We start from the raw sequence: 144179 nt of genomic DNA, 5'->3' as shown, positions 1-144179 counted from the left end.
AGGTCCCTCCAACTCTGAGGCTGCAAGGACATGAGGAGAGTGCTAGTGACCCCCCGGTCATGGGTGGCTTGGCGCCAGGGGTTGCAGACGAGGTAGCAGCTGAGGCTGCCGAACGTGCCGTCCCTGGGCTCACTGCACTTCTGGCTACATGGAGAACGGGTGTTAGCACTGTGGAGCGGGTACAGCTCCTGACAGCAGTGCTCGGAAGAACCCACAACTCCTACCTTGCAAACGGGGAACAAGGTCTTTGCCGGGCAGATCATCACAGCTTCAGCAAGTTCGTGGATGGCACAGATGACCTCGATGCCAGTAGGATGGCTTTGCACGGGACTCAGAGGGTGGAGGGGAATGGGGTTACAACATTCCATACCCTGCTGGACTTATTCTTTCAAGAGCTGCTGCTGCAGCAGCTTCCCACAGATGTGAGGGGATGGGTCTATGACCATAAACTTCAGACCTATGAGGATGCAGTAAGAATGGCAGATGAGTATGTGGCCAGCCGAGTTGCAATGAAGGACCCTGTAGTACCCAAAGGAGTGGGCCATGCGGCCGAGAGCGCTAAGATTACCCCTCTGTGGACACACTAGCCTGCGGCAGCAAACAACGCACCCAAGGCTGCAGAGTTCAAGCATGATAGGCGATGTTACACTTGCAACAAGGTTGGGCATCTCAGGCCAGACTGTCCGGACCGGGACCGGTCCAAGGGACCCCATCAGGGGCAACGCTCACCAGCTGCGAGGCCGGTCGCCCGTGTGCGGCTGGCACACATAGAGGAGCCAAGTACAGCCATGGAACCAGCCCACAAAGGGATGCCCAGCATAGAGGCTGCACTTGCCACCTCAGGACCAGCAGCTGAGAGTGGGGGACATCAGATTGCTCCAGTTGGGATGCAGCCCAACGATGTCCGGCAGAAGCATCTGCGGAAGGTGACCATCGGAGACCGGCAGGTGGACGGCTTGCTAGATTCCGGTGCCACCGTGACTCTGGTTCGCCCTGATATGCGGTCAGAGGATTTGCTCCCGGGCACCGGGATGCAAGTGACCATGCCAAACGGAGGACCGCGGTCACTCCAGGTTGCCCGGGTCTTTTTTGACTGGGGTGCCAGAAGTGGCATGAGGGAGGTGGGGGTTTTGCCTAGGTTAGATGCTGAGGTCTTGCTGGGTAATGACCTAGGACACGTTACCTGTGTTTTTACCACTGAGCTGGCACCTGTTGCAGTGATCACCAGGAGCCAGTCAGCAAGGATCGCAGCAGAACCAGCCCCTGTCCCCCTGCATTTGGGACATACAGTTCCAGTAGTCTCTGCAGAGACCAGACAGGTAAGCCAGACTCAGTCGCTTTCTGACACTGACTTACTATTCCCTGTACTTGTTCCCTGTCCCCCTGACTCAGATGTGACCGGGGGGTGGCCAGAGTTAGGTGCCCAGTTTAGGGATGCGGTGCGATCTGATCCCAGCTTGGAGGGCATGAGACTGTGGGCGTCCGAGTCTACGCCAACCAAGGGGTCTGATTACTTCTTGTGGCACCGCGGGCTCTTATACAGAGAGCAAGGGACCACCGGGTTAGATGAGGTATGGACGGGGAAGAGACAGCTAGTTGTACCCCGGGAATATAGACAGCAGTTGTTGCGGGTAGCCCACTCCATTCCACTAGCGGGTCATCAGGGGGTCGCTATGACTACTGGCCGGGGGCATCCAGTGAAGCGGCAGAGTTCTGCCGATCCTGTGATGCCTGCCAGCGAGTAGGTAAGGTGGGTGACCGTGTTAAGGCACCCCTGAACCCGTTACCGGTAATAGGGGAACCCTTTCAGCAGGTAGCTATGGCCCTCGTGGGACCCCTCATGGTTCCCAGTTGGTCAGGAAAGCGCTACATTCTCACAGTGGTGGATTTTGCCACCCGGTACCCTGAGGCGGTAGCGCTTGCCAGTATTGATGCTAGGGCAGTAGCTAAAGCTCTGTTAGCCATTTTTTCTATGGTAGGTTTTCCTAGTGAGATCCTAACCGATCAGGGGTCGCAGTTCATAAGTGAATTGCTCCAGTGTCTCTGGGAGGCGTGCGGTCTGAAGCACCAGCTCATGGCCCCTTACCACCCCCAAACCAACAGACTATGTGAGAGGTTCAATGGCACCCTGCAGCAGATGCTGCAAACATTTATAGAGGCAGAGGGAAAAGACTGGGAGATTCACCTGCAGAATTTGCTGTTTGCGTACCGAGAGGTGCCACAAGAATCCACAGGCTTCTCTCCCTTTGAGCTGCTATATGGTCGCAGGGTACGGGGACCTCTTGACCTATTCCGTGAGGGATGGGAAGGTGAGACTACCACTACTGATGCTTCTGTGCTTCAGTATGTGATAGATCTCAGAGACCGGTTAGAGATGCTCATGGGGTTGGCACAGGACAACCTTAGGGCTGCTCAGACCAAGCAGAAGACTTGGTATGATCAGAATGCCCATAGCAGAGAGTTCATTCAAGGACAGCAGGTACTTGTTCTCAAGCCCATTCAGGAGAACAAATTAATGGCTGCCTGGTCGGGACCGTATCCGGTACTGCGAAAGATGAACGAGTGCAACTATGTTGTACAGGTGGATGCTGAGACAGGGAGAAATAATCACAGAAATATCACATCAACATGCTGAAGGAGTACATAGCACCGAGTGTGGCGTGGGTGCTAGCCATTTGCAGCCCACCGATGGGGGATCCGGCGAGCAAAGCTCTGCCTGATCTCCTGGGGGAGGCTAGGCAGGGAGGTACCATAGAGCAGGTGGAGATAGGGGCTCAGCTGAGTGTCAGGCAGAGAGCAGAAGCCAGGGCTATGCTAGAGAAGTATAGGGCTCTGTTTTCAGACAAGCCAGGGAAGACACACATTGCAGAACACCCGGTGCTGACAGCGGATCTGAGACCTCTGCATAAGCATGCTTATAGTGTGTCAGCAGAGGTGAAGGGCAGTATAGAGAGGGAGGTACAAGGGATGCTGGCCCTAGGGGTAATTGTATCGTCCCAGAGCCCTTGGGCTTGTTTGGTAGTCCTGGTGCCTAAGAAGGACGGAACCACCCGGTTCTGTGTGTCAGATGCCTACCCCATGCCCCGCATGGATGAGTTGTTAGATGAACTCGCGGGGGCAAGGTATCTGACGACTATGGATCTCAGTAAAGGGTACTGGCAGATCCCTTTGACCCAGGAGGCTAGAGAGAAGTCTGCATTTATTACCCCAAGTGGCCTCTATGAATTTCTAGTGATGCCATTCGGGATGAAAAATGCACCGGCTACCTTTCAACGCCTGGTCAATCGCTTGCTGGAGGGTATGCAAGGGTTTGCAAGGGCATACCTAGATGACATTGCTGTCTTTAGTAATTCGTGGGACTCACACTTAGTGCCTGTAGCTGCGGTGCTAGCCAGGATTAGGGAAGCGGGACTCACGTTGAAACCCACCAAGTGCTTAGTAGGGATGGCAGAGGTATTGTACCTAGGGCACAGAGTGGGTGGCGGGCATCTTAATCCAGAACCAGCTAAGGTGGAAGCTATAGTGCAGTGGCCCGTTCCCAAAACCAAGAAGCAAGTCATGGCTTTTCTAGGCACTGCAGGCTACTACAGGAAGTTTGTCCCTCAGTATAGCGCCATTGCCAAACCCCTGACTGATGACCCAGAAGCGACAGTCTGTGCTGGTAGTCTGGTCTCCTGCCTGTGAGGTCTTGTTTCAGGCATTAAAGACTGCACTAGCCAGCGCTCCTATACTTGCTGCTCCAGACTATGCAAAAAAGTTCCTGGTGCAGACTGATGCCTCAGACTTTGGCATTGGTGCTGTACTCAGTCAAGTGGGGGAGGAGGGCGATGAGCACCCGGTAGTATATCTAAGCCGCAAACTGCTGCCCAGAGAGGTGGCATATGCCACCATTGAGAAGGAGTGTCTGGCCATAGTGTGGGCTCTAAAGAAGTTACAGCCTTATTTGTATGGCAGACATTTCACAGTAATAACTGACCACAATACTTTGAGTTGGTTACAGAGGGTGTCGGGGGAAAATGTTTAACTTTTACACTGGAGTCTTGCCTTACAGGAATGGAACTTCACCATCCAGCACAAGAAGGGAAGTGAGCATGGTAATGCTGATGGCCTTTCCCGCCAGGACAGCCCTCAGGACTTACTAACTTCAAGAGCTGGCAGGTCAGCCCAGCCACCGGACGGGGTGGTCAGGGCAGTCCCTGCGTCTTGAGTGGGAGGAGGTGTGATGGGGAGGAAAGGGTTAATACCTGATTTGCCATGCATTACTGTTGTTGCCCTGTCCCCGCAATTTTTATTCCCCATGTGCAGGCCATTCCCTGTCTGCGAGGGTAAAAGACAAGATGCATTGCTTGCCATACCCTCTAACCAACACATGATAGAAGATCTTAAATGTAAGGCAGGAGGTATTTTTTTGTAAGTCTAAGCAGGAATTACTTGGACATCCAGCTGTGATATGGGTGAATGAGCTTCGGTATTTTTATGACCAAGCCTGAAAGGGTTGTAATTATTTTTATGATGGAGCCTCAAAAAGCTCCCACAGATTTAGAGTCCCCCTGTCTAAAAGAGTGCCAATTATGACAAGACCCTTAGGCCATAATGTATACAATCCTGGCATACTGATGCACAGCAGATGTCAGGCTAGTGACACCTTCGAGACAGACACCAGACCCAGTGGCCCCAAGAAATGGGTGTAGCCCAGGTATGCTAAGTGGCATGGGCGTTACCTGACCCATGCACCCTGCCCACCGGAAAGCCCTTTTGACCGGGCTTATGAACTGTGGGTCACTTGGCTATTCGTGGGTTTTTTTGTTCCCACGAGGGGATTGGATCCACATGTTAAAGATAGCTTTGGCCAGTCTATAACTGTGGCTTCCCAGGTATTTCCCAGTGTGATTCCTGAATTTTAATCCATGATGTAGAGATGCAAGACTTTGTTCCAGTACAGCAGTAACCAGTCCAGGAGTGAAGGGGTTAACAACCACATAACCACAGGTCTTTTAAAATCAAGGCTGCATTTCTTGTAATGGCAAGCAAAGGACCATTTCTTTCGTTCCAAGGACAATTTATTTTGTTTCCTGATCCCAGTGAGTGTGGTTTTAAGTGTATTCTGCAGATGTCGTGTGTTTGTCGTGTGTTTGTCTATTAAGGAAAAAAAATCACAATTTATTTTGCAACTTGTTCTGTTCAATCAAGTACCCAGAAATATAAATGTGTTGATAAAAGTTGATGACAGGGCATGGGTTAAAATATGTTCCCACGTTAAAGATTGGATACAGGTAATTGTTATCCAATAGCCTGTACTCAATGTTGAGGATAGGGTTACAAAGATATATAAACTGTGGTAACCCCTATATCCATTGTCTTCAAATACCATCTTGATTGTTACCTGATTGCTGGAGAATTGCTATCTGATACTTCCCATCCCCCAACCCCAAGTAAGTGTTACTACCTTGCCTGTTATTTGTACTATATTGCTGTGTTCACCTATTTAAGGAATAAATATACTTTATTATATCTAAGCCTCATTCAGTTCAACCCAGTTATTTGGTGTATTATTATAGCCTGTCACAAAGCTACCCTCACACACACACAAAGGGAAAACGGGGTAATCAAATACACAACACAACATGCAATAACAAATAACATTTCTCGGCGTCCTCTCGAATCGCTCCTCCTGCCGAGACGTCCGCCTTTGGGTTCGTAGTCCTTGTTCAGGATGTCCGGTCTTGGGGTGAGATGTTTGCCTATCCCTCCCGGAGTTCTGTCCCAAAGGGTTTCGCTAGTGCTTCGAGGAGCTTCTCTCCCCAGCACTAGCGCCTAGCCCATGCAGACTTCTGGAGCAGGCCTCCCTCCCCTACTCCCGCCTCTCTCTCCCTATAACTCTGAAACTTCCAACCAACTGAACTATGAGTAATCTAACCAAATCCCACTTCTCCTGGATCCCCTTCTACGGTAGCTCCCTCTATGCCTTCATGTGTTTTCTCCCCTCTACGTTCCTTTACTTTCCCTCTCGGTGGCGTCTGCCTTCGGTCCTCATCTGTGCTGTCTCTCTACTAGTATTTGGCACCTTTAGGTTAGCTGCCTATCTCCTACTATTAGCCATTCTTGTCTCCCTGATGCATTTCCCCCTTCTCTATTTCCCACGTTCCCACCGTCACTTGCTTACTCCCCTCAGCTCAAGGTTCCACCCTCTCGTCCCTTCCTTCTACTACATGCTCTTACCTTCGGCTACCTTCCGTACCACTGCTTCCCACTCTTCAGCCTCTCCATCCAACTTCCCCCTTCCCACTCTAGCACTTCCTTCTCGCCTTCATCTCTTGGTACCCCCCTAGTATTTTTCCCCTCCTTCCACGTACTTTATCTTTCTGCTTCCTCTCCTACCCTACCTCCCTGCCTTATCCCTCCTCTTCACTTCCCTGATCTCCTTCTATTATCTCTCCGCACCCTCTATTCCGTCTATCTACCTCCTCTCCCACGCTCCTCTTTCCTTCTCCATCGCTCTTATTATATCCTAGCTTCCTATCCCTCTAATCTCACCTTCTTGGACCTTCCTATACACTTCCCTAGCTCCTACTTCCGCTATTTCCCCCCCCCTGCTCCTGACATGGAACCCTACCTTCTGACCCCTCCTCCCATACCCACCCATAGGCTCATATTACCCTTGCCTCGCCGTTTCCTACTCTCCTAGCACCTCTCCTATTCCTACCCTTGCCTCGCTTCCGCTGTCTTCCGCTCCTGCGTTCTCCTCTCCTATCCCTCTATTCTCTTCTCCCTGGTTTAAATTTCCCGCCGCTATCCTTAGCTGTCTATTCCCTGCCTGCAGCTTTGGTTTTCTCGTGTTCCGGTGCGCCCCCGCCACCTGTCGGGTCCTCCAGTCTCTCTCCGTCTGCTGCCTGACGTCATCTACGTGTGCCTTCGGAAAACCAGCTACTCGCCCCCTCCAAGATGGCGCCTACGTTGTCGTCTCCGCCCCCGCCTGATGACGTCCTTCCGGTCCGCCGGCATTTTGGATCCTGCATTCTCCCAGGGCAGAGGTGTGTTCACGCTCTCCCGGCTCCCGCCTTATCTTGCCTTCCGGCTCCGGCGTGCCACCGTGGACTCCAGCTACCTCGTGCGTCTCCGCCATCTTACACACAGGGGACCATCTTCTGGGCAACGGGAAAAACGGTAAATCCTTCACCCTCCGTCCGAGGTTTGCGGTCCTTACCCTCCATTGGTAAGTAACCCTTTATTCACATTTATTGCAGTGTTCAACTGTCCAGGAGGGCATAACTACGTGGGACCCCTTCCTCGTGTGATCTTTGGGATTTGGTGTAACTTTTGAAGCAGCATAACCAAACAGGCACGTAACTTTTAACTGGGATTGTGACTCTCTCTCCTAGACCCTCTCTCGTTGCGCTCTGGGGGATTTCGAGGGCAATGACCAAATGGGGTCTGGGGTTGAGCCCAGAGGGTCTGCCTCCTTGGGGGCCTCTCCCAGGCCCAGCTTGTGCAGAAAGGAGGGTCCATCCTCCGGTTCTTTTGCAATGAACGTTTTGCCGCCTCGAGCTACCAGGAGACCAAAGGGGAAGGTCCATCTGTACCTGACCCCCTTCTCTCTCAGGGCCCTGTTAATCGGCATTAGGTTTTTCCTGCGGGCAAGCATCACAGGGGACAAGTCTTGGAAGATTGTTAGTTTCACTCCCTCATACTCCACCACAGGTAGGGGTCTTGTTTTGTGAAGTATTATCTCTTTTGTCTTATAGTAGTGCATGCGGAGCACTATGTCCCTCGGTTGTTTATTTTGTAGCGGTTTAACCCGCAGGGCCCTGTGGCATCTGTCCATCGCCATGGAATCCTTAGGGGTCTCAGGGAGCAGTGTTTCCAGCCATTTTATAATGTACTCCTCACAGTCCAGTACACTCTCCGGGACCCCTCTGATCCTGAGGTTGTTCCGCCTGTCACGGTTTTCCGAATCTTCCTGGCGCTCTCTCAGATCATTTATTTGCTCTTGTAGATCTGCAGTTTTTTTATCTTGCCTTCGGATTGCTCTGATTGATTGGTCTACTTTGGTTTGTAGGACCCCTGTCCTTTCTCCCAGCCCAGTCACTTCCCTCTTCAGCTCCTTAATCTCGGCTTGAAGAAGCGTTTTGAGGTCCGTGTAGAGTCTTGTGAAATCGCACTGCCTTACCGGCATTAGCGCTTGGTTGCTTAATTCCTCCTCCTCTCTGTCGGGCTCTGTCTCTGAACCAGCGTTTGAAACCGGCGCCATTTCTGCGCCCGCACTGCTCGGCCCTGCTCTCCCGAAATACTCCGGTAGCCCTATTTTCTTTGCTGGTTTGGAGGCTTTCCGAGACATCCTGGGTTTAAGTGCAATTGTTGGGGATGTTTATTTGCTGTTTGGCCCTGATTCAGTGTTTTTTTATCGTTTTTATAGAGATCGAGGCAGGGAGCAATTAGATTAGGCTGCCATACTCCTTGCTGTCGCGCATGCGCCCCCTCAGCAGAAGCTTTTTAACAGTTAATGACATTTAATTATAAAGAACTGTTAAAAAAGACCCCAATCATAATTTATTTTTCTTCCCGATATGTTATTGCACTTTCCCATTTATTGACACTTTATTAGGTCCCACAAACATGGTGTGAGAGTGTTATTTGGGGCAGGCAGAATGCAGGGTCAGGGTTTTGATGAAGCACTTTGCAGCTCAGCTCTGCTCAGTATCAGTCCCTCTGTGTGGGAGCAGGGGGGACGGGTGGGGGGAGCGCTGTGTGGGGAGCAGAGTTGGGGGCTCTGTGTGGGAGCAGGGTGGGGGGGCTCTGTGTGGGAGCAGGGTGGGGGGGCTCTGTGTGGGAGCAGGGTGGAGGGGCTCTGTGTGAAGGAGCAGGATGGGGGGGCTCTGTGTGAGGGAGCAGGGTGGGGGCTCTGTGTGAGGGAGCAGGGTGGGGGCTCTTTGTGAGGGAGCAGGGGGGGGGGATCTGTGTGAGGGAGCAGAGGGGGCTCTTCTTATTAACTTGCAAAATAAAGTACATGATAAAATCAGGACAAATCTGCATTTCAAAGACAAAACCAGCAGCCCTGCCTCTGCTGCCACAGACATCGGAGACAGAGAAAACGTGTGTGTGTGTGTGTGTGTGTGTGTGTGTGTGTGCATGCATGCAGTACTTGCCGTGCACGCGCGGCACTTATAATTGGCTGTGGTTAGCCAGCCGTTCTATACTAGGGGCTCGCTCAGCAGTGAGCGTGGAGCCAACTGATCGGGAGGAAGACTCCAAAAAGAATATTTTCGCACTGCTGCCGCTCAGACTGAGGCTGCTATGTATGACACCTAGCCTGACACACGGAGGTTTAAACGAATATTCCTGTATATTCATTTGCATGTCTTAGACAGGTCTGCAACCCTGTCTTTCACCATTATCACCTGTGATAATGACAAGAGTGATTACCTACTCTTATCTCATTTGAGCAAATGTCAGCAAGTCAACTTCACACTGATGATACCCATCAAGGTTGAAACATGTCTGTGAGTGGGTTAACTGACTTTGCATCTCCCAAGTCCTTGCTTAAAAGCTGTGTTTAAAGCAGCATGCATTGGCTAAGGGTTGCTCATGTAATGTGAGCATGAGATAAAAGTGGCACTGTGTGCTCATTTGCATGTCATTTCCCAGAATTCCTTGCTGCAGTGGAAGTGCTGTTTGCTGGGTGATAATGGTGAAAGACAGGGTTGCAGACCTGTCTAAGACATGCAAATGAATATACAGGAATATTTACAGTGTGTATATATATATATATATATATATATATATATAAAATGAGATATTACCAGATGTAGGTAGAGAGAGACCTTCCTCAGGGCTGTGCAATGGTACAATGACCGTGACTCCTACTTATACCCCCACCCAGTGCAATCAAACACCCAACAAACCCATCAAAACCTGATTTAAAAAAATGACACAATGTAGCAGCTGTCAAGCATGACATTTACCTGGAGTGATTGCAATTACCATTTCTCCTTCTGTTCCACTGATCAGACTGCCGACGGCACCTGATGACATCAGTGTGTGGCAACAGAAACCTCTCTGGGTGTCTTCTATGATCCTTACTGAGCTACTGCACATGTGCAAATCTCAAACGAAATCGCCATCTTGGTACACCAAGTACTCTCATACAGTACTTAACCTCAAACGAAATCACCATCTTGGTACACCAAGTACTCTAATACCTAACCTCAAGGCACCACCTCTCTTAGCTTCCTTAATGCTAATGCGCATGTGCAAATCAGAACAGGCTTCCCTGCTTCTCCTACCTGATCACAGTGTATGCCTTAGACCTAAATAAGGCAATCACTCAAACGGTTATATATGCTACAATGCCTGGAAGTGCTGATGGTAACCTACATGAGCAATTAAGGCCCTTGTGAATACAATGGTCTAATTTAAAAGAACATTATAAAAAACATCATTTTAATAAGTAGAAAAGATTAAAATATTGTACTGATGTATCCAAGTATTGCTATATCATCTAACATGTGCAAAGAGAGAAGAAAAAACATAGATAAATTGGATCCAAAAATGGGATCACCAAAAAATCAATCTATAAAATCAATTAAATTTCAGTTCCTCATTCAGTCCATAGGGTGCCATCGTTTTCAGATCAAAAATGAACCTGGCCTCTTGTTGTAGAAGAAGTTTGCCTCTATCTCCTCCGCGTGCTGGCGGTTGAACTTGAAAAATTGGCATACATCTCATAGTAGACAGAGTATGCCTATGTGTTTTAAAATGTCTGGCAACAGGTAAATGTTTTAGATCCTCATTCTCGTCCGTGTTTTGCAGCGCTTTTCTTATTGTCGAGCGGTGTAATGCCATCCGCTCCTTGAACATGCGTGTTGTTTACCTATGTAACATAGTCCACATGGGCATCTGATTAAATAAACAACGTATCTTGACTCGCAGTTTAAATGGTGTTGTATTTTGATTGCCTTGCCGCTATGTGGATGAGAGAATGTGGCACCCTGTTGGAGAAACTGACTGTAAGGTCCGGGGGAACACCTCTCCCTAAGGGGGTTCCTCCCGCGACCTCACCTTCGCTCCGGCTCTCCTCCCTCGCCGCCGCGGGCGGGATCTTCCTTCCCCTCCGCTCCCCGCGGCGGCTATTGAACGCGCGCACGGCCGAGGACTTTTACATCCTCCCTCAGGAAGAGTTCTCGCCCCCAGCTGAGGCCACGCGCGCCTCTCCCGCGCGGCGCACACTCCTGATGCGCGTGCACCGCTCACAAGCTGCACATCCAGCGCAGCTGTGGTAAGTTTCTCCCTACCAATCTCCATCTTCCCTGGGGCCGCTCCCTCGTTACTCCCCCTCTCCCTATTGGTCCTTCCTCCTACTTATACCTTGCTCAGCCATTCATTCTTTGGCTGAGCATAGCTTTGTGTGACCTGTGTTACCCACGGTCGTTCCTGCCTCAGTTCTTGTCTCTTTGTCTTCTCTAGTAATCCCTTGTGTACCGAACCGGCTTGGCTGTGGACCCGCTCTGGACGTCGACCCGTGGCTTGTATCCTGACCTCCTGAACTCTCCGTCCCTTTACCTCGGCTTGCGGACTCCGACCTACCTCCCGGCTCGGGACCCCAGGCTCTCGGTACCAGCTATCTTCTGGAACCTCCCTTCTCGTCTGGCGAGTATCTTACTTTATCTTATACTCCCAGACGGTTCCATACGCCTATTTTCCACTTTCCAGGCGTGTCCCCGTAGCTGTGGGTGCAGTTGGTACCCATCTCGCCTCAGTTTCGGGGTCCCTCCTTGTCCGTGGTGAGCACAGCGTAACATTATGCTCAGCCCAACGGACATGGACCCCGAAGAGGTTGAGCAACCAAGCCCCTTGCAGCGACTTCTCCAGCTAGAGGCGCAGCTTGCCTCCATGACGCAGGAGCTCTCTAGACTCTCCTCGTTGCAGCATTCCCCAGGCTCCTCTGCCATGGCAGCTGCGGCGTTTCACTCCCCGGGTCTTCCCGGTGCTGTGGATCCTCGTCTCCCGGCTCCCAACCGCTATGCAGGGGATCCCCACGAGTGCAGAGGGTTTCTTAATCAGTGCGAGATGCAATTTGAATTATCTCCTTCGCGCTTTCCCACTGCACGTTCAAGGGTGGCCTACTGCACCGACACACTTTATTCGAGCAAATACCCAGTATGTACCTGGCAGATACCTGGAATGCGCCGCTCCTCACCTCTGACAAGCCCCGTTGCGTTTGCCTTCCCAGCCTGGGTTCATGCCTGGCTGACGGGCGGCTGATCTGTTAAATGATAATGATTAGGATTTAATAGGCTGCAATGCTTCGCGTGTCTACCAGATGGCATAAATTCATGAATTGTAATGCAGTATATATATATATATATATATATACTGTGCAGTATTGCAGCCAGCGGGAATAAAATGCTTCAATCCCTGCTTGGAAAATACCTCAATGCACTCGGGCAGAAAACAGTCACAAACCTCAATACACCCGGGTATACCCGAATTCGTGGGACTAGCCGAGCTCGAATAAAGTGTGTCGCCAGTGTATATTATGTCTCTCTTGAATGGAAAGGCCCTAGCCTGGGCATCCCCCATCTGGGAGCAGGAGCCTGCCATGACACGCGACTATTTTCGCTTTCTTCGAGAATTCAGGTATTTGATACGCCTGGTCGCCAAATTACGTCAGATTCAACTCTCTTCCATATTTCCCAGGGTACTCGTCCTGTTGCCGAGTATGCTCTGGATTTTCGGACCATCGCGGCGGAGACCTCCTGGAACGATGACTCACTCTCCGCAGCTTTTTGGCAGGGTCTGTCGGACGCCATCAAAGACCAGCTGGCCACTATGGAGAGGCCCACCAGATTGGAAGATCTCATTGCGGTCTGGATCCGCGTGGACCAGCGGTTATGAGAGAGGACTTGAACGCGCTCTTCCTCGTACCACCTCCTCTCGGTCTACCAGCCGCAGTCTCATCCATTACGGTCCCCAACCCATGGATGAGCCCGAGCCTATGCAGCTCGGAAGTCATCGCCTATCTGCGTCTGAGAGACAGCGCCGACGAGAAGGTGGACTGTGCCATTACTGCGGTCACCCCGGTCATCTGCTGGTAAGCTGCCCTCTGCGTCCGGGAAACGCCAGGACCCAATAAGGTATGAGAGGGTCTCGTTGGGTGTAATTTCTTCTCCTCTTTCTTCTCCAAAAAAACTTTCCACTCGAATAATGCTGCCTATATCTCTATCCTGGAATAACTCGCTGATCCCTGCCTCCGCATTTATAGATTCTGGGTCTCAGGGAAACTTTATTGACCAGAGTTTTGCCTATAGGAATGGGATTCCCTTCCGATCTAAGGCTGTTCCAGTTGGTCTGGAGGCCATAGACGGGCGTCCACTCCAACCAGCTTTTATATCCCTGGAGACTTGTTCTTTATCCCTCTCCACAGAGGATGGTCACCAAGAGAAAATTATCTTGGACGTGATCCACACTCCATCGGTAGATGTGATTATGGGACTTCCCTGGTTGTAACTACACAACCCACAACTGGATTGGGCTAATAAAGAACCCATACGATGCAGCCCCAAGTGCCTCAAGACCTGTCTTCCTCCCAAACAGATGTTAGCCGGAGTGGATTTACCCGCAGACTACAAAACTTCCCTCCCAATGGTCTACTGGGACCTGGCGGACGTCTTCGATAAGATACGTTCTGAGGTGTTACCTCCCCATAGAGACTTTGACTGTCCTATTGACCTTCTTCCCGGTGCTACCCTACCCAAGAGCCGTTCTTACCCCCTATCCATACCCGAGTCCCAGGCCATGACCGAGTATATCCAGGATAATTTAAGGAAGGGTTTCATCCGCAATTCTTCATCCCCAGCTGGAGCTGGTTTTTTTTTTGTTAAGAAAAAGGATGGTTCCTTGCGCCCCTGTATTGACTACAGAGGTCTTAACAAAATTACGATCAAGAACCATTACCCCCTGCCACTCATTTCCGAACTCTTCGATCGTCTACAGTGGGCAACAATTTTTTCCAAACTTGATCTTCGCGGAGCCTATAACCTTGTCCGCATCCATCAGGGCGACGAGTGGAAAACTGCATTTAACACCCGGGATGGGCATTATGAATACCTGGTCATGCCTTTCGGTCTGTGTAATGCCCCGGCGGTCTTCCAGGAGTTTGTCAATGAGATCTTCTGTGATCTCCTCGACAGCTTCGTCATCGTATACTGTACCTTGATGATATTCTTATTTTTTACAAATCCCTCTCTGACCACATTCAGCACACCAAATTAGTCCTGTCCCGCCTTTGGGAGAACAATCTCTAGGCTAAGCTAGAGAAATGTTCTTTTCATCTTTCTTCCATTCCCTTTCTTGGATATATCATTTCTAGCACTGGCTTCTCTATGGACCCAGTCAAACTCAAGGCTGTCTTAGAATGGAAACAACCCACCTCCCTGAAAGCCATACAGCGATTCTTGGGATTTGCGAATTACTATCGTAAATTCATCAAGAATTTTTCTTCCACTGTGGCCCCCATTATTGCCCTTACCAAAAACGGAGCTAACACAGCAGTTTGGTCTCTTGTAGCTCTCCAAGCCTTCGACTCTCAAAAAATCTTTCGCTTCGGCTCCTATTTTGCGTCATCCTGACCCCAGGCTTCCCTTTACCTTAGAGGTAGACGCATCTGACGTCGGTGCTGGCGCCATTCTTTCTCAGAGACAGTCTCCACATGCCAAACTTCATCCCTGTGGGTTCTTTTCCAAAATAAATTCTTCGGCAGAACAGAACTATGATGTCGGAAACAGAGAGCTCCTGGCCATTAAACTCGCCCTTCAGGAATGGAGACATCTTCTGGAGGGAACGGAGACCCCCATTTCGATCTTTACAGATCATAAAAACTTACTTTACATTGAGAGTGCACGTCGCCTTGGGGCACGTCAGGCTCGATGGTCTCTTTTTTTCCCCCGAGATTTAATTATCTCATATCTTACATTCCTGGCTCAAAGAATCAAAAGGCAGACGCACTTTCACGTCAATTCCTGTTTGAGGATAATTCCGAAGTTATCTCTGAAACAATCTTACCCTCCAAATATATAATTTCGGCCAACTCTTTTGATATCCTGGATCAGGTCATGGCAGCACAATCTAACCTCCCGAGGGGCCTTAAGGTGCCGGTCGGCCGTCTGTATGCAGCTCCACGCTTCCGTAAGAAGATTCTTGAGTGGGGTCATTCTTCTAGGTCAACCGGTCATCCAGGCATTAGCAGAACTTCTGACCTCATTGGTCGTACCTTTTGGTGGCCAACCATGTCGCAGGACATTTCGGAGTATGTAAAGACCTGTCCAATCAGCGCCCAGGTTAAGACCATTCGTAAAAATCGGTACGGCCTTCTACAGCCCCTCCCTATACCTGAACGCCCATGGAGTCATCTCTCCATGGACTTTGTGGTGGAACTTCCAACCTCTAAAGGGATGAACACCATTTTGGTTGTCGTGGATCGTTTTTCCAAACAGGCATGTGACGGGAGCTTTGTGACAGGCTTGTAATTTACACCAAAAATATATATAACTGGGTTGAACTGGGATGAGACTTAGATATGATCAAATAAAATTTATTCCTTGATAAAGGTGAACACACAAGATATACAAATAACAGGCAAAATATGGACACTTACTTAAAATGGAATGATGAAACAGTCCCACCTGGACTGGCAGTTCATACAGCAATCTTCATAATCATCAAGACACGAAAGACATGAAAGACCTTGCATGCAGACAATAGCCATAGGCTGAGCCTGGTTCTTATACAATTATTTCCCTTTGAACACAACCTAAACCCAGCCCCTCTCATAAATCAGTGGTGAAGTTGACAGTTTTCCTCAGAGTAAAACTCCTCCCACCCCACGACATTTAAAAACTGCTTTTCCCTATCTAAATAACCTTCATTACTTCAGTTCAGTAGTACTTACTGGCACGCGAGCCATATTAATGCATTCCGGCACGCATGACGCTCCCAACGAGACTAAATATTACAGCGTAATATTAAAATTAAGAGAGATATTAATATATGTCTCTTAGAACTGGCTAAACATCAGCTGTTTGTATTCGTTAGTTGCGGGTAAGTCCCACGAATACACATATGTAACTCTTAGCATGTTCAGCCAAGGACATCTCATAATATTCTTATATTTAATACGGTCACTCATTCTGATATCTCCCTGTGTAACAGCACCCCTGGACCCCATCAATAAATCCTTTGAAGCAGGGACCCCTGGGTAGTGGACATTTGTCACCTGGTGTTAGACTTCACACCCAATGCCCCAGACCTCCTGAATCAGAGGCGTTTGTAAGTGTGAGTTATAACGCTCACAACCCACTCCAGCTTCCTGCAAACCGGTAGAGTGGCTGAGCCTTTGATCAGGGGCTGCTTCCTGACCATTTGGTCGTTCTCCTGACCATTTACATTTAGTAGGCAGGCATCTTTGAGGGTAATTTAAACAAAGGGCTAGAATCACTATTTTAACATTAACCCCTTCCCTCCCGCATCAACCCTAGTGTATGTGTGAGTGCAAACACCAGGATAACACAATACAGTTACACAGGGGAATAAGCATTTGGATATTGAAGCGAGGTAAAAACACATTACTGGACCTCAGTCCAGTTAACCCCTTGCTTCCCAGGTGAGGGTAGAGGGTGGCCAATTGGGGTGTAACCCCTTTAATCCCGGGCCAAATCCTCCCCATCGTCACAAGGCCCATTTCACCACTCTCAAAGGCCTGCCCAATTCCGCCACCCTGGCAGACGTTTTTGTTAAGGAAATATTCCGCCTTCACGGAGTTCCTCTTTCCATCGTATCCGATCGAGGTACACAATTCCTCTCAAAATTTTGGCGGGCCTTCGCTCCCAGTATAGATATCACCCTCCACTTTTCTTCCGGGTATCATCCACAAACTAATGGGCAAACTAAGAGAACGAACCAGACTCTGGAGCAATACCTCCGATGCTTCGTCGCAGACAGCCAGGATAATTGGGTAGATTTACTTCCGTGGGCAGATTTCTCCCATAATTCTTTAAAGAACAGCTCCACGCTGAAATCCCCTTTTTTCATTAATTATGGTTTTCACCCAGGTCAGCTGCCCATCACCTCAGTTCCTTCCGGGGTTCCAGCGGCTGATGACCGAATCAAAGATCTTCAGGAATCCTGGAAAAATATCCAAGAGGCTTTGAGAAAGGCAACCCACAGACGAAAGGCACAGGCAGATCTTCACCGCCGTCAGGCACCTGTCGTCAAGCCAGGGGATAAAGTCTGGCTCTCCTCCAAGAATATTAGACTGAAGACACCGAGCCACAAGCTGGGGCCCAGGTATTTGGGCCCATTCTCAGTACTGAAACAGATAAATCCTGTGGCATATCGTCTGGAACTTCCTCCATCCATGAGGATACCCTCTGTGTTCCACGTGTCACTACTGAAACCTGTGTCCCAGAGTCCGCGGTTCCATAGGACACCGATTGACCCTAAACCAGTCATAGTTCAGGGGCAGGAGGAGTTTGAGATTCAGTCTATTCTGGATTCCAGGAGGACGAGGGGTTCGGTGCAGTACCTGGTTCACTGGAAGGGCTTTGGCCCAGAGGAAAGATCTTGGGTACCCTACCATCAAATACATGCTCCCAGACTGCTGAGACTCTTTCACTCTAAATTTCCCCAAACACCATATTGGAGTCGTCCTGAGGCCACTCCTCAAGGGGGGGTACTGTAAGGTCCAGCGGAACAGCTCTCCCTAAGGGGGTTCCTCCCGCGACCTCACTTACCTCCGTTCCGGCTCTCCCTCGCCGCCTGAACGCGTGCATGAGCGCGCATGGCCGAGGACTTTTACGTCCTCCCTCAGGAGGAGTTCCCACCCCCAGATGAGGCCGCGCGCGCCTCTCCCGCATGGCGCACATGCCTGATGCGCGTGCACCGCTCACAAGCTGCACATCCAGCGCAGCTGTGGTAAGTTTCTCTCTACCAATCTCCATCTTCCCTGGGGCCGCTCCCTCGTTACTCCCCCTCTCCCTATTGGTCCTTCCTCCTACTTATACCTTGCTCAGCCATTCATTCTTTGGCTGAGCATAGCTTTGTGTGACCTGTGTTACCCACGGTCGTTCCTGCCTCAGTTCTTGTCTCTTTGTCTTTCCTAGTGATCCCTTGTGTACCGAACCGGCTTGGCTGTGGACCCGCTCTGGACGTCGACCCGTGGCTTGTATCCTGACATCCTGAACTCTCCGTCCCTTTACCTCGGCTTGCGGACTCCGACCTACCTCCCGGCTCCGGACCCAGGCTCTCGGTACCAGCTATCTTCTGGAACCTCCCTTCTCGTCTGGCGAGTATCTTACTTTATCTTATACTCCCAGACACCTATTTTCCACTTTCCAGGCGTGTCCCCATAGCTGTGGGTGCAGTTGTTACCCATCTCGCCTCAGTTTCGGGGTCCCTCCTTGTCCGTGGTGAGCACAGCGTAACACTGACAGTTGATACAGCCGTGGCAACGGTATACTCCAGGTTTTTGTGCAAGCCAGGTTCTTACTGGTGCATATTTCTTAATCGGGTCAGCATCTGTCAGTATATCGCCCAAATTTGGACCTCGTTTATAGCAAAAAAGCGGGGGCTCCACAAAAAAATTCCCAATCTTCTTGTCGTTCTCCAATATATGATAGTGTTTTTTCACACTGTTTCTAATGGAACTGGATGCAGTCGTATAAGAGGTAACTATATTAAAGCGTGATGACTCCAAACTCTTGGTTTTTGTTGTCAACAGGGTGCTTCTGTCTACCTGCTTCACTCTTGTCAATGCTTCCTCTATGTCTGTAGAGCTATATCCTCTTTCATAGAATCTTTTGGCCATCTGTAACAAAGCCCCATCAACCAGTTCTTGGTCGCTTACAATCCTCTTTACCCGTAGAAGTTGAGAATAGGGTAAACCCCTTTAAAGGGGAACTGGATGGTGGCTAGAGGCGTGTAGCAACGTACTCTTATCCGTAGGTTATTAGATGAACCCGTGTAGACAATTTACCTTCATTTTTGTATATGACCGTATCCAGGAACGTAATCTCTTGTTGACTGAAGCTCATGGTAAACCTGATTGTTGAGGGTATGATGTTCAAGTAGTTGAAATATTCCAGAAGTTGTTCTTCTGTGCCCCCCCCCAAATTATGAATATGTCATCTATGTACCGAACATACTTCTTAATACATCGTGTGTGAGGCGCATCATGTAACACGTGTGTCTGTTCATACATATCCACATGTAGGTTCGCATATGAAGGCGCCATGTTTGAACCCCTAGCGGTTCCCATGAGCTGCAGGAAATAATTGCTTTCAAATTTGAAGAAGTTTTTATGTAAGTGTAATGGTGGTTCATATCTAGTCTGACCCCCCAATCTCATATTGGCCCTTGTGGTCAAACCAGCCCCCATTACATGGTCGTGTCTGGTGGTGCACCTGTAGGCAACAGGACTCCTGAGTCTCCCGCATGATGGTATTCGGGGATGTCAACCCAGACAGGTAGCTGAGGTAGTGTGTGTGAGTCCTACCTATATCCAGTGCAGCGCCTCCACCTCACCAGGATCTGTGCTTCCGCAGGGAGATGGCCCCGATGAGGAACTCCTTCTTGGTGGTGATTGCCCCCGGCTATTAATTGCACACTCACACGAGGGGGTTCTCTTTGCACAAGCCATCTTTATTGGTATCTGGTGAAGTGGCCAGCTGCCCTTCACCGTTCGTTGCTCAGCCGTGCATTTCTCCATGCTTCCCTTCGAGAGGTACGCCCTCCCAATGGAGTGGGATCCCCGCTCCCTTGCTGGGAGATCACCCCTGCACCAGGTCCTGGACACAGTTGGCCTGTTCTGACTTAACTCTACTACATATAATCCAGTGCCACTAGTTACAGCACTAGCGTACACTTGACTTTCCCGCCATCCTCCGTACTCTTTTGCCAAATGCGCAGTATTAACAGCTAGTTAACTCGCAGTAACAACAATTAACTTTGGGCAGTGTGGTGCCTTATATACCTCAGGAGGCAGGCACATCCCTAATGTCACTAACGATGGACTCAGAGCATGTAGCCACTCCCATCCTTACACAGGGCACCTCACCAGGGTGTGAGGGCAAACCTCCATGATTACTGCTGGCATGCCTGTAACTTACCAGGTATTACTGCCAGCAGAAGAGATGTCTGTAGTCCATTTTAATGCATGGCCACATAAGATAATCTCAACATGTAATAGGGGAAACTCCTTGGGGGGCCCAATGTAGTCTTCATAACTCGTCAGTTTACTCTTAATTGCCTCCAATCCATCACTACAGTATGTGGTATACTAGTGTACAGACTGGATACGTCCATTGTAACCAGTATACAATTGGTAGGATCAAATGTTAAATTGCTCATCTTTACAATAAAGTCAGTCGTGTCCCTGATGTAAGTCTCCATCTTTACCACTAAAGGCTGGAGAAAAAAGTCCACGTATTGTGATAAAGGATGGCAAAGTGATCCTATAGCTGATATGATAGGTCGTCCTGGAGGCAACGTGACAGATTTATGTATTTTTGGTAATGTATAGATAACAGGTGTGCAGGGGTGGGTCTGTGTCAGGAATTTAGCAGTCTCTTCAGATATTCAATTGTTATTTAGACCCAATAATATAACTGCATCAATCTCTTCTTTATATGAAGCAGTGGGGTCCCTTTGTAATCTCTTGTACTGATCCATTTCGGCTAATTGTTGTTCAATCTCCTGCTTATAGTTAGTGTATTGCATAATTACTATGCCACCACCTTTATCTGCAGCCCGGATAATGATCTCCTTGTTCTCTTTAAGAGTTTTGAATGCATCCCGTTCGTCTCTAGTTAGATTGAAAAAACTAGTTTGTTGATGCTTAATGGTGCTTCGAGTCTCATTTTCTAATATATTCATAAAGGTCCAGATGTTAAAATTGCTCGATTGTGGGTCAAAAGCTAATGCGCATGTGCAAATCAGAACAGGCTTCCCTGCTTCTCCTACCTTATCACAGTGTATGCCTTAGACCGCTTTTTTGCTATAAACGAGGTCCAAATTTGGGCGATATACTGACAGATGCTGACCCGATTAAGAAATATGCACCAGTAAGAACCTGGCTGGCACCAAAACCTGGAGTATACCGTTGCCACGGCTGTATTAACTGTCAGTTTCTCCACCAGAGTGCCACATTCTCCCATCCACATAGCGGCAAGGCAATCAAAATTCAACACCATTTAAACTGTGAGTCAAGATACGTTGTTTATTTAATCAGATGCCCATGTGGACTAAGTTACATAGGTAAAACAACACGCATGTTCAAGGAGCGGATGGCATTACACCGCTTGACAATAAGAAAAGCGCTGCAAAACACGGACGAGAATGAGGATCTAAAACATTTACCTGTTGCCAGACATTTTAAAACACACTGGCATACTCTGTCTACTATGAGATGTATGCCAATTTTTCACATTCAACCGCCAGCACGCGGAGGAGATAGAGGCAAACTTCTTCTACAACAAGAGGCCAGGTTCATTTTTGATCTGAAAACGATGGCACCCTATGGACTGAATGAGGAACTGAAATGTAATTGTTTTTTATAGATTGATTTTTTGGTGATCCCATTTTTGGATCCAATTTATCTATGTTTTTTCTTCTCTCTTTGCACACCCTTTTTATTCACATTGGGCTTTTTTTCTTATTTGGTTATTTATGCAGACAACTGTCAAGCATTCCATACACAAATGTCAGATGATATAGCAATACTTGTGTAGCCATGTCTAAGATTGGTGTACATATCTCTTTCTCATGCTGGCAGTAAACCTGGTAAGTATGCAGGATTGCCAGCAACAATCATGAGGTTTGCCCTCAAACCCTGGTGAGGTGTCATATATCCCAAAGGAAGTGACAACATGCAGTGTGTCCACACGTAGTGATACAGAGCATGTTTGTTCTCTGGGGGGTGATATAAGACACAGCACTGCCTAAAGTTAGAAGTTCAGATTCCTCTTGTTGTGCTGCCTCTGTTCAGTGAGAGGCACGTGAAGGTCTGCAACAGTGTTGCAGTGTCTCATGCTAGCTGTGAGTCAGTGAGCATACGCAGAGAGTTAGAGGAGCTGACAGAGACAGAGCAGCTCAAGAGAGAGATGCAGAGGAAGAAAGAGGAGCTTACAGCAGACAGAGAAACCGGGGAATCTCTTTGAGAGTAGAGGTGGAAAGCAGATCTATTAGAGGAGAAGGGACCTTCCTAATGGAGTGCTGCAAAGAGATGAGCGGCTGAGCTGCTAGCTGAGAGGGGCAGCTTGCCCATACCATGCAAATAAAGATGCCCTGTTCAAAGATGCCCTGTTCAAAGATACCCCCACTGTGTGATTGTGAGATTACTAAATCTATGAGGTGGAGACGCTGCACATTATATAGGTAGGACTCGCACCCACTACCTCAGCTGCCTGTCTGGATGACATCCCCTAATTCCACCATGCGAGAGACTCAGGAGCCCTGTTGCCTACAGGTGCACGGGGGACGCCTGAAGGGATAAACTCGTAACTTAGGGCAGGAATTCTGGAAGGGTCCGCACTAGGCTAGCCAACAGTAGGTAGACGCCCAAAGTACTGCATGGAAGAGCCAGAGTACTCTAGTCTCCATTCCAGATCACTTACCAAGAGGAGCACAGACTGGGAGGAAGGAGATACAGTAGATACAGAAAGAGTGAGCCTAGCCGGAGGTAGTGCAAACACGAGTCAGATCTACATTAGGTACACAAGGTGGTGCACAAGGCATTTTATTGCATCGGTGTGGCAGCTGACCCACAGAGAGGAGCTCCATGTGCGATAACAGAAATTATAACAGAGAAAAGAATGGCAACCGCAAGAATGGAGGCTCTCTCAAGCAGTGAGTCACACCTAAGATGGCGGCTCCCGCCAAGTCGGGCGAGCACCAGGACTGTACAAGAAATTGTTGCAGAATTCTGTCCGGGTTGGGCGCGAAAACCAGAGCCCCGCCCCTGCACTGTGAGTAGTTCAGCACAGAGTCAGAACCACTCCTTGGTAGAAAGTGCCCCTCCTCTAGAGTCCACAAGGGGGAGTGCGCACAGTGAACTGCCAGTAGCAACTTCTGTTCCCCCTAAGAAAAAAACAGAATGCAGCAAACCACAACCTCAGCTACCAGGGGCATGGCGGGCCAGAGGAGTGAGTTACCCCTTTCTTTTGTGCCCGTGTATGCATAAAGTGAGGAAGGGTGATATGAACTTTGCCTATTATTCATTGCCTAAAGGATTCCGGGAAGTATCCAGTGACGGAATCACCAGCTTGAGGTGTGAGGGCTCTGATTGTGTATTTCTGGGAAAAGAACTTGTTTGGGGAGCTATTTTCTTTGTGAAAGGAGCAGACCATCTTGTGTCTAGCCCTTTTCTGCCTAAGCTTGAGGAGTTCCAAGCCCCGATGACAGAGACGGCTCCAGATCCGGTTCCAAAACCGGAACCCCAGATGATGGAACCATTCCTTATGGAATCAACGAAGGGTAAGGTGACTGCCCAGTGAGAAGGGGGATCGCTACCACTTGTACTGCCGGAGCAGGACCCCTTCAGGCCGATGGCCACCAGCGAATGCGACGCTGTTCCCCTGCGGAAATGTCCCTACACCCATCCTGTACTACTGAAGACAGTAGTCAACCAGCTGTGGTGATGCGCCAGCCGGCGGACAACACAAGTGAAGCTGAAGATAAAGAGACATTTATCCCATCTGCGGCGGACCCTGATGTAGGCCCGTGTGCCCTGCAACGGCCAGTCCGGCCTACCACGGAGGAACCCATCGCAAGCCAGCGGAGTGGTGAGGAACCTCCTAACCCCCCACAGGCGCCGGTGGTGGCAATGGCGGAGAAAGGCCTAGCTCAGGCCCGGATGGAGCGGAGAGCAGAACCATCACTTCCGGTGGCGGATGTCGTTCTGGAGGAAGAGGTTCCGGTTGGGAACCCAACGCAAGATGGCGGCGAGTCCAGCGAGATGGCCGTGTCCTCGCGACCAAGCAGCTGTACTAGGTCGCCTGGGTCCAGGAAGAGCCGGCAGGCCCTGCGGAAGCCTGGGAACACGGACACGTGTGAACCGGAGTGCCAATCTGATGGTACCGGGCAAGGTAGCGAGAAGTTGCGGGTCATAGCCCCGTGCATGCCGGCAGTGTTTCCCTATGGCCAACCCTCGGCCATAGTTAAAACCCCTGCCCTGTCACTTTTTCCTATGGGTCCCAGTCTAGCCAAGGGTTGACTGGGGAGTTCCGAGCCACTTCTGAAGAATGGACTGGGGAAAATCTGGACTGGGGTGACTGTTTTGCCTCCGATGAGGGATTGGGGAGGGAAATGACTATGCAAAGAATGTTATACAGCACTAATGATAACAATAGTACTGTTAGTGTGGGGTGTGATCCTAAGAGCCTTGGGTCAAAAGATATGTACTGTAAAAATGTGTTGTTATGTTTTGCAGTGCTACCTGAAGGAAGGTTCCGAAAATTTAGGTCCCAGCCGGGTTATTGGGATTCCACCAGGGGGAGAATGTAGCCATATCTAAGATTGGTGTACATATCTCTTTCTCATGCTGGCAGTAAACCTGGTAAGTATGCAGGATTGCCAGCAACAATCATGAGGTTTGCCCTCAAACCCTGGTGAGGTGTCATATATCCCAAAGGAAGTGACAACATGCAGTGTGTCCACACTTGGTGATACAGAGCATGTTTGTTCTCTGGGGGGTGATATAAGACACAGCACTGCCTAAAGTTAGAAGTTCAGTTTCCTGTTGTTGTGCTGCCTCTGTTCAGTGAGAGGCACGTGAAGGTCTGCAACAGTGTTGCAGTGTCTCATGCTAGCTGTGAGTCAGTGAGCATACTCAGAGAGTTAGAGGAGCTGACAGAGACAGAGCAGCTCAAGAGAGAGATGCAGAGGAAGAAAGAGGAGCTTACGGCAGACAGAGAAGCTGGGGAATCTCTTTGAGAGTAGAGGTGGAAAGCAGATCTATTAGAGGAGAAGGGACCTTCCTAATGCCGTGCTGCAAAGAGATGAGCGGCTGAGCTGCTAGCTGTGAGGGGCAGCTTGCCCATACCATGCAAATAAAGATGCCCTGTTCAAAGATACCCCCACTGTGTGAGTGTGAGATTACTCAACAGTGGCAGTCACCACCGAGAAGGAGTTCCTCACCAGGACCATCTCCCTGTGGAAGCACAGATCCTGATGAGGTGGAGGCGCTGCACATGATATAGGTAGGACTCGCACCCACTACCTCAGCTGCCTGTCTGGATGACATCCCCTAATTCCACCATGCGGGAGACTCAGGAGCCCTGTTGCCTACAGGTGCACCACCAGACACGAACATGTAATGGGGACTGGTTAGACCACACGGGCCAATGTGAGATTGGGTGGGTCAGACAGGAGGGAACACCCGTTACACTTGGATACATCAGTACAATATTTTAATCTTTTCTATTTATTAAAATGATGTGTTTTATAATGTTCTTTTAAATTAGACTATAATATTCACAAGGGCCCTAATTGCTCATGTAGGTTACCATCAGCACTTCCAGGCATTGTAGCATATATAACCGTTTGAGTGATTGCCTTATTTAGGTCTAAGGCATACACTGTGATCAGGTAGGAGAAGCAGGGAAGCCTGTTCTGATTTGCACATGCGCATTAGCATTAAGGAAGCTAAGAGAGGTGGTGCCTTGAGGTTAGGTATTAGAGTACTTGGTGTACCAAGATGGCGATTTCGTTTGAGGTTAGGTATGAGAGTACTTGGTGTGCGATTTCGTTTGAGACATGCACATGTGCAGTAGCTCAGTAAGGATCATAGAAGACACCCAGAGAGGTTTCTGTTGCCACACACTGACGTCATCAGGTGCTGTCGGCAGTCTGATCAGTGGAACAGAAGGAGAAATGGTAATTGCAATCACTCCAGGTAAATGTCATGCTTGACAGCTGCTACATTGTGTCATTTTTTTAAATCAGGTTTTGATGGGTTTGTTGGGTGTTTGATTGCACTGGGTGGGGGTATAAATAGGAGTCACGGTCATTGTACCATTGCACAGCCCTGAGGAAGGTCTCTCTCTGCAGACTGAAACGTTGGCTGAGGTGCCTGTATGTTTCTACAATACATACTCCTTTGCATATACCCCTGGTCTCTTTGTTGCTGGACCTCCATCTGGTAATACCTCATATATATATCTTACTATATATTTGTGAAATCATTATATGTCTCCCTGTCTGTGGTGTGTTCCCTGTCCCTAGCAGCAATCTCATTGGTCCCTTGGCCCACCCGCCCCCGCACACCTCTCATTGGTCTCACACACTCACACCACTGCTTCAGGCCCCCTTGGCCCACCCCGGCACACCTCTCATTGGCCTCACACACTCACACCACTGCTTCAGTCCCCCTTGCAGCTCACCTTCCCCCCTCCCGGTGGCCGTCACTCTCCCCCGTCACCCGGACCGCAGCTCACCTTCCCCCCTCCTGGTGGCCGTCACTCTCCCCCATCAGCCAGACAGGCCCCGCACCTTCCCCCCTCCCAGTGGCCGTCAGTCTCCCCCATCACCCGGACAGGCCCCGCACCTTCCCCCCTCCCGGTGGCCGTCACTCTCCCCCGTCACACAGACAGCCCCTGCACATTCCCTGCTGCACGTTTCCCGGCGGCTCGCGCTCACAGGTGCAGAGAGGGGGCGCGTGCGCAGCGCTCCTCGGACGGGAGGAGGGAGAGCAAAGAAGGGCCAGGCGCGCGACAATCGGAGGAGCGCGGAAGAGAGGAGCGGTGCTGTGAGTCCTGGCAGAGGTGAGGGGGCTTTGTGTGTGCGTGGGGAGAGGGGGGGACAGTGTGTGTGGGACACCGTGTGTGTGTGTGGGGGGGGAGGGACAGTGTGTGTGGGGGGGAGGGGGGGACAGTGTGTGTGTGGGGGAGGAGGGGACAGTGTGTGTGTGGGGGAGGGTGGGACAGTGTGTGTGTGGGGGAGAGGGGGACAGTGTGTGTGTGTTTGAGGGGGGGGACAGTGTGTGTGTGGGGGGGACAGTGTGTGGGGGGGGAGAGGGGGGACACTGTGTATGGGACACCGTGTGTGTGTGTGTGGGGGGGACAGTGTGTGCGTGGGGGGGGGACAGTGTGTGTGGTGGAGGGGGGCAGTGTGTGTGGGGGAGGGGGGGGACAGTGTGTGTGGGGGGGAATGGGGGGGACTGTGTGTGTGTGTGAGGGGGGGGACAGTGTGTGTGAGGGGGGGACAGTGTGTGTGGGGGGGGACGGGACAGTGTGACTCCCGGGTAACGCCGGGTCTCTCAGCTAGTATATATATATATATATATATATATATATATATATATATATATATATATATATACATATATATCTTAATATATAAAATCGAATGGTTAGTGAGGTTAGTGCTATCTGCGGTGAATCTGATTAGTCCTCAGCCTCTGGCCAATCAGATTGCTGTGTGTGATGTCACCCAACTGCCACTCTCTTCCCCCTCGGCTCGCGCCACACACACACACACACACACACACACACACACCTCTCCCCCCCCTTCCTCCCTCGCGGCGCCAGTAGAGGTCCGGCACTCATCTCTCCCTCCCTCCCGGCGGTCATCTCTCCCCTCCCGGCGCTCATCTCTCCCCTTCCTCCGGTCACGTCTCCCTCCCTCCGCTCACCTCTCCCTCCCTCCGCTCACCTATCCCTCCCTCCGCTCACCTCTCCCGGCGCTCCGCTCAGCAGCGGACCCCCTTCCTCCCTCGCGCGCCGCGGGGAACAGGCAGCGGACCCCCTTCCTCCCTCACGCGCCGCGGGGAACAGGCAGCGGACTCCCTTCCTCCCTCGCGCGCCGCGGGGAACAGGCAGCGGACCCCCTTCCTCCCTCGCGGTGCCTAAGATGACGACGCGCCCGGAAGGACCCCCTTCTTCCCTCGCGGCGCCGAGTGAGAAGATGGCGGCGGCCGGAAGTAGAGGTAGGTGTCGCGTGTGTGTCGCTGTAGGTGACGTGTGTGTGTGACACTGTGTGTGTGTGTGACACTGTGTGTGTGTGTGTGTGTGTGACACTGTGTTTTTGTGTCGCCCCCCCCTGCCTTTCACGCCCCCCCTGCCTTTCACGCCCCCCCCTGCCTTTCACGCCCCCCCTGCCTTTCACGCCCCCCCTGCCTTTCACGCCCCCCCTGCCTTTCACGCCCCCCCTGCCTTTCACGCCCCCCCCGCCTTTCACGCCCCCCCCTGCCTTTCACGCCCCCCCTTGCCTTTCACGCCCCCCCCCTGCCTTTCACGCCCCCCCCTGCCTTTCACACCCCCCCTGCCTTTCACGCCCCCCTTGCCTTTCATGCCCCCCCCCCCCCGCCTTTCACGCCCCCCCTGCCTTTCACGCCCCCCCCTGCCTTTCACCCCCCCTGCCTTTCACGCCCCCCCGCCTTTCACGCCCCCCCCACCTTTCACACCCCCCCTGCCTTTCACGCCCCCCCCGCCTTTCACGCCCCCCCCCTGCCTTTCACGCCCCCCCTGCCTTTCACGCCCCCCTCTGCCTTTCACGCCCCCCTCTGCATTTCAGGCCCCCCCCCTTCACGCCCCCCCCCGCCTTTCACGCCCCCCCGCCTTTCACGCCACCCCCCCGCCTTTCAGGCCCCACCCCGCTTTTCACGCCCCCCGCCTTTCATGCCCCCCCCGCCTTTCACGCCCCCCCGCCTTTCACACCCCCCCCTGCCTTTCACGCCCCCCCTGCCTTTCACACCCCCCCCTGCCTTTCACGCCCCCCCTGCCTTTCACGCCCCCCCCCTGCCTTTCACGCCCCCCCTGCCTTTCACGCCCCCCCTGCCTTTCCCGCCCCCCCTGCCTTTCACGCCCCCCCCTCACGGCCTCCGGGCAACGCCGGGTATATCAGCTAGTATATATATATAAGTTCTTCAGTATTCGGTGATACCTTTTTTATTGGACTAACAATTTATGTAATAGGACAAGCTTTCGAGAGTTCTCCTCTCTTCTTCAGGTCAAGCAATACTGATATACAAAGGAATCTATGGCTAAAACAGTGTGGAGAGAGGGAAAAAAAAAAAAAACAGATATTTACTGTAGATAAGGTAGGGTGTTAAGTGTTTGAAACCAGGGGACAGTGTCAAAGAAAGGTGGGGAGGGGAAGGGATGCTGGGGGGGGGGAAGAGAAAGTGTGGATGAGAGTGGAGGCAAGCAGGATAATTACAGAAAATTTTGGTAGGGTGTGAGAAAACCCATGTCTACATTAAGCCCTTTGGTTTTGGTGTCAAAGAGTCTTATCATTCTGTGTTCAAATGTTTTCCGTTCTTGGGTGCTTTTAAACATTCCATTGAGGATTTTGATTTTTAGATCATTTATGGAATGATCTGGTTGTGAGAAGTGATGTCCCACAGGTGAGCAGTACAGTGGCGACACAGTTTATTACACTGCGGCCAGATCCGCAAGCCGGGAGATTTCCCGGCTTGCTAGTGGCCGCCCCTCGGCGTGCCGCGCGTCTTCACCTAGTCTAGTCTCAAACCTGCTCTAGCCATTAAGACCAGCCTCACACTGATGATACCCATCAAGGTTGAAACATGTATGTGAGTGGGTCTAATGGCTTTGCATCTCATCCCAGCCTCTGTCTAAAAGCTGTGTTTAAAACAGCATGCATTGGCTTGAGGATTGGCTTGTGTAATATAATACGAGCTTGAGACAAAAGGTGGCACTGAGTGCTCATTTGCAGGTCATTTCCCAGAATCCCTTGCTGCAGTGGAAGCGCTGTATGCTGGGTGACAATGGGGAAAGACAGGGTTGCAGACCTGTCTAAGACATGCAAATGAACATACAGTAATATTTACAGTTGATATATATATATATATATATATATATATATATATATATATATATATATATATATATATATAACAACTTTAAGCATAGACATGTGAGGAAAACACTCAAAAATAGAGGAAGGTAAATAAAATAAAAATGTGTGTACATTCATGTAAAAAGTGTATACACACATGTAGTGCATATATAATTATCACATGCGTGGACACAAATATTCATATGTAAACAATAAAGTAAACAAAGATATATAAAAATGTGGACATACACATAAATAACTCAAAACTACATAAAAATGAGTCTGATCTAAACAATATGGAATGGGGGAGTGGAAAAAAAGGGGGGGGGGAAGGAAAGAGTGGGCAGGCAGACTAGGAAGGAAAACTTGGACACTAGATAATGGTACTAGTGTCCAAATTCTCGTTTAAAACTCCGGGTGTCAGGCTAGGTGTCATACATAGCAGCCTCAGTCTGAGTTCTTTTCGGAGTCTTCCCCCCGATCGGTTGGCTCCACGCTCACTGCTGAGCGCGCCCCTAGTATAGAACGGCTGGCTAACCACAGCCAATTATAAGTACCGAGCATGCACGGCAAGTACTGCACACACACGTTTTCTCTGTCTAAGACGTCTGTGGCAGCAGAGGCAGGGCTGCTGGTTTTGTCTTTGAAATGCAGATTGTCCTGATTTTATCATGTACTTTATTTTGCGAGTTAATAAGATGAGCCCCCCCCTGCTCCCTCACACAGATCCCCCCCCCTGCTCCCTCACACAGAGCCCCCATCCTGCTCCCTCACACAGAGCCCCTCCACCCTGCTCCCTCACACAGAGCCCCCCCATCCTGCTCCTTCACACAGAGCCCCCCCACCCTGCTCCCACACAGAGCCCCCAACCCTGCTCCCCACACAGCGCTCCCCCCACCCGCCCCCCCTGCTCCCACACAGAGGGACTGATACGGGGCCTGATACTGAGCAGAGCTGAGCTGCAAAGTGCTTCATCAGAACCCTGACCCTGCATTCTGCCTGCCCCAAATAACACTCTCACACCATGTTTGTGGGACCTAATAAAGTGGCAATAAATGGGAAAGTGCAATAATATATCGGGAAGAAAAATAAATTATGATTGGGGTCTTTTTTTTAACAGTTCTTTATAGTTAAATGTCATTAACTGTTAAAAAGCTGTTGAGGGGGCGCATGCGCAACAGCAAGGAGTATGGCAGCCTAATCTAATTGCTCCCTGCCTCGATCTCTATAAAAACGATAAAAAAGCACCGAATCCAGAGCCAAACAGCAAATAAACATCCCCAACAATTGCACTTAAACCCAGGATGTCTCGGAAAGCCTCCAAACCAGCACAGAAAACAGGGCTACCGGAGTATTTCGGGAGAGCAGGGCCGAGCGGTGCGGGCGCAGAAATGGCACCGGTTTCAAACGCCGGTTCAGAGACAGAGCCCGACGGAGAGGAGGAATTAAGCAACCAAGCGCTAATGCCGGTAAGGCAGTGCGATTTCACAAGACTCTACACGGACCTCAAAACGCTTCTTCAAGCTGAGATTAAGGAGCTGAAGAGGGAAGTGACTGGGCTGGGAGAAAGGACAGGGGTCCCGGAGAGTGTACTGGACTGTGAGGAGTACATTATAAAATGGCTGGAAACACTGCTCCCTGAGACCCCTAAGGATTCCCTGGCAATGGACAGATGCCACAGGGCCCTGCGGGTTAAACTGCTACAAAATGAACAACCGAGGGACATAGTGCTCCGCATGCACTACTATAAGACAAAAGAGATAATACTTCACAAAACAAGACCCCTACAGCACCTGTGGTGGAGTATGCGGGAGTGAGACTAACAATCTTCCAAGACTTGTCCCCCGTGACGCTGGCCCGCAGGAGAAACCTAATGCCGATTACCAGGGCCCTGAGAGAGAAGGGGGTCAGGTACAGATGGACCTTCCCCTTCGGTCTCCTGGTAGCTCGAGGCGGCAAAACTTTCATTGCAAAAGAACCGGAGGACGGACCCTCCTTTCTGCACAAGCTGGGCCTGGGAGAGGCCCCCAAGGAGGCAGATCCTCCGGGCTCAACCCCAGACCCCATTTGGTGACAGCCCTCGAAATCCCCCAGGGCGCAACGAAAGAGGGTCTAGGAGAGAGAGTCACAATCCCAGTTAAAAGTTACGCGGCTGTTTGGTTATGCTGCTTCAAAAGTTACTACTCAGACCACCCTCAGCTGCCTCCTCTTCTTCCTCCATCTCACCTCAGGACTTTGCTGACTTTTTTAAGGAAAAGGTGGAGTCCATATGGCAGAACATCCCATCTGTTGCCTCCTCCCATCCCACAATGCTTCCCAACTCTCCTCCTGCCTTTCTTGACTCTTTTTCCGCTATCTCGGAGGAGGATGTGTCACTGCTGATCTCCTCTTCTCCCTCTACCACTTGCCCTCTTGATCCCATTCACTGCCATCTTCTAAAACCTCTTGCTCCTTCTATAATCCCTATGCTCACACAGATCTTTAACTCTTCCCTCTACTCTGGTACCTTTCCATCATCCTTCAAGCATGCAACCGTTATACCATTACTCAAAAACAGCAAGCTTGACCCTACCTGTCCGAACTATCGACCTGTCTCCCTCCTGCCTTTTGCCTCCAAACTCCTTGAACGTCTTGTATTCTCTCGATTGCTACACTTTCTCAACACCTATTCTGTCCTAGACCCTCTACAATCTGGCTTCCGCACTGCTCACTCCACGGAAACAGCCCTCACTAAAATAACTGACGACCTCCATGCTGCCAAAGACAGAGGTCATTACACTCTGCTCATATTACTCGACCTCTCTGCAGCATTCGACACCATGGACCACCCTCTTCTCCTTCACATTCTCCATACTCTTGGTATTCGGAACAAAGCTCTATCCTGGATCTCATCCTACCTCTCCCATCGTACCTTCAGTGTCTCTTTTGCTAACACCTCCTCCTCCTCTATTGATCTCTCTGTGGGGGTACGCCAGGGCTCTGTCCTGGGACCCCTTCTCTTTTCTCTCTACACACTCTCTCTAGGTGACCAAATCACATCTTTTGGGTTTAAATATCACCTCTATGCTGACGACACACAAATTTACCTTTCAACCCCTGACCTTACACCTGCTATACAGACCAAAGTTTCTGAATGCCTCTCTGGAATATCATCCTGGATGGCCATCCACCGACTGAAACTTAACATGGCAAAAACAGAGCTCCTTATACTTCCTCCCAAACCTGGCCCTACTACCTCCTTCCACATTGCTATTGGAAATACGATCATTCACCCAGTAGCCCATGCACGCTGCCTAGGGGTTACACTTGATTCCTCTCTCTCATTCTCCTCTCATATTCAAAACGTTTCTAAAACTTGTCGCTTTTTCCTCCGCAATATCACAAAGATACGCCCTTTCCTCTGTTACTCAACTGCTAAAACTCTGACTCAGGCCCTCATTCTCTCACGTCTCGATTACTGCAACCTCCTGCTCTCCGGCCTTCCTGCCTCTCACCTGTCTCCCCTACAATCTATCCTAAACGCTGCTGCCAGAATCACTCTACTCTTTCCTAAATCTGTCTCCGCATCTCCCCTCCTGAAATCCCTCTCCTGGCTTCCGATTAAATCACGTATCTCACACTCAATTCTCCTGCTCACTTTTAAAGCTTTACATTCTTCTGCCCCTCCTTACTCAGCCCTAATTTCTCGCTATGCACCATCCCGACTCTTGCGTTCTTCTCAAGGATGTCTTCTTTCTACCCCCTTTGTATCTAAAGCTCTCTCCCGCCTTAAACCTTTCTCACTTTCTGCCCCACACCTCTTGAATGCCCTTCCCCTCAATACCCGACTAGCCCCCTCGCTATCCACCTTTAAGACTCACCTTAAGGCACATCTGCTTAAAGAAGCATATGAGTAGCACTGGATAATCATGGACACATGACACATAAAGCTTGGCCCCCTGCAGACGCACTTACTAGTATTCCCTCCTACTGTCTCTACGTTCTCCCTACCTACCAATTAGATTGTAAGCTCCTCGGAGCAGGGACTCCTTCCTTAATGTTACTTTTACAGTATGTCTGAAGCACTTATTCCCATGATCTGTTATTTATATTATTTGTTATTTATATGATATGTATTACTACTGTGAAGCGCTATGTACATTTATGGCGCTATATAAATAAAGACATACAATACACCAAATCCCAAAGATCACAAGAGGAAGGGGTCCCACGTAGTTATGCCCTCCTGGACAGTTGAACACTGCAATAAATGTGAATAAAGGGTAACTTACCAATGAAGGGTAAGGACCGCAAGCCTCGGACAGAGGATGAAGGATTTACCGTTTTTTCCTGTTGCCCAGAAGATGGTCCCCTGTGGGTAAGATGGCGGAGACGCACGTGGTAGCTGGAGTCCACTGTGGCACGCAGGAGCCAGAAAGCAAGATAAGGCGGGAGCCTGGAGAGCGCGAACACACCTCTGTCCTAGGAGAATGCAGGATCCAAAATGGCGGCGGTGTTGCAGGGTATATGCAACTACACACGTGGGTTTCTTGACAAGGCTTATTTATTTAGCCTTGTAATATATACAACACACAAAACAAAAATAACTTTCTTATCAGAAACAAAAGGAAAATGGCTTGCTTCAGCAGACAGACAAAAATAGTTTCACTTTAGCAGACAGTGTATATGGCAGTTGCCCTTTTCTATGCAGGGCACAGACAGTTCACAATTCAGTTACTTTGTTTATCAGACCTTGTATCAGGAAATCTCTTTAGCAGCAGCTTACTCCTCTCTCATCAACAACCCGCTTCATGTGTCTACAACCTGGGTTTTAACACACCTTGATTAGGCAGCTGGGATACCACTAATTGTCCTGAGGTTCCCAGCTGAAGTTAACCTAGTCAGTGCTGCACTGCAGACTAGACATAGGTTTTCCAGGCATATAACTGGTGGCTTGTATTTACCCTGTCACATTCCTCCCCTGTTAGTGTGTGGCTGGGGCTACGCACGGCTGAAGCCCGGCCATCCACCCCTTCTCTAGAAAAGAAGTCAGCATTTGCGTTAACTTTTCCCGGCTTATGCTGAATCTCAAATGAGAAGGGTTGGAGGGCCATATACCACCTAGTCAATCTAGCATTGGAATCCTTCATGCTATTTAACCATTTCAGTGGAGCATGATCCGTCACCAAAGTAAAATGGACTCCTGCCAGATAATGCCTCAAAGCCTCGATTGCCCACTTTACTGCGAGGCACTCTTTCTCAATCACTGAGTAATTTTTTTCCCTTGGGAACAATTTCCTACTCAGGAAAAGGATAGGATGTTCAACTCCCTCAAACTGTTGTGACAACACTGCCCCTAGCCCTATCTCTGATGCATCTGTTTGCACTATAAAAGGGCTGTTGAAGTCTGGGCTTCTAAGGATGGGACCCTCTGATAGACACCTTTTTATGTCCTCAAAGGCTCTCTGACAATCCCTTGACCACACCACTTGTATAGGGGCACACTTTTTTGTGAGGTCCGTTAAAGGGGCTGCCACTTCTGAATAGTTGGGGATGAACCGCCGGTAGTACCCTGCTAAACCCAGCAGAGAGCATACCTGCGTTTTTGTTTGGGGGGTCGGAACTTTTTTCAGGGCAGCTACCTTGTCAGCTAGTGGCCTTACTTTTCCACCTCCCACTGCATACCCTAAATATTTGGTTTCCGCTTTACCCAAGGCACATTTCTTAGGGTTGGCTGTGAGCCCTGCCTCTCTTAGAGATTTGAGGACCGCTTCCAGCCTATTCAGGTGGGCCCGCCTGTGTTTACTATAAATGACAATGTCATCTAGGTAGGCTGCGGCATAAGTCCTATGGGGCCTCAGTACCTTATCCATGAGTCTCTGAAATGTGGCTGGGGCTCCATGAAATCCAAATGGCATTGTCACAAACTGGTATAAACCCATGGGAGTGGCAAAGGCTGTTTTGCATTTCGACTTTTCCTCTAAGGGTATTTGCCAGTATCCTTTTGTCAAGTCCAACGTGGATATATATTCCGCGTTACCAAGGGCGTCAATTAATTCGTCCACCCTTGGCATCGGATATGCGTCAAACTTGGATACCGCATTGACCTTTCGGAGGTCCACACAAAATCTTACCTTCCCATCGGGTTTAGGGACCATAATTATTGGACTGCACCACTCACTGCATGATTCCTCAATCACTCCTAAGTGTAAAATTTCTTGTACCTCCTTCTCTACCAGAGCCCTACGACTTTCAGGCAACCTATAAGGACGGGAACGTTCTTTTACCCCAGGTGCTGTCTCGATTGCATGGGAAATTAAGTTAGTTTGTCCTGGTAAGTCAGAAAAAACATCCTGGAATTGTGTAATTATTTCTAACAAGTCCCCTTTTTGTTCAGAGGACAACTGTTTACCCATTGGGATTTTATCGTCACTCACGATGTTCTCCCGTGGAGGCTGAGGACCCAAGTCCGTTTCCTCCTCCACGGGGTGGATGAATAGAGACCGCTGCATCTTCCAGGGTTTCAGCAAGTTCACATGGTAAATTTGTTTACCCTTCCTGGACCCTGGTTGAGCGATCTCGTAATCCACATCACCGGTACGGCGGAGTACTTCGAATGGGCCCTGCCATTTGGCCAGGAGTTTATTCTCGCAACTGGGTAACAATAACAATTCGATTCCTGAAGAAGCCACAGCGACCAATTCGATTCCTGAAGAAGCCACAGCGAGACCAATTCGATTCCTGAAGAAGCCACAGCGAAACGTGTAGAATCGATCCGTTGTGGGAGGTGATTGTGCTGAGGAGATCGGGAGACAACTGCTGGCAAACCATCAGGAGACGGATACACCAGGCAGCCTCTTCCGCCCTGACCTAAGACAACACAGGACGTGACGAAGGCATCAGTGACGTATGCGGAAGGGCTCCTCCGCTCCTGGAACAACCGGCGCTCTCCATCCACAGCTGTCCTCTCCCACGAATATTATTTTATTACAAAATGTGAGTGTATTATACATATAATTATCGATTGCTGCTAATACAATTTTAGCCTATACTACTCTATTGTGTGTTCTCTCTTTCACTTTCACATACCCCTGGGAGAATAATTGAACCACCATATTACAAGCTTCCAGTATCAAGACACCACTCTGAGGGATTTCCATTAAAGGGCTCCCATCAGAGAGAGAAGGGTCTCTGATACGCCTATATTTGATAGTACAATCTGTGAGTACCACTACTACAGAGAACATTTTTTAATTATACTATCATTGTAATACCATCTGCACTATTGCATTTATTTTTCTTTTTCATAATCCTGAGTCATCCAGTGCTCCGCTCCAATTTGAAAACCTAACAATAACATCACCTGGTCTCCTGGGTTAAACACTCTCATGCGAGTATTCTGATTGTAGTGTCTCTCCTGACTGTCCTGGGCTGATCTAAGATTCTCCCTGGCAAAATGGCCGACCACATCTAGGCGCTTCCTAAGGTCTTGTACATATTGCAGGGTATTCTTAGAAGGGGACTGCTGTTCCTCCCAGGACTCTTTTAGGAGGTCTAGGATACCCCGGGGTTGGCGGCCATAGAGCAATTCAAATGGAGAGAATCCCGTGGAGGCCTGGGGAACTTCCCGCACTGCAAACAGCAGAAAAGGGAGAAGTTCATCCCAGGCTCTCTTCTCTGAATCTACAAATTTCCTCAGCATCCCTTTTAGAGTTCGGTTGAATCTTTCCACCAATCCGTCAGTCTGTGGATGGTAGATCGATGTCCGAACAGACTTGACCTCTAGTAACTTTAAGACATCCTGCATCAGTTTAGCCATGAAATTTGTACCTTGGTCTGTCAACATAACCTGGGGAAGTCCAACCCGTGAGAACAGTTCCAACAACTTGTTGGCTACTTGCTTCGCCGTTGCTGTTCTTAGGGGGAACGCCTCAGGATATCTTGTTGCATAATCAACTATTACAAGGATAAACCTGTGTCCTTTCGCAGAAGGTTCTAGAGGTCCTACCAAGTCTACCCCAATCCTCTCAAAGGGAACTGACACCAAGGGTAGAGGAACCAAAGGGGCTGGTTTTTGTCCTTTTGGACTAGTTAGCTGGCACTCTGGACATGCTGCACATAGCTTGGCAATATCACTATGCATCCCTGGCCAATAGAATCGGGATGAAATACGGTCCAATGTTTTATCCCTGCCCAGGTGACCACCCCAAGGGACAGTATGGGCTAGAGTGAACACAGATTTAACAAACGCCTTGGGAACCAATATCTGTCTGGTGACCTCCCCTGTTTGTGTCTGCCTATTGACCCTATATAGAATATCCTTTGATAGCTCAAAATGGGGGAATACTATCACCCCCTGTGCATCTAAAATCTGTTCATCAATTTTCACCACCTTGTCATACTGTCTAGCAAGGACTGGGTCTTCCATTTGCTTCTGGCGAAAGTCAGGGAGGTATAGGTCATGTAAATCTCCTGGGCCCATATCCCCCTCTCTTTGGCCATCCCCAGCCATCACTTGGGACCTCTGACTACTAGAATGGTCACCTTGAGACCCAGATTTCTGCAACCAGTCCTGTTTGTCCAAGCAGGGAAAAGGGAGACCAAAAAGCGCACCAGCACAAACGGAGCAGGAAGAAACCAGAACAAAAAAATGATTAAAAGGGCACTTTAATGTGGCAAAAGACCCATCCAATGCATTTCGAACGTCGCAGCGTTCTTTTTCAAGGAAAAAGAACGCTGCGACGTTCGAAATGCATTGGATGGGTCTTTTGCCACATTAAAGTGCCCTTTTAATCATTTTTTTGTTCTGGTTTCTTCCTGCTCCGTTTGTGCTGGTGCGCTTTTTGGTCTCCCTTTTCCCTGTATTGCATTGAGTAGCTGCACAGCCTGCCTGCCTGCCCTATCAGGATGTGAGTATTTGCATATTTTTCAGGGGAACCTGCCGATGAGACAAATGGTGAGTGGGTTGCACCACACACCACCTGTCTTCAGGAGGATAGTACCCATTATATGACACAATAGGTACTATATCAATTGTTAGTACCCTGGTACAGTGGTCTGGCTTATTATCATTTTGAGATATACCTGCATTTGAGCGCTTCAGCTATTTTCCATACTGTTTGTCCAAGCGTCTTTGCTTCCGAGTATTTTGAAAAAAAACCTTCCCAATTCTTGACACCATATGTTGCAGGGTATATGCAACTACACACGTGGGTTTCTTGACAAGGCTTATTTATTTGGTAACGAGGGCATTGGAATATGTAAAAAAATATCCCAAGGGACGATTTGATAGTGATGGATTCAAATAAAAATAAAAAGACATCCAAGGATGGTGAGTTTATCCCATTTATCACAAATATAATGCCATGGCTCCAAAAATCACCCAAATAAGTAAAAAACATTGGGGAATTTTACAGGGGGACATGACATTAAGCACCATAATACCAAAAAGTCCACAAATAGTATTTAAAAGGGCAAATAACCTTAAACTACAACTCTCTCCAAGCTGTCCATTTGATGTAGTTAAAGAATCCAACACCACATGGCTGAGGGAACTCAATGGGTTCTTCACGTGTGGAAAGTGTATTGGCTGCAAATATAGCACCAAATGTAGAGATTTTAAATCGAATACAACAGGTGCTATATTTCCAATGAAGTCCTTTATAAATTGTAAGAGTTCATTTACGGTCTACCTGTTAGAATGCCCATGTGGGCTACAATATGTAGGGCGAACATTTAGACCACTAAAGAGACGTCTTGCGGAACACATCTACAACATTAAAAGGGGTCTTGAGACCCATAGTGTCTCAAATCACTTCAAAGTGAAACATAATCAAAACCCCGAGGGATTAGTCTGCAAGGGTATAGATTGCCCCAAACAAAATTGGAGAGGGGGAGATAAAATCAATCTAATATCCCGGCGAGAAAGCTGTTGGATATACACCCTAAAAACACTAACTCCAAAAGGTTTAAACATCGAGTTTGACCTGGCATCCTTTTTAAGGGATAGTTGATTGGATACCAAACATACTAATATAATTATTTCAGCCAATCTCATAAATTCTATCTGAGTCCTCTATTCGTCCAGTCCCATATACATTTTATAGGTATGCCTTTTAGTTCTATCGATTTTAATAGAGTTTATTATAGTAGATCATATGTAATTAATTATTAAATATATTGTAATAATTGTTTTAGGTACACTAATGTTTTATTGTATTAATTTTATTAATTGTATTATCTGTGCTTTTGTTTTATTATACACAGTATTGTGTGAAGACTGTATCTCATGATATGTTATGTTATATCAATCTTGCTGTAGTAATTTTGTGATAAAGCTGTCATGAAGGATAGGAGCATGCAATGTTAACAATAGCACTTTAGTCAATCAGCCAACAACCTGCTAGGAGTAATTATCCTATCAGGGTCTGGTTCTGGCCAACAAGTTTTGCATAAATAGCACTCTATGGCACCAAAGCTCCATTACCCCTGAGGAAGTGACGTCAGGAGTCACGAAACGCGCGTAGGGTGGAGCTTAGTTGCACGCATTGCTGCGTGCTAGTACCAGCTGAGGAGGTTGCTGCGGGCGGTGACGTCATCTGAGGTGGACCTGGCGCTCTGAATTGTGGCCGCGAGGAAGAGATACACGCGGGATCCAGCCTCTACACACACCACGGTTCAGCCCCTCAAGCCTGCGGACGGCACGTTGTAATCCGTGTAGTAAGATCATCTAGCATGTGAGTGCATCGATTGTTGATCTTTTTATTGTTTTTATTAAATTGTACTGTACCACACCATTTGGCCTTTTATCTCTTGTATACCACTGGGCGAATTGGCTGTCTGTGGAGCGGGAGCATTGCATTTGGAGAATCCAAGACAACCCTGCGAGAGACACAGACCTCCGATTTAAAGATACCTTTCAAGGCCTGCCTTCATCTATCTAGATGTAAGTACCTAGCAGCTGTGTGGATGAGGTTTCGATATACATGGGATACTGCGCAATGGTCTCCTGTTCTCTCTGATTACAGATATCTGATTATCGGAAGGAAAACAAGAGGACAGACTGTGGAAATTTATGAACTGTTTCTTCAAGAACCAGGACTAACATATCAGGTTCACGCACTTGATAGTGCGCCAAGGACTTTGCTCTGTACTGAGACAGCGGGCTGCCTTGTCGAGTGCCACTCCGAATTTGAAATTGATCTGATGGGAACCCTTGATGCCGTACCCTTGCCGTTGGCCCCTCGTACAATGCCATAATGGCCCCCAAGAGACGTCCCTTAAAGCCAAATGCTTCCAGCGTCCCTCTCAAATAGGACCAATCAATCCTATTAAAAGCTTTTTCGGCGTCCAGACTCAATACCATAGACGGGATATTCTGCTTTTGTGCCAAATCAATCAAATCGACTATTCGTCTGGTATTGTCTGCCGCTTGCCTTCCCCCAATGAACCCTACCTGATCTGGATGAACCAATCTGGGGAGAACGGTACCCACTCGATTAGCTAAAAGTTTGGAGAAGATTTTAATATCCGTGTTTATCAACGAGATGGGCGGTAGCTCTTACAGTCTGCCGGGTCCTTACCCGATTTATGGATCAGGGAGATGGACGCCTGGAGCATTTGGGCTGGAAACGAGGCCCCTTGCATGATCTAATTAAATAGCTTCAATAAGTGTGGGGCTAGAATTTTCAAGTATTTTTTATAGTATAGGTTGGAGAAGCCGTCTGGGCCAGGCGCCTTGGCAGGCTTAAGTGACTTTACAACTTCCGTTAACTCTTCTAAAGAGAAGTCCGTCTGTAATGCTTCCCCTTCCGTCCGGCTCAATGTTCCCTGAGATTGTCCCTCGTGTTTTGATTGTGTATGACCTTACCTCCGTCGTAGAGCGTCTCGTAGTAGCTTTTGAATTCTGCCACGATCCGCTTAGGATTTGAGGTAAGATCTCCCCCCTGCGTGCGGATGGCTTGTATGTGATAGTTTGGAATTTTGTTGCGTAGTCGATTAGCTAAAAGGGTGTCCGGCCTGTTCGCCTTCTCAAAGTACCTCCGCTTAGACCAGCTCATCTCCTTTTCCGCCCGGGAGGCCAATCGAATGTTTAACTGCTGTTTAGTATCTAAGAGTTCTCTCAGGATGTCGTCATTTTTGGATTTTTTGTGGGCCTCCGTTTGGGCAGCTAATTTCTCCTGCAAGGTTTTTGTTTGACGTTCCTGTTCTCTCCTGCGCCTAGCTGCTAGGCACATGAGAGAGCCCCTGAGCGTAGCCTTATGGGCCTCCCACAATGTGGTGTGTAATGATACACTGCCCTCGTTTTCAGAAAAAAATTCCACGATCCTCTCTCCAATTTCTCTCTTATTGTCTGGTATTTTTAGCAACAATTCGTTTAATCTCCAATTTGCTCCCGGCCTGTCTAGTAAATTTAGTGTGCACCGCATCTCAATGGGTGCGTGGTCTCACCACGAAATGTTGTGTATCCCTGTGTGGGAGACCACTGGGACCAGTCTATTGGATACCAGGAATTAGTCCAACCGACTATAGCGGTTGTGTGGGTGGGAGAAAAAGGTGTAATCCCTACTCTGAGGGTGCTGCTCCTTCCAGATATCTACCAACTGGCAATCTCGTAACCGATGAGTGATTTGTTGAACGTCTAGCTTAGGGGGGAGACTAGATGCAGTGCACCGATCCATCTTGGGGTTCAATGTCCTGTTAAGGTCCCCCGCAACAATTATATTTCCCTTGGCTTCCTTGTGCAATTTCTGGAAGAAAAGGGAAAAGAAATCAGCTGCTGGTTCGCAAGGTGCGTAAACTGATGCCAGTGTGAGAGGGTTACCCTGAATAGATCCCACTAAGATAAGAAATCTTCCCTCTCTGTCTGCTACTTTTTTCTCTATAGTGAAAGATATCTTATTGTGGATTGCTATGGCCACTCCCCTCTTTCACCTGGGCGGACGCTAAATGTATTGTTTGAAATTCTTTATCAATAAATTTTGGGTAGCTATCTCTGGAGAAGTGGGTCTCCTGGAGAAAGAGAAAGTCAGCTTTGTGTCTTTTATAGTCCCTGAGGGCCAGTTTACGCTTTGCGGGACTATTGAAGCCCTTGACATTATGAGAAATACACCGGACCTCGTTACTCATTTTGCTTTAATCGTGACCTGATTCCGTCGGTGTCCTCCTGGGCCATTCTGTCTCCGCCGGACGACATGGCGGTCCCGCCTTCAGCTTCTCCCGCATTGTTATTACCTTCCGCTCCTGCACCGCCGAGGGGCGTGGGGTGGGGGGGAGTGACACATAAGGGATGCACACAGGGGGAGACAACAAAGAAAAAACATCATGAATACATATAAACAGAAAACACTATGTCGTCGGCTCCAGGACCTCCCTGTCCCATAGCCAAGTCCAGCGCCTTTGGGGTGGAGGTTCTTGCGGATCCCCTTCCGCACCCCCTACCCATCTCCCAAAGGACTTCATCCGGTTCTGGGGGCCCTCCCCCTTCCCGGCCCAGTTGAGACTCATGCCGACCCCGGGGTAATCTGCTCGGCTCCAACCCCGTGTCCGCGCTCTATATACACCCTTCTTTATGAACTATTTCAGACCCACAACTTGAATTTAGAACCGTCAGTGATCCCGCCTGCTATCTAGCTTGTTGTTACCTTTTGCTGCCTGTTTGACCGTATAAAAACTACCGTGCCCCTTGTGTTCTTCTGTCTACTTCACAGTGATAACAACGTGGCGGCTGCTCCCTCTCCCTCTCTCATCTTCCCCCTCTCACTGTCCACCTCCCTCGTTTTGTCTCTTGACTCAGCCTCTAACTAGGCCTATCTGGCTCCCGCACATTCACCACCCCTTCCTGTCTCTCCTTCTCAACCACCTCATCTTCTCCTCCCGAACTGCGTCCCCTTCTTGTCATCCACCTCCACTACCCTTAACTACATCCCCCCTCCTTCAGCTACGTCCGCTCACCCTCAGCTACCTCCGTCCTCCCTTGCCTTATTATCTCTCCTCTCCTCCACTCCCTTCCCCCTTCTACACTCACCCTTTCCCCCTCCCTTAACTTTCTCTGCCTTCCTCTAACTTACCGCTCCCGTCTACCTAACTTTCCCTGCCTCCTCAGCTTCCCGTCGCCGTTTGCATCTTCATCTCCTCGTCCTCCGCTCTTTCCCTCTGCTACCTCCCCCCTCTCTCGGCTACTTCCGTTCACCCTCTTCTACGTTCATTCTCTCATATCCTCGCACCTTTCTCCTCTCCTCCGACCTCCTCCATCTCTCTCCAGCCGCTCCACATCCCTGCTCTCCCTCCCCCTTCTGCACGACTCCTCCCCCCCAATCCCGCCCCTCACCTCCCCCTCAATCCCTCCCCTCACCTCCCCCGCCCCGCAAAGACCCCTCTCTTCTCCTCCTCCCTCCCCTGGCTGCCCCCCCTCACTTGCCGCCCCCCTCCGCTGCGCAACTGCCCCATGGAATCGGCGCTGCCTCTTTAGTGCCTTCCGGCGCTCTGTGGCTCCACCTGAAGGTCAACTTCCGCCTCCATTGTCCCGGCTGCCCCCTCCAAGATGGCGTCTCGATCTGCGGCTCAGCATGATGACGATATCCGGTTTCCTGTTTCCGGCGGCCGCCATTTTGGATTCCACCCTTCCACGAGGAGGATGGAGCGCGCGCTCTCTTCCCGCCTTCAGAACCCTTCCGGGTTCTGCGCTCCAAGCTGGCTCCCACCGCTCTCCCTCATCGCCGCCATCTTCTTCGGGGATCCTGTCCTGGAGGTGAAGGTAAGTCCCGCTCTTATCTTTCTGCAGGCGCTCTTGGCAATCCGATAGCTAAACGGGGGTCCCCCTCAGCTTACTTGGGGGCTTTTTAACGGACAGTTCTGCAGGTGGCAATGGTGTAAAAGGCCCAGTACTTTTTCCTGGAGGGTTCCTCAGCACGACAGGCAGACATTTTAGAACCACATTTCAACCAGTGTAACTTCTTCTGAGCGCAACAGTGCGCCTCTTTAAACGCTAAAATGTAACTTGTCAGCGCCTTTTTTCTTTGGCTTTGGGCGAGCCATTCCCTCCACTCCATTCTGGCTCCAGAGCTTCAGCCTCCTCCACCACCTGTGTGGGAGCTTCCCTCAGGCCCAGCTTAGCCAGGAAATCAGGCCCCTCTGTGGGATCCCTCATTGTGATGGCCCTCCCGTTCCTCGCAACCAGCAACCCGAACGGGAAGGTCCATCTGTATCGCACATTTTGGTTGCGTAGTGCCTTCGTTATGGGGAACAAGTTGCGGCGTCTGAGCAACGTGGCAGGGGAAAGGTCCTGGAAAATGAGCATTCTACTGCCCTCATATTCCACCGCTGGTAGAGGCCGCGTCTGCCGCAGTATAGCTTCCTTGGTGGTGAAGTAATGCAGCCTTATGATAATATCGCCAGGCTGCTCATTCTGTACCGGGCGTGAACGGAGGGCTCTGTGGCACCTATCCATGGCCAAAGCTTCCTTGCTGTAGTCGGGGAGCAGGGACTCCAGCCACTTTGTGATAAACTCTGCACAGTCCCCAACCTCTTCAGAGACCCCCCGGATTCGGATATTGTTCCTTCTATCGCGGTTCTCTGCATCCTCCTGCCTCTCCCGCAGCTCGTCAATTTGTCGCTGTAGGTCCCCTGTTTTCTTGTCCGTTTTCTTGCCGACTTTAATAGTTTGATCAACCTTCTTCTCCAAGTCATCTGTTCTTGACCCTAGCTTCACGACGTCCCTTTTCACCTCTTTTATTTTCGGCCTGCAGGAGTGTCTTTAAATCATTATACAGTCTTTCAAAGTCACATCGCTTAACGGGCAGTAGTGCCTGATTGCTGGGGCCTTCCTCCTCTCCCTCCAGCTCAGTATCTGTATCTGGGTTTGAAGACGGCGCCATTTCCTCTGTGCCCCCACTCGCGCCAGCTCCTCCGAAATAAGCCCTGATGTCGGCTGATTTTGGCTTCTTTTGTGTGTCTGTTTTTTTCGGAGCCATCCTGAGATGTTTATGTAGGATGCCTTAATTTTTTGAAGTGAATCTTTCACTTTTCGGGTGTTTTTAATGTTATTCGCGGTAAGCGCGGCACGGAGCTAGACACTTAAGCTACCATTCCCGTGTCCTTCGCGCATGCGCCTCCATTGTGTTTGTTTTAATCTGTTCAGTCACCTAGCCTTCCTTGCTTAATTAATACATTTTCCTGTTTTTTATTGCTATACAGGATTGCGCCTTTTTTCTTTCTTCCATTTAATCAGGATAGGCATATCCTCATTAGGGCTGCATCCTGCCAGCTCATTTCACCTGGGTCAGTACATTTATTAGTCACCCATTTACTCACTTATAGTATTTCATTTGTGTCCTAGCGCTGATTTCTTTCTGATTGATTGATATATATATCAATCAAAGTTGCACGTTATGGTAATAAATTATTTATTCTCACGTCTTTTTTTAATTTTTTAAATATTATATAATAAATGATTAACTTTCAAACAAATGTAACGGTATTTCTGGCCCGGCCTGACCCACCCAATCTCACATTGGCCCCTGTGGTCTAACCGGCCCCCATTACAGTGTGGTAGTGTCTGGTGGTGCACCTGTTGGCAACAGGACTCCTGAGTCTCCCGCATGATGGTGTGTGGGGAGGACCCGTCCAGACAGGCAGCTGAGGTAGTGTGCTGAGTCGCACCTAGTTCCAGTGCAGCGCCTCCACCTCACCAGGGTCCCTGTGTCCGCATGGGGATGATCCTGACGAGGAACTCCTCCGTGGTGCTCCTCTCTGTACACTCACTCCATACATGTACACGAGAGGGTTTCTGATTGAACACATCTTTATTGTATGAGTGGGCTAGCTGCCCCTCGCAGTAGAGAATTAGCCACTCATGATTAATCTCTGTGCTTCCCTTCAAAGGTGTATCTCTCCTTAGATAGGGATTCCCTATCCCCGCAGGGATAACTGCCCTGTGCCAGGTCCCTGGACACAGTCTTCTCTGGAGTTACTATAACATAACTTTAAACTCTGGCTCCACTAGACTCCTCCTCTCAGTGGAACTCTTGCAGCACTCAGATAGAACTCCTTCCAGACTAACTTTAGAAAACAGTGCTGTGCGTTATGTAACTTCTGAGGCTGACACACCTCTGACATCACTAACCATGGAGTCAGAGCATGTGACCAGTCCCATCCATACACAGGGCACCCCACCAGGGTGTGAGGGCAAACCTCCATAATTACTGCTGGCATGCCCACAACTTACCAGGCCTTACTGTCAGCAGGAGAGATGACTGTAGCCATTTTATATGTCCGCTACATTCTCCCCCTGGTGAATCCCATCGTCCTTGCTGGGACCTAAATTTGTACACCTTCTTCCAGGAAGCACTGTAACATATGACATAATCATGTTAACGTTCACATACAAATTTTTCATAATATCATAACAAAATGACTACAGTACATTCCGCCAAGCCCGCCCCGACCAGCAGCCACGAACCCGCGTAATGTATTAGTACCCCCTAAAAATAGTGAAGCGGGTCAGGTTTCTTGACCTCTCTACCGCCCATGTCTATGACCGTGACGTGATAGTGCCTAGGCAGTCCCCTCTCAGGCCTATATGTCACCCTGTGTTTATAAATGTTTCTGCCAATGCCCCACACACGCACTAAGTGCTCTATGCGCTCCTCGGCCTTCTTCCCTATCACTGAACTCCCTCTTCCCACTAGGTGCATTTCAATGGCCTCCCTAAGCCACCTATCCCGGTTGTCCTCTATCTCATCCATGAGAGGCTCAGGGACATACGGGTACTCCAACCCGTGGGATGATTTGTACCTAGCCACTATGGTACGCTCGGCCCTGCTTATCCTAGTCAGGTCAGCCTTACCTGCCCTCCCAGGTAACACCCATGATAGGGGCTCGTCAGGGTCCACGGGGTCTGATAGGATACTAGGACCCATGGGTTCTATCTCCCTATGTTCAATCTGCAGCCACCGCTCCTGTAGCTCTCTATCCCGTTGCTCCGGTGTGAATTCTCCCACAGCCCACCAATAATCTACTATGTCTTCCCACCGGATGAGAAACCGAGTGCGGTCCATCCAAGCGGAGTACCCTTCGAATAGTGGGGCCCACCAACGGTTCTCCCTGAATTTATGTGACCCTGGCTCTCTGTCATCATCTATAGAAAATATCCCCGAAGACCGCGCTGATCGCGGTAGAAACCACCTGGAGGACCCCGGGGCCTGTACCACTGGTACGGGTGCTGTCGTGGCCACTCTCAACTCTCCCCCTCCCCGAGAATCGCCCTCCGTAGCGCCACTGCGCTGTCTTTCCCCAGTCCGTCTTTCTTCTCCCCCTGATGAAATGTCCACAGATTCCAAACTAGGCGGGGAACCCGGTGACCGTGTGATTGGGGCAGGGGTATTAGCTAGGGCGTGGGATTGGGCGTATGGGCACGGGACTGGACCCCACGGGGTTACGACCCGTTCCTGGCTGTCCGTAGACTGGTCCAATGAGGATGTCTCACCCTCCTCAGTCCTTGGATCGCCCCTCCAACTCCTGGGCCTTGTAGGTGATCGGGGACCTTCCCCCGATCGCCGAAGCGTCGCTGCATTGGTTCTTGGGGTTCCGCTGTCTCCACCGGAAGTGACGTCTTCCCCGGAACCGGAAACACCGTCATCGCGGGTTGGATCCCCATGCGGGATCTCTTCCTCAATGACGACATCCGGAAGCTCCGCCGTCGTCGCCACCGGAAGTGATGCCATCTCTCCACGTGCGTTCGCGGCCTGGCATGGCCTCTCTGCTTCTACACCGTCTGCGGGGGCAAGGTAAGTGAAGGGACTCCTCTTACCCGTCCGCAGGTGTGCCGGTGTCTCTCGTCCGTCGCCGCCACGTCCTGAGGCGGAGGGACTCCGTCTCTCGGCTCGCCGATCTGCGGGGGACGTTCTGCTCTCCAGACTACCACTCACCCCACGGGGTGTCGTCCGTCCTGGATCCCTCTTGGATCCCGATTTCGCCACCGCTAGTTCACGGAGGTCCTCATCTGAGTAATCTCCCTTCCCGGATCTCGGGGTCACCGAGCGGGGCGAAAGTCTTGTCTCTGCGCAGTCGGGGAGTGACCCGACCGCCTCGGTCGCTACTGACCCAGCCGACTTGGTCGACTCCAGTCCCCTTTCTCCGGGACTCGCACGGGTGAGCCACAATGCGCCAGGGGACTCAGCGGAGCGCTTAGCCGTGTCCCCCGGGGGGTCAGCAGGTTGAATGGGTATAAATGTGGGCATGGGCCACAGATATAATGTCCCGCAATGTGGGCAACGTGCCGCCGTGTTGACCGTGCCTCCGGGCAGCCCGCATTGTAGGCAGAGCCCGACCACCGTCTCGGTGTTAGCCACCCTCACTACTAGTAGCCCGCCGGGTACTGAGTAGGGCTGGGTGGAGACCATAGTTCCCACAGCGGAGGGGCAGGCCATTCTTTTGGTAGGGACCACTTTCAGTGTAGGTCTCTCCAAGTCAGTGGTTCCTCGCAACTGACCGGTAGAAGCTTCTGGGCCAGGCACTTCCTGCTTCGGCTCCTCCTTCCGCTGACATAGCTGGAACCCGCCCCCAGGGGTTGCAACAAACAATCTCTCTCTACACACACACACACACACACACGCAACATTCCGGTGACACACACGCAGCATTCCGGTGACACACAAGCACTCATTGATAGATTCCAGTGAGACACACACACACACACACACAGTGAGCTTCCCTGTGACAAACACACACAGAGAGACAGCTACACACACAGTAACAGCTTCCAAGCCTGTCGCTCACAGCACGGACCCATACACACACAAAGTGTGCGTCACGTGCACAAGCATTCGCACAGGCGCGCGCCAACTATAAGACAAGCCTTAGTTGTATTACAGCCTCAGGGGTTATGTCATATCCAGGTTACCTCCTTCTTATCAACATTGGTCAAAAGGGAGGAACTGAAGCAGCTTTACTGAGATATATTAAGGACAAGGAGGAGTATACACATCTACATGCAGAAGAAACTATCTTTCCCTAGCACAGTGCCTGGGAAATGTTACTGTCTTGTTTCTAATCTACACAGTATGTGACACGTGATCCGTTTTGAAGTCTAAAAACTACAACTCCCATGATCCCCTTAGTGTGAGCATGCGCAGTAGGACACAGAGCTGTGACCTGGATGTAGTCAGTGTCTCCACTTCCGGGAAAGAGAAGATGAAGAAATAAAGTGGTGGAGGAAGCACACAGGAGCCTTCTCTGTAAGTAACTTACTTTGTAGTCAAAGCATCAGAGCAGGTATATGCAAACACGTGGCGTTTCAGGACAGACACGTCCTCTCCTCAGACCATACACATTACTGCAATAAAATAACTATTTACTTACACAAAGCGCTTAGCCTAAAAATACCTGTTGGGCAAACGTACCTAGTGTACTGATAAAGCTATTCCTAAAAGGTGAAGGATGTGACTGACCCCAAATACAGAGACCCCACGTGTATACATAATACTGACTGTGGGTTTGATCTTAATAACTTCTCCCAAAAATAAATGGGCAACTCTTATATCAACAAGTTTAAAGCATTGAAATTTAGTCACAATCAAAGGAGTGTAATAGATCAGTCCAAGGTTGAAGAAATGGCAGCCTTAGGGACAAGACAGACAAGTCTTCCAAAACGTGTCAAATACAGAACTTGAACACAAATCAAATCACAGGCACAAAAGGAACAGAACAGTACAATACCTGTCCAGTATATGGTTATAAAAACCAGTCCTGTTAGCCACATCGATGCCTTTAGACTTGTCTTTCCACCAAACAGTGTTTCCTGTGGTTATAAAGGGGACAAATCATTGCGACACACCTTTGATTATGGGGCCTGCGTCACCCTGACAAATGCCTACTTACAGGAATGAAGTTGATCATTGGCAAAAAATGAGTATCTTTAATCCTCTCCCCTGCGCTTGATCAGGACCACACCTGCATTCCTTCTCCAAGATCTCCAACAATGCGTGATTCTCCCAAAATAAAGTGAAATAAAAAGTACCTAGTGTAGTACTGATTAAAACATTTATTAATACACACACATAAAAAAAAACACACAGTGTGCCTGCACGTGTTGCACGACACAAATTGCCGCTGCGGCTTAAGCCTCCTGAGTGGTGTCCGGCAGCTGGGATCACTGTTGCACTGCTCTCCTTTGTTCGCGACTCCTCACACTGTCTCTCTTGATGACATCACTGCCGGGCGCCGAACTCCTGGTGCCTCTGCTCACGGACAGGGATAGCTCCATTCTACGCATTTCGTGACGTACTTCGTCAGTGGTAATGAGCTCTATAGTCTTACACAACTTTTATAGAGCCTGGTTAGACAACCTATTTAACCCTTTCAGAGTTTTCTTGAAATACCCATACTGGGTAATCCTTGTGGTTACAATATAAAATCCCAGCTGCCGGACACCCCTCAGGAGGCTCAAGCAGCGGTGGCAATTTGTGTCGTGCAACACGTGCAGACACACTATGCGTGAAGCTAACAAGTATATATACCCCCTAAGGTTTACAAAATCCACTTCAAACCCATCACCTGTGTTTACAGTCGGGTAGCCGCTGCAGCCTCAGTACTTCCTGGTTGACGTCTGACGTCATCGCAGCGTCATATATGGCGTGGGAGGGGGCGCGCGATGTGCGAGAAATCAGTTAAAACTGATTTCTTGGCCGGTCATGTGAGCGGTTCGCCCAATGAGGGCGAACCAGCTCCGTGACGTCACTGGCCCGCCCATAGACACGACCCCTGAAGGCACGCGTACCAAGGCCAGTGAAAGCACTCGCTTTCTCTCAGCCTCCGCACGGCTGCAGTGTCTATGGACGCAGCCTTTCACTTAAGTAACAGTAAATTGAAGAACTGGGAAGTCTGAAGAACTGGGAGCTGCCATGCTGATATTTTCTTTCTTAGATGATTTTTCTGCCAAAACGAAGGAGTTAAAGCTGAAAGGGAGCAAGGTAAAAGGTGCTTCAATTTTACGAGATTACAGTCAAAAGCAGCATTATCACACACATTTATCTGGGCATAAGATAAGGCAAACTACAAACCATTAGGGATATATAGATTAAAATACATAACTCCTATTATACAGTAGATAGCAAACAAGAGGAAAGGGGTAGGGAGTGATCAACTAAATCATACAAATTGTAATATCAATAAATAGTAAATATAAACGATAATTATCAAGGACAATAGGTGCGACTGTGAATTGAACTGAATCAGGAAAGCAAAAGGAGCACACAGGTGTATGTGCTCCTAAAAGAAAATTCACTTATGTGCACACTATGTGAATTTAAAATATAACTTTTAATAAGTGTACTTAAAACATATTACCGTAACACTAAATGTAGTAAACCTTAAAATTGAATTAAACAATATGTACACGTGCAACAGAGTTGGCCTCACATAAATGTAAGTTCCAGTATATAATAATGACTGAAACCTGTTGGGCCAAACAAAGTGCAACCAGGCAAGGTGAGTCAAAGTACCTAGCACTCAGTGGCACTGTGATCAAACAACCAGAAGCTGCACGTTATCATGTCACTAGCCCCTGTCATGGGGTTATTTTAATATAGTGCGTTACTAACAGTATTATTACTAGCACAGCCATATATATAAAAATAGTGTAGCTAGCAGGGTCGGCTCTGTGTCTATCAACATTGTCTTTGAACATATTTTAGCCGTTTCCCTGCTGCAGCATTTGGCTAACTCACTTACTGTGCTAGTGATTGCAAGTGTTGGTCACTGTCTCTCCACTAGCATAGCTATATATTTAACAACAGTGTAGCTGGCAGGGGTGGCTCTATTGATACTACTATTATTATTTAAGGGTATATTATAGCCATATCCCTGCTGCAGCTTCTGGCTGTTTGATCACAGTGCCACTGAGTGCTAGGTACTTTGACTCACCTTGCCTGGTTGCACTTTGTTTGGCCCAACAGGTTTCAGTCATTATTATATACTGGAACTTACATTTATGTGAGGCCAACTCTGTTGCACGTGTACATATTGTTTAATTCAATTTTAAGGTTTACTACATTTAGTGTTACGGTAATATGTTTTAAGTACACTTATTAAAAGTTATATTTTAAATTCACATAGTGTGCACATAAGTGAATTTTCTTTTAGGGGCACATACACCTGTGTGCTCCTTTTGCTTTCCCTATTATAGATAGTGTTGACACAGAGGCACATAGGCTAGATAATTAATAATAATAATTGAGTAGACTTAAGTGGGATAAACAGAATACTCTTTGACAAAGGGCGTTCTGCCCGAAACGCGTCAGAGTGCTTGACTGCGTGTCCTCGCATACCATGGATTAAAGACTATTTTTAACCTCATTGCTGGTGTTTAGCCCCCCATCTTTTCTACAGTTGTGCTCCGCTGTGATCCTCCGAATTACTCTCGGATAAACAGAATAGTTGAATTCATAGCAGTCGTGTTCTAGAGTGACAGGTTTAAACCTGTGTCTCTGGTATATCCACCCGCATATATCTGGATTAATAGTAGAGGCTGACCCTACCCCAGGAACCAGTCTAGTTCAAGTCACAATACTTACTTCGACAGAGAGATGCTGCTGGAGAAGCCCCATGTGACAGGACCAGGGCTCGGAAGCGAGCACACGTCAGTGGAACGCATCTTAATATATAAAATCGAATGGTTGGTACTAGCTGCGGTGAATCTGATTGGCCAGAGGCTGAGGACCAATCAGATTGGTGGGTTTGATGTCACCCAACTGCCACTCTCTTCCCCCTCGGCCACACACACACACACTCTCTCTCTCTGTCCTTCCCCCCCCACCCCCATCACACTCACCTCCCCGGCGCTCACCCCATCACACTCACCTCCCCGGCGCTCCACTCACCTCCCTCCCCGGCACTCCACTCACCTCCCTCCCCGGCGCTCCACTCACCTCCCTCCCTCCCTGGCGCTCCACTCACCTCCCTCCCTGGCGCTCCACTCACCTCCCTCCCTCGCGCTCCACTCACCTCCCTCCCTCCCTCCCCGGTGCTCCACTCACCTCCCTCCCCGGCGCTCCACTCACCTCCCTCCCTCGTGCTCCACTCACCTCCCTCCCTCCCCGGCGCTCCACTCACCTCCCTCCCCGGCACTCCACTCACCTCCCTCCCCGGCGCTCCACTCACCTCCCTCCCTCCCCCGGCGCTCCACTCACCTCCCTCCCCGGTGCTCCACTCACCTCCCTCCCCGGCGCTCCACTCACCTCCCTCCCCGGCGCTCCACTCACCTACCTCCCTGTTGCTCCACTCACCTCCCTCCCAACCCCGGCGCTCCACTCACCTCCCTCCCCGGCGCTCCACTCACCTCCCTCCCCAGCACTCCACTCACCTCCCTCCCTCCCCGGCACTCCACTCACCTCCCTACCTCCCCAGCGCTCCACTCACCTCCCTCCCCGGTGCTCCACTCACCTCCCTCCCCGGCGCTCCACTCACCTCCCTCCCCGGTGCTCCACTCACCTCCCTCCCTCCCCGGCGCTCCACTCACCTCCCTCCCCGGCGCTCCACTCACCTCCCTCCCCGGCGCTCCACTCACCTCCCTCCCCGGTGCTCCACTCACCTCCCTCCCCGGCGCTCCACTCACCTCCCTCCCCGGCGCTCCACTCACCTCCCTCCCCGGCGCTCCACTCACCTCCCTCCCCGGCGCTCCACTCACCTCCCTCCCTCCCCGGTGCTCCAATCACCACCCTCTCTCCCCGGCGCTCCACTCACCACCCTCCCTCCCCGGCGCTCCACTCACCACCCTCCCTCCCCGGCGCTCCACTCACCACCCTCCCTCCCCGGCGCTCCACTCACCTCCCTCCATCCCCGGCGCTCCACTCACCTCCCTCCCTCCCTGGTGCTCCACTCACCTCCCTCCCTCCCCGGCGCTCCACTCACCTCCCTCCCTCCCCGGCGCTCCACTCACCTCCCTCCCTCCCCGGCGCTCCACTCACCTCCCTCCCTCCCTGGCGCTCCACTCACCTCCCTCCCTCCCCGGCGCTCCACTCACCACCCTCCCTCCCTCCCCGGCGCTCCACTCACCACCCTCCCTCCCCGGTGCTCCACTCACATCCCTCCCTCCCCGGCGCTCCACTCAAAATCCCTCCCTCCCTCTCCGGCGCTCCACTCACCACCTTCCCTCCCTCCCCTGCGCTCCACTCACCTCCCTCCCCGGCGCTCCACTCACCTCCCTCCCCGGCGCTCCACTAACCTCCCTCCCCGGCGCTCCACTCACATCCCTCCCCGGCGCTCCACTCACCTCCCTCCCCGGCGCTCCACTCACCTCCCTCCGCGGCGCTCCACTCACCTCCCTCCGCGGCGCTCTACTCACCTCCCTCCGCGGCGCTCCACTCACCTCCCTCCCTCCCCGGCGCTCCAGTCACCTCCTTCCCTCCCCGGCGCTCCACTCACCTCCCTCCCTCCCCGGCGCTCCACTCACCTCCCTCCCTCCCCGGCGCTCCACTCACTTCCCTCCCCTGCGCTCCACTCACCACCCTCCCTCCCCGGCGCTCCAATCACCACCCTCCCTCCCCGGCGCTCCAATCACCACCCTCCCTCCCTCCCTGGCGCTCCACTCACCACCCTCCCTCCCCGGCGCTCCAATCACCACCCTCCCTCCCTCCCCGGCGCTCCACTCACCTCCCTCCTTCCCTCCCCGGCGATCCACTCACCTCCCTCCTTCCCTACCCGGCGCTCCACTCACCTCCCTCCCTCCCCAGCGCTCCACTCACCTCCTTCCCCGGCGATCCTCTCACCTCCCTCCCCGGCGCTCCACTCACCTCCCTCCCCGGCGCTCCACTCACCTCCCTCCCCGGCGCTCCACTCACCTCCCTCCCCGGCGCTCCACTCACCTCCCTCCCCGGCGCTCCACTCACCTCCCTCCCCGGCGCTCCACTCTTCTCCCTCCCTCCCCGGCGCTCCACTCTTCTCCCTCCCTCCCCGGCGCTCCACTCTTCTCCCTCCCTCCCTGGCGCTCCACTCACCTCCCTCCCCGGCGCTCCACTCACCTCCCTCCCCGGCGCTCCACTCACCTCCCTCCCCGGCGCTCCACTCTTCTCCCTCCCTCCCCGGCGCTCCACTCTTCTCCCTCCCTCCCCGGCGCTCCACTCTTCTCCCTCCCTCCCCGGCGCTCCACTCTTCTCCCTCCCTCCCTGGCGCTCCACTCACCTCCCTCCCTCCCCAGCGCTCCACTCCCCTCCCTCCCCGGCACTCCACTCCCCTCCCTCCCTGGCGCTCCACTCCCCTCCCTCCCCGGCGCTCCACTCCCCTCCCTCCCTCCCCGGCGCTCCACTCTTCTCCCTCCCTCCCTGGCGCTCCACTCACCTCCCTCCCTCCCTGGCGCTCCACTCACCTCCCTCCCTCCCCGGCACTCCACTCCCCTCCCTCCCTGGCGCTCCACTTCCCTCCCTCCCTGGCGCTCCACTCACCTCCCTCCCTCCCCGGCACTCCACTCCCCTCCCTCCCTGGCGCTCCACTCCCCTCCCTCCCCGGCGCTCCACTCACCTCCCTCCTTCCCCGGTGCTCCACTCACCTCCCTCCTTCCCTCCCCGGCGCTCCACTCACCTCCCTCCTTCCCTCCCCGGCGCTCCACTCACCTCCCTCCTTCCCTCCCCGGCGAACCACTCACCTCCCTCCTTCCCTCCCCGGCGCTCCACTCACCTCCCTGTCTCCCCGGCGCTCCACTCACCTCCCTCCCCGGCGCTCCACTCACCTCCCTCCCTCCCCGGCGCTCCTCTCACCTCCCTCCCTCCCCGGTGCTCCACTCACCTCCCTCCCCGGCGCTCCACTCACCTCACTCCCCGGCGCTCCACTCCCCTCCCTCCCCGGCGTTTCACTCACCACCCTCCCTCCCTGGCGCTCCACTCACCTCCCTCCTTCCTTGGTGCTCCACTCACCTCCCTCCTTCCCTCCCCGGCGCTCCACTCACCTCCCTCCTTCCCTCCCCGGCGCTCCACTCACCTCCCTCCTTCCCTCCCCGGCGCTCCACTCACCTCCCTCCTTCCCTCCCCGGCGATCCACTCACCTCCCTCCTTCCCTCCCCGGCGCTCCACTCACCTCCCTCCCTCCCCGGCGCTCCACTCACCTCCCTTCCTCCCCGGCGCTCCACTCACCTCCCTCCCTCCCCGGCGCTCCTCTCACCTCCCTCCCTCCCCGGCGCTCCACTCACCTCCCTCCCCGGCGCTCCACTCACCTCCCTCCCCGGCGCTCCACTCACCTCCCTCCCCGGTGCTCCACTCACCTCCCTCCGCAGTGCTCCACTCACCACCCTCCGCGGTGCTCCACTCACCTCCCTCCCTCTGCAGCGCTCCACTCACCTCCCTCCCTCCCTGGCGCTCCACTCACCTCCCTCCCTCCCCGGCGCTCCACTCACCTCCCTCCATCCCCGGCGCTCCACTCACCTCCCTCCCTCCCCGGCGCTCCACTCACCACCCTCCCCGGCGCTCCAATCACCACCCTCCCTCCCCGGCGCTCCAATCACCACCCTCCCTCCCTCCCTGGCGCTCCACTCACCACCCTCCCTCCCCGGCGCTCCAATCACCACCCTCCCTCCCTCCCCGGCGCTCCAATCACCACCCTCCCTCCCCGGCGCTCCACTCACCACCCTCCCTCCCCGGCGCTCCACTCACCTCCCTCCCTCCCCGGCGCTCCACTCACCTCCCTCCCCGGCGCTCCACTCACCTCCCTCCCCGGCGCTCCACTCACCTCCCTCCCCTGCGCTCCATTCACCACCCTCCCTCCCCGGCGCTCCAATCACCACCCTCCCTCCCCGGCGCTCCAATCACCACCCTCCCTCCCTCCGTGGCGCTCCACTCACCACCCTCCCTCCCCGGCGCTCCAATCACCACCCTCCCTCCCTCCCCGGCGCTCCACTCACCTCCCTCCTTCCCTCCCCGGCGATCCACTCACCTCCCTCCTTCCCTCCCCGGCGCTCCACTCACCTCCCTCCCTCCCCGGCGCTCCACTCACCTCCCTCCCCGGCGATCCTCTCACCTCCCTCCCCGGCGCTCCACTCACCTCCCTCCCCGGCGCTCCACTCACCTCCCTCCCCGGCGCTCCACTCACCTCCCTCCCCGGCGCTCCACTCACCTCCCTCCCCGGCGCTCCACTCACCTCCCTCCCCGGCGCTCCACTCACCTCCCTCCCCGGCGCTCCACTCACCTCCCTCCCCGGCGCTCCACTCACCTCCCTCCCCGGCGCTCCACTCTTCTCCCTCCCTCCCCGGCGCTCCACTCTTCTCCCTCCCTCCCCGGCGCTCCACTCTTCTCCCTCCCTCCCCGGCGCTCCACTCTTCTCCCTCCCTCCCTGGCGCTCCACTCACCTCCCTCCCCGGCGCTCCACTCACCTCCCTCCCCGGCGCTCCACTCACCTCCCTCCCCGGCGCTCCACTCTTCTCCCTCCCCGGCGCTCCACTCTTCTCCCTCCCTCCCCGGCGCTCCACTCTTCTCCCTCCCTCCCTGGCGCTCCACTCACCTCCCTCCCTCCCCAGCGCTCCACTCCCCTCCCTCCCCGGCACTCCACTCCCCTCCCTCCCTGGCGCTCCACTCCCCTCCCTCCCCGGCGCTCCACTCCCCTCCCTCCCTGGCGTTCCACTCACCACCCTCCCTCCCCGGCGCTCCACTCACCTCCCTCCTTCCTTGGTGCTCCACTCACCTCCCTCCTTCCCTCCCCGGTGCTCCACTCACCTCCCTCCTTCCCTCCCCGGCGCTCCACTCACCTCCCTCCTTCCCTCCCCGGCGCTCCACTCACCTCCCTCCTTCCCTCCCCGGCGCTCCACTCACCTCCCTCCTTCCCTCCCCGGCGCTCCACTCACCTCCCTCCCTCCCCGGCGCTCCACTCACCTCCCTCCCTCCCCGGCGCTCCACTCACCTCCCTCCCTCCCCGGCACTCCTCTCACCTCCCTCCCTCCCCGGCGCTCCACTCACCTCCCTCCCCGGCGCTCCACTCACCTCCCTCCCCGGCGCTCCACTCACCTCCCTCCCCGGCGCTCCACTCACCTCCCTCCCCGGTGCTCCACTCACCTCCCTCCGCAGTGCTCCACTCACCTCCCTCCGCGGCGCTCCACTCACCTCCCTCCCTCCCCGGCGCTCCACTCACCTCCCTCCCTCCCCGGCACTCCTCTCACCTCCCTCCCTCCCCGGCGCTCCACTCACCTCCCTCCCCGGCGCTCCACTCACCTCCCTCCCCGGCGCTCCACTCACCTCCCTCCCCGGCGCTCCACTCACCTCCCTCCCCGGCGCTCCACTCACCTCCCTCCCCGGTGCTCCACTCACCTCCCTCCGCAGTGCTCCACTCTTCTCCCTCCCCGGCGCTCCACTCTTCTCCCTCCCTCCCCGGCGCTCCACTCTTCTCCCTCCCTCCCTGGCGCTCCACTCACCTCCCTCCCTCCCCAGCGCTCCACTCCCCTCCCTCCCCGGCACTCCCCTCCCTCCCTGGCGCTCCACTCCCCTCCCTCCCCGGCGCTCCACTCCCCTCCCTCCCCGGCGTTCCACTCACCACCCTCCCTCCCCGGCGCTCCACTCACCTCCCTCCTTCCTTGGTGCTCCACTCACCTCCCTCCTTCCCTCCCCGGTGCTCCACTCACCTCCCTCCTTCCCTCCCCGGCGCTCCACTCACCTCCCTCCTTCCCTCCCCGGCGCTCCACTCACCTCCCTCCTTCCCTCCCCGGCGCTCCACTCACCTCCCTCCTTCCCTCCCCGGCGCTCCACTCACCTCCCTCCCTCCCCGGCGCTCCACTCACCTCCCTCCCTCCCCGGCGCTCCACTCACCTCCCTCCCTCCCCGGCACTCCTCTCACCTCCCTCCCTCCCCGGCGCTCCACTCACCTCCCTCCCCGGCGCTCCACTCACCTCCCTCCCCGGCGCTCCACTCACCTCCCTCCCCAGCGCTCCACTCACCTCCCTCCCCGGCGCTCCACTCACCTCCCTCCCCGGCGCTCCACTCACCTCCCTCCGCAGTGCTCCACTCACCTCCCTCCGCGGCGCTCCACTCACCTCCCTCCCTCTGCAGCGCTCCACTCACCTCCCTCCCTCCCTGGCGCTCCACTCACCTCCCTCCCCGGCGCTCCACTCACCTCCCTCCATCCCCGGCGCTCCACTCACCTCCCTCCCCGGCGCTCCACTCACCTCCCTCCCTCCCCGGCGCTCCTCTCACCTCCCTCCCTCCCCGGCGCTCCACTCACCTCCCTCCCCGGCGCTCCACTCACCTCCCTCCCCGGCGCTCCACTCACCTCCCTCCCCGGCGCTCCACTCACCTCCCTCCCCGGTGCTCCACTCACCTCCCTCCGCAGTGCTCCACTCACCTCCCTCCGCGGTGCTCCACTCACCTCCCTCCCTCTGCAGCGCTCCACTCACCTCCCTCCCTCCCTGGCGCTCCACTCACCTCCCTCCCTCCCCGGCGCTCCACTCACCTCCCTCCATCCCCGGCGCTCCACTCACCTCCCTCCCTCCCCGGCGCTCCACTCACCACCCTCCCTCCCCGGCGCTCCAATCACCACCCTCCCTCCCCGGCGCTCCAATCACCACCCTCCCTCCCTCCCCGGCGCTCCAATCACCACCCTCCCTCCCCGGCGCTCCACTCACCACCCTCCCTCCCCGGCGCTCCACTCACCTCCCTCCCTCCCCGGCGCTCCACTCACCTCCCTCCCCGGCGCTCCACTCACCTCCCTCCCCGGCGCTCCACTCACCTCCCTCCCCGGCGCTCCACTCACCTCCCTCCCCGGCGCTCCACTCACCTCCCTCCCCGGCGCTCCACTCACCTCCCTCCCCTGCGCTCCATTCACCACCCTCCCCGGCGCTCCACTCACCACCCTCCCTCCCTCCCCGGCGCTCCACTCACCACCCTCCCTCCCCGGTGCTCCACTCACCACCCTCCCTCCCTCCCCGGCGCTCCACTCACCACCCTCCCTCCCCGGCGCTCCACTCACCACCCTCCCTCCCCGGCGCTCCACTCACATCCCTCCCTCCCCGGCGCTCCACTCAAAATCCCTCCCTCCCTCTCCGGCGCTCTACTCACCACCTTCCCTCCCTTCCCGGCGCTCCACTCACCTCCCTCCCCAGCGCTCCACTCACCTCCCTCCCTCCCCGGTGCTCCACTCACCACCCTCCCTCCCCGGCGCTCCACTCACCACCCTCCCTCCCCGGCGCTCCACTCACCTTCCTCCCTCCCCGGCGCTCCACTCACATCCCTCCCTCCCTCCCCGGCGCTCCACTCAAAATCCCTCCCTCCCTCTCCGGCGCTCCACTCACCACCTTCCCTCCCTCCCCGGTGCTCCACTCACCTCCCTCCCTCCCCGGTGCTCCACTCACCACCCTCCCTCCCTGGCGCTCCACTCACCACCCTCCCTCCCCGGCGCTCCACTCACCTCCCTCCTTCCCCGGCGCTCCACTCACCTCCCTCCTTCCCTCCCCGGCGCTCCACTCACCTCCCTCCTTCCCTCCCCGGTGCTCCACTCACCTCCCTCCTTCCTTCCCCGGCGATCCACTCACCTCCCTCCTTCCCTCCCCGGCGCTCCACTCACCTCCCTCCCTCCCCGGCGCTCCACTCACCTCCCTCCCTCCCCGGCGATCCTCTCACCTCCCTCCCCGGCGCTCCACTCACCTCCCTCCCCGGCGCTCCACTCACCTCCCTCCCCGGCGCTCCACTCACCTCCCTCCCCGGCGCTCCACTCACCTCCCTCCTTGGTGCTCCACTCACCTCCCTCCTTGGCGCTCCACTCACCTCCCTCCCTCGCCGGCGCTCCACTCACCTCCCTCCCCGGCGCTCCACTCACCTCCCTCCCCGGCGCTCCACTCACCTCCCTCCCCGGCGCTCCACTCTTCTCCCTCCCTCCCCTGCGCTCCACTCTTCTCCCTCCCTCCCTGGCGCTCCACTCACCTCCCTCCCTCCCCGGCGCTCCACTACCCTCCCTCCCCGGCACTCCACTCCCCTCCCTCCCTGGCGCTCCACTCCCCTCCCTCCCCGGCGCTCCACTCCCCTCCCTCCCTCCCCAGCGCTCCACTCTTCTCCCTCCCTCCCTGGCGCTCCACTCACCTCCCTCCCTCCCCGGCGCTCCACTCCCCTCCCTCCACCGCACTCCACTCCCCTCCCTCCCTGGCGCTCCACTCCCCTCCCTCCCCGGCGCTCCACTCACCTCCCTCCTTCCCTCCCCGGCGCTCCACTCACCTCCCTCCTTCCCTCCCCGGCGCTCCACTCACCTCCCTCCTTCCCTCCCCGGCGATCCACTCACCTCCCTCCTTCCCTCCCCGGCGCTCCACTCACCTCCCTCCCCGGCGCTCCACTCACCTCCCTCCCCGGCGCTCCACTCACCTCCCTCCCCGGCGCTCCACTCACCTCCCTCTGCAGTGCTCCACTCACCTCCCTCCGCGGCGCTCCACTCACCTCCCTCCCTCCCCGGCGCTCCACTCACCTCCCTCCCTCCCCGGCGCTCCACTCACCTCCCTCCCTCCCCGGCGCTCCACTCACCTCCCTCCCTCCCCGGCGCTCCACTCACCTCCCTCCATCCCCGGCGTTCCACTAACCACCCTCCCTCCCCGGCGCTCCAATCACCACCCTCCCCGGTGCTCCAATCACCACCCTCCCTCCCCGGCGCTCCAATCACCACCCTCCCTCCCTCCCTGGCGCTCCACTCACTACCCTCCCTCCCCGGCGCTCCAATCACCACCCTCCCTCCCTCCCCGGCGCTCCAATCACCACCCTCCCTCCCTGGCGCTCCAATCACCACCCTCCCTCCCCGGCGCTCCACTCACCACCCTCCCTCCCCGGCGCTCCACTCACCTCCCTCCCTCCCCGGCGCTCCACTCACCTCTCTCCCTCCCCGGCGCTCCACTCACCTCCCTCCCCGGCGCTCCACTCACCTCCCTCCCCGGCGCTCCACTCACCTCCCTCCCTCCCCTGCGCTCCATTCACCACCCTCCCTCCCCGGCGCTCCACTCACCACCCTCCCTCCCTCCCTGGCGCTCCACTCACCACCCTCCCTCCCTCCCCGGCGCTCCACTCACCACCCTCCCTCCCCGGTGCTCCACTCACCACCCTCCCTCCCTCCCCGGCGCTCCACTCACCACCCTCCCTCCCTCCCCGGCGCTCCACTCACCACCCTCCCTCCCTCCCCGGCGCTCCACTCACCACCCTCCCTCCCCGGCGCTCCACTCACCACCCTCCCTCCCCGGCGCCCAACTCACCACCCTCCCTCCCCGGCGCTCCACTCACCTCTCTCCCTCCCCGGCGCTCCACTCACCTCCCTCCCTCCCCGGCGCTCCACTCACCTCCCTCCCCGGCGCTCCACTCACCTCCCTCCCTCCCCTGCTCTCCATTCACCACCCTCCCCGGCGCTCCACTCACCACCCTCCCTCCCTCCCCGGCGCTCCACTCACCACCCTCCCTCCCTCCCCGGTGCTCCACTCACCACCCTCCCTCCCCGGCGCTCCACTCACCACCCTCCCTTCCCTGGTGCTCCACTCACCACCCTCCCTCCCTCCCCGGCGCTCCACTCACCACCCTCCCTCCCCGGCGCTCCACTCACCACCCTCCCTCCCCGGTGCCCAACTCACCACCCTCCCTCCCCGGCGCTCCACTCACCACCCTCTCTCCCCGGCGCTCCACTCACATCCCTCCCTCTCCAGCGCTCCACTCAAAATCCCTCCCTCCCTCTCCGGCGCTCTACTCACCACCTTCCCTCCCTTCCCGGCGCTCCACTCACCTCCCTCCCCAGCGCTCCACTCACCTCCCTCCCTCCCTCCCCGGTGCTCCACTCACCACCCTCCCTCCCCGGTGCTCCACTCACCACCCTCCCTCCCGGCGCTCCACTCACCTTCCTCCCTCCCCGGCGCTCCACTCACATCCCTCCCTCCCCGGCGCTCCACTCAAAATCCCTCCCTCCCTCTCCGGCGCTCCACTCACCACCTTCCCTCCCTCCCCGGCGCTCCACTCACCTCCCTCCCCAGCGCTCCACTCACCTCCCTCCCTCCCCAGTGCTCCACTCACCACCCTCCCTCCCCGATGCTCCACTCACCACCCTCCTTCCCGGCGCTCCACTCACCTCCCTCCCTCCCCGGTGCTCCACTCACCACCCTCCCTTCCTGGCGCTCCACTCACCACCCTCCCTCCCCGGCGCTCCACTCACCTCCCTCCTTCCCCGGCGCTCCACTCACCTCCCTCCTTCCCTCCCCGGCGCTCCACTCACCTCCCTCCTTCCCTCCCCGGCGCTCCACTCACCTCCCTCCCCGGCGGGGGGACAGGCAGTGGGCAGGCAGCCTGCAGCTGCCTCGCGGAGCACAAGATGGCGGCGCCCGGAAGGAGAGGTGATGTGTGTGTGTCACTGTGTGTGTGTCACTGTGTATGTCACTGTGTGTATGTCACTGTGTGTGTGTGTGTCTCTCACTGTGTGTGTGTGTTTCTCACTGTGCGTGTGTGTGTGTCTCTCACTGTGTGTGTGTGTGTGTGTCTCTCACTGTGTGTGTGTGTGTCTCTCACTGTGTGTGTGTGTGTGTGTGTGTCTCTCACTGTGTGTGTGTGTGTGTGTTTCACTGTGTGTGTGTGTCTCACTGTGTGTGTGTGTGTCTCACTGTGTGTGTGTGTGTCTCACTGTGTGTGTGTGTCTCACTGTGTGTGTGTGTGTCTCACTGTGTGTGTGTGTCTCACTGTGTGTGTGTGTCTCACTGTGTGTGTGTGTCTCACTGTGTGTGTGTGTCTCACTGTGTGTGTCACTGTGTGTGTCTCTCACTGTGTGTGTGTGTGTGTGTCTCTCTCTCACTGTGTGTGTGTGTGTCTCTCACTGTGTGTTTGTGTGTGTCTCTCACTATGTGTGTGTCTCACTGTGTGTGTGTGTGTCTCACTGTGTGTATGTGTGTGTGTGTGTCTCACTGTGTGTGTGTGTCTCACTGTGTGTGTGTCTCACTGTGTGTGTGTGTGTCTCACTGTGTGTGTGTGTGTGTCCCACTGTGTGTGTGTGTGTCACTGTGTGTGTGTGTCACTGTGTGTGTGTGTCACTGTGTGTGTGTGTTACTGTGTGTGTGTGTGTTACTGTGTGTGTGTCTCACTGTGTGTGTGTGTGTGTGTGTGTGGGACACTGTGTGTGTGTCAGACACTGTAGGGTGGGGACCGGAGCTGCGGATTGGGGGGGGGGGGAATCGGAGAGAGAGGGGGTAGTGGAGAAACATACAGGGGGAGTGGAGAGGAGGGACCCTGTCCCCCCCTCCTGTCCACTGTACCCCCCCCTCCTGTCCACTGTCCCCCCCCCCTCCTGTCCACTGTCCCCCCCCTCCTGTCCACTGTCCCCCCCTCCTGTCCACTGCCCCCCAATCCCCCCTCCTCATCCCCCCCTCCTCCTCCTAGTGGGAAATTTAACTCACGGGCAACACCGGGTCTCTCAGCTAGTATGAATATAAATATGTTCCTCTGACTGCATTACACAGTGATTTAGTGAATCCTCGAGCCGAATCTTCGCCGATTGATCACAGGAGAACAGATCGATCGGCAACATAGCTAATCACTTGTCAGTGTTTGCATTGCATTGAAGGGAAACAATAAACGGCAGCTTGAACTGCTGCATTAAATCCAACATAGCAGCACGAAAACATGAAATCACTTGGTGTAACATGACTTCCTTGTAAAGGATGAAATTACTATTTAACCCTTTGGGTGCCCTTTTGATGTAGCTGCTATGTCACTGCGTCTGGCCCCATCATGTAATAGCTACGTCATAGTAATCCTGCTGATTTTCCTAGGGGAGATGACATTCGGTGCTCCTGTGCAGGGCAGGACGGATCTATCACTATTGTACATGGGATAGAAGGGAGGGGGTCTCCCCATCCGTTCTGTCATCATGATGGAGCGATCAATTGACCCCTCCGTCACTCAAAGGGTTAAAATAACCGTTTTACTTATTTGTGTATTGTGAAAGAAATCCTGTTCTGTATTTGTCCAGGAACATTTATGTGTTTGACTAATGAGGGCATTATAATGACTTTTATTTCTAGAAGTGTTATGTTTTTTTTTTTTACTTGACAATTTGCTACATTGAACCTATTAAATATGCCATTGTTGTTGGGTCACGTTCTTCCTAGGAGGGACTGCCCCTTTAAATACCATTTCCTACTTTGCTTCAGTTTAAATAAATCCTGAGATTACAAACTCATAAGAGTTTGCACAATCAGCCTTTTCTCCTTGCTAGCTATCCTAAGCACTCCTTTTCCTCTCACCCCACACAAGTCTTTCCCCGTCTTAGGAACGCAGGGCCACACTTTTCAAAGCCTTATTTAACCAGAGGCAGCTGTTGACATTATGGATAGGGTGACCAGATTTTCAAAATGAAAAACCGGGACACATTAAAAAATTATTTATAAAACAAATTACATCACGTGACACACCTCGTTGCCATGACGAGACACTGACGTCAGGCGGTGACATGTTGCCATGACAATGTGACAACACATGATGCCTCAGCGCAATAATGCGTCTCGTTATGTCAACTTGATGCTGCGTGACGTGACGGAGTGTCTTGTTATGGCAATGTGCATTACGTGACGTTGCGCAGCCATGTTGAAGGAATTTGAAGGGGAGGATACAGCCAAAGGCAAGATAAATATATAATAAAAAGATCTAAAAACAAAATAATATCTGGGTTAGCTTTCAATAGAAGGTGGGAACACTGGTTGCTGTGTGTGTTTGTGTGTACAGAAGTGGCTGCTGCAGTGTGTATTTGTGTGTAGAGAGGTGGGGTCTTCTGTGTGTGTGTATAGAGGTGGGCCCTGCAGTGTGTTTGTGTAGAGCAGTGGGTGCTGCAGTGTGTGTATAGAGGTGGGTGCTGCAGTGTGTGTTTGTGTGTACAGGCATACCCCGCCTTAATGTACGCAATGGGATCGGAGCAGGTATGTAAAGCGAAAATGTACTTAGTGAAGCACTCCTGTTTCTCCACTTATCAATGCATGTACTGTACTGCAATCATCATATTCGTGCATAACTAATGTAACAGTCTCTATAGTCTCCCCGCTTGCGGACAGCTTCGGTACAGGTAGGGAGACGGTATTGCTGTTCAGGACGTGCTGACAGGCGCATGCGTGAGCTGCCGTTTTCCTATTGGGCGCTATGTCCTTACTCGCGAGTGTATTTAAAGTGAGTGTCCTTAAGCCGGGGTATGCCTGTATAGAGGTGAGGGCTGCAGTGTTTGTGTGTATAGAGGTGGGGGATTTGCCTGGGCCCTTCAACGCTTACAGCCAGGGCATTATTGGCCAGGAATGCCCAGTTCGGAGGGGATGATTTCCAATTCTTAACATAACACAAACTCGTCTCCCCCCTGTTCCCTCCCTTTCTCGCTCTCTACTCCCTCACCCCCTGATTCCGTGTGTATTTTCTAAAACAGTTGAAAAAAAAGAATGACGCACGCACACGGTGACGCCCGCACGCACGCGGTGACGCCCGCACACGGTGACGCCCGCACGCACACGGTGACGCCCGCTCAGGCGCGCAGACGGTGACGCCCGTGCAGACGGTGAAGCCCGCGCAGACGGTGACACCCGCGCAGACGTGATGCCCGCGCAGACGGTGACGCCCGCACACACAACCGCGCAGACGGTGACGCACGCACACGCGCAGACGGTGACGCATGCACATACACATGCGCAGACAGTGACGCACGCACACACACGAGCAGACGGTGACACACGCACATACACACGCGCAGACGGTGACGAACGCGCAGACGGTGACGAACGCGCAGACGGTGACGAACGCGCAGACGGTGACGAACGCGCAGACGGTGACGCACGCGCAGATGGTGACGCCCGCGCAGTCGGTGGCGCCCACGCAGACGCGCAGTCGCTGACGCCCGCGCAGACGCCCGCGCAGAGGGAGACGCCCGCGCAGAGGGAGACGCCCGCGCAGACGGTGACGCCCGCGCAGACGGTGAAGCCCGCGCACACAACCGCAGAGACGGTGACGCCCGCGCACACAACCGCGCGCGGACCGTGACAAACGCGCACACACGCACAGACGGTGCCGCACGCACACACACACGCAGACGGTGCCGCATGCGCGCACACACGCGCAGACGGTGCCGCACGCGCACACGCACGCAGACGGTGCCGCACACGCACGCAGACGGTGCCGCACGCGCACACGCACGCGCAGACGGTGCCGCACGCGCACACACACGCGCAGATGGTGCCGCACGCGCACACACACGCGCAGACGGTGCCACACGCGTGCAGATGGTGCCGCACGCGCGCACACACGCACAGACGGTGCCGCACGCGCACACACGCGCAGACGGTGCCGCACACGCGCACACACACGCGTAGACGGTGCCGCACGCACACACACACGCGCAGACGGTGGCACACGCACACACACGCGCAGACGGTGTTGCACGCATACACGCGCAGACGGTGGCGCACGCACACACGCGCAGACGGTGGCGCACGCACACACACGCGCAGACGTGGCGGACGCACACACGCGCATACGGTGGCGGACGCACACACGCGCAGACGGTGGCGCACGCACACACGCGCAGACGGTGGCGCACGCACACACGCAGACGGTGCCGCACGCGCACACACACGCGCAGACGGTGCCGCACACGCGCACACACGCGTAGACGGTGCCGCACGCACACACACACGCGCAGACGGTGGCGCACGCACACACACGCGCAGACGGTGTTGCACGCATACACGCGCAGACGGTGGCGCACGCACACACACGCGCAGACGGTGGCGCACGCACACACACGCGCAGACGGTGGCGGACGCACACACGCGCAGACGGTGACGGACGCACACACGCGCAGACGGTGGCGCACGCACACACGCGCAGACGGTGGCGCACGCACACACGCAGACGGTGGCGCACGCACACGCGCAGACGGTGACACACGTACACGCGCAGACGGTGACACACGCGCAGACGGTGACGCACACACACGCGCAGACGGTGACGCACGCACACACACGCGCAGACGATGACGCACGCACACGCGCAGGCGGTGACGCACACACGCGCAGGCGGTGACGCACGCGCAGATGTGACTCCCGCGCAGACGGTAACGCACGCACACACGCGCAAACGGTGACGCACGCACACACGCACAGGCGGTGACGCACGCACACACGCGCAGACGGTGAAGCACGCGCAGACGTGACGCCCGCGCAGACGTGACGCCCGCCCAGACGGTGACGCCCGCGCAGACGCTAACGCCCGCCCGCATGATAACCCATGCCCCCCCAGCTAGTTGGCACATGCGTACTTGGGGCCCTGGGGGTCTCATTTCTTTAACCCCACACAAAAGTCAGGGCGCCGACCTGTCTAACAGATTGGGGGATCTGGTCAGGAAACTCTTTGTTTGTAGGTGTGAGTTATAGCACTTACAGACCACTCAAGCCCTGCATTTCTCCGCCCTAATGTATACAGCTAGGGTGGCTGAGCCTTTGATCAGGGGGTCTGTTGTAGACAATAGGTCGCTCCCCTGAGCATTTACATTCCACAGATTGCAGGAATCTTCGCGGGCTTTTGTCCCCGCTTTGAAATCCAATACAGGTTTTAATATTTAGAGATATTAAAATAATCCGTTCTGTTGGGTTGAGCGGGCTGAAACTGGCCAGTCCCTCATGCCGGGAGTGACTCTCCATGGTGGCCAAGTTTCAGCTCGCTGCGATTTTCCAGACCGGAGATACACAAATGCAGTTTAACACTCTTATTACTTTAATACAGGATTCTCCGCTTTAAAATGAATCTCTGCTTTTCACTCTTTTTCCATTGAAATCAACGGGCTCTGCCGTCATGGGCTTTCAATGGAGCAACTCCGCCGTTGAAGTCAATGGGTTCCGCGGCCATAGACTTTCAATGGGGCAACTCCGCCATTGGAGGCTATGGGGCTTCTCCGCCATAGCCGTTCAATGGAGTAACGCCGCCATTGACGTTATGGAGTTACAAGACTCCAGCAGGAAGAGGCTACTTGAAGCAAAAGCTGCCTGGATTATTTTGCTGTTTGTTTTGCAATTAGGAAAGATTAGTTTTGAATCCCAGTTCCAAAGTAAGTTTATTTTCATTGTAATTGTAAACCAAGCTGTTTGTTCATTTCTGTAAATAAATCACAATTTATTTTATCTCTTGCTTTGCCCAATAAAAGGATCCGGGTATTTTGGTGTTAAAAGTTCTGGTCTACCGTGAGAGGCTTTTTTCTGGTGACAGCGGTGGGATCTGATTGAGCCTATGGTATAGTATCCTACGGGATCCTATAGCATAGAGGGAGAACCAAAAGTTGCGAGCTCCCAAAGCAAGAGGTACAGTAGCATACACATGGTTTGCAAGAGCACGAAAAAATAGTCACCCTTTGTCCCATAACTTTTTGCCTGCGGGTGAAACATGGACAAGCGAGCAGGACAATTCAGGACTTGGAATGGTGGTCCAGTGTGAGGGTTATGGCTTACTGACAGCTGGTCAGTCAAAGGTGCAACTGGAGGAGGATTTGGAACGGCATGAAGTAGGCATAGCTTATCCTGAGGGCATGGAGCCTGTTGCTGCAGGCACAGTGATCACACTTAAGCCCTAGGTGCAGGAGGTTATTCCAGCCCCGGAGGGAGATGGACATGGGGAGGGAGGGGGTGCTCACCGGGATAATGGTGAAGGACTGTGTCTTGAGGATGCGGGAGGGATAGAACCAATGGCTACTGGACTTGCTAACCCTGGACTAACAACACCTCTTGCCTCATGGGGGGAAAGAGCTACAGCCGATGAGAGAATTTGGATGCTGGCAGTTGTACATGGACAAGTGTCCCCTCCCTCTCACTTGGTCAACGGAGAGCAAGCTGTCCCCCAAGTGGATCACCATGAAGATGATCCTGGCTCTCGGGCTTTGCAAAAAGATTTATTCACAGCCAAAAATCCAACGTTTCAACTGCACATGCAGTCTTTTTCAAGGTGAGGGCTATCATATACACATAAAAACAAACATATACTGTGTATATATATATATATATATATATATATATATATATAAACAAGAACAGAAGAAAAAATCCCGTAGAGAGCACTCAGGCGTACCAAATATGATGATAAACAATTTATTAGGCTGACACAAATACATAAAAAAAAGAGAAAACAGTACGAAATAGTTAAAATATGGCATGGACCCCGGACACGGGCACTGCAGTAAACACTTGTGTAAAGGGAAGGTGATCCACAGCAGTAGTCACTTAACCTATAAAGTGCAAAACACTATCACCTATATCCACCAACAATGAAAGTAGCTAGCATTAAGACATATATGGAACACAATGTATACATAGCAAGGAACACTAGCCATCAAGATGCTTGAGTACATATAACTCCCTCAGCATATTTTATTACGTGTTAAGCTGCTTAAATAATGTACAGAGAATAAAGGCAGCCTGTGAGAAACAACTCCCAAAATATAAGGTAAGTTATTGCTTATTAGATCTCCCAGACATGCACATGAAACAATGAGTCCCTGAGTAAGCAGCTTGCCACACAAGATATATACACATAAACACTACCTGTAGCATAGAGTGTTTAATGTTAGTGTATCCATCTAATAATTTGCTATATATAGTGGTGGGGGGTGTGGTTGCAAAAAAAAAAAAAATCAAACAGGTGGTACTGCAGCATAGTTACATGTGCTCTTAAGAGGAATAATTCAGGGATCCTGCCTAGCGCTCCCACTTTTACGCGTTTCATTCAGAGACTTAAACTTGGAGTGGTGAGGAGGCTAGAGCAGGCGGCTGTTTAAAAAGGGGAAATTTTGCGCCAAAGAGAGTGAGAACAGCTGATTGCGCTCACAGCTGATGGGAGGGGAAGGAGACACTCCGTATAGCCTGACGCGCACTCGGTCAGCACTGGCTTCCATAGTCATGTTGCGCATGCATATGTGCATGCGCAGTGTATGTCTAGTAGTTACATGTGGTTGACTAATATACCAGCTACGAAAAAACCTCAGAGCCAGTGCCAGCACAAATTACCTCTGCTGCGCAGGTGATACAATGTGTACACATCCTCTCTGGCTTCCATATTCGTGCTACGCACGCGTCTGCGCATGCGCGGTGTGTATCTGGTAATGTAAGTGTGATTAACAAATGTGTCAGCTTCAGAAAAGCCCCTAAAGCTGATACCAACACTAAATACCTCTGCTGCACAAGAAATACAATGTATACACATCCTACCCATTCATTAAAGATGTTCGATACTTAAAGAGAATACTTTCAAATACAACTGTTATGATGTGAGTCCACAGACATTCTCTTAGACCATTTGGAGTACAATTTAAAGGGCCATAGCAGCTGGATTTGCCTTTAGGCAATTTGGGGTGGATATGTCCAATACTTTTGGTAGATTTTACATTTTGAGAAAGTGCCAGCCCCTGAGCGCGAAATGTACGTCGGGATGACGTCATCGGGTTGACGTGGGAGGTCACGGGTGAGATTGCTCCAGTATCGGGGAGAGAAGAGGGTGTACATTTGAGTTGGTGGTAGATACTACGCTACCGCACTTGCAACGGCAATCTAATTACATTTAAACTGTTGGTATAATACTGTGGTGCGCTGTGAATACTGCGGTCCCAGTATATGTGATGGTGACAGAGATCATACTACCACGCTGGTAACGGCACTATAACTACAATTATACTGCTAGTATTTGGTGCACTGTGCACATTGCGGTTTCAATATATGCTAGACGGTTACACCCTCTAACCCATTTAGGGAGGAGGCCACCGTATTTGTTGGAGATTGGTGCAGGTGGTATTGAATATTGGCATTCCCCCTATACCTGTATATACATACACCTACCTCCTACTCTATTCCCCTCTCCGATTTTGAGCTCTATCAGGAGGTTTCATTTAATGTACTAAATATTGAAATATATAGTACTTGGCCTCCTGTTATCACCCACACCTTGTGTTTTAATGTTTTTATGCTTATTGATTATGCGTCGTTAAGTTATACAAGTAAATAAAACTTTTATTGTTTTGCCTAATCAGGCTTTTATTGGTAATTGTCCATCCATAGAACTTGGTGTGATTACATTTGGTACCCCCTACAGCTTTTTTGGATATATGTCAGGGGGCACTATACCCCTATAAACACTTTATTAGCCTGTATGTGCAGTGGTAAAAGGGATCTGTGGGAGACTCTTTGTCTTCTTATATACTTGCTAGATTTTACATAGTCTTTGATCCAGTACATAATTAATGCAGCCCTTGAGAATACGAGGAAAGCACAATAAGAGTTGACGAATGTTTGTGAGTCACAATAAAGTCCAATTCTTTGTGCTGGAAGTTGTAGCACTAAGGAAATCCACAGTCCATATGTTCTTTACTGTACGTCCGTTAGGAGACATCTCTACCACTGTGGTTCTGTATGTAGATCTCCACTTGGCTGATCATCCCAAGAATCATTCTGTGACTTGTCTGTATCGAATAGTCACTGCAACAGGACAAGGGAAAAGGGATGCAGTAAATATTCTTATGGGTCAAACCACATATACCAACACGTATATCTATACAGGTTGTATTGCCACTCGGTAGAGAAGCAGTAAGATGGAAGAAGATACATGTCTCTCAACAAAGAGAAAGGGAGAGGGGAAAACATAGAAAGTTTTAATAAAACGACTTCATCGATGTACCTACTTACTAAAATACCACGGAAATAACAACGTATAATCCGCATCAGGAATACTTATTATAAGAACACAGAGAAGCCCAGGTAGTCATTCAGACCTTTTGGAATCATTGACTCCATCTGAATGATCTACCTAGACTCTCTGCGTAGTAATGCCCTCTCCAAGTCGCCCCCTCGTATGCCCAGCGTGACTTTTTCAACGGCAAAGGCCCACAACAGCGTATAGTCCGAGTCATGTTTGTTGAGGAAATGTCTTGCTATTGTTAGTTGTTGACCTCTCGTGTGGTCAACCCAACATACGGGAGGCCACAGGGGCATGAAATGCAATAAATCACCCCATTAGATTTGCAATTGAGAGTGTCCTTAATACTACAACTTTGAGTTTTAGAGCTGTTATCAAAGGACACTGTGTGGTCCATATATCTGCACACTGAGCAATTGGAGCACCTGAAGAAGCCCTTTCTAGGGGAGGATGACAGAAAGGTTTTCATGATGTTGGGGACATAGTGACTGTTCACCAGTCTGTCTTGCAGGTTGGGAGACCTGCGACTAGTCATCGTCACTCTAACACCCAACAACCTTGCCAAATCGGGGTCTGTCATAAGTATGTCCCAATGTTGTTGCAGAATAGTGCATAATTTCGGCCATTGTTGATTGTGTTCCCACAAACCTAATAGTTGACACAGCACTATTTTTCTGCTTGGGCCGTAGGAGCATTGCCCTAGGTGTTTTTAAGCTATTACGCAAACCCCTCTCTATATAGTTCTTACTGTAGCCTCTCTGGCAGAACCTCTGCTTCATCTCCCCCGATCTTACCAAAAAATCAGACGGAAAAGAAACATTGCGCTTTAACCTGAGGAATTCACTAGTGGGTATGACCTTAATCTGATGAGATGGATGAAAGCTTGATGCGTGGAGTATTGAATTTGTGGCTGTCCCTTTACGAAAAATATCTGTCTGCAGGGCCCCCCCTGGTCCAATGCTGATGGCAAGGTCCAAAAATTCAATTCGGGTTTTGCTGGACTGAAAGGCGAGTTTAATGTTAAGATCATTCTTGTTGAGTACATTGATGAAGCTAGCGAACCCCCCCGGCGGTACCATGCCAGAGGATAAGCACATCATTGATGTACCTCAACCACAGCAAAACACACCTTGTATACATGGAGTTGCCTTCTGTAAAAACAACTTCCCTCTCCCACCTCCCCAGGAAGTGGTTAGCCTAGGAGGGTGCACAGGTGGCACCCATTGAGGTTCCTCTCTTTTGGAGGAAATACCTGTTCTTAAAAATAAAACAATTGTGGAACAATACAAAATATAATAGATTTAGGATCTGATGTATGAGGTCATTAGAGAGATTTTGCATGGATAAATAAAAATTTGCAGCCTTTAAACCGTCTGTATGCCTTATACACGTGTAGAGTGATTCCACGTCACAGGTCACGAGGAGGACTTCCTCGTCGACCGTGATGTGCTCCAGACGCGACAAGACATCCATCGTGCCTCTAATGTAGGCCGGTAATGTCTCCACAGATAATTTCAAAAATAAATCAATAAACCTGCATATGGGTTCGCTTTGGGTAGTATGTAAAAGGTTGGTACAATGGGGCATTTTGACACTAAGGCATCATAATTACGTTGAGTAATCACCTGGTCCAATACAGCAGCTCTAAGTATTGAATCTAGCTTTGTCTTGAAGTTTATAGTTGGATCACAGGTGAGCTCAGTGTAGCAATGAGTATTGTATTGTATTGTATGTCTTTATTTATATAGCGCCATTAATGTACATAGCGCTTCACAGTAGTAATACATGTGGTAATCGAATAAATAACAGATAATATAAATAACAGATCATGGGAATACGTGCTTTAGACATAAACATAACATTAAGGAAGAGGAGTCCCTGCCCCGAGGAGCTTACAATCTAATTGGTAGTTAGGGAGAACGTACAGAGACAGTAGGAGGGAGTTCTGGTAAGTGCGTCTGCAGGGGGCCAAGCTTTATGTATCATGTGTTCAGAATATCCACAGTGCTATTCATATGCTTCTTTAAGCAAGTGGGTCTTAAAGGTGGATAGAGAGGGTGCTAGTCGGGTACTGAGGGGAAGGGCATTCCAGAGGTGTGGGGCAGTCAGTGAAAAAGGTTTAAGGCGGGAGAGGGCTTTAGATAAAAAGGGGGTAGAAAGAAGACATCCTTGAGCAGAACGCAAGAGTCGGGATGGTGCATAGCGAGAAATTAGGGCTGCGATGTAAGGAGGGGCAGAAGAGTGTAAAGCTTTAAAAGTGAGGACAAGAATGGAGTGTGAGATGCGGGATTTGATTGGAAGCCAGGAGAGGGATTTCAGGAGGGGAGATGCTGAGACAGATCTAGGAAAGAGTAGAGTGATTCTGGCAGCAGCATTTAGGATAGATTGTAGGGGAGACAGGTGAGAGGCAGGAACGCCAGACAGCAGGAGGTTACAGTAATCAAGACGGGAGAGAATGAGGGCCTGAGTCAGAGTTTTAGCAACAGAGGAAAGGGCGTATCTTTGTTATATTGCGGAGGATAAAGCGACAAGTTTTAGAAATGTTTTGAATGTGAGGGGCGAATGTGAGAGAGGAGTCGAGTGTGACCCCTAGGCAGCGTGCTTGGGCTACTGGGTGAATGATCGTAGTTCCAACAGTAATGTGGAAGGAGGTAGTAGGGCCAGGTTTGGGAGGAAGTATGAGGAGCTCTGTTTTAGCCATGTTGAGTTTAAGGCGACGGAGGGCCATCCAGGATGATATAGCAGAGAGACATTCAGAAACTTTGGTCTGTATAGCAGGTGTAAGGTCGGGTGTTGAAAAGTATATTTGTGTGTCGTCAGCATAGAGGTGATATTTAAACCCAAAAGATGTTATTAGGTCACCTAGAGAGAGTGTGTACAGAGAAAAGAGAAGAGGTCCCAGGACAGAGCCCTGGGGTACCCCCACAGAGAGATCAATAGAGGAGGAGGAGGTGTTAGCAGAAGAGACACTGAAAGTACGATGGGAGAGGTAGGATGAGATCCAGGATAGAGCTTTGTTCCGAATACCAAGAGTATGGAGAATGTGAAGGAGAAGAGGGTGATCCAGAGTATCAAATGCTGCAGAGAGGTCGAGTAATATGAGCAGAGTGTAATGACCTCTGTCTTTGGCAGCATGGAGGTCGTCAGTTATTTTAGTGAGGGCTGTTTCTGTGGAGTGAGCAGTGCGGAAGCCAGATTGTAGAGGGTCTAGGAGAGAATAGGTGTTGAGAAAATGGAGCAAGCGAGAGAATACAAGACGTTCAAGGAGTTTAGAGGCAAAAGGCAGGAGGGAGACAGGTCGATAGTTAGAAAGACAGGTAGGGTCAAGCTTGCTGTTTTTGAGTAATGGTGTAACTGTTGCATGTTTGAAGGAGGATGGAAAGGTTCCAGAGCAGAGGGAGGAGTTAAAAATGTGTGTGAGCGTAGGGATTATAGTAGGAGCAAGAGGTTTTAGGAGATGGGAGGGAATGGGGTCAAGAGGGCAAGTGGTAGAGGGAGAAGAGGCGATCAACAGCGACACATCCTCCTCTGAGACAGTGGAAAAAGAGTCAAGGAAGGCAGGAGGAGAGTTAGGAAGAGGTGTAGGATGGGAAGAAGAAACAGGGGATGTTTTGACGTATGGATTCCACCTTTTCCTTAAAATAGTCAGCAAAGTCCTGAGCGGAGATGGAGGAAGGAGAGGCAGCTGAGGGTGGTTTGAGTAGAGTATCAAAGACAGAGAACAGTCAGCGTGGGTTAGACTTGTGCATGTTGATTAGTGCAGAAAAGTAGGCTTGTTTAGCTTGCGAGAGGGCAGAGTTGAAACAGGATAGCATAAATTTGTAGTGAAGGAAGTCTGCGAGAGTGTGAGACTTCCTCCAGAGGCGTTCAGAGGAACAAGTGGAGAAACGCAGCATGCGTGTGTGGGAATTTAGCCAGGGTCTAGGGTTAGAAGGGCGAGTGCGGCAGAGAGAAAGTGGGGCATGTAGATCAAGAGAGGAGGACAAGACAGAGTAGTAGTTCCTGACCAGGTTGTCGGGGTCTGTAGCAGAGCTGAGAGAGGAGAGGGAGGAGCGTAAAGTGGACTCAAAGTCAGGTAAGTGAATAGAGCGCAGGTTTCTGCAAAACCTGGGGGTAGATGGAGGTGGAGAAGCAAGATAGAGAGAATGAGATGAGATGATGGTCAGAGAGAGGAAAAGGGGAAATGGAGAAATCGGAGAGAGAGAAGTTCTTAGTGAAAACCAGGTCTAAGTAGTGGCCATCCTTGTGGGTGCTGGCTGCAGTCCACTGTTGAAGGCCAAAAGAAGAGGTTAGAGAAAGAAAGCGGGAAGCCCAAGGGAGAGAGGGGTCATCAATGTGGCAATTAAAGTCCCCAAGGAGAAGAACAGGGGAGTCTGAGGAGAGGAAGAAAGAGAGCCAGGATTCAAAGTAAGAGAGAAAGGCAGAAGGGGGATGAGTAGAGGTAGGTGGGCGATAGATGACCGCCACATGAACAGGGAGAGGAGAGAAAATCTGGACAGTGTGAGCCTCAAAGGAGGGAAAAGCAAGAGAGGGAGGAATAGGAAGGGTTCGGTAACGACAGAGAGAGGAGAGCAGGAGCCCCACGCCTCCACCCCTGCCATCAGTGCGCGGAGTGTGGTAGAAGGAAAGGCCACCATGGGAGAGGGCAGCTTCCAGAGCAGTGTCAGACTGAGTGAGCCAGGTCTCAGTTATAGCAAAGAGAAGCAGGTAGTGAGATAGAAAGAAGTCATGCACCGTGAGGAACTTGTTAGAGAGGGAGCGAGCATTCCAAAGGGCACAGGAGAAAGGGAGAGAGGAGGGAGGGTGGCAGGGGATGGGTATGAGGTTGGAGGGGTTGACACCAGAAGGAGTAGAGGTTGCAGTTGACAGGCGAGGACGAGCGCATGTAGGAATAAGACAGGGACCGGGATTGGGAGAGATATCCCCATAAGCAAGGAGGAGAAGCATGGATAGAAAGAGGATGTATGAGGATGATTTGTAAGGGTGTTTTTTAGTGCAGGGGATATAGCTGTGTGGTGTCAGAGGGCGCAGGTAAGAAAGGAGTTCATGTGAACTGAGAAGTGGTGAAGGAAGGAGAGATGGAGATATGTGAATAGAGTTAGAGACATACTGAGGCTGGTAAAAAGAAGTGCATAATTTGAGAAGAAGTGAAGTCACAGCAAATATAAATGGTAAAGGCAGCATCACAGCAGTAATGATGCAGTCTGGTATTGATGATATCCTCCTTTCCAGCATAGTTCAAATGCAGGAATCAGGGCCAGATGGGGTGTTCACTTCTTCCTCACTTCTTTTGAACTTCCTTTTAAACTTCAGTTGTTCAGTAGTCATGCCACTTATAATGGGCCACTTCCTTTTAAACTTCAGTTGTTCAGTAGACATGCCACTTATAATGGGCCACTTCCTTTTAAACTTCAGTTGTTCAGTAGTCATGCCACTTATAATGGGCCACTTCCTTTTAAACTTCAGTTGTTCAGTAGACATGCCACTTATAATGGGCCACTTCCTTTTAAACTTCAGTTGTTCAGTAGTCATGCCACTTATAATGGGCCACTTCCTTTTAAACTTCAGTTCAGTAGACATGCCACTTATAATGGGCCACTTCCTTTTAAACTTCAGTTGTTCAGTAGTTGATTTGGATCAGAACAATCGTCTGCAGAGTATCTGTCCCCGTCCTGATTATTTTCCTACGTAGGTAATGCGTGCACTGAGAAAAAATCACGCTGACACACGTTCAGTATGATAATGTCTGACTTTATTCCTACAGACCACATTCATATATAGAGGCTGCAGTGGGGGATTGTATGCAAAAGGAGCTCTCTCAGGTCTAAAGGTTGTGTGTAAATACACATGTCAGCATCTCATTGGTTCTTGTTGGGTCTTTTCCTTGTATGGTCTTGTTGTTGCAGTTTATGGTCCTGTTATTGCAGGTTTTTTTGGACACATCAGCATTTGAGGGGAATTCCTCGGTGCAATCTTCCTTACTTGAAGGGAGGGGTAACTGCGGTAGCCATTTTGAGTAAGGAATCATAGCAAAGTATTACAGATGAAGAAATAGGCATTTTATCCAATCCACCACAGCCCCCCCTAGAAATGTCTATTTCTGAGTCTGTCCCTAGATGTATACTAACTCATCTGTCCAGATGTGCCTGGGAACTCTTTTGTGCTGTACGTTAGACGAGTCATGGCTTGTCCATGACCCCCCTTGCCACAGACTTTGCACATAAGGAAGTCAGATGCTGTCCCTATGGATTTATACTATTGTACTTAACTGGGAGGGACTGTAACGGAGTAAATGGACCATCTTCCAAGAGTGGAGTATTATTATCTGACTGCAGAAAAAAGGTAGGAGTGCTATTGTCAACAGCTTTGGTCATGAACTTTTTAAAACATGGGAGAACACACAAACAAAACAAAAATAATAACTATTGCGATGCCTATTTGGGCAAGAATCTTTTGCCATCCCGTCTTTCCTTGCTAGACCATTTTGTGGTCGGTATCCCCAATCTGTTCCCGTGTTCCATCCTACTGCTCCCCAGTAATCACATTCCTTTCCCCAGTAGGAATCCGTTACGCATATATAAGTAGACCTGAAACCGGAATTGCTGTATCGATTATATTGCCAATGTGTTGAGGGGCAGCGGACTATATTACAATAATCAAAGGAGATGGTAGCTACATGAGTATTGTATGAATTATACCAAAACGTGACTACCCCTTCATATTGGGTGATAGCAACCTTTTGTGCCCCCCCCCCCCCCTAGACCCAACAAACAAAAGATATATAGCATCATTTTCCTTCTGAGGTGTCCTCGTTGGGAGCTGGAACCTTCTTGCCAGCTAGTTTGACTGATGTCGCTGTGGTCAACAGAACTTGGAAAGGACCATCATATCTGGGCTCTAGGGAATGTTTCCTTACAAATTTCTTCACAAGCACCCAGTCTCCGGGCACGAGTTTGAGTCCCGGTATCTAGATCTGGATCTGGAATAGAAGAAAACACTCGACCATGCATATTGGTTAGTTCTTGCGCTAGGGCAGTTACATATTTGGTCAAAACATCAGACTGCATCTGTAACTGCTGTGGGTAGTAACAACCAAGTTTGGGGGCAGTACCAAACAGTATCTTAAATGGGGATAGAGCATATTCCCCTCGTGGGGTATATCGAACACTGAACAAAACAATGGTAGACTACCTTTCCGCTACTCTGGGGATGGTATGGGGTGTGGAAAGCAAGGGTGGTCCCTAGCGCGGACCAAATTTCTTTAGCTAACGTAGCAGTGAAAGCGGGGCCTTGCAAGGTGTTTCTGCGGTGGTTTTTCCACACATCCTGGGTTACACTTTGCACAAATTGTACATAATTTGCAGAAATTACTAGTCATTGGGGTAATTCCAGGCGCCGCATAGTATTTGTCGATCAGTGCATTCATAAGAGTCTTCGAGAGATGTGCTGCTCCATGTGCCCATTGTACCACAGCAGGATACAGTGCCCGTGGCAGACAGAGTTTCTTTTTGTACTCATAAATTCCTTCTTGGGGTGATGCACCTCTTTTCTTCCAGCTTTCCTTTTTTTCCTTTGTTGCAGATTCTTGCAACTTCTTCAGATATTCTCTATTCACTGGGAGGTTCTGCATTAACGGAACCATCCTTGTCGTGTCCACTCGATCTTCCACTTCTCGTATCCCGCTGGCAGCTTGTTTTGCCGCAGCATCCGCCAGATGGTTTCCTCTGGCTTCTTCTGTGTTCAGTTTCCCATGGGCTTTACCTTCAGGATGGCCACATGGCTTGGAAAGAGTAGGGCGTCCATCAGAGCTTGTATGGCTAAGCTGTGTTTCATTGGTGTTCCTGCTGCTGTCAGAAATCCCCTGGTTTGCCAAATGACGCCAAAATCATGTGCTACACCAAAGGCATATCTAGAGTCAGTTTAGATATTCGCCGTTTGTCCTTCTGCCAGTTTACACGCTGCAGTGAGAGCTTGTAGTTCAGCCTCTTGTGCGGATGCTGTTGACGGTAGTGTGCTTGCCAGTAGAACCACAGAGTCTGTGGTGACAGCATAACCCGTATGGTAGGTGCCTTGTTGATCAGCATATCGAGAACCATCCACAAACAGGATTAGATCTGGGTTCTGTATCGGCGTTTCACTCACCGTGGGCAGATGAGCAGTTTCTAGCTTCATGAGTTCGAAGCAATCATGGGATAGGTCGACTCCAGCTGTGCTTTATTCTTGTTCGTGTCCCTGCACATCTCCCCCCTCGGGAAGTGGAAGAAGAGTGGAGGGGTTAAGCACTTGGCACCAGAGAATGGTGAAATTGTCTGGAATGAGAAGCGAGCATTGCAACCTGAGGTGTCTGGCAGCGGACAGATGTTTTGGCTGTGTCTGATTGAGAATAGCAGCAATGTCATGTGGTGCCAGGAGAAAGAGGTCATGCCCTAGAACAATGTCCGAAGTTTTATCCCGCAGTGCTTGAGCAGCAACGACTGCACGAAGACAGGACGGTCCACCACAAGCCACAGCATCGAGACGGCTGGAGTAATAACCAATAGGTTGACATCGGCCAGCGTGTGGCTGTGTTAACACTCCAGTTGCATGTCCATTTCGTTCTGATACGAAAAGCTTAAAGGGTAAATCATAGTCTGGGAAGCCCAAGGCAGGTGCAGAGGATATTACCTGTTTGAGAACAGTGAAATTCTTGGAAGCCTCTGGGGTCATCTGGAAAAGATTTGTTGTTAAAACATCGTACAATGGTTGCATCTTTTACTGCTTGAGGATCTTGAACCATTCTATACTTATCAGGTTCACCCTTCGCGGTGCGTTTCTTTACAGGGAAAAGAGGGGTATTGCAGTTTACGGGGAAGCGGGCCCCTTATTTGAGCTGTACAACAATGGGCGGTACCCTTAGGTGCCCGTTATCCTCAGGGCCGGTGGATCATAATTTGGACGGGATCCTATCCATGACAGCGGGCGGTATACTGGTGGCTGAGGGTTTGTCTGCTAATGCCAAAAGTATTGGAAGGGAACAAAGGGCAGAGACATCTGATTCCCAGAGCAGGGAGGTTACATCAATGGTACCGTCCTCGGAGAATATTATGGAGGCCTGTAACCTGGATAAAACATCAGCGCCAAGCAGATTAAGCGGGCAAGTAGAGGAAACTACAAATCGTGCAAATAGTTCAGGGTAGGGACCTATCTGTAGGGGTCGTGTTAATGGGCTAGAGCACGGTGTGCCATCTACCCCCCACACATGAAACATCAATATCAGACAAATAGGAAGGGTCAGGTATGTCTGCAGCTCTAATTACACTCCTGGCTGCACCTGTGTCTACCAGGAAGGGGGTGAGGTGACATACATTATTGGGGCGCCTTCTACCTGCTTGGGCGTCTGCCCATATAACCTTGGGCCGCGGTCGGGTACTGGGGGGTGTCTGGGGTTAGTATTCCAGGTCATGTTTGCCTCCTGTGCAACGGCCTGTGACTCACTATCTGAGTCAAAACTACCAGGCGTACTATAGTGGACACTGCTGCTGGGTCTGTGTGCTATTGTTGTGTCAGGGTAGACTTGAATCCCTACCGCTGGGGCAGTGGTTGTTTGGGGTGAAAGGGCTGGCATCAGGGGCATTAGGGGCACAGTCGGGGTGTAATAGGAACCATCCGCCTGCATCACAGAATATAGTTGTGCTACATAAACAGTCAAAATTGGTTTGTCATTCGTGGGCGGGGTAGTGGGTTGTATAGGTGGGGGTGCTGCTGCAGCTGGGAGCGAAGGTAACAAAGGAGTGAGCATAGATAAATCAGTCACACCACAATTAAAACAATCTTCCCTCCCTTTTCTATCTCCTGCTCGGTCCATTTTTCTCTGGACAGCCTTGGTAACATTAAACCAGGCTTCTGCTATCTTCAGCAGGTTGTTATCATTCAAAATTCCTCTCTTTTCTTTCAATATCTTTCGCCACTCTTCTGGCTGTAACCTGCCTTCTGCTGCAGTAATACTACATACTTTAAACAGCCTATTTGCTTTCTTTTTTACTTGTTATTATATTAACTTCTGTCCTGGCAATGATAAAATAAATGCAGCGGGACCCTTCTGTCCCTCAACAGAATTATTTTGACTCATACTAACGTAAGGTATGTTTCCCTGTGGGATTCAAAAACACACAAGACTGCGCTCGCTGAACTTCTCCCTCCCACAGAAAAAGACCCCTCTTTCTAGTTGCTATTAGAACAGAAGGAAAAAGAATATTTTCTGGTTTTAAAAGACCCATTCGTGTGGCCAGCACGAACAAAGCTTTCAAAAATAAATAAATCTTTACCAGTTACCGGGAGGGCTGCTCCCATTCATTTTGGTTCTGTTCTCTCTCTTTCCGCCACTAGGTGGCAGGCTAAGACTCCTTTCCCTGTCTTACTTGCCTGTGCTCAAATGTTAAAACTGCACTTTTTTTTTTTTTCCTCTATACTGCAATTACTAGCAAAAATGCCCTGCTTTTTTTTTTTTCTTCTTCTCTATACTGCAATTACTAGCAAAAATGCCCTGCTTTTTTTTTTTTTCTTCTTTCCCTTCACTTATAACACTTTCTTTCCCTTCACTTATAACACTTTCTTTCCCTTCACTTATAACACTTTCTTCCCCTTCCAAATAATATACACAGTATCTAATTGTATCCCAATTCCTGCATATAAACCTTTCACAAAAATAACCCTCAATACTTACTTTCACAACACAATCATATGCCTTGATTATCTATCAGCAAATCCACTTGCTATTTCTTTCCTATTCACTTTCTTTTCTACTGCAAAGCGTACCTTAACGCGGAAAAAAAACAGGAGTTCGGGCAGTTTAACGTCTAGGGGTTATCGCCCAAGCACCTATGGGCTATCTCTTCTACTCTCAACAATCCCCACCCGTCCTCATGAATTCTCAACACTAATACACAAACACATTTTGGACATAACATACAACTTGATTACGAGAGAGAGAAAGGTTGTTCAGGGATCAATCGGCAGGATTCCGCGCAGTTACCAACCGTAACGCGCTAAACACTCCTTCCCTCGCAACGCGCCAAACCGCACAGTCACTACCGGGATTCCCGTGTTTCCTCTCTGAACCGACTATACCTTACTCCCCCTTTACCCCTCCTTCCACCAAGTTTACAACGTACATTGACAAAACCCCTAGTCGGCCGACAAAAATCCCACTCCACTCCGGGCTCCCACTTGCGGCACTGACTAACACATATAACATGTAAACATATACCGGGTGACAGATAGTCTAGGTAACAGGTTTGAGTTTAAAACGGGCTCTGGGCAAGATATCTACCTGTCTTTAGGTGACCTTCGGAGAGCCGTATGAGACACAGAAATAGACCAACAGCGGAGACAGTGCGTATCGGTAGATAATAAATGTTATCTTACCGTACTCCAGAGGTGATCAGTCTCCTGCCGCGTCCGCACTTGGTCCACCCCGGTCCCTCTACGCACGGCTGTCCGTTGGTTCACAACCCAGGGCCCCACGTTAGAGCGCCAGCTGATTTGGATCAGAACAATCGTCTGCAGAGTATCTGTCCCCGCCCTGATTATTTTCCTACGTAGGTAATGCGTGCACTGAGAAAAAATCACGCTGACACACGTTCAGTATGATAATGTCTGACTGTGGGTAGTAACAACCAAGTTTGGGGGCAGTACCAAACAGTATCTTAAATGGGGATAGAGCATATTCCCCTCGTGGGGTATATCGAACACTGAACAAAACAATGGTAGACTATCTGGCCAGGGCATATTTGTTTCCTGGGCCATTTTCAACATTCTAGTTTTCAGTGTGCCATTCATTCTTTCTACCTTTCCGCTACTCTGGGGATGGTATGGGGTGTGGAAAGCAATGGTGGTCCCTAGCGCGGACCAAATTTCTTTAGCTAACGTAGCAGTGAAAGCGGGGCCTTGCAAGGTGTTTCTGCGGTGGTTTTTCCACACATCCTGGGTTACAATTTGCACAAATTGTACATAATTTGCAGAAATTACTAGTCATTGGGGTAATTCCAGGCGCCACATAGTATTTGTCGATCAGTGCATTCATAAGAGTCTTCGAGAGATGTGCTGCTCCATGTGCCCATTGTACCACAGCAGGATACAGTGCCCGTGGCAGACAGAGTTTCTTTTTGTACTCATAAATTCCTTCTTGGGGTGATGCACCTCTTTTCTTCCAGCTTTCCTTTTTTTCCTTTGTTGCAGATTCTTGCAACTTCTTCAGATATTCTCTATTCACTGGGAGGTTCTGCATTAACGGAACCATCCTTGTCGTGTCCACTCGATCTTCCACTTCTCGTATCCCGCTGGCAGCTTGTTTTGCCGCAGCATCCGCCAGATGGTTTCCTCTGGCTTCTTCTGTGTTCAGTTTCCCATGTGCTTTACCTTCAGGATGGCCACATGGCTTGGAAGGAGTAGGGCGTCCATCAGAGCTTGTATGGCTAAGCTGTGTTTCATTGGTGTTCCTGCTGCTGTCAGAAATCCCCTGGTTTGCCAAATGACGCCAAAATCATGTGCTACACCAAAGGCATATCTAGAGTCAGTGTAGATATTCGCCATTTGTCCTTCTGCCAGTTTACACGCTGCAGTGAGAGCTTGTAGTTCAGCCTCTTGTGCGGATGCTGTTGACGGTAGTGTGCTTGCCAGTAGAACCACAGAGTCTGTGGTGACAGCATAACCCGTATGGTAGGTGCCTTGTTGATCAGCATATCGAGAACCATCCACAAACAGGATTAGATCTGGGTTCTGTATCGGCGTTTCACTCACCGTGGGCAGATGAGCAGTTTCTAGCTTCATGAGTTCGAAGCAATCATGGGATAGGTCGACTCCAGCTGTGCTTTATTCTTGTTCGTGTCCCTGCACATCTCCCCCCTCGGGAAGTGGAAGAAGAGTGGAGGGGTTAAGCACTTGGCACCAGAGAATGGTGAAATTGTCTGGAATGAGAAGCGAGCATTGCAACCTGAGGTGTCTGGCAGCGGACAGATGTTTTGGCTGTGTCTGATTGAGAATAGCAGCAATGTCATGTGGTGCCAGGAGAAAGAGGTCATGCCCTAGAACAATGTCCGAAGTTTTATCCCGCAGTGCTTGAGCAGCAACGACTGCACGAAGACAGGACGGTCCACCACAAGCCACAGCATCGAGACGGCTGGAGTAATAACCAATAGGTCGACATCGGCCAGCGTGTGGCTGTGTTAACACTCCAGTTGCATGTCCATTTCGTTCTGATACGAAAAGCTTAAAGGGTAAATCATAGTCTGGGAAGCCCAAGGCAGGTGCAGAGGATATTACCTGTTTGAGAACAGTGAAATTCTTGGAAGCCTCTGGGGTCATCTGGAAAAGATTTGTTGTTAAAACATCGTACAATGGTTGCATCTTTTACTGCTTGAGGATCTTGAACCATTCTATACTTGATAATCCAAGGATGGGAAGGGGGAAAAAAAGGGAGGGGTAGGGGATGCTCCCGCATCAGCAGGTAAGTGAGTGATAAGTAGTATGTCAGGCAAAATGCCGGTGCAAAAGAGGAAAAATATATATAGCTGAAAAAAAGAAAAAAAGATCCTCCTTGAATGCACTCGGATTGGCCAGTGATTGATGATAATGAGTGTATTTAAAAACCTTTTAATCACAAGAGAAGGTTTAAAATAGGATTGTATAGAGGGGCATGGTATATATAATCCAGGGCCAGCCCCTAGTAGGCAAACCAAACAAAATCGTCCTCACTTGAGAGGAGATATAAGTATGACAACACCTTAATGTGGAACTGTGTCGCTCAGACAATCCCCATTACTATAATACCAGAATCGACGGCCCATAAGCCGTATGGAAATCCTTTTATCAATAATTCAATGAACCTAAAATGGTATAGGTCATTGAAGCTAAGTCTGGAAGGGTGATTATCTTACACCGAATGGACAGATGGTATATATCTGGATGATGTCCCTAGTCCACTTAAGCGGTGTGTACAACAAATAAACAAAACATGGTGAAAACAATAACAACGCAACAAAGATGATCATCATAAAAATGGAAACTCAACCACCATATGCATGTAATAGTGGGATGCGTAGCTGAATAGTGTGTAAGCTCTGTAAAGGGCAAGCACAAAGTGTGCTATCGGAAACGCCCTGAGGCACGGTTCGAAGACCGTATCCAGTTATAGCCTCATGTATGTAATGGTGGGATGCGTAGCTGAATAGTGTGTGAGCTCTGCAGAGGGCAAGCACAAAGTGTGCTAACGGAGAACGCCCTGAGGCACGGTTCAAAAGACCGTATCCAGTTATAGCCTCTGTGTACTGGTGGTGTTTAATGCAGAGATCAAAATCACAGGTAGCCTCTCTAGAGTCCGGTAATAAACGCTGATCAGACCTAATAATTATAAGTTACTGATAGGTACACGGGGTAAGGAACAGCCTGACTCATAAGTCATATTGAGTCTCCCTCTAAGCAAGTAAATATAGATTGCTAGGGCTGATCATGGTCAGTGACCAGTACCCCTGATTACACCTCCCTCCCTTATGTGCATATAGTATGCTGGTGACCTGAATGGTAGCTATGGTAAAAATGGGAACATAGCAAACATAATGATGCACAGTATAATATCAGGACATAAAAGTATCTTAGGTCCTAATAGGGGTGCTACTTAGCTCATGGGTGCATATAGAAGCCATTACACCATCGTAGGTAGAAGGGAACGGCTACAGGATACCATGGGAGGGGTGTTCCGGTCTCGAGGCAGCAGCTACAGCCGCGGAGGCGCCATCTTGGATGCGGTGACGTCACCACGCTCGTAGTCACCTGACGCACGTTTCGCGCGGGATCGCGCTTTCTCAAAGGTACGTGCACGCTCTTGGAGTGCACTTTAAGTAGCTAGTGGTTGCCACAGCGACCGCTGGGGGCGTGTCTCCCCTTCGTCGCTCGCTTGCCTGAACTGCTGCACTGTCTGCTACACAGCCGGCTCTAAATTAGTGAATCATGTCATGACCTCCACGTATCTGGGGGTATTATTAACCCTGGTAGTTCACCATTGAACAGTCCAAGGTATTTGAGTATCCTGTGTGCTATGTGGATACTGCGGATGCAGGTAAAACATGCGTCCCTATAAGGTTGTGTAATAATGTAGTTCACCTTAAAGTGGCAGTCTCATATATATACACAGTAGCTATATCCTTGCCCTAAAAGAGTGTAAGGTGGTCCAATACCCTTCGTTAGAGCACAGTGTGACAGTTTGGAACACGGGGTAGACTAACAGAAGGAAGGAAAGGAGGTAGGTGGTTCTCCTTGAAGTGGCTATGCCACATAGGTACACTAGCCACACGTTTGCCACAGTAAAGTGTTTATAGTGGATCCAATATCCCTAGTTAAGGCACATTATGGTGGCTTAGGGTATGTGGTAGGGGGTAAAGGAGAATAAAGGAAATGAGGTAAGTGGCCCCATCCCCGACTGAAATTGCAGAAAGAATTCTGCCTGCTGGTGATTACACTTGGAATCATGGGTATCATAAGAAGGGTAGAGGTTAGCGCAGGGGAAGCGAGTGGTCAAGATGCATACAGAAATACCACCCATCTCAGAGGGCAAGAACATAGATAGGATAGCACCGGATACACTGTTGGATGGTATTGAGCACACTCGTGGGTGTGTGTGGGGTAGGGAAGGGTAGGTAAGTCATAGAGACATCAAATAAACGGGGAAAAAAAATTCCTCGTTGAGTCCCCTAGGGACTAAGGTACCCAAAGTATAAATCCAACGAGATTCCCGTCGTAGGATCTCGTTGTCCCAGTCCCCTCCTCTACTGTGATTGGATACGGCCTCAATACCTACAAATTGAATAACTGAGGATAGTCCTTGATGTTGATTGTGTACGTGGTTAGCAACGGGTATCCCGATGATTCCGGATGTCCCCTAGATGCTCAAGCACTCTGTGTCTTAGCTGTCTTTTTGTTTTTCCAATGTATTTTTTCTTGCAGACACAGATAATCTGATAAACCACGCCCACAGTTCTACAGTTAATAAACTGACAGATGTTGAAACTACGTGTGTCATTCCAGTTATTAAAAGTCTTTGTGGGGGAACAAGAGGTACATGCAGTGCATTTGTGACATTTAAAGAAGCCATTTGATCTGTTGGCAAGCCACGTCCCTGTAGTTGGTCTCTGATAGTGGCTATGTACCAACAGATCACGTAGACTGCTGGCTCTCCTGCTTACAATGGTCGCCCTCTCATTCAGGACCTCTCTCAGATCCACATCCTCACGTAATACATGCCAGTGTGTGTTCATAATGTTGGTAATTTCAGGCCATTGGTTGTTGAACGTACCAATGAAGCGTATCACTTGTTTATCAATAGGTGATGTGGCTTTGTCATCCAGCAATGTATTTCTGTCTGTGTGCCTAGCTCGTTGATACGCTCTCTTAATAACCCTATTGCTGTATCCCCTTTCCATGAATCTTTGTTTCATGGCTGATGACTGGGTTTCAAAGTCCTCGTTAGAGGAACAATTCCTCCTCAGGCGTAAGAACTGGCCAGTTGGTATCCCCTTTAGCAGATGTTTTGGGTGATGGCTATCTGCTCTGAGGAGGCTGTTCGTAGCCGTGGACTTCCTATGGAGGTATGTGGCCAGTGTCCCATGTGTGGTTTTAGAGATCGTAAGATCAAGGAATGTAAGGCTCACCCCGTCAACTTCCGATGTTAATCTAAGGTTCAGGGGATTGGTGTTCAGCTCGCCAATGAACGCATCAAGGTGCGTTCTGGTGCCCTGCCATAGGACAAAGATATCGTCGATATACCTAATCCACAGCAGTATGTGTGAGGTATACCGACGATAACGTTCCTGGAAAACCACCTCCGCCTCCCACCAGCCCAGATAGAGATTGGCATAAGTGGGGGCGCAGGTGGTCCCCATGGCGGTCCCACGGAGTTGATGATATAGTTTACCATCAAAGGTGAACACGTTGTGTGTCAAAATAAACCTTAGAAGGTCAAGGACTAGTATTCAAGGTCAAGGTCACTGTATTCAATTGTCCTTTTACCCAGGTAGTATTCCACAGCCTGGATGCCCCTCTCATGTATAATAGAAGTGTATAGAGATTCGACATCCAGGCTGACAAGAAACGTGTCCTCCGTTATTGTAACCCCCTTTAGTTTGTTAAGGGCATCCTTGGTGTCCCTTAGGTATGAGGGCAGTGTAACCACAAAGGGACGGAGTACCTTGTCGACATAGACACTGCATTGTTCAGTAAGATTTGAGATGCCTGAGACAATGGGGCGTCCAGGTGGTGCTGTTAGGTTTTTATGTATCTTAGGGAGGGAATAGAAAGTGGCCATCCTTGGATACTTATTAAGGAGCGCCATACTTTCTTGTTTGGATAGTGACTTAGTGTGAATACCTGAATGTAAGATAAGTTTCAGGTCACTCATGTAGTTGTTGGTGGGGTCTGATTTCAGGATAGCATAACAATCACGGTCGGATAGTAAGCGCAAATTCTCTTTTACATAATCAGTGGTGTTTAATACCACGATATTCCCCCCCTTATCTGAGGGTTTAATCGTGATTGCGGTATTTTGTTTTAATTCCCGCAGAGATGATCTCTCCTGATTATTAAGATTGGTACGAGAGGGCCTAGGTTGGAGTTGTTCAATATCTGATGTAACTAGGCCAATAAAGGTGGCGACATTATGGCATGTCTCTAGTCCCGGAGTAAATTTAGACTTAGGTCTCATTGTAGTGAAGGGACCTTCCCCCACAGGTCTAAGGGATTCCTCCTCTAATGCTGCTAAGGTGTTAATGGCCTCTAAATATTGATCATCAAAGTCCTCCTGACCCGCTGCTCTAAATTGTTGCTGTGCCCGTCTCTTAAAGAATTTGTGCAATAGTAGTTTACGGCCGAATAGGTATGTATCCTTGATCCAGTCAAATCTGGAGAAGTCCTCAGTGCGCTAACCTCTACCCTTCTTATGATACCCATGATTCCAAGTGTAATCACCAGCAGGCAGAATTCTTTCTGCAATTTCAGTCGGGGATGGGGCCACTTACCTCATTTCCTTTATTCTCCTTTACCCCCTACCACATACCCTAAGCCACCATAATGTGCCTTAACTAGGGATATTGGATCCACTATAAACACTTTACTGTGGCAAACGTGTGGCTAGTGTACCTATGTGGCATAGCCACTTCAAGGAGAACCACCTACCTCCTTTCCTTCCTTCTGTTAGTCTACCCCGTGTTCCAAACTGTCACACTGTGCTCTAACGAAGGGTATTGGACCACCTTACACTCTTTTAGGGCAAGGATATAGCTACTGTGTATATATATGAGACTGCCACTTTAAGGTGAACTACATTATTACACAACCTTATAGGGACGCATGTTTTACATGCATCCGCAGTATCCACATAGCACACAGGATACTCAAATACCTTGGACTGTTCAATGGTGAACTACCAGGGTTAATAATACCCCCAGATACGTGGAGGTCATGACATGATTCACTAATTTAGAGCCGGCTGTGTAGCAGACAGTGCAGCAGTTCAGGCAAGCGAGCGACGAAGGGGAGACACGCCCCCAGCGGTCGCTGTGGCAACCACTAGCTACTTAAAGTGCACTCCAAGAGCGTGCACGTACCTTTGAGAAAGCGCGATCCCGCGCGAAACGTGCGTCAGGTGACTACGAGCGTGGTGACGTCACCGCATCCAAGATGGCGCCTCCGCGGCTGTAGCTGCTGCCTCGAGACCGGAACACCCCTCCCATGGTATCCTGTAGCCGTTCCCTTCTACCTACGATGGTGTAATGGCTTCTATATGCACCCATGAGCTAAGTAGCACCCCTATTAGGACCTAAGATACTTTTATGTCCTGATATTATACTGTGCATCATTATGTTTGCTATGTTCCCATTTTTACCATAGCTACCATTCAGGTCACCAGCATACTATATGCACATAAGGGAGGGAGGTGTAATCAGGGGTACTGGTCACTGACCATGATCAGCCCTAGCAATCTATATTTACTTGCTTAGAGTGAGACTCAATATGACTTATGAGTCAGGCTGTTCCTTACCCCGTGTACCTATCAGTAACTTATAATTATTAGGTCTGATCAGCGTTTATTACCGGACTCTAGAGAGGCTACCTGTGATTTTGATCTCTGCATTAAACACCACCAGTACACAGAGGCTATAACTGGATACGGTCTTTTGAACCGTGCCTCAGGGCGTTCTCCGTTAGCACACTTTGTGCTTGCCCTCTGCAGAGCTCACACACTATTCAGCTACGCATCCCACCATTACATACATGAGGCTATAACTGGATACGGTCTTCGAACCGTGCCTCAGGGCGTTTCCGATAGCACACTTTGTGCTTGCCCTTTACAGAGCTTACACACTATTCAGCTACGCATCCCACTATTACATGCATATGGTGGTTGAGTTTCCATTTTTATGATGATCATCTTTGTTGCGTTGTTATTGTTTTCACCATGTTTTGTTTATTTGTTGTACACACCGCTTAAGTGGACTAGGGACATCATCCAGATATATACCATCTGTCCATTCGGTGTAAGATAATCACCCTTCCAGACTTAGCTTCAATGACCTATACCATTTTAGGTTCATTGAATTATTGATAAAAGGATTTCCATACGGCTTATGGGCCGTCGATTCTGGTATTATAGTAATGGGGATTGTCTGAGCGACACAGTTCCACATTAAGGTGTTGTCATACTTATATCTCCTCTCAAGTGAGGACGATTTTGTTTGGTTTGCCTACTAGGGGCTGGCCCTGGATTATATATACCATGCCCCTCTATACAATCCTATTTTAAACCTTCTCTTGTGATTAAAAGGTTTTTAAATACACTCATTATCATCAATCACTGGCCAATCCGAGTGCATTCAAGGAGGATCTTTTTTTCAACCATTCTATACTTATCAGGTTCACCCTTCGCGGTGCGTTTCTTTACAGGGAAAAGAGGGGTATTGCAGTTTACGGGGAAGCGGGCCCCTTATTTGAGCTGTACAACAATGGGCGGTACCCTTAGGTGCCCGTTATCCTCAGGGCCGGTGGATCATAATTTGGACGGGATCCTATCCATGACAGCGGGCGGTATACTGGTGGCTGAGGGTTTGTCTGCTAATGCCAAAAGTATTGGAAGGGAACAAAGGGCAGAGACATCTGATTCCCAGAGCAGGGAGGTTACATCAATGGTACCGTCCTCTGAGAATATTATGGAGGCCTGTAACCTGGATAAAACATCAGCGCCAAGCAGATTAAGCGGGCAAGTAGAGGAAACTACAAATCGTGCAAATAGTTCAGGGTAGGGACCTATCTGTAGGGGTTGTGTTAATGGGCTAGAGTGCGGTGTGCCATCTACCCCCCACACATGAAACATCAATATCAGACAAATAGGAAGGGTCAGGTATGTCTGCAGCTCTAATTACACTCCTGGCTGCACCTGTGTCTACCAGGAAGGGGGTGAGGTGACATACATTATTGGGGCGCCTTCTACCTGCTTGGGCGTCTGCCCATATAACCTTGGGCCGCGGTCGGGTACTGGGGGGTGTCTGGGGTTAGTATTCCAGGTCATGTTTGCCTCCTGTGCAACGGCCTGTGACTCACTATCTGAGTCAAAACTACCAGGCGTACTATAGTGGACACTGCTGCTGGGTCTGTGTGCTATTGTTGTGTCAGGGTAGACTTGAATCCCTACCGCTGGGGCAGTGGTTGTTTGGGGTGAAAGGGCTGGCATCAGGGGCATTAGGGGCACAGTCGGGGTGTAATAGGAACCATCCGCCTGCATCACAGAATATAGTTGAGCTACATAAACAGTCAAAATTGGTTTGTCATTCGTGGGCGGGGTAGTGGGTTGTATAGGTGGGGGTGCTGCTGCAGCTGGGAGCGAAGGTAACAAAGGAGTGAGCATAGATAAATCAGTCACACCACAATTAAAACAATCTTCCCTCCCTTTTCTATCTCCTGCTCGGTCCATTTTTCTCTGGACAGCCTTGGTAACATTAAACCAGGCTTCTGCTATCTTCAGCAGGTTGTTATCATTCAAAATTCCTCTCTTTTCTTTCAATATCTTTCGCCACTCTTCTGGCTGTAACCCGCCTTCTGCTGCAGTAATACTACATACTTTAAACACCCTATTTGCTTTCTTTTTTACTTGTTATTATATTAACTTCTGTCCTGGCAATGATAAAATAAATGCAGCGGGACCCTTCTGTCCCTCAACAGAATTATTTTGACTCATACTAACGTAAGGTATGTTTCCCTGTGGGATTCAAAAACACACAAGACTGCGCTCGCTGAACTTCTCCCTCCCACAGAAAAAGACCCCTCTTTCTAGTTGCTATTAGAACAGAAGGAAAAAGAATATTTTCTGGTTTTAAAAGACCCATTCGTGTGGCCAGCACGAACAAAGCTTTCAAAAATAAATAAATCTTTACCAGTTACCGGGAGGGCTGCTCCCATTCATTTTCGTTCTGTTCTCTCTCTTTCCGCCACTAGGTGGCAGGCTAAGACTCCTTTCCCTGTCTTACTTGCCTGTGCTCAAATGTTAAAACTGCACTTTTTTTTTTTTTTCTCTATACTGCAATTACTAGCAAAAATGCCCTGCTTTTTTTTTTTTTCTTCTTTCCCTTCACTTATAACACTTTCTTTCCCTTCACTTATAACACTTTCTTTCCCTTCACTTATAACACTTTCTTTCCCTTCCAAATAATATACACAGTATCTAATTGTATCCCAATTCCTGCATATAAACCTTTCATAAAAATAACCCTCAATACTTACTTTCACAACACAATCATATGCCTTGATTATCTATCAGCAAATCCACTTGCTATTTCTTTCCTATTCACTTTCTTTTCTACTGCAAAGCGTACCTTAACGCGGAAAAAAAACAGGAGTTCGGGCAGTTTAACGTCTAGGGGTTATCGCCCAAGCACCTATGGGCTATCTCTTCTACTCTCAACAATCCCCACCCGTCCTCATGAATTCTCAACACTAATACACAAACACATTTTGGACATAACATACAACTTGATTACGAGAGAGAGAAAGGTTGTTCAGGGATCAATCGGCAGGATTCCGCGCAGTTACCAACCGTAACGCGCTAAACACTCCTTCCCTCGCAACGCGCCAAACCGCACAGTCACTACCGGGATTCCCGTGTTTCCTCTCTGAACCGACTATACCTTACTCCCCCTTTACCCCTCCTTCCACCAAGTTTACAACGTACATTGACAAAACCCCTAGTCAGCCGACAAAAATCCCACTCCACTCCGGGCTCCCACTTGCGGCACTGACTAACACATATAACATGTAAACATATACCGGGTGACAGATAGTCTAGGTAACAGGTTTGAGTTTAAAACGGGCTCTGGGCAAGATATCTACCTGTCTTTAGGTGACCTTCGGAGAGCCGTATGAGACACAGAAATAGACCAACAGCGGAGACAGTGCGTATCGGTAGATAATAAATGTTATCTTACCGTACTCCAGAGGTGATCAGTCTCCTGCCACGTCCGCACTTGGTCCACCCCGGTCCCTCTACGCACGGCTGTCCGTTGGTTCACAACCCAGGGCCCCACGTTAGAGCGCCAGCTGATTTGGATCAGAACAATCGTCTGCAGAGTATCTGTCCCCGTCCTGATTATTTTCCTACGTAGGTAATGCGTGCACTGAGAAAAAATCACGCTGACACACGTTCAGTATGATAATGTCTGACTTTATTCCTACAGACCACATTCATATATAGAGGCTGCAGTGGGGGATTGTATGCAAAAGGAGCTCTCTCAGGTCTAAAGGTTGTGTGTAAATACACATGTCAGCATCTCATTGGTTCTTGTTGGGTCTTTTCCTTGTATGGTCTTGTTGTTGCAGTTTATGGTCCTGTTATTGCAGGTTTTTTTGGACACATCATCATTTGAGGGGAATTCCTCGGTGCCATCTTCCTTACTTGAAGGGAGGGGTAACTGCGGTAGCCATTTTGAGTAAGGAATCATAGCAAAGTATTACAGATGAAGAAATAGGCATTTTATCCAATCCACCACATAGTCATGCCACTTATAATGGGCCACTTGGATATGGGCTGCAGGCAGACTAGCTGTTCTGACTGGGTTTATATAGGCCTAAAAAGTCACCTGACAGTGTTGTTCTGTCTGCTTAATTAGCACAGCTGAGGCACATTCAAACAAATGGTTTTCTACACAGGGTGTTCCCTGCCTAGGTGGCAACACTTAATTTGATTAGGGGTAGACAGAAAACAGCATTCAAATATGGTTTTTACCTAGCATTGGATCACTTGCATATACTATATAATACACACAGCAAAGGCTTCAATGAGGATTTAGAGATGGTTTTTTACCTACACTGGCGACACACTTTATTCGAGCTCGGCTAGTCCCACGAATTCGGGTATACCCGGGTGTATTGAGGTTTGTGACTGTTTTCTGCCCGAGTGCATTGAGTTATTTTCCAAGCAGGGATTGAAGCATTTTATTCCTGCTGGCTTCAATTCTGCACAGTATATATATATATACTGCATTACAATTCATGAATTTATGCCATCTGGTAGACACGCGAAGCATTGCAGCCTATTAAATCCTAATCATTATCATTTAACAGATCAGCCGCCCATCAGCCAGGCATGAACCCAGGCTGGGAAGGCAAATGCAACGGGGCTTGTCAGAGGTGAGGAGCGGCGCATTCCAGGTATCTGCCAGGTACATACCGGGTATTTGCTCGAATAAAGTGTGTCGGTGCAGTAGCATTGGATCACTTGCATATGCTATATAATACACACAGCAAAGACTTCAATGAGGATTTAGAGATGGTTTTTTACCTAGCATTGGATCACTTGCATATGCTATATAATACACACAGCAAAGGCTTCAATGAGGATTTAGAGATGTTTTTTTACCTAGCATTGGATCACTTGCATATGCTATATAATACACACAGCAAAGGCTTCAATGAGATTTAGAGATGTTTTTTTTTACCTAGCATTGGATCACTTGCATATGCTATATAATACACACAGCAAAGGCTTCAATGAGGATTTAGAGATGGTTTTTTATCTGAGGAGAGAAGAAGGATAAGATCCATTAGGGTAAGAGTTCCTTCCTTTTAAACTTCAGTTGTTCAGTAGTCATGCCACTTATAATGGGCCACTTGGATTGGGCTGCATCCCTAAGTTGTTTAAATACTTCACGTTCGTACATCACCTTGGGCCACACCACGATGTTCCCGCCCTTGTCGCTCGGTTTAATTTCCACCTCCTTAAGTTCTGTGGTTGCAACAGTGCTTTTCTTTCAGCTATGCTGGTATTCTGGTCACCCCATTGAACATGAAGTTTGTTGAAGGCTTCTGTCACCAATTTGGCAAATACCTCTACCTGTGGGGAAATCTGCCACGAGGGGCAGAATAGGGACTTTGGTTTTTAAGTTCGATAATATTCTTGTCTCTGGACCACCCCTTGGTCACCATGAGTCATGGTCTTGTAAGGCCAAAAGTTCCTGGTCATCCCACTGTATTTCTGTAGATTTGATGTTGATCAGGGTTACCTGATTTGACAAAATATTTATGCAAGAGTAACTTATGGCAAAATAAGTGTAAGTCTTTTGTCCATTCGAATTGATCCATACCGATAGTTGGAGAAAACGATAATCCACGTCCTAGGACATTCGGTTGATCCTGGGTGAGGGTTAAATCTGAGAGGTTAATGATGTTAAATGTACTCTCTAGCTCGATGTTGTCACCAGGCATTATGCTTTGTAACCCTGGGTTTTTCGCTTTCTTAGCTGCATTTGTCCCCCTCCTCGTCCGCCTCTTTGAAAATGTGGTTTTCTCCCTTTGTCTAAAAAAGAATTTTCAGGTTTGGGACGCCCCTCAGAACGGAACTCCGTGTCTGACGACTCTATATCGGATGCCGTAACATCCGTAGATGTGGAGACTGCGTTCTCCCGTATATTCAACTTATTTTTGCTTACTCTTTTGCCCTTTTGCCATTTATAGACTTTGTCTAGCTTATAGTCCTCTTGGTCACGGTCATTTTTTCTTTTTAAATGCTATAATTTCCTTCTCAAAATTTTCAAGGTCAATCTCTATTTTGTTGAAAGACTGGGTCTCTGTTTCTGATAGGACTTTTTTATGAGCTCAATTTGATTAGTAACTTCTAGCACGACTGCCTTATCGTGATCTATAAGTATTTGTATAAGTTGAAAAGAGCATGCAGTCAATGCTTCATCCCACCTCGTTTTGAAAGTGGGGTCTGTGAAATCAAAGGAGGCAAAGGTTTGGAGGCACAGACCCCTTGGAATAAACTTGGGTTCTGTGTATTTTTCAAGTGCCGTTTTGTCCACCAAACCCTTAACCTCCTCTGTAACAGCAAAACCCAAATTGAATTTTTGGACCTTGCCATCAGCATTGGACTAGTGGGGGCCCTGCAGACAGATATTTTTCGTAAAGGGACAGCCACAAATTCAATACTCCACGCATCAAGCTTTCATCCATCTCATCAGATTAAGGTCATACCCACTAGTGAATTCCTCAGGTTAAAGCGCAATGTTTCTTCTCCGTCTGATTTATTGGTAAGATCAAGGGAGATGAAGCAGAGGTTCCGCCAGAGAGGCTACAGTAAGAACTGTATAGAGAGGGGTTTCCGTAATAGCTTAAAAATACCTGGGGGAATGCTCCTACGGCCCAAGCAGAAAAATAGTGCTGTGTCAACTATTAGGTTTGTGGGAACACATAATCGACAATGGCCGAAATTATGCACTATTCTGCAACAACATTGGGACATACTTAGGACAGACCCCGATTTGGCAAGGGTGTTGGGTGATAGAGTGACAATGACTAGTCGCAGGTCTCCCAACCTGAAGACAGACTGGTGAACAGTCACTATGTCCCCAACATCATGAAAACCTTTCTGTCATCCTCCCCTAGAAAGGGCTTCTCCAGGTGCTACAATTGCTCAGTGTGCAGATATATGGACCACACAGTGTCCTTTGATAACAGCTCTAAAACTCAAAGTTGTAGTATTAAGGACACTCTCAATTGCAAATCTAAGGGGGTGATTTATTGCATTTCATGCCCCTGTGGCCTCCCGTATGTTGGGTTGACCACACGAGAGGTCAGGTTCCGGGTACTTGAACACACTAGGAATGTCAAAAATGCTAAAAAAAGATCTGGATAATAAATAAAAAATAACAATAGCAAGACATTTCCTCAACAAACATGACTCGTACTATACGCTGTTGAGAGCCTTTGCCATTGAAAAAGTCACGCTGGGATACGAGGGGGCGACTTGGAGAAGGCATTAATACGCAGAGAGTCCAGGTGGATCATTCAGATGGAGTCAATGATTCCAAAAGGTCTGAATGACTACCTGGGCTTCTCTGTGTTCTTATAATAAGTATTCCTGATGCGGATTATACGTTGTTATTTCCGTGCTATTTTAGTAAGTAGGTACGTAGATGAAGTAGTTTTATTAAAACTTTCTATGTTTTCCCCTCTCCCTTTCTCTTTGTTGAGAGACATGTATGCTCTTCCATCTTACTGCTTCTCTACCGAGTGGCAATACAACCTGTATAGATATACGTGTTGGTATATGTGGTTTGACCCATAAGAATATTTACTGCATCCCTTTTACCTTGTCATGTTGCAGTGACTATTCGATATAGACAAGTCACAGAATGATTCTTGGGATGGTCAGCCAAGTAGAGATCTACATACAGAACCACAGTGGTAGAGATGTCTCCTAACGGACGTACAGTAAAGTACGTATGGACTGTGGATTTCCTTAGTGCTACAACTTCCAGCACAAAGAATTTGAATTTATTGTTACTCACAAACATTCGTCAACTCTTATTGTGCTTTCCTCGTATTCTCAAGGGCTGCATTAATTATGTACTGGATCAAGGACTATGTAAAATCTACCAAAAGTATTGGACATATCCACCCCAAATTGCCTAATGGCAAAACCAGCTGCTATGGCCCTTTAAATTGTCTTAGAGAATGTCTGTGGTCTCACATCATAACAGTTGTATTTGAAAGTGTTTAAGTATCAAACATCTTTAATGAATGGGTAGGATGTGTATACATTGTATTTCTTGTGCAGCAGAGGTATTTAGTGTTGGTATCAGTTTTGGGGCTTTTCTGAAGCTGACACATTTGTTAACCACACTTACATTACCAGGTACACACCGCGCATGCGCAGATGCATGCGTAGCACGAATATGGAAGCCAGAGAGGATGTGTACACATTGTATCACCTGCGCAGCAGAGGTAATTTGTGCTGGCACTGGCTCTGAGATTTCTTCGTAGCTGGTGTATTGGTCAACCACACGTAACTACTAGACATACACTGCGCATGCGCAGATGCATGCACAACATGACTACGGAAGCCAGTGCTAACAGAGTGTGTGTCAGGCTATACTGAGTGTCTCCTTCCCCTCCCATCAGCTGTGAGCGCAATCAGCTGTTCCCCCTCTCTTTGGCGCAAAATTTCCCCTTTTTAAACAGCCGCCTGCTCTAGCCTCCTCACCACTCCAAGTTTGTCTCTGGATGAAATGCATAGGAGTGGGAGGGCTAGGCAGGACCCCTGAATTATTCCTCTTAAGAGCACATGTAACTATGCTGCGGTACCACCTCTGTTTGATGTTTTTTTTTTGCAACCACACCACCCACCACTATATATAGCAAATTATTAGATGGATACTCTAACATTAAACACTCTATGCTACAGGTAGTGTTTATGTGTATATATCTTGTGTGGCAAGCTGCTTACTCAGGGACTCATTGTTTCATGTGCATGTCTGGGAGATCTAATGAGCTATAACTTACCTTATATTTTGGGAGTTGTTTCTCACAGGCTGCCTTTATTCTCTGTACATTATTTAAGCAGTTTAACACGTAATACAATGTGCTGAGGGAGTTATATGTACTCAAGCATCTTGATGGCTAGTGTTCCTTGCTATGTATACATTGTGTTCTATATGTCTTAATGCTAGCTACTTTCATTGTTGGTGGATATAGGTGATAGTGTTTTGCACTTTATAGGTTAAGTGAGTACTGCTGTGGATCACCTTCCCTTTACACGTGTTTACTGCAGTGCCCGTGTCCGGGGTCCATGCCATATTTTAACTATTTCGTACTGTTTTCTCCTTTTTTATGTATTTGTGTCAGCCTAATTCTTTATCATCATATTTGGTACGCCTGAGTGCTCTCTACGGGATTTTTTCTTCTGTTCTTGTTCTATTACCCTTTTCCCGTGAGCACCGCCGGACATGGTTATTATACCTTGATATACCGGATTAAGGTGACCTTTCATATTTAACAGTTAATTCGAGGTTATTCTCTCTTCGTTACACACACACACACACACACACACACACACACACAGTGTTCGACAAATCACCCAAAAATCTACTCGCCCAACCAAAAAATCTACTCGCCACATAGTCCCGCCCCCAACCCCGCCCCTAGTCCGGCCCCCAACCCTAGTCCCGCCCCCAACCCCGCTTTAAAATAAAATATATAAATAAAATAAATTTAATAAATTCCTAGTCAGAACAACATTCGTTTTTGACATAAATGTATTTATTGTATTACATTATACTACAATTAGTCCTTGTTTCGCGTGTGTGTGTGTAAATGTCGATCTAGAAATAAAAGCCAGGTGTGAACCAGTGTCTGGACGCCTCCGTGTCACAATATCTAATCAGCAATCCCGCCTGGATCTTAACTGATCCGCAGTCCCTCAATGTCCAGGTACCTCATTCCCGCAATGTTATACATTGGAGGGGAGGTGTTCCCTACCTGTCTTCTGGGTTAGTGGGGGTTCCGATGTCTTCCATGTGAAGCTTGAGTCAGATCTGGAAGAAAGCAGTATAGGTTATTTCGGTGTAGTATAGGGCAGTTAAGATATATAGGGTAAATAAGAGATCCAGTGTGAGACAGACACAGGGAGAGGGTGAGAGAGAGAGGGTGAGAAATAGAGAGGGTGAGAGAGAGAGGGTGAGAGAGAGGGTGAGAAAGAGAGAGGGTGAGAGAGAAAGGGTGAGAGAGAAGGTGAGAGGGGTGGGCAAGAGAGGGGGTGGGCGAGAGAGAGAGAGGGGGTGGGCGAGAGAGAGAGGGGGTGGGCGAGAGAGAGGGGGTGGGCGAGAGAGAGAGGGGGTGGGCGAGAGAGAGAAAGGGTGGGCGAGAGAGAGAGAGAGAGAGGGTGGGCGAGAGAGAGAGAGAGAGAGAGAGAGGGTGGGCGAGAGAGAGAGAGAGAGGGTGGGCGAGAGAGAGAGAGAGAGGGTGGGCGAGAGAGAGAGAGGGTGGGCGAGAGAGAGAGAGGGTGGGCGAGAGAGAGAGAGAGGGTGGGCGAGAGAGAGAGAGAGGGTGGGCGAGAGAGAGAGAGAGGGTGGGCGAGAGAGAGAGAGGGTGGGCGAGAGAGAGAGAGAGGGTGGGCGAGAGAGAGAGAGAGAGAGGGTGGGCGAGAGAGAGAGAGGGTGGGCGAGAGAGAGAGAGGGTGGGCGAGAGAGAGAGAGGGTGGGCGAGAGAGAGAGGGTGGGCGAGAGAGAGAGAGAGTGGGCGAGAGAGAGAGAGAGTGGGCGAGAGAGAGAGAGAGTGGGCAGAGAGAGAGAGAGTGGGCGAGAGAGAGAGAGAGTGGGCGAGAGAGAGAGAGAGGGTGGGCGAGAGAGAGAGAGAGGGTGGGCGAGAGAGAGAGAGAGAGAGAGGGTGGGCGAGAGAGAGAGAGGGGGTGGGCGAGAGAGAGAGGGTGTGGGCGAGAGAGAGAGAGAGGGTGGGCGAGAGAGAGAGAGAGGGTGGGCGAGACAGAGAGAGGGTGGGCGAGAGAGGGTGGGTGAGAGAGGGTGGGTGGGCGAGAGAGAGAGGGTGGGTGAGAGAGAGAGAGAGAGGGTGGGCGAGAGAGATAGAGAGGGTGGGCGAGAGAGAGAGAGAGGGTGGGCGAGAAAGAGAGAGGGTGGGCGAGAGAGAGAGAGAGAGAGGGTGGGCGAGAGAGAGAGAGAGAGGGTGGGCGAGAGAGAGAGAGAGAGAGGGTGGGCGAGAGAGAGAGAGAGAGGGTGGGCGAGAGAGAGAGAGAGAGAGAGGGTGGGCGAGAGAGAGAGAGAGAGAGAGAGGGTGGGCAAGAGAGAGAGAGGGTGGGCGAGAGAGAGAGAGGGTGGGCGAGAGAGAGAGAGAGAGAGAGGGTGGGCGAGAGAGAGAGAGAGGGTGGGCGAGAGAGAGAGAGAGGGTGGGCGAGAGAGAGAGAGAGGGTGGGCGAGAGAGAGAGGGTGGGCGAGAGAGAGAGAGAGAGGGTGGGCGAGAGAGAGAGAGAGGGTGGGCGAGAGAGAGAGAGGGGGGGGGTGGGCGAGAGAGAGAGAGAGAGAGGGGGTGGGCGAGAGAGAGAGAGAGAGGGTGGGCGAGAGAGAGAGAGAGGGTGGGCGAGAGAGAGAGAGGGTGGGCGAGAGAGAGAGAGAGGGTGGGCCAGAGAGAGAGAGAGGGTGGGCGAGAGAGAGAGAGGGTGGGCGAGAGAGAGAGAGAGGGTTTGCGAGAGAGAGAGGGTGGGCGAGAGAGAGAGGGTGGGCGAGAGAGAGAGAGAGGGTGGGCGAGAGAGAGAGAGAGAGGGTGGGCGAGAGAGAGAGAGAGAGAGGGTGGGCGAGAGAGAGAGAGGGTGGGCGAGAGAGAGAGAGAGAGACGGGGCGAGAGAGAGAGACGGGGCGAGAAAGAGAGAGACGGGGCGAGAAAGAGAGAGACGGGGCGAGAGAGAGAGAGACAGGGGCGAGAGAGAGAGAGACGGGGTGAGAGAGAGAGAGAGACAGGGGGCGAGAGAGAGACGGGGCGAGAGAGAGAGACAGGGGGCGAGAGAGAGAGAGACAGGGGGCGAGAGAGAGAGAGACAGGGGGCGAGAGAGAGAGACAGGGGCGAGAGAGAGTGACAAGGGGCGAGAGAGAGAGAGACAGGGGGCGAGAGAGAGAGACAGGGGGCGAGAGAGAGTGAAAAGGGGCGAGAGAGAGTGACAAGGGGCGAGAGAGAGAGAGACAGGGGGCGAGAGAGAGACGGGGCAAGAGACGGGGTGACTGGGTGGTGTGACGGGGTGGTGGGGGTGACGGGGGGATTGGGTGGTGGGGTGATGTGACACTTCTGGTATCACACACACACACACACCTATGCACGCAGACACACACACTCTCCCATGCATGCACACACACACTACTCTCCCATGCACACACACACACACACACACACACACACACACACACACACACACACACACACACACACACACACACACACACACACACACACGCATACAAACACACTCTCCCATGCATACAAACACACTCTCCCATGCATGCACACACACACACACACACACACACACACACACACACACACACACACACACACACACACACACACACACACACTCCCATACACGCACACACACACACACTCCCATACACACTCTCCCATACTCACACACACTCCCATACACACACGACAGGGGGAAGAAGAGGAAAGGCCGCGCGACCGAGCACCACCGCCCCGCTCGCCCCCCCGCGACCATCTCCCGCGCGGACAGCCACGGGTCCGTGGGGAAGCGGAGACCAAGGAAGGAAAGGGGGGAACACCCCCAATACCATCTCCCGCCCCGCGCTGGTATCGGGTATCGCGGGAAGTGGCACGGGAAGCCGGGGAGAGAAGGGGGGAACATCCCCACTACCATCACCCGCCCCGCAGGTATCGGGGGAAGTGGCGCGGGAAGCCGTGGGGAGAAGGAGGGGAACACCTTGTATGGAGCAGAGGGGCCGCAGGATGGGGGATTGGAGAGTACTTACTCTCCAACAGATCTCCTGGCAGAAAAAATGGCCGCTCGTTAGGGGCGGGCTCATATAGAGCCTGGCCGCGCGCCCACAAAGCCTGGGAGCGCGCGCCAATCAGCTGTCAGGTAGGGGGAGTTTTTTTTTTTTTTAGGCAGCGCGAGCAGGGAAAATTTCAGCGCGAGCAGGGAAAATGTAAAAAAAGAAACACGTGTGCTGCTTGGGTCAATATTTACTCGCCCGGAGAAATGTATAGGATTGTCGAACACTATATATATATATATATATATATATATATATATATATATATATATATATATCCCTTACCTCACCTAAGTTGATGTGCTGCAGCTGATGATCTGGCACGAAAATCGGACTCCACCGTGACGTCATGGCCGCGACGTAGGTCCACGCATGCGCAACACGTCGCACACACCTCAGTGTGCCCGGCGCATGTGCGCGGCTCTGTGTCAGCACACCAAACGCCTTAGTAGCCCCTCCATTGCCATTGTGACAAGATGCTAAAAAGTACATAAGGTCACATGACAAAGCGCAGCACAACAAGGTATATATATGTTTGTTTTAGTGTGTATATGATAGCCCTCACCTTGAGAGAGACTGCATGTGCAGTTGAAACATTGGATTTTTGGCTGGGAATAAATCTCCTTTTTGCAAAGCCCGAGTGCCAAGATCTTCTTCATCGTGTTACGACATGGGACCTGCAGGACATTTCCTGTTCCAGTGAGAATTGGCAATTGACTTTGTTTGTACAAGTAAGATGTACAATCAGCCTTTTCTCCTTGCTAGCTATCCTAAGCGCTCCCTTTCCTCTCACCCCACACAAGTCTTTCCCCATCTTAGGAACGCAGGGCCACACTTTTCAAAGCCTAATTTAACCAGAGGCAGCTGTTGACATTATGGATTACTTTGGTTGCTGTCACCTACACTACTTTACCTAGTTTACTGCGCAGCTAATACCACATCTATATTCTCCAGATGATTACTCTGTGACAATTGCCATCATTTTTTGTCTCTCCAAATCATTGCAAAACCTCCCGAAACTACTGAAGAAACAGAAATATTCATTTTATTTTCCCCCCCAAACGGCTTATCAAATTATTTCCCCTATATCCCCTAAAGAGAAGAGTTACCCATCTCACATGGTTTCTCTTACTGTGTTTCTATTGCTGTTTGTGTTCTGTATCCCCGTTCCTCCCACACCCTTTATTTGCCTCCCAGGTTCTGATCTGCAGGGGGTTATTTTTCCTTATCCACTTTGCCTCCTCTGTTTACCAAACACTAGATTCACTAAAGTGCAATAGTTTCAATTGCACTTTAACAGCCACTGATGTTGATGTCAATGAGCATGTGATCACAGCAGCTCTTTGCACCTCTCCTCTCACTCCTGTCTTCTCCTCACAGCCTTGATCAGCACCATTGCGGCCCATATAGTGGTCACTGCGGCACACGCGACTGACTGCATGGCAGCGCGTGCACGGGTCTGCGATCTGTGGTCTATGTGGAGTGAGGGGGGGAGGGGCATAGCCATGACAGGGGGGAGTTTCAAGCCCAAACCGACATTGTTACCTCATTAGACTGTGGCTCAAGGCTTTTTCTATATTCCAGTTTCCAAATCAGTCCAGGGCATGTTATAAGCTCAGGTTGCTAATGGAACCCAATCCTGTTACAACACCTGAGAAGGAGCAGCTCAGTGAGTAAAGAGACTGACAGGCACTGAGTTTGAAGCAGGGGAGCCTGGTTCAATTCCTGGTGTTGGCTCCTTGTGACATTGGGCAAGTCACTTTATCTCCCAGTGCCTCAGGCACCAAAACAGATTGTAAGCTCCATGGGGCAGGGACCTGTGCCTGCAAAATGTCTCTGTAAAGCGCTACGTAAAAACTAGCAGCGCTATACAAGAACATGCTATTATTATTATTACTTTCTGTTGAGTTCCACCGGAAGAAACTCACCTATGTGGCACTTGTGTCATCTTGTCAGGGACTTTTTAATTACAACAATGTTTTTTATTTATTTTTTTAAATAATAAGAAAGTAGTCACTGGTGTGGCCTGTGGCTCCCATTCCTTTCAAACTGGGGATACATACAAGTGAGCTCTCCATTAACTTCTGTTCACCTCAAAACCTGTAGAGAAGAAAGAAAAAACGTCACATTACTAACGACTTGTATCTTTTCAGCTCTTCCTTTATAAAATAGACATTACTTTGAGACTTCACCAACTGTCCTAATTTTAGATTTGTAAATTGTGTGACAAACGAGGAAGAACAGAACCTTGTGGCGTTCCAGTTCCACAGGAAAATCTACTACAGAAACTGCACAGACCTCCCCCCACACACAGAGCTCCTGGTCTGGTTTGGAGATGAATATGGGAAAGAGCTTGGTATCAAGGGGGTGCGCTGTGGAAAAGTAACGCGCCAGCACAAGGTAATCAGGAATATGTGGTTACGTGGTTTTTAAATTTCTATTGTCTTATTACTGATGTTGAATTGCAAATAGTGATAGATCTGCATACACTGGCGACACACTTTATTCGAGCTCGGCTAGTCCCGCGAATTCGGGTGTACTCGGGTGTATTCAGGTTTCTGATAGTTTTCTGCCAGAGTGCATTGCGTTATTTTCCGGCAGGAATTTAAGCTTTTTATTCCGGCTGGCTGCAATACTGCAATGCCGTCTAAATACACATGGTGGCGCTTGCGAGCTGCTCTCTGTGAAGCCGTCCCCTATAATGAATTGTAATGCAGTATATATACTGTATATATATATATATACTGTATAACAACAACCCCTGTAAGCCCTAACATACTGTACAGTACTGTATATGCACCTACATAAATGATACTACTGTATGGGCGGCGGGGGCGAGATGTGTTTGCAGCAGAGAGAGATCCGCTGCTCTCTCTCTGCGCAAACATCCGCACATTAAAAATTATTTGAAATACATTTTTATTGATAGTGTAGATGTGCAGGGGGTCTCCGGAGCTGAACCGCGTTGGTTTTAGGTCTGGGGACCCCGTGCCCCCCGAGATACAGGCCCCTTTAGGGGGTGCCGGTATCCCTCTGCTTGGTTTAAAGGTCCGATCACGTGACCGCGGCCTGTAAACCAAGCAGAGCAGAGGGATACCGGCACCCCCTAAAGGGGCCTGTATCTCGGGGGGCACGGGGTCCCCAGACCTGAAACCTGTGCGCTTCTGCTCTGGAGACCCTCTGCACATGTACAGTATCAATAAAACACATACAATATACAGTATAAATAAACACTCGTTCTTTACCTTAGCGGCTATGCGCTATGGTAAAGAAGCATCATTTCTGTATTTTAATAATATTGTACAGTGAGCAGGGGGTTCCCTGAGCCAGAAATTAATGCTCAGGGACCCCCCCTGCTCCTGCTCAATATTATTAAAAATACAGAAATGCTGCGTCATTACCATAGCGGATAGCCGCTAAGGCAATGAAGGGGTTAACCCACCGTGCTCGCTTTATTGTGTGTAGTGGGTGGGGATGGGTGAGGGGGGGTATTTGGCCCTTGGTGGGAGTTTAGGACTTGCGGGGGGGTTGCGGGTGCACTTAACCCCTTCACGACCGTAGCAGTTAATACCGCTACGGTCATGAAGGGGTTAAGCCCTCCCGCTACCCCCCGCAAGCCCTAAACAAGCACCGTTGGGGCTAATACCCCATTCACCCACCCTCCCGCTACCCACAATAAAAAAAATACACACACACAGCAGCCCCACAATTAATAAATAAATAAATAAATACATGAAGAGAAATAAATATATACTGTATATATATATACTGGATATATATACAGTATATATATAATAACAATCCCTATACATATACAGTATATACTTTGTATATATATACACTGTATATATATATATATATATATATATATATACTGTATATATATACATATACATATACATATACATATATATATATATATATATATATATATATATATATATATATATATACAGTATACAGTATATATACACACATGATGAACCAATAGTACAAATACATGTAGAATGGTTATCAAAATCATACTGTCCTACAGATAACGCTTCTCTATACAGACAATAATAATAATCCATTTAATAATCCTAACTTATTTTACAATATAAAACATAACATTCCAATCCACACAGTACATTGCATTTACATTGTATAAATGATGCATAAAATCTATGCACCATATACATTCTGCAAATGAATGTTAACAATATAATTGCAAGCTACTCTACCAGTAAATACAAACACTTCCAAACAATTCAACTATTTTCACCAATCAAGTATACAAAAATCAATATATACTGTAAGTACCAACCAGAAAACACAATTTAAAACCAAATCTAACCCTTACAATACCAAGGATTACATCTATCTAATTGTAAAAAACCTTATACATTATACACAGCATTGTTTAAAGCCCCCTCCCCCCTAATGTTTCTGTTAAACAGATTACATTGAAGGGAGAGAGATGTAAAGGCCTAAAGCCCCCTCCCCCCTAATGTTTCTGTTAAACAGATTACATTGAAGGGAGAGAGATTTTACAGAAACACACATTAGGGGGGAGGGGGCTTTAAACAGATTACATTGAAGGGAGAGAGATGTTTCTGTTACCAGTAAATCTCCCTCCCTGCATTGCTAACCACCCTCACCCCCTACCCACATACCGTTACCCCCCCCCCATCCTGGCCATGGCCCCTCCGCTTCTGCAAAACAGACACAAAAATTAAAACATACAAAGTAATGTCCCCTAACCCCTTAATCACCATAGCGGTTATTAACCGCTACAGTCATGAAGGGGTTAACCCACCCTCACCCACCACTCGGGATGCCTACATACCCTCCCACACTAACCCCCCCCCCCCACCCGTGAGGCCTAACCACCCAGTCAGTACCCACAAGGGAGGCCTACCCACATACCGTTGGGGAAACACCCCACCCCCACCCCAGTACCCACAATAAAAACAGTACAATGACCCACAATAAACAGCATTATATTTATTAAATACATTACCCACCCCCTGTGCCCCCCCATAAATACAAGATTTATTCTTTTACATTCAGGGTCCATAACGCAGCCCCACGCTAGTCCCCGGTGGGCTGGCAGGGCACCTGGACAGACCTACAGTTTACCAGCAGCATTCCACAGGTTCTGGAGGCCTGCTGGTGGATCCTGCCAGCACCATGGCGCCCAGGTGGTCTCCTTGGGTCACCGTGAGCCACAATTGGGTCCCCACGGTAGGCCCAAGGATGTCTGGGAGCCCCGGGTCAAACCCACAGGTGTCTGCGGGGCCTCGGGTGGTTCCCATGGTTGTCTGGGGAACTCACGGGTGCTCACTACGGGTCCACGGTGCCCCCACAGAAGTGGGACCACACATCATCATCCCCGCACCTACGGGTCGGAGGTGCCCCCACAGAAGTGGGACCACACATCGTCATGCCCGCAGACTACGGGTCGGAGGTGCCCCCACAGAAGTGGGACCACACATCGTCATCCCCGCATGTGTCACTCGTGGAACCACCAGCCTGCTACCCTTTAGGATACCCGAGGATACCAACAGGTGGTCTCCATAGGCCCCACGCAAAACCACGGAATCAAACCCTGAATGTAAAAAAAATAAACCTGGCCTATACATTCAATACATACACCCTCCCCCCCCAACACCTACAGTACAATAATGTGCAAAATAACTATTATCCAGATATGGATAATAGATTAATTGCCCATTATTAAAAACATTAACTAGCATATACAAATAAATAAAGTACTACTGACCTCATCAATACGAAGTGTCCGATGCCAGCGCCTTCCTTCTCTTGCCCACACTATACATAGCCAAAACCAAGGCAATACATTGCAAGTACATTCAGATATCAATTAACCCCTTAAACACCTTATCGGATAATAACCGCAAAGGTAATTAAGGGGTTAAGCCACACAGGCACGATACCCACCCTTCACCCATGAATTTGTACTGTGGCTTCATCATGCAACTATATATATATATATATATACTGTATATATATACAGAGAGAGAGATATATACAGTATATATATATATATATATATATATATATATATATATATATATACACACACGTTATATACACACCCATGATAAACCAATATACAGTACAAATAAATGTAGAAGGGTTATCAAAAGCATACTGCCCTACAACCAAGTAAACAAAAATCAAAAGCCAATACATTGCAATTACATTCAGATATCAATTAACCCCTTAAACACCTTATCAAATAATAACCGCAAAGGTGATTAAGGGGTTAAGCCACACAGGCCCGATACCCACCCTCACCCATGAATTTGTACTGTGGCTTCATCATGCAACTATATATATATACTGTATATATATATACACAGAGAGACAGAGAGAAAGAGAGAGAGAGATATATATATATACAGTATATATATATATATATATATATATATATATATATATATATATATATATATATATACACACACGTTATATACACACCCATGATAAACCAATATACAGTACAAATAAATGTAGAAGGGTTATCAAAAGCACCGTCCTACAACCAAACTCTTCTCCATACATACACACTAAATTAAAATCAATTTCCTTTAATATTCATAACTGATCTCTCAATCTACTGTAAATCATCACTAAACCTCTGAAAAGCCATTTAAACAACTTACATTCCAATATAAATGATGCCTAAATATCTATGCACCATATACATTCTGCAAATTAATCAACCAAGTAAACAAAACTCAATTAGCAATCATTATTTACATCCCTAAACAATTCACACTAGATCCCGAACAATAAAACCATTAAAAAATTCACACCTAGAGCAGAACAATTAAGCCTTTGAAAAAATATATGTGGAACTCCATCCCTACTCTGATTGGCTACCATACCATGTGTAGGCGGCCATGTGCCTTTTCATGACGTCATCTTAAAGGCAATTGAAGCAAAACCATTCTGATTGGCTGTGCTTTCATTCCCTTTAAGTGACGTCATCATTATTTTTTTGTCGGCCAAAACACATGGTTTTCACGGTCCAATCAGGACCGTGGGAACCATGACGCAAAATGTGACGTCATAGGCCTTTAAAAGCCTATGTCGTCTCATTTTGAAGCCAGACGCCGCGGAGGAAGGACCTCCGGAGAAGAAAGAAGACCAGGGCGTGGCCGCAGACGGGGAGAAGACCCCGCCCCGCCCCGCTGGAAGGAGATAGAAGAAAGAAGAACACAGATGAAGATAAAGATGTATTACAACTAGAAGACCCGTGGATTGGTTTGGATTTTTAGTTTAATGTTTATTATTTTATGGTTTTTTATTTTATGGGTTCCTGATCGTGGATTGGTTCATGAGTAAGCTGGGCAACGGGAGTCGGTGGGGGCAAGTAATGGTAAGTGAACTACAGTAAAGAAATGTATTTTATTTAACTTGTTAATTTTTTCAAAAGGTTTTTTAACATGTGTATTTTTTTTTTTTTGTGGTATATCATTTCTTGCCACTGTATGTATGTATGTATATATGTCTAGAGAGATATATACATACAGTACAGTACAGGGTAAGAAATGATGTTGTTTTAAAAGCTGGATTGGATGTGTTTTAAATTATTTTGTGTATGCTGCTACAGTATGCTTTATTGTGAGTTTAAAGTATTTTAAAATTAGATAGATGTACTGTACAGTATTCCTTGGTATTGTATTGTGTGTTTGAGGAAGGTCAGGGATAGGCTTGGTTTGTAAAGGTTGTATTTTTGTCGGTACATATATTTTTTCAAAGGCTTAATTGTTCTGCTCTAGGCGTGAATTTGTTAATGGTTTTATTGTTCGGGATCTAGTGTGAATTGTTTAGGGATGTAAATAATGATTGCTAATTGAGTTTTGTTTACTTGGTTGATTAATTTGCAGAATGTATATGGTGCATAGATATTTAGGCATCATTTATATTGGAATGTAAGTTGTTTAAATGGCTTTTCAGAGGTTTAGTGATGATTTACAGTAGATTGAGAGATCAGTTATGAATATTAAAGGAAATTGATTTTAATTTAGTGTGTATGTATGGAGAAGAGTTTGGTTGTAGGACAGTGCTTTTGATAACCCTTCTACATTTATTTGTACTGTATATTGGTTTATCATGGGTGTGTATATAACGTGTGTGTATATATATATATATATATATATATATATATATATATATATATATATATATATACTGTATATATATATATATATATATATATATATATATATATATATATCTCTTTCTCTCTGTCTCTCTGTGTATATATATATACAGTATATATATATAGTTGCATGATGAAGCCACAGTACAAATTCATGGGTGAGGGTGGGTATCGGGCCTGTGTGGCTTAACCCCTTAATCACCTTTGCGGTTATTATCTGATAAGGTGTTTAAGGGGTTAATTGATATCTGAATGTAATTGCAATGTATTGGCTTTTGATTTTTGTTTACTTGGTTGTAGGGCAGTATGCTTTTGATAACCCTTCTACATTTATTTGTACTGTATATTGGTTTATCATGGGTGTGTATATAACGTGTGTGTGTATATATATATATATATATATATATATATATATATACAGTATATATATATATATATATATATATATACTGTATATATCTCTCTGTATATATATATATATACAGTATATATATATATATATAGTTGCATGATGAAGCCACAGTACAAATTCATGGATGAAGGGTGGGTATCGTGCCTGTGTGGCTTAACCCCTTAATTACCTTTGCGGTTATTATCCGATAAGGTGTTTAAGGGGTTAATTGATATCTGAATGTACTTGCAATGTATTGCCTTGGTTTTGGCTATGTATTGTGTGGGCAAGAGAAGGAAGGCGCTGGCATCGGACACTTCGTATTGATGAGGTCAGTAGTACTTTATTTATTTGTATATGCTAGTTAATGTTTTTAATAATGGGCAATTAATCTATTATCCATATCTGGATAATAGTTATTTTGCACATTATTGTACTGTAGGTGTTGGGGGGGAGGGTGTATGTATTGAATGTATAGGCCAGGTTTATTTTTTTTACATTCAGGGTTTGATTCCGTGGTTTTGCGTGGGGCCTATGGAGACCACCTGTGGGTATCCTCGGGTATCCTAAAGGGTAACAGGCTGGTGGTTCCACGGGTGACACATGCGGGGATGACGATGTGTGGTCCCACTTCTGTGGGGGCACCTCCGACCCGTAGTCTGCGGGCATGACGATGTGTGGTCCCACTTCTGTGGGGGCACCTCCGACCCGTAGGTGCGGGGATGATGATGTGTGGTCCCACTTCTGTGGGGGCACCGCGGACCCGTAGTGAGCACCCGTGAGTTCCCCAGACCCCCATGGGAACCACCCGAGGCCCCGCAGACACCTGTGGGTTTGACCCGGGGCTCCCAGACATCCTTGGGCCTACCGTGGGGACCCAATTGTGGCTCACGGTGACCCAAGGAGACCACCTGGGCGCCATGGTGCTGGCAGGATCCACCAGCAGGCCTCCAGAACCTGTGGAATGCTGCTGGTAAACTGTAGGTCTGTCCAGGTGCCCTGCCAGCCCACCGGGGACTAGCGTGGGGCTGCGTTATGGACCCTGAATGTAAAAGAATAAATCTTGTATTTATGGGGGGGCACAGGGGGTGGGTAATGTATTTAATAAATATAATGCTGTTTATTGTGGGTCATTGTACTGTTTTTATTGTGGGTACTGGGGTGGGGGTGGGGTGTTTCCCCAACGGTATGTGGGTAGGCCTCCCTTGTGGGTACTGACTGGGTGGTTAGGCCTCACGGGTGGGGGGGGGGTTAGTGTGGGAGGGTATGTAGGCATCCCGAGTGGTGGGTGAGGGTGGGTTAACCCCTTCATGACTGTAGCGGTTAATAACCGCTATGGTGATTAAGGGGTTAGGGGACATTACTTTGTATGTTTTAATTTTTGTGTCTGTTTTGCAGAAGCGGAGGGGCCATGGCCAGGATGGGGGGGGGGTAACGGTATGTGGGTAGGGGGTGAGGGTGGTTAGCAATGCAGGGAGGGAGATTTACTGGTAACAGAAACATCTCTCTCCCTTCAATGTAATCTGTTTAAAGCCCCCTCCCCCCTAATGTGTGTTTCTGTAAAATCTCTCTCCCTTCTATGGAATCTGTTTAACAGAAACATTAGGGGGGAGGGGGCTTTAGGCCTTTACATCTCTCTCCCTTCAATGTAATCTGTTTAACAGAAACATTAGGGGGGAGGGGGCTTTAGGCCTTTACATCTCTCTCCCTTCAATGTAATCTGTTTAACAGAAACATTAGGGGGAGGGGGCTTTAAACAATGCTGTGTATAATGTATAAGGTTTTTTACAATTAGATAGATGTAATCCTTGGTATTGTAAGGGTTAGATTTGGTTTTAAATTGTGTTTTCTGGTTGGTACTTACAGTATATATTGATTTTTGTATACTTGATTGGTTAAAATAGTTGAATTGTTTGGAAGTGTTTGTATTTACTGGTAGAGTAGCTTGCAATTATATTGTAAACATTCATTTGCAGAATGTATATGGTGCATAGATTTTATGCATCATTTATACAATGTAAATGCAATGTACTGTGTGGATTGGAATGTTATGTTTTATATTGTAAAATAAGTTAGGATTATTAAATGGATTATTATTATTGTCTGTATAGAGAAGCGTTATCTGTAGGACAGTATGATTTTGATAACCATTCTACATGTATTTGTACTATTGGTTCATCATGTGTGTATATATACTGTATACTGTATATATATATATATATATATATATATATATATATATATATGTATATGTATATGTATATATATACAGTATATATATATATATATATATATATATATATATATATATATATATATATATATATATATATATATATACAGTGTATATATATATATATACAAAGTATATACTGTATATGTATAGGGATTGTTATTATATATATACTGTATATATATACAGTATATATATACAGTATATATTTATTTCTCTTCATGTATTTATTTATTTATTTAGATTTATTTATTAATTGTGGGGCTGCTGTGTGTGTGTATTTTTTTTATTGTGGGTAGCGGGAGGGTGGGTGAATGGGGTATTAGCCCCAACGGTGCTTGTTTAGGGCTTGCGGGGGGTAGCGGGAGGGCTTAACCCCTTCATGACCGCAGCGGTATTAACTGCTACGGTCGTGAAGGGGTTAAGTGCACCCGCAACCCCCCCGGAAGTCCTAAACTCCCACCAAGGGCCAAATACCCCCCCTCACCCATCCCCACCCACTACACACAATAAAGCGGGCACGGTGGGTTAACCCCTTCATTGCCTTAGCGGCTATCCGCTATGGTAATGACGCAGCATTTCTGTATTTTTAATAATATTGAGCAGGAGCAGGGGGGGTCCCTGAGCATTAATTTCTGGCTCAGGGAACCCCCTGCTCACTGTACAATATTATTAAAATACAGAAATGATGCTTCTTTACCATAGCGCATAGCCGCTAAGGTAAAGAACGAGTGTTTATTTATACTGTATATTGTATGTGTTTTATTGATACTGTACATGTGCAGAGGGTCTCCAGAGCAGAAGCGCACAGGTTTCAGGTCTGGGGACCCCGTGCCCCCCGAGATACAGGCCCCTTTAGGGGGTGCCGGTATCCCTCTGCTCTGCTTGGTTTACAGGCCGCGGTCACGTGATCGGACCTTTAAACCAAGCAGAGGGATACCGGCACCCCCTAAAGGGGCCTGTATCTCGGGGGGCACGGGGTCCCCAGACCTAAAACCAACGCGGTTCAGCTCCGGAGACCCCCTGCACATCTACACTATCAATAAAAATGTATTTCAAATAATTTTTAATGTGCGGATGTTTGCGCAGAGAGAGAGCAGCGGATCTCTCTCTGCTGCAAACACATCTTGCCCCCGCCGCCCATACAGTAGTATCATTTATGTATGTGCATATACAGTACTGTATGTGTACAGTACTGTATGTTAGGGCTTATAGGGGTTGTTGTTATATATATATATATATATATATATATATATATATATACTGTGTATATACAGTACTGTATATATATATATACTGCATTACAATTCATGAATTTATGCCATCTGGTGGACACGCGAAGTATTGCAGCCTATTAAATCCTGATCATTATCATTTAACAGATCAGGCCCCCGTCAGCCAGGCATGAACCGTGGCTGGGAAGGCAAACGCAACGAAGCATGCAAGAGGTGAGCAGCAGCGGATTCCAGGTATCTGCCAGGTACAAACTGGGCATTTGCTCGAATAAAGTGTGTCGGTGCAGTACACCATTACGGGTCAACTAGAACTTAATATCACTAAACCTGACTGGAGTCAAAGGGCTAGATACATCAAGCTGTGGTAACCAAAAATGCCATATTACCGCCCATAAAAGGAGTACCTTATTACCGTGCAAAGAATCTGCGCTGTAGGGCCAAAAATAAAGCACTTTTTATCGGACCCGTTAAAAGCATCAGATCCGATACAAAACAGGCATTTTATATATTTATCGAACGGGATGAACGGCAGAAATACCAAGGTATTCCACAGGCACCAAAGGGGTTAATACTTTATTTTTTTTTAAAACATTACCTAACCCTGTTGACCCCGTTAGTGGCCAGTAAAGCATTGCCTTCTAGTTGCTAAGGTAATTAATTGGTTAACCCCTCTCACCACCACTTCTTCCCTCCCCCCACGAGAAGCCTAAACACCCTCCCCAGGGCAACTACCGTCATCACCCACATCCCCTACCTTCACCCCTCTTCTAGACTAATGCCCAATATCCGTATTAGACAAATGTGGTTTTAAATATTAGCAAAAAATATATACACGTTTAAAACAAAACAAAAATGAAAATTCAAAATACATTTTACACACAAAACCATTGATTATCACTGTGGATAACTAGACACTCTCAATGAGGGGCCCAGATATCCATATTGGCGATTAAATGGTAACCCAGTAATAAACAAATACATCAATTACATTAAAATATATTAATAAACCCCAGCTAAGGTAATGAAGGGAGTTGGTGGAGGTAGCATGTGATGAATGCCCTTTTTTTGGGTGCTGCAATGTCACCTTATAGGGAGGAAATCACATTCCTTTTTTTGGAATCACATTCCATGATTTTGCATCGATTTTGTGTTTGCATTGTCCCCACCACCATTGTATATGTATATATGTTCAAATACAATAATTGTTCATTTATTTATAAAAATGTTTTACCAGGAAGTAATACGTTGAGAGTTACCTCTTGTTTTTCAAGTATGTCCTGTATTGTGCATTTGGTTCCTGATTTAACAATGAAGATTTAGCATAAAGTTGGGTCATCCTATAACTATTAGAGACCTGGCACATGGTGCTGTAACGGGAACACTCGGTGACTGATATGTGAGCTCCTAATGAGGCACGTATTCTATTAATTGTACAAACATTTTTAAATTATATTGTCACAGCTGAAGCTATCGACTTATTATCTATCAAAGGATTTGAAAAGATTTCTGCCACTTTAATTGGATAGCATTGGCATCTTAAGAGTGATGCATTTAAAGTGATCATTTTAAGTGACAATATATAGTTAGACTATAGTCATATATTTACTTTCTTCATGCATGACCAATAACCTCAGCTGATATGACATGGATCTAATTGCATTCTCTTCACAGGTATGTCCCTGATCTGCAAGTCCTGTTTTAAAAGAACAACCCTCCCGGCTGGTACTATTGATCTCTCTTGGTATGTCCCTGATCTGCAAGTCCTGTTTTAAAAGAATTACTCCCCCCCCCCGCTTGTACTAATGGTCTCTCTTGGTATGTCCCTGATCTGCAAGTCCTGTTTTAAAAGAATTACACCCCCCCCCCCGGCTTGTACTAATGGTCTCTCTTGGTATGTCCCTGATCTGCAAGTCCTGTTTTAAAAGAATTACCGTCCCGGCTTGTACTATTAATCTCTCTTGGTATGTTTGTATATCAAAAGGTAGGTTTTTTTTGTTTGTTTTTTGCCCCTCTTAACTGTGTGCTGTTAATTGACCAACTGGAACAAGCTGATTTATTGGGGAGGAGGGAGGGTCATGTGACTGCTTTAGATATATAAAACAAATATACCCCCGGCATTGGCAGGGATAACATTGGCATCTTAAGAGTGATGCATTTAAAGTGACAATATATAGTTAGACTATAGTTTGACTAGAGGTTGACTGGGGACTCCATCTTTCTGCAAACTCTTTTACTGAAGGCAACAAACGGTGAGCTTATATGACCACACTTTGATCCCATGCTTGTTAACCTGCATATTTTAACCCCCCACCCCTTTACAACTTATTTCACTGCAGCCTTTCCCAAAACTGACAGCACAAAGTACCTGCCACACCCATTCAGCTCACTGAAACCCTGAATTGACTCTAGCATTGCAATGCAGCAAAATATTTGACAAGGAACAGGCACCCCCCTGCTGTTTAGTCTGCACACACTCACTTTGCTCACAACAGCTCCATGCAGCACTGCCTACCTCTGGCATAATGAATCTGCTATGTATCTTAACTTTTTTCTTTCTCCTGGCCTCATGGAGATGTTACTCCCTCTATCCACTACAAACTCCTCCATCCTAGCCCACACCCAACATCACCATATACCCTGGACTTCTGAAAAGCCTTGCACTATCTACAGAATGTTGGTGGAGAACTCTTAAAAACCAGCACACCAACCACTTCTCACTCTAATGGCAAACACCACAAATTTACAACGTGCAAACAACTACCCAAATTTCTACTCATACTATTACTCTTTAGCAGGTGATATTGAACTTAACCCAGGTCCTCCCATTTCAGCTCTGTCCCATACCCCTGAGAATTCCACCTTTAAATTCCACAAAGGGCTATCTGTCGCCCATATAAATATCCGGAGCCTGCTGCCCAAACTGGACGAACTAAGGGCATGGTGCCTTATGAATAAACCCAAAGCCATAATTCTTACAGAAACATGGCTAACCCCTAAAACCCCTGATGCAAATATCACCATTCAGGGATACTTCATTTTTAGGAGAGATAGGTCAAAGAGAGGAGGAGGGGTGTTATTTTATATTGCAGACACATTACAATTTACACTGTTAACTTGCCCCCCAAGCCCGCCCTCTTTTGAAATTCTAGTTGGCAAAATCTGCCTCACCCTTTTCTAAGCCCATCTTGCTTGCTGGCATCTACCGCCCCTCTACAATCCCTGACTGATATCACCCAGTTTCTTTGCTCCATTTCCTCTCTGAATGAGAAGAGTCAGCTGCTAGTTCTTGGGGATTTCAATTTCAATTGACCCTAAAAACCACAAAATCCAGATACAACTCAAGTCACTTAACCTATCACAACTCATTTCCCAACCCACACGGACAAATCTGAAATCGCATAACTGTTCCTTGCTAGACTGGATTCTCTCTTCAAACCCCAGCAGAATCCAATCCTCTGGCATCCTTACTGACATTTTCAGTGACCATGCAATAGTGTACTGTGTAAGGAAAATTAAACCGTCCCATTCAAGCCCTAAAGTTCTCCTCACTAGAACATTTAAAAACTTTAACTCACAACAGTTTCTGGATGACCTTACCAACTGCCCATGGCACAGAATCGATTTAATTCCCGACCCTGATTCTGCGCTCGACTATTTCCAATCCAAGTTCTTAAAACGCTGCGATACCCATGCTCCACTATGCAGAATAAGGGTACGGGGAGCCCACCTTCCATGGGTTTCAACTGACCTTATTGCACTACCAGCTCAGGGATAACTTGTGGAAAAGCTACAAAGTAACTGGCATTACCAAGGATCTCAATCACTACAGATGCCTGCGGAACATGTGTACAAGGCAAACAAGGCACGCAAAAGCACAATATTACTCTGACAATCTACACCAAAATACATCAAACCCAGCTAACTTCTGGAAGGTTATCAACAATATATTCCAGCCTCCTAACCATCATCAACCAAGTAATATCACTAAGGGGGATATTACTCTGACAAACCCCACTGACATTGCAAATGCATTCAATGATTACTTTGTGGGGTGTGCCACTAACTTATTAGCGAAACGCAGCCCAAACCACAAACCTGAATCTCATCCTGGGAGTACACATATAGCCCCACCCCCTCCCAACACTGCCCACAATTTTTAATTTGGCCCAGTATCTGAAGAGGATATTACACAAGCGCTCCTCAAACTAAAACTAAGCAGCTAATGCGGACCTGACTTACTACAATCTAGGTTCCTACGACTTGGTGCCCCAGCCATTGCCAAACCAATTGCTTTCATAGTCAACTCTATCCTGTCTGCAGGCTATATCCCTAAAACCTGGAAAACTGCCAGAGTTGTCCCAATCTTCAAAAGTGGGGACAAAAACACTGTCTCAAACTACAGGCCAATCTCACTTCTCCCAATTCTATCCAAAGTCATGAAAAAATGTGTCCACTCCCAATTAAGCGATTACTATACCAAGACAAATTTCCCTAGCCAATTCCAATCTGGCTTTCGTCCCAAACACTCCACCGTAACTACCCTGCTAAAAGTTTACAATGAAATCCAATGTGGAATGGAACGGGGACAACTCACTGGTGCAGTATTCCTAGATTTTGCAAAGGCTTTTGATACAGTTGTTCATGCTATCCTGCTTAACAAACTCCAAAGCTCTGGAATAGGGAAGCATGCTTTAAACTGGTTTCAGTCCTACCTATCGGGAAAATCCCAACATGAGTCCATCTCAGACTCTAACTCCAACCCCCTGGATATCACCTGTGGTGTCCCGCAAGGCTCTGTTCTGGGACCCCTACTCTTCTCAGTGTTCATTAATGATCTTCCCAAAGCTTGTAAGGAAGCCTCAATGCACACGTATGCAGATGACACAATCCTATATGCACACAGCCATAGCCTCTCTGACCTTGAACACATACTTCAGACTGACTTTTTGAGACTGGAAAACTAGAACAAAGAACTAGATTGGTCATCACTAGAGTCTAGGCGCAAAGTTCACCTTTCCTGTCTTGCCTTTAAATTCTTTATGGGCAAGCTACCCAGCTATCTGAACAAGCTCTTCATCCCTACCACATGCAGCACTTATCACCTGAGATCAGACTCCAAAAGACTGTTCATGGTCCCAAGGCTTAACAAAGTATCCGGTCGTTCCTTTTTCTCTTACCGTGCACCCCAAAACTGGAACAAACTACCAGAGACTCTCACATCCACCACTAGTTTAAGTTCTCTCAAATCTAAGGATGTCTCACATTTTAATCTGGTCTGTAACTGTTTCATGTGCCCATAATATATATTTTCTTTAACTGTGCATGCAATGTCTTGTATATAATGTATACCCTGTTCATTTATGTAACTGTATTTGTAACCATGTATTATTTGTCTTAACTCTGTGCCCAGGACATACTTGAAAATGATAGGTAACTCTCAATGTATTACTTCCTATTAAAATATTTTATAAATAAATAAATTGGTGGCTTTGCAGCTAGTGAGATTTCCTTTTAAATCGTTAAATAATATGATCCACTTTAAATGTATGATCCACTACATCTACTCTCCCTACCCTACTGCTGCGGCAGACTTTATTCTAACAAATACCCGGTTTGTCCCTGGCTGGTTCCTGGAATGCGACACTGTTCACCCGGAGCATGCCGCGTTCCATTTGCTTTCCCAGCCACGGGTCATGCCCGGCTGACGCGCGGTTGATGTGTTAATTAATAATGGTTCAGGATTTAATAGGCTGCAGTGCTTCGCTTGTCCGCCAGATGGCATAAATTCATGAATTGTAATGCAGTATATATATATATAGAGAGCAGCGGATCTCTCTCTGCTGCAAACACATCTCGCCCCCGCCGGCCCATAGTATCATTATATATACTGTATAACAACAACCTCTATAACCCCTAACATACTGTACTGTACACATACAGTACTGTATATGCACATCAATGATACTATGGGCCGGCGGGGGCGAGATGTGTTTGCAGCAGAGAGAGATCCGCTGCTCTCTCTGCGCAAACATCGCCACATTAAAAATTATTTAAAATACATTTTTATTCATAGTGTACATGTGCAGGGGGTCTCGGGAGCTGAACCGCGTTGGTTTCAGGTCCGGGGACCCCCTGCTCCCCGAGATACAGCCCCCTTTATGAGGTGCCGGTATCCCTCTGCATTTAAAGGTCCCGATCACGTGACAGCGGCCTGTAAACCAAGCAGAGGGATACCGGCACCCCGTAAAGGGGCCTGTATCTCGGGGAGCAGGGGGTCCCCGGAACTAAAACCAAAACGTTTCTGCTCCGGAGACCCTCTGCACATCTACAGTATAAATAAAACACATATATAAATAAACACTCGTTCCTTACCTTAGCGGCTATGTGCTATGGTAACGAAGCAGCATTTCTGTATTTTAATAATATTGTACAGTGAGCAGGGGGTTCCCTGAGCCAGAAATCAAAACTCAGGGGACCCCCTGCTCCTGCACAATATTATTAAAAATACGGAAATGCTGCTTCATTACCTTAGCTGATAGCCGCTAAGGCAATGAAGTAACCCCTTCACCCACCCCCGCTACCCACAATAAAAAAACTCACACACAGCAGCCGCCCAAAAAATAAATAAATCTAAATAAATAAATGAATATAAATAAATACATTTAAAATACATTTTTATTCATAGTGTACATGTGCAGGGGGTCTTCCTGTGACGTCAAGAGGAATGGCTGCCTGAGAGACTGGCTCCAGAGCCCCTCCAACATATAGCCTATAAAAATAGCAATTAAATAAACAAATCCCCCCCAAAACCTACAGTCCTGAACCCCTAAGACCAGCTGGGCACAAGAAGTACCTTTTCCGGCAATTTGGAGAGGGGTTGCCGGCGCTCTGGGAGGCCTCCTGTGAGCCCCGACCCCCGGTGGAAGTCTCCCCCTGAGTCCCTCACTCACACCAAAAGTCAGCGGAATCGCCTGGAGGAGCGTGCGGGAGGTAGGAGAGGCAGTGGGGCTAAGCCCCGAGTGTCCCGCGGGGTCCGCTCTAACTGCGGGGCTTGGGGATTCCCCCCCTGTGCGCGCTGCCCTTGAAGTGCGCCCGCGGCGGCCTCCCGCGGCCCCGAGGGGAAGCAGGAGCTGCAACAGCGTCTCCCCGCTGCGGTACCGGTCCCCGCTTGCCCCCCTCCCCCAGAATAAATAAAATAAATAAACATACCCCCATCAGGCTATCCCGGCAGGGGAGAATACCCCCAGGCTGCAGGAACTGCGAGACCCACCACGTGGCGGCAGGGGAGGAAGCGGCCATCTTAATGGAACACTCCACTGAGGCACCATCTCCCCTTAAAGGGGTATACAGCTGCTTGTCCCAACCATCAACTTCCAACTGCTGCCTGAGCCTCAGTGTGCCACAACCCCCTACCTCCCCAGCAACACAGCGTTGAGCCAAATAAATAAATAAATAACTACTCAGCAGCTCCAGAAACACCCCAGAAGTTCCGCAACACTCTCACACCTCCACCCTTAAATAAAATTAAATAAAAATAATAAAGTGGGGACCATAAACAGGCAGGGGAATACACAGAGCATGAGCGGCAAGGGCAAAAAAGCAGCCCAGCAAACAGTCGTGAGCTACTTTACCCCAAACCAGCGACCCGCAGGGAGCTGCGAGGACTCGCAAGACGGCGGCCTGACTCGCACGCGGGAAGGCCCAGGCGGAACACAGCAGCCAGAAATGGCAAACATCGACATTAATAAAGAATACCTGGAGAACCTCTTCACGAGAATGAGGAAAGAAATCCAGGATGACCTGAATAAAGCGGTCAACACCTTAAGGAGTGATATGAACCTCCTAGCTGCTAAGACGGACACTCTGAACCATAAGGTGGAAGCCTTGGAGCAGGCCCAATCCTCCGCAGAGGACGAAATAAACCGGTTACACTGGGAAATAAGGGAATTAAAGGAAAGTGCCGAAGACCAAGAAAATCGTGACCGGAGGCAGAACCTGAGAATAAGGTATGTCCCGGAGTCCGTGGAGACGGACCAGCTCCGCACTTACCTGACAGACTTATTTATCCACCTAGTCCCGGACTTATCCCCTGATAAACTGGAGATGGATAGGGCCCACAGAGCCCCGGGGCCAAAATCTACTGACCCCAAGAGGACCAGAGATGTCCTGATTAAATTCCATTACTACTCTACGAAGGAGAAATTATTAGCAGCCAGTAGAGACAAGGGAGCCATACAATTCCGCAACACACGACTCGAAATCTATAGTGATCTCTCGAGGAAAACTGTAGACAGGAGAAGAGAGTTAAAACCCCTTCTGCAGAAACTGAGAGAAAACAACTTAAAATATCGCTGGGGGTTCCCATTCAAAATCGTTGTGCAATCAGGAGGGAAATACCACACTCTATCCTGCCCGGAAGAAATCCCGAGATTTATGAGGTGCCTGGGCATCCCGCAGGTGAGCGGAGGATCCGCCCATGAAGAAGCTGACGGCGCTCAGAACCAAAGACAAACTGAGAAGGTACCGCGAACTTCCCAGAGAATCGCTACCCAGCGAAACCAGGTGGGAGAAGAATAAGAATCGAGACTCAGAACTTGTCCCGACCCGACGGAGGCGGCGGGACTACGCCCACCATTACCCCCAGATCTTCCTCCCCCTGGATAAAAGAGAGAAACAGCTCCCCCGTCTACCCCCCCCGATGGATCTCCACTTACCTGCTGCGACATGAAGTCGCTCTCCTTCGGAGTGTCGGCGCTCTTGGCCTCTGCCGGGAATGCGAGAAAGAGTCTCAGGACGAGAGCAGGGAGCAGCGGACAGAAGACCCGATGTAGACGAGGGGTGATGATGTTTGGTGGGGCGGGGGGGCTTTGGTTGTGCGGGAGGGGGGGGATGATTGTCTAAGGGAGAGGGGAACCACATTTCTCTCCCCTCCCCCCTTTCCTCTCCCCTCGCTCCCTGCCCGCCCCCCCCCCTTCCCCCGCCGTGATGGATCGGGAGCTGGTCCGGCGGTCTCGGCGGAGTCAGACCCGGCCAAAATAGACAGAGGCTGATGGCAAGCCCAAAGATAGACATATGGGGACTGAAGCTATACGAAAAAACTCCCTCGTATGTATCCAGTGTTAGTTAAATATTGTAAATACTTACCTGGAACCACCTCTACGCCAAGGGGTTCACCCACAACAGCTCGGTTCCTCCCGGGGTGCGCCCTGTACCCTTAACGTTGCAGCTGACCCAAGAAAAGTAATGGGAACTGTAAACATAGGGATCTAGATGAAAACAGCGGAACAGCGCCATCTAGTGACAATACAAGCAAATGTTGGTGGGCACAGTTGGGGGGCTCACCTGGGGAGGAAACGAGAAGCCTCTGGAAGGGGGATCCCAAAAGAGGTCTTCGGCTTTCTACCATAGAGGCCAACAAGAGAAAGGGCTCCGGGGAAGGTACCCAAGGGGGTGATACTTGTATAGACCTCCCCCTCCCCCAGCACCCCCCCTCCCCATCCCCTACACCCCTCCCCTCCTACCCTCACGTGCTCCCCCCCGGCCCAGTTTATCCCCCCCTCCCTTTCTCCCCCCCCCTGGTCATATCCCTCCCCCCCTCCACTTCTGCCCCCCCCCTCCCCTAGCTGGGGAACACCCCTACCCCTATGCCAAACTGAGGTTCGCAGGACATATAAACATAAGGTTATGAAAGCAATTAGTTAAGGGTCCCACAACGTTAGACCCGGAAGTTATATGGTTGAACAAGTTTTATGTGATTTAATATGTTTAGGTTCAATGCCTTTTGAAGGAGGGCTCTCCGGCCTCCCTGATGGCTCTCAGAGATCGGCGCTCAGGGAAGTCTCCCAGAGGCAATAGGCCTACTACCTTCATCCTTAGAGAGATGAAGGTCTCTAAAACTGGGCTCTCGGACAGCCCACTTTCTTTTCTTTTTCCACTCTTTTCTCACCCCCCTCTCTTTCCTCTCCTCCCCCATCCCCCCCATGCCCCCCCAGCCATCCACGTGCCCAGACAACACAGGGGACGATCTTGCAGAACCAGCTCTCATCAGCACCAGGTACTCTATACAAAAGAAAGTCACACATAAAAATGAACACAACCCTGTTTTTCTATCCACACACACCCAGCAGGGACGAGCACATACGCAGACGACAAGGGTCTCCAGAAACCAAGATTCCACAAAAAGGCCACTCAGAGGACAAGACAAGGTATGACTGTAGAGACGCCCACCACCTTGGGAAAGTGAAGGGACAGACAGAAGCCCTGAAATACCATCCAGGTAACAACGGCCCATAACACAACACTTAAACTAATATCCCTAAATGTCAGAGGACTAAACTCAGTACTTAAAAGAAGGCTCGCTCTTCAGGAGCTCAAAAAGATGAAGGGAGACATCCTGTTTTTACAGGAAACTCACTTTAACACGACAACCCCCCCCCAATACTTTCCAGAGATATTACCCTCAGACCTACTATGCATCCTGCCCAACCAAAAAGAGAGGGGTAGCTATTTTGTTCAAACAAAATGTTAAATTTTCTTTAAAAAAAGAAACTGCAGATCCGGAAGGCAGATTTCTTATCCTCCAAGGCACCTTGTCCGGGGTGGATATTACTATGGTCAATATATACGCCCCAAATGAGGCCCAAGCTGACTTCCTGAGAGAACTTTGTGACAGCCTAGCTCCCCAGCCTAGAACTACACTGATGTTGGTCGGAGACCTAAATATGCTTGTAGACCCCGACCAGGACAGGATGAGCATATTAGATACCCCCCTCCCTCGTGCTACGGAGAAAAATGCTAGGGAATTCCGTAACATACTGAAAGAGTTCGCATTAATAGATATCTGGCGAGCACAGCACCAGGGTCAGAGGGACTACTCCTACTTCTCCCCCCCCCGCACCAGACCTACTCAAGGATTGATTATTTTCTGGGTACTAAGGATATCTTCCAGGCAACCTCCCAGTCAGATATAGGATCAATATCCTGGCCGGACCACGCCCCGGTCTCGCTGACGCTCTCCCTCCCCTTCTATAAAAATAGCCAATACAATTGGAAACTAAATGATTCTCTGTTAAACCAACCAGATGTAGAAATAGAAATTAAACAAAAACTCAGAGAATACTTTACACTGAACAAGGGCTCCGTAGAGTCATCAGCGATGCTATGGGAGGCCCATAAGGCTACAATCAGAGGGAATATCATTTCCATAGCCTCATACAAGAAAAAAGCACGACAGAAATTGTACAACGAATTGGCGGAAAAGGTCCAATTACTGGAACAAAAACATAAAACTAATCCCTCAAAAAAATTACTCAAAATATTAGTTAAAGCCAGATCTGAATTCAAACAGATACAACTCGATGAAGTGGAGAGGGCGCTGCGGTGGACCAGGCACAAATACTATGATAAAGGGAATAAGGCCGACCGGTTATTAGCATCCAAGCTAAGAGGTCTGAGAACTAAAGCCCAAGTAACAGCTATACAATCAAAGACAGGTGCCAAAACATATTGCGAGAAACAGATAGCAGCCGAATTCTCAGACTTCTACTCTAAATTATATAATCTAAAGTTCCCAAAAAATAGATCCTCTAACGAGGAAGCTATAGCTAAATATTTAGATTCATGTAACCTTCCAAGCCTCTCAGAAGGGGATCTTGCAGAACTAAACAAAGATATCTCCCAAGAGGAGCTCTTAAATGCCATCTCCCAACTAAAACCTAGCAAAACGCCAGGCCCAGATGGGTTCTTCAATCAATATTATAAGACATTCAAGCTAATTCTAGCTCCATATCTCCTTGATATGTTCAACGAGTTTCTGGAGGGAACAACCATCCCAGCATCTATGTCTAAGGCCAATCTAGCAGTCATACCAAAGGAAGGGAGAGACCCACTACAGTGCGGTAGTTATCGCCCCATAGCCCTCCTTAATTCGGATCTAAAACTTTTCAGTAAAATTTTAGCCAACAGATTAACCCCCATACTCCCAAGCCTAATACACATAGATCAAGTCGGGTTTATTTCCGGCAGGCAGGCCTCAGATAATACCAGGAAAATTATTAACATAATCGACCATGTACATCTCTCATCCACGAAGGCCATCCTATTGAGCCTAGATGCGGAAAAAGCATTCGATAGGATCAGATGGGACTTTTTAGATCAAACATTAATCAAATTCGGATTTAAGGGCCCCAATCTGGCAGGGGTCAGAGCCCTGTACAAAAGTCCCACGGCCGTCGTGAAGCTCCCAGGAGGAGACGCAAACCCTATAAACATTAAGAATGGTACTCGACAAGGATGCCCCTTGTCTCCGCTTCTATTTGCCCTCTCCATCGAACCCTTGTCAGCAACAATTAGAGAGGATAAAAATATAAATGGTATTGAAATTGGGGGGACAAACTATAAGATATCCCTCTTTGCTGATGACATTATCCTGACTCTGGCCAACCCCTTGACCTCACTCCCGAATTTACACTCACAATTAGACAAATTCAGCAAAATGTCGGGATACAAAACTAATATGGATAAGTCGGAAGCATTAAATATATCCCTACCCCACCCGAGGTAAAATTACTGCAAATAAATTTCAATTATAGGTGGAGTTCCACAAAAATCAAATACCTAGGAATACAAATAACACGGGAGTACAAAACACTATTTCAATACAATTACCCACCCCTATTTGAGAGATTAAAAAAAGACCTTCAAAGCTGGAATGGATATCAGATATCTTGGCTAGGAAGAATAGCCACGGTAAAAATGAACATCCTATCAAGACTTCTGTATTACTTACAGACTCTCCCTATTGATATCCCACTAGGTGAACTCAAAAATATGCAAAACAAAATCTTCCAATTTATTTGGCAAAATAAAAGACCAAGGGTAGCTAGAACTATCTTGCTAGCACCAAAGGGAAGTGGAGGCTTGGCAGTCCCGGATATCATCAAATATTATTTCGCGGCCCAACTCAAACAAGTTATAATGTGGAACAACGAACCAACCACAAGCTGTTGGATTGGGATTGAGTCTGCCTATGCGAGACCTCTCTCACTCCCGGCCACCCTGTGGACCGAGAGGGGTAGGGAGACCTTCTCAGAAACATTAAAGCTGGGAGCAATGAAATGTACATGAAGAATATGGACTAAAAATAAAGATAGGTTTAACCTAACGGCCTCACCCTCACAACTAACGCCCATATTTAACAACCCGGAGTTCCCCCCAGGCTTGTTCCCACAGAGACTCAGTGAATTTAAAAAGTTAAAGATAATGGTAGCAGAGCAGTTTATAGGAAACGGAAAGATCCTATCGATTCAGGAACTAGAGAAAAAACACCAAACAGTGAACCTGCCAATATTTGGCTTCCTGCAGATCAGGCATTACCTGCAAACTCTTTCCAAAGAATTAACATTTCAACCATTAACAAATTTTGAGCGCCTATGCAGGAAAGGATATTACTGTAAGGGGTTGATTTCGGAAGTGTATCTGGGTCTGGCAAGAACAGCAGGTTGTTCCCAACACAATTATATGCTCAAATGGGCGGAAGATTTGAACATAGAGATCGATAGGGAAGACTGGGAGGATATCTGGGAGGCAGCTTCCAATACATCAATATGCACCACCACCAAAGAGAATATTTATAAAATTCTATTTCAATGGTACTTAACCCCGAGTAGGTTGAGCCAGATCTTCCCCGGGACCCCAGATTTGTGCTGGAGGGGATGGGGACAAAGAGGAGATATGGCTCACATCTGGTGGAATTGTCCAAAGATTCAGGTGTTATGGGTTATGATCAAATCATTAATCCGAGAATACCTGGGGGTGGAGATTGAGATGGACCCGCTGACCATGGTGCTGGCTAAACCAATTGACGAGCTAGAGACGGCAGAAAACAAAATGACAATACACGTACTCACGGCAGCTCGCTGTTGTGTGGCAGCTGCCTGGAAAAAAATAAATCCACCATCCAAACAGACAATACTACGAAGACTCCGCGAAATAAAGTCAATGGAGCTCCTTACAGCAAAACTAACCCAAAAAATGGACAAGTTCCAAAAGACATGGGAAATATGGCCAGGTGTGTAACAGACTACTACGAAAGCTATCGGATAAAACTAAGGGGCCAATTGGGCTGGTCCCCCCCCTTCCCCCCTCCTCTTCTCTCCCTCCCCAACTCTACTTTCCTCCCCCTCTCCCTTCACCCCTCTCTCTCCCCCTATCTTTTCTTTTTTCTTCCCTGACAATAAAAGATGCACACAAAGAAGCGGCCGCTTCCGTTTTAATGTACCTAATGGGGGAGTATGTGAATAGGCAATACTCAACACAACTAGTTACATATTTAACTTAAACAGGAACAATGATTCGTGAATACTTACTGTGTTGTACATGACAGTTAGTACTCCTCCAATGTTTGTATAACGAAATTTATGATATGTGTGTATTTTGTGAAAAAACAATAAAAAAATTGAAATAATAAAATACATTTTTATTCATAGTGTACATGTGCAGGGGGTCTCGGGAGCTGAACCGCGTTGGTTTCAGGTCCGGGGACACCCTGCTTCCCGAGATACAGACCCCTTTATGAGGGGCCGGTATCCCTCTGCATTTAAAGGTCCCGATCACGTGACCGCGGCCGGTAAACCAAGCAGAGGGATACCGGCACCCCCTAAAGGGGCCTGTATCTCGGGGAGCAGGGGGTCCCCGGACCTAAAATCAAAACGTTTCTGCTCCGGAGACCCTCTGCACATGTACAGTATAAATAAAACACACATATCAATAAAGAATCGTTCCTTACCTTAGCGGCTATGTGCTATGGTAATGAAGCAGCATTTCTGTATTTTAATAATATTGTACAGTGAGCAGGGGGTTCCCTGAGCCAGAAATCAATGCTCAGGGGGCCCCCTGCTCCTGCACAATATTATTAAAAATACAGAAATGCTGCTTCATTACCTTATCTGATAGCCGCTAAGGCAATGAAGGGTTAAGGCAGAATAAACAATAAATACATTAAATACATATTTTTAATGTGTGTGTTAAACCTCCCTGCCTTGACTGTAATCTGTGTAAGACCCCCTCCCCCTATTGTGTTTGTTAAACTTCCCTGCCTTGACTAATCTATGTAAAAACCCCTCCCCCTATTGTGTCAGTTAAATCTCCCTGCCTGTGTTTCTGTGAGTGCAGTGTACTGTATGTAAATGTGGGGAGGGGGAGGGGGATCCCGTGTAAATAACCACACCCACTACCCACTACCCACCTGCACATGGCCCCTCCGCTGCTGCAAAACAGAGACAAAAATTAAAACATACAAAGTAATGTCCCCTAACCCCTTAATCACCATAGCGGTTATTAACCGCTACAGCCATCAAGGGGTTAACCCACCCTCACCCACCACTCGAGATGCCTACATACCCTCTCACACTAACCCCCCCCCGTGAGGCCTAACCACCCTCACCCAGTACCCACAAGGGAGGCCTACCCACATACCGTTGGGGAAACACCCCCCACCCCCAGTACCCACAATAAAAACAATAGTGACCCACAATAAACATCATTCTATTTATTAAATACATTACCCACCCCCTGTGCCCCCCCCCCATAAATACATGATTTATTCTTTTACATACAGGGTTCATAACGCAGCCCCACGCGAGTCCCCGGTGGGCTGGCGGGGAACCTGGACAGACCTACAGGGTACCAGCAGCCCTTTTTAAACAGGTTCTGGAGGCCTGCTGGTGGGTCCCGCCAGCACCATGGCCCCCAGGTGGTCTCCTTGAGTCACCGTGGGCCACAATTGGGTCCCCACGGTAGGCCCGCGGATGTCTGGGAACCCCGGGTCAGACCCACAGGTGTCTGCGGGGCCTCGGGTGGTTCCCACGGGGGTCTGGGGAACTCACAAGTGCTCACTACGGGTCCGCAGTGCCCCCACAGAAGTGGGACCACACATCATCATCCCCGCACCTACGGGTCGGCGGTGCCCCCACAGAAGTGGGACCACACAGCTTCATCCCCGCAGACTACGGGTCGGCGGTGCCCCCACAGATGTGAGGCCACCGCTTCATCCCCGCATGTGTCACTCGTGGAACCACCAGCCTGATACCCGTGGGATACCCGAGGATACCGCAGGTGGTCTCCAGAGGTCCCACGCAGAACCAAGAAACCAACCCTGAATGTAAAAAAAATAAACCTGGCCTATACATTCAATACATACACCCTCCCTTCCCCCCCAACACCTACAGTACGATAATGTGCAAAATAACTATTATCCAGATATGGATAATAGATTAATTGCCCATTATTAAAAACATTAACTAGCATATTCAAATAAATAAAGTACTACTGACCTCATCAAAACGAAGTGTCCGTCGCCAGCAACATCCTTGTCTTGCCCACAAAATACATAGCCAAAACAAAGCCAATACATTGCAAGTACATTCAGATATCAATTAACCCCTTAAACACCTTATCAGATAATAACCGCAAAGGTAATTAAGGGGTTAAGCCACACTGGCCCGATACCCACCCTTCACCCATGAATTTGTACAGTGGCTTCATCATGCAACTAATATATATATATACAGTCTATACACACACATGATGAACCAATATACAAATAAATGTAGAAGGGTTATCAAAACCATACTGTCCTACAAATAACACTTCTCCATACAGACACACTACAATAAAATCAATTTCCTTTAATAATCCTAACTGATCTTACAATCTAAATCATCAAATGCCAATGAAACACCTCACATTCCAATCAATACATTGCAAGTACATTCAGATATCAATTAACCCCTTAAATACCTTATCGAATAATAACCGCAAAGGTAATTAAGGGGTTAAGGTTAAGGGGTTTTAATATGCTAGTTAATGTTTTTAATAATGGGCAATTAATCTATTATCCATATCTGTATAATAGTTATTTTGCACATTATTGTACTGTAGGTGTTGGGGGGGAAGGGGGGTGTATGTATTGAATGTATAGGCCAGGTTTATTTTTTTTACATTCAGGGTTTGTTCCGTGGTTCCGCGTGAGACCTCTGGAGACCACCTGTGGTTTTCTCGGGTATCTTACGGGTATCAGGCTGGTGGTTCCACGGGTGACACATGTGGGGATGAAGCGGTGGCCTCACATCTGTGGAGGCACCGCGGACCCGTAGTCTGCGGGAATGAAGCTGTGTGGTCCCACTTCTGTGGGGGCACCGCCGACCCGTAGGTGCGGGGATGATGATGTGTGGTCCCACTTCTGTGGGGGCACCACGGGCCCATAGTGAGCACTCGTGAGTTCCCCAGACCCCCGTGGGAACCACCCGAGGCCCCGCAGACACCTGTGGGTCTGACCCGGGGCTCCCAGACATCCGCGGGCCTACCGTGGGGACCCAATTGTGGCCCACGGTGACCCAAGGAGACCACCTGGGGGCCATGGTGCTGGCGGGACCCACCAGCAGGCCTCTAGAACCTGTTTAAAAAGGGCTGCTGGTACCCTGTAGGTCTGTCCAGGTGCCCCGCCAGCCCACCGGGGACTCACGTGGGGCTGCGTTATGAACCCTGTATGTAAAAGAATAAATCATGTATTTATGGGGGGGCACAGGGGGTGGGTAATGTATTTAATAAATAGAATGATGTGAATTGTGGGTCACTATTGTTTTTATTGTGGGTACTGGGGGTGGGGGGGGGGGTGTTTCCCCAACGGTATGTGGGTAGGCCTCCCTTGTGGGTACTGGGTGAGGGTGGTTAGGCCTCACGGGGGGGGGGTTAGTGTGGGAGGGTATGTAGGCATCCCGAGTGGTGGGTGAGGGTGGGTTAACCCCTTAATGACTGTAGCGGTTAATAACCGCTATGGTGATTAAGGGGTTAGGGGACATTACTTTGTATGTTTTAATTTTTGTCTCTGTTTTGCAGCAGCGGAGGGGCCATGTGCAGGTGGGTAGTGGGTAGTGGGTGTGGTTATTTACACGGGATCCCCCTCCCCCTCCCCACATTTACATACAGTACACTGCACTCACAGAAACACAGGCAGGGAGATTTAACTGACACAATAGGGGGAGGGGGGCTTACACAGATTAGTCAAAGCAGGGAAGTTTAGCAGACACAATATGGGGAGGGTTTTTTACATAGATTAGTCAAGACAGGGAAGTTTAACAAACACAATAGGGGGAGGGGGTCTTACACAGATTACAGTCAAGGCAGGGAGATTTAACACACACATTAAAAATATGTATTTAATGTATTTATTGTTTATTCTGCCTTAACCCTTCATTGCCTTAGCGGCTATCAGATAAGGTAATGAAGCAGCATTTCTGTATTTTTAATAATATTGTGCAGGAGCAGGGGGCCCCCTGAGCATTGATTTCTGGCTCTGGGAACCCCCTGCTCACTGTACAATATTATTAAAATACAGAAATGCTGCTTCATTACCATAGCACATAGCCGCTAAGGTAAGGAACGATTCTTTATTGATATGTGTGTTTTATTTATACTGTACATGTGCAGAGGGTCTCCGGAGCAGAAACTTTTTGGTTTTAGGTCCGGGGACCCCCTGCTCCCCGAGATACAGGCCCCTTTAGGGGGTGCCGGTATCCCTCTGCTTGGTTTACAGGCCGCGGTCACGTGATCGGGACCTTTAAATGCAGAGGGATACCGGCACCTCATAAAGGGGTCTGTATCTCGGGAAGTAGGGTGTCCCCGGACCTGAAACCAACGCGGTTCAGCTCCCGAGACCCCCTGCACATGTACACTAGGAATAAAAATGTATTTTAAATGTATTTATTTATATTCATTTATTTATTTATTTATTTAGATTTATTTATTTTTTGGGCGGCTGCTGTGTGAGTTTTTTTATTGTGGGTTGCGGGGGTGGGTGAAGGGGGTATTAGCCCCAAGGGTGGTTGTTTAGGGCTTGCGGGGGGGTAGTGGGAGGGGTTAACCCCTTCATGACCGTAGCGGTATTAACTGCTACGGTCGTGATGGGGTTAAGTGCACCCGCAACCCCCCCCCCCCCCCCCCGCAAGTCCTAAACTCACACCAAGGGCCAAATACCCCCTTCACCCACCCCCGCTACCCACAATAAAGCGGGCACGGTGGGTTAACCCCTTCATTGCCTTAGCGGCTATCAGCTGAGGTAATGAAGCAGCATTTCTGTATTTTTAATAATATTGTGCAGGAGCAGGGGGCCCCCTGAGCATTGATTTCTGGCTCAGGGAACCCCCTGCTCACTGTACAATATTATTAAAAATACAGAAATGCTGCTTCGTTACCATAGCACATAGCCGCTAAGGTAAGGAACGAGTGTTTATTTATATATGTGTTTTATTTATACTGTAGATGTGCAGAGGGTCTCCGGAGCAGAAACGTTTTGGTTTTAGGTCCGGGGACCCCCTGCTCCCCAAGATACAGGCCCCTTTAGGGGGTGCCGGTATCCCTCTGCTTGGTTTACAGGCCGCGGTCACATGATCGGGACCTTTAAATGCAGAGGGATACCGGCACCTCATAAAGGGGGCTGTATCTCGGGGAGCAGGGGGTCCCCGGACCTGAAACCAAAGCGGTTCAGCTCCCGAGACCCCCTGCACATCTACACTATGAATAAAAATGTATTTTATATAATTTTTAATGTGCCGATGTTTGCGCAGAGAGAGCAGTGGATCTCTCTCTGCTGCAAACACATCTCGCCAGGGGACGGCCTATAGTATCATTGATGTGCATCTACAGTACAGTACAGTACTGTATGTGTACAGTACTGTATGTTAGGGGTTATAGGGGACGGCTTCAAAGACAACAGCTCGCAAATGCCCCCATGTGTTTTTACACGGCATTGCAGTATTGCAGCCAGCGGGAATAAAATGTTTATATCACAGCCGGGAAAAAAACGCAATACACTCCGGCCGAAAACGATACAAAACCGAACATCACCGGGATATTCCGAAATTCGCGGAACTAGCCGAGTTAGAATAATGTTGGTCGCCTCTGTTTTGCTGCACATGTTGTGCTAAACCCTTCATTTTTACAATGTACCTCTACAGTTTACTTTCATCCTGAACATTTTGTGATATGCCAACTTACCTCTTCTGCATGCTCTTTTGTAAGACAGTTTGTGTAACAGTGACTTTTTTGTCTCGTCTAGTACAAAGACAAGCACCAATAATCCACCCATGCCAACACTGCAAGGTTGCTTTTAGCAGTCAGGATTACCTCCTCAAACATCTGAAGTTCAAACACCCAAATGAGAATATGGAAAAGATGAGGACAGAACAATCTTGCAACATTCCAATAAATATGACAGAAAATGCATCTTTCAACCAGTCAAGGCAATTAATAAACAATGTAACTGCTTCTCATGCCAAAATATATATATTAGCTGCTGCAACAGGAAAAGATATTGGAGAAAGTGCGAAGAGTTTGACTTGGTTATCAGACCAAAATGCACAGAAGACAACACAGACCGGGGAGAGACCGCATGTATGTGGGGAATGTGGGAAGGGATTTAGTTGGTTATCCAGCCTGAACACACACAAGAGGACACACACAGGGGAGAGACCGCATGTATGTGGGGAATGTGGGAAGGGATTTAGTGTGTTGTCCAGCCTGAACACACACAAGAGGACACACACAGGGGAGAGACCGCATGTATGTGGGGAATGTGGGAAGGGATTTAGTGTGTCATCCAGCCTGGACAAACACATGAGGACACACACCGGCGAGAGACCGCATGTATGTGGGGAATGTGGGAAGGGATTTAGTCGGTCATCCAGCCTGGACACACACATGAGGACACACACAGGGGAGAGACCGCATGTATGTGGGGAATGTTGGAAGGGATTTAGTCAGGCATCCAGCCTGAACACACACCAGAGGGGACACACAGGGGAGAGACCGCATGTATGTGGGGAATGTGGGAAGGGATTTAGTGGCTTATCCAGCCTGAGGACACACAAGAGGACACACACAGGGGAGAGACCGCATGTATGTGGGGAATGTGGGAAGCGATTTAGTTTGTTATCCAACCTGAACACACACAAGAGGACACACACAGGGGAGAGACCGCATGTATGTGGGGAATGTGGGAAGGGATTTAGTGTGTCATCCACCCTGGACAAACACATGAGGACACACACCGGGGAGAGACCGCATGTATGTGGGGAATGTGGGAAGGGATTTAGTGTGTCATCCAGCCTGGACACACACATGAGGACACACACAGGGGAGAGACCGCATGTATGTGGGGAATGTGGGAAGGGATTTAGTCAGTTATCCCACCTGAACACACACCAGAGGACACACACAGGGGAGAGACCGCATGTATGTGGGGAATGTGGGAAGCGATTTAGTTTGTTATCCAACCTGAACACACACAAGAGGACACACACAGGGGAGAGACCGCATGTATGTGGGGAATGTGGGAAGGGATTTAGTTGGTTATCCAGCCTGAACACACACAAGAGGACACACACAGGGGAGAGACTGCATGTATGTGGGGAATGCGGGAAGGGATTTAGTGGCTTATCCAGCCTGAGGACACACAAGAGGACACACACAGGGGAGAGACCGCATGTATGTGGGGAATGTGGGAAGGGATTTAGTTTGTTATCCAACCTGAACACACACAAGAGGACACACACAGGGGAGAGACCGCATGTATGTGGGGAATGTGGGAAGGGATTTAGTTTGTTATCCAACCTGAACACACACAAGAGGACACACACAGGGGAGAGACCGCATGTATGTGGGGAATGTGGGAAGGGATTTAGTGTGTCATCCACCCTGGACAAACACATGAGGACACACACCGGGGAAAGACCACATGTATGTGGGGAATGTGGGAAGGGATTTAGTGGCTTATCCAGCCTGAGGACACACAAGAGGACACACACAGGGGAGAGACCGCATGTATGTGGGGAATGTGGGAAGGGATTTAGTTTGTTATCCAACCTGAACACACACAAGAGGACACATACAGGGGAGAGACCGCATGTATGTGGGGAATGTGGGAATGGATTTAGTGTGTCATCCACCCTGAACACACACATGAGGACACACACAGGGGAGAGACCGCATGTATGTGGGGAATGTGGGAAGGGATTTTGTATTTTATCCAGCCTGGACACACACAAGAAGACACACACAGGGGAGAGACCGCATGTATGTGGGGAATGTGGGAAGGGATTTAGTTGGTCATCCAGCCTGAACAAACACAAGAGGACACACATAGGGGAGAGACCGCATGTATGTGGGGAATGTGGGAAGGGATTTAGTGTGTCATCCAGCCTGGACACACACATGAGGACACACACAGGGGAGAGACCGCATGTATGTGGGGAATGTGGGAAGGGATTTAGTCAGTTATCCCACCTGAACACACACCAGAGGACACACACAGGGGAGAGACCGCATGTATGTGGGGAATGTGGGAAGCGATTTAGTTTGTTATCCAACCTGAACACACACAAGAGGACACACACAGGGGAGAGACCGCATGTATGTGGGGAATGTGGGAAGGGATTTAGTTGGTTATCCAGCCTGAACACACACAAGAGGACACACACAGGGGAGAGACTGCATGTATGTGGGGAATGCGGGAAGGGATTTAGTGGCTTATCCAACCTGAACACACACAAGAGGACACACACAGGGGAGAGACCGCATGTATGTGGGGAATGTGGGAAGGGATTTAGTGTGTCATCCACCCTGGACAAACACATGAGGACACACCGGGGAAAGACCACATGTATGTGGGGAATGTGGGAAGGGATTTAGTTGCTTATCCAGCCTGAGGACACACAAGAGGACACACACAGGGGAGAGACCGCATGTATCTGGGGAATGTGGGAAGGGATTTTGTATTTTATCCAGCCTGGACACACACAAGAAGACACACACAGGGGAGAGACCGCATGTATGTGGGGAATGTGGGAAGGGATTTAGTTGGTCATCCAGCCTGAACAAACACAAGAGGACACACATAGGGGAGAGACCGCATGTATGTGGGAAGGGATTTAGTGTGTCATCCACCCTGGACAAACACATGAGGACACAAACAGGGGAGAGTCTGCATGTATGGAATGTGGGAAGAGATTTAGTGATTATCCAGCCTGAGGAAACACAGGAGGACACACACACAGTAGAGAGACCTATCTCTAAAGCCAGGCATGTTTAGGGATAACCAGTGACTAAGACGCTCACATACATATGCAGCGGCCGTTTTTCAAACGTTTCACGGGTGTATTCCTGGGCATACCCAGGTCATGCTGCATGATTACAGATAACAATAAAGCTCACCGCTCAACCCTAATATACTTGTAAGCATAATTTACAAGTGGTACATAGGAGATATACACTAAATCCAACCAAAAAGTTTGCAGTCTAAGAAGACCAGAACAAAAGAATCCCCAATGTTTGCACTCTACTTATTTAAATCAAGAGTAAGTATCATCAGTAAATTAATTGCTAATGAATGGGCAGACTGATACAATATCATGCATAGAGACTGGTCTAATTTCCTCAAATTAATAAAGCAATAACATTTTATTAATCAATATACAATGTGATAGATATATACAAAGTGATAATTAAAAACATGTGGTGAGATGTGAACCAGGGTAGGAGCAGATGTGCACATTCATTGGTGTATATATATATATACGAAAATCCTCTAGATCACAATTTATAAATTACAGATTAATAATACTAGGTGTGTGTTATGCAGACAAAATGGTGTATGCTCTTTTGCAGAGCTCAGAAGTGAGCGTGACCATACGGTAAGCAGGAACTGGTCATTAAATCTGAGCTAAGTGGGAACACTATGTACAAAGCTAAACAATGTTATACAGCAGGGCCCCACTAATACGGCGGGTTCCGTTCCGGGCCCCCGCCAAAAAGCGGTACACCAGCGATCGATTCAAAAATAATGTGCATTGCTTAACTTAGACGTTTTCTTACATCGGCCGCCATCATGCAACGTTATCCAGCGTGGGAAGGTAAGGGAAACACCAATTGTGCGCCGACACGCACTACTTCCGGTTCTACGGTGGCCGAAGGGAAGGTACACACCAATTGTGCGCCGACACGCACTACGTGTACATCCGGTTCAAAGGTCAGTCAAGTACTGTACTGTACAACAGCTGAAAGGGATAGTGGCCAACCAGGAAGGCAATAAAGCATCAAAAGTAAGATGACTTAGTGCCTGTCACGGACAGGTGTGGGGGGGCTAGGGTGGGCAGTGCATGTCACGGACAGGTGTGGGGGGACTAGGGTGGGCAGTGCCTGTCACTGATAGGGTGGGCAGTGCATGTCACTGATGAGTGTGGGGGACTAGGGTGGGCAGTGCCTGTCACTGATGGGTGTGGGGGATAGGGTGGGCAGTGCATGTCACTGATGGGTGTGGCGGGACTAGGGTGGGCAGTGCCTGTCACTGATGGGTGTAGGGGGACTAGGGTGGGCAGTGCCTGTCACTGATGGGTGTGGGGGATAGGGTGGACTGAACACACACAGGGGAGAGACCGCATGTATGTGGGGAATGTGGGAAGGGATTTAGTGGCTTATCCAGCCTGAGGACACACACAGGGGAGAGACCGCATGTATGTGGGGAATGTGGGAAGGGATTTAGTGTGTCATCCACCCTGGACAAACACATGAGGACACACACCGGGGAGAGACCGCATGAATGTGGGAAGGGATTTAGTGTGTCATCCAGCCTGGACACACACAGGGGAGAGACCGCATGTATGTGGGGAATGTGGGAAGGGATTTTGTATTTTATCCAGCCTGGACACACACAAGAAGACACACACAGGGGAGAGATCGCATGTATGTGGGGAATGTGGGAAGGGATTTAGTTGGTCATCCACCCTGGACAAACACATGAGGACACAAACGGGAGAGTCCGCATGTATGGAATGTGGGAAGAGATTTAGTGATTATCCAGCCTGAGGAAACAGGAGGACACACACATACAGGAGAGAGACCTATCTCTAAAGCCAGGCATGTTTAGGGATAACCAGTGACTAAGACGCTCACATACAGATGCAGCGGCCGTTTTTCGAACGTTTCACGGGTGTATTCCTGGGTATACCCAGGTCATGCTGCATGATTACAGATAACAATAAAGCTCACCGCTCAACCCTAATATACTATAAGCATAATTTACAAGTGGTGCATAGGAGATATACACTAAATCCAACCAAAAAGTTTGCAGTCTAAGACCAGAACAAAAGTATCCCCAATGTTTGCACTCTACTTATTTAAATCAAGAGTAAGTATCATCAGTAAATTAATTGCTAATGAATGGGCAGACTGATACAATATCATGCATAGAGACTGGTCTAATTTCCTCGAATTAATAAAGCAATAACATTTTATTAATCAATATACAATGTGATAGATATATACAAAGTGATAATTAAAAACGTGGTGAGATGTGAACCAGGGTAGGAGCAGATGTGCACATTCATTGGTGTATATATATACGAAAATCCTTTAGATCACAATTTATAAATTACAGATTAATAATACTGGGTGAGTGTTATGCAGACAAAATGGTGTATGCTCTTTTGCAGAGCTCAGAAGTGAGTGTGACCATACGGTAAGCAGGTACTGCTCATTAAATCTGAGCTAAGTGGGAACACTATGTACAAAGCTAAACAATGTTATACAGCAGGGCCCCACTAATACGGCGGGTTCCGTTCCGGGCCCCCGCCGAAAAGCGGAACACCAGCGATCGATTCAAAAATAATGTGCATTGCTTACCTTAGACGTTTTCTTACATCGGCCGCCATCATGCAACGTTATCCAGCGCGGGAAGGTAAGGGAAACACCAATTGTGCGCCGACACGCACTACTTCCGGTTCTACGGTGGCCGAAGGGAAGGTACACACCAATTGTGCGCCGACACGCACTATGTGTACTTCCGGTTCAAAGGTCAGTCAAGTACTGTACTGTACAACAGCTGAAAGGGATCGTGGCCAACCAGGAAGGCAATAAAGCATCAAAAGTAAGATGGCTTAATGCCTGTCACGGACAGGTATGGGGGAGCTAGGGTGGACAGTGCCTGTCACTGATGGGTGTGGGGGACTAGGGTGGGCAGTGCCTGTCACTGATGGGAGTGGGAGATAGGGTGGGCAGTGCATGTCACTGATGGGTGTGGGGGACTAGGGTGGGCAGTGCCTGTCACGGACGGGTGTGGGGGGACTAGGGTGGGCAGTGCCTGTCACTGATGGGTGTGGGGGGGGGCTAGGGTGGGCAGTGCCTGTTACTGATGGGTGTGGGGGGGGCTAGGTTGGGCAGTGCCTGTCACTGATGGGTGTAGGGGATAGGGTGGGAAGTGCATGTAACTGATGGGTGTGGGGGGATAGAGTGGGCAGTGCATGTCACTGATGGGTGTGGGGACGAGGGTGGGCAGTGCCTGTCACTGATGGGTGTGGGGGGACTAGGGTGGGCAGTGCCTGTCACTGATGGGTGTGGGGGATAGGTTGGGCAGTGCATGTCACTGATGGGTCTGGGGGGACTAGGGTAGGCAGTGCCTGTCACGGACGGGTGTGGGGGGACTAGGGTGGGCAGTGCATGTCACTGATGGATGTGGGGGATAGGGTGGGCAGTGCCTGTCACGGACGGGTGTGGGGGGACTAGGGTGGGCAGTGCCTGTCACTGATGGGTGTGGGGGATAGGGTGGGCAGTGTCTGTCACTGATGGGTGTGGGGGATAGGGTGGGCAGTGCATGTCACTGATGGGTATGGGGGACTAGGGTGGGCAGTGCCTGTCACGGACGGGTGTGGGGGGAATAGGGTGGGCAGTGCCTGTCACTGATGGGTGTGGGGGATAGGGTGGGCAGT

General features: G+C 49.3%; 1 protein-coding gene across 6 annotated transcripts; it reads left to right on the top strand.

The window, feature by feature from the left end:
* The first annotated feature begins 49870 nt into the window (after positions 1–49870).
* LOC142466725 (uncharacterized) lies at positions 49871–141179 on the top strand. Of its 6 annotated transcripts, XM_075572057.1 has the most exons (6): positions 49871–50054; positions 107542–107731; positions 117514–117611; positions 119038–119107; positions 127491–127642; positions 137480–141179. In XM_075572057.1, the coding sequence occupies exons 4-6, from the start codon at positions 119040–119042 to the stop codon at positions 140107–140109; spliced, it is 2850 nt and encodes a 949-aa protein (XP_075428172.1). In that variant the 5' UTR covers positions 49871–50054; positions 107542–107731; positions 117514–117611; positions 119038–119039; the 3' UTR covers positions 140110–141179. The 6 variants fall into 6 exon arrangements, with proteins under 6 accessions (XP_075428172.1, XP_075428174.1, XP_075428175.1 ...); XM_075572058.1 differs by lacking the exon at positions 117514–117611 and having other exon boundaries at positions 49873–50054; positions 127494–127642; XM_075572055.1 differs by lacking the exon at positions 117514–117611 and having other exon boundaries at positions 49873–50054.
* The last annotated feature ends 3000 nt before the right edge of the window (positions 141180–144179 follow it).

Source organism: Ascaphus truei, chromosome 15, assembly GCF_040206685.1.
Source record: "Ascaphus truei isolate aAscTru1 chromosome 15, aAscTru1.hap1, whole genome shotgun sequence".
NCBI classification, from domain to species: Eukaryota; Metazoa; Chordata; class Amphibia; order Anura; family Ascaphidae; genus Ascaphus; species Ascaphus truei.
Note: the sequence above shows the minus strand (reverse complement) of the source record. Positions and strands in the feature narration are given on the sequence as shown.

What these genes read in the sequence shown, in the direction of transcription:
- LOC142466725 (XM_075572057.1), top strand. Translation starts at nt 119,040, where the DNA reads ATGTCCCTGATCTGCAAGTCCTGTTTTAAAAGAACAACCCTCCCGGCT. An exon ending in GGTACTATTGATCTCTCTTG is followed by an intron (nt 119,108 to 127,490) that starts GTATGTCCCTGA and finishes ACACACACCCAG; the next exon opens with CAGGGACGAGCACATACGCA. An exon ending in AGCCCTGAAATACCATCCAG is followed by an intron (nt 127,643 to 137,479) that starts GTAACAACGGCC and finishes TGTCTCGTCTAG; the next exon opens with TACAAAGACAAGCACCAATA.